We start from the raw sequence: 144,179 nt of genomic DNA on the forward strand, positions 1-144,179 counted from the left end.
TAATTTCCTTGCCTTTGGGGATGTGTCAAGTAAGAAATTGCTATGGCTGAGGTCAGAGAGGTCTTTTCCTGCATTCTCCTCCAGGGTTTTGATGGTTTCCTGTCTCACATTCAGGTCCTTTATCCATTTTGAGTTTATTTTTGTGAATGGTGTCAGAAAGTGGTCTAGTTTCAATCTTCTGCATGTTGCTGTACAGTTATATCAGCACCATTTGTTAAAGAGACTGTCTTGTCCATTAGATGTTCTTTCCTGCTTTGTCAAAGATGAGTTGGCCATATGTTTGTGGGTCTAGTTCTGGGGTTTCTATTCTATTCCATTGGTCTATGTGTCTGTTTTTGTGCCAATACCATGCTGTCTTGATCATTACAGCTTTGTAGTAGAGGCTGAAGTCTGGGATTGTGATGCCTCCTGCTTTGGTCTTCTTCTTAAAAATTACTTTGGCTAGGGGCGCCTGGGTGGCGCAGTCGGTTAAGCGTCCGACTTCAGCCAGGTCACGATCTCGCGGTCCGTGAGTTCGAGCCCCGCGTCGGGCTCTGGGCTGATGGCTCAGAGCCTGGAGTCTGTTTCCGATTCTGTGTCTCCCTCTCTCTCTGCCCGTTCATGCTCTGTCTCTCTCTGTCCCAAAAATAAATAAACGTTGAAAAAAAAAATTAAAAAAAAAAATTACTTTGGCTATTAGGGGCCTTTTGTGGTTCCATATGAATTTTAGGATTGCTTGTTCTAGTTTCGAGAAGAATGCTGGTGCAATTTTGATTGGGATTGCATTGAATGTGTAGATAGCTTTGGGTAGTACTGACATTTTGACAATATTTATTCTTCCAATCCATGAGCATGGAATGTTTTTCCATTTCTTTATATCTTCTTCAATTTCCTTCATAAGCTTTCCATAGTTTTCAGCATACAGATCTTTTACATCTTGGTTAAGTTTATTCCTAGGTATTTTATGCTTCTTGGTGCAATTGTGAATGGGATCAGTTTCTTTATTTGTCTTTCTGTTGCTTCATTGTTAGTGTCTAAGAATTCAACTGATTCCTGTACGTTGATTTTATATCCTGCGACTTTACTGAATTCATGTATCAGTCCTAGCAGACTTTTGGTGGAGTCTATCAGATTTTCCATGTATAATATCATGTCATCTGCAAAAAGCGAAAGCTTGACTTCATCTTTGCCAATTTTGATGCCTTTGATTTCCTTTTGTTGTCTGATTGCTGATGTTAGCACTTCCAACACTATGTTAACAGCGGTGAGAGTGGACATCCCTGTCGTGTTCCTGATCTCAGGGAGAAAGCTCTCAGTTTTTCCCCATTGAGGATGATGTTAACTGTGGGCTTTTCATAAATGGCTTTTATGATGTTTAAGTATGTTCCTTCTATCCCGACTTTCTCGAGAGTTTTTATTAAGAGAGGTTGCTGAATTTTGTCAAAGGCCTTTTTCTGCATCGATTGACAGGATCATATGGTTCTTATCCTTTCTTTTATTAATGTGATGTATCACACTGATTGATTTGCGAATGTTGAACCAGCCCTGCATCCCAGGAATGAATCCCACTTGATCATGGTGAATAATTCTTTTTATATGCTGTCGAATTCGATTTGCTAGTATCTTCTTGAGAATTTTTGCATCCATATTCATCAATGATATTGGCCTGTAGTTCTCTTTTTTTACTGGGTCTCTGTCTGGTTTAGGAATCAAAGTAATACTGGCTTCATAGAATGAGTCTGGAAGTTTTCCTTCCCTTTCTATTTTTTGGAATAGCTTGAGAAGGATAGGTATTATCTCTGCTTTAAACGCCTGGTAGAAGTCCCCTGGGAAGCCATCTGGTCCTGGACTCTTATTTGTTGGGAGATTTTTGATGACTGATTCAATTTCTTCGCTGGTTACGGGTCTGTTCAAGCTTTCTATTTCCTCCTGATTGAGTGTTGGAAGCGTGTGGGTGTTTAGGAATTTGTCCATTTCTTCCAGGTTGTCCATATAAATTTGTTGGCATATAATTTTTCATAGTATTCCCTGATAATTGCTTGTATCTCTGAGGGATTGGTTGTAATAATTCCATTTTCATTCATGATTTTATCTATTTGGGTCATCTCCCTTTTCTTTTTGAGAAGCCTGGCTAGAGGTTTATCAATTTTGTTTATTTTTTCAAAAAACCAACTCTTGGTTTCGTTGTTCTGCTCTACAGTTTTTTTAGATTCTATATTGTTTATGTCTGCTCTGATCTTTATTATTTCTCTTCTTCTGCTCGGTTTAGGCTGCCTTTGCTGTTCTGCTTCTATTTCCTTTAGGTGTGCTGTTAGATTTTGTATTTGGGATTTTTCTTGTTTCTTGACCTAGGCCTGGATTGCAATGTATTTTCCTCTCAGGACTGCCTTTGCTGCATCTCAAAGCGTTTGGATTGTTGTATTTTCATTTTCATTTGTTTCCATATATTGTTCAATTTCTTCTCTAACTGCCTGGTTGACCCACTCCTTCTTTAGTAGGGCGTTCTTTAACCTCCATGCTTTTGGAGGTTTTCCAGACTTTTTCCTGTGGTTGATTTCAAACTTCATAGCATTGTGGTCTGAAAGTATGCATGGTATGATTTCAATTCTTGTATACTTATGAAGGGCTGTTTTGTGACCCAATATGTGATCTATCTTGGAGAATGTTCCATGTGCACTCGAGAAGAAAGTATATTCTGTTACTTTGGGATGCAGAGTTCTAAATATATCTGTCAAGTCCATCTGATCCAATGTCTCATTCAGGGCCCTTGTTTCTTTATTGACCGTGTGTCTAGATGATCTATCCATTTCTGTAAGTGTGGTGTTAAAGTCCCCTGCAATTACCACATTCTTATCAATAAGGTTGCTTATGTTTGTGAGCATATGTTATGCTTATGTTATGTGAGCATATGTTTGCTTATGTTATGTTTGCTTATGTTTATGTTTTATATATTTTGGGGGCTCCTGTACTCGGCACATAGACATTTATAATTGTTAGCTCTTCCTGATGGATACCCTGTGACTATTATATAATGCCCTTCTTCATCTCTTGTTAAGCCTTTAATTTAAAGTCTAATTTGTCTGATATAAGTATGGCTACTCCAGCTTTCTTTTAACTTCCAGTGGCATGATAAATAGTTCTCCATCCCCTCCCTCTCAATCTGAAGGTGTCCTCAGGTCTAAAATGAGTCTCTTGTAGACAGCAAATGGATGGGTCTTGTTTTTTTATCCATTCTGATACCCTATGTCTTTTGGTTGGCGCATTTAGTCCATTTACCTTCAGTGGTATTATCGAAAGATATGGGTTTAGAGTCATTGTGATGTCCGTAGGCTTCATGCTTGTAGCGATGTCTCTGGTACTTTGTCTCACAGGATCACCCTTAGGACTTGTTGTAGGGCTGGTTTAGTGGTGACGAATTCCTTCAGTTTTTGTTTGTTTGGGAAGACCTTTATCTCTCCTTCTATTCTAAATGACAGACTTGCTGGATAAAAGCTTCTCGGCTGCATATTTTTTGTGTTCATCACATTGAAGATCTCCTGCCATTCCTTTCTGGCCTGCCAAGTTTCAGTAGAGAGATCGGTCACGAGTCTTATAGGTCTCCTTTTATATGTTACAGCACGTTTATCTCTATCTGCTTTCAGAATTTTCTCTTTATCCTTGTATTTTGCCAGTTTCACTATGATATGTCGTGCAGAAGACTGATTCAAGTTACATCTGAAGGGAGTTCTCTGTGCCTCTTGGATTTCAATGCCTTTTTCCTTCCCCAGATCCGGGAAGTTCTCAGTTATTATTTCTTCAAGTACACCTTCAGCACCTTTCCCTCTCTCTTCCTCCTCTGGAATACCAATTATACGTAGATTATTTCTCTTTAGTGCATCACTTAGTTCTCTAATTTTCCCCTCATACTCCTGGATTTTTTTATCTCTCTTTTTCTCAGCTTCTTCTTTTTCCATAATTTTATCTTCTAGTTCTTCACCTATTCTCTCCTCTGCCTCTTCAATCCGAGCTGTGGTTGTCTCCATTGTATTTTGCAGCTCATTGATAGCATTTTTTTTAGCTCCTCCTGGCTGTTCCTTAGTCCCTTGATCTCTGTAGCAAGAGATTCTCTTCTGTCCTTTATACTGTTTTCAAGCCCAGTGATTAATTTTATGACTATTATTCTAAATTCACTTTCTGTTATATTGTTTAAATCGTTTTTGATCAGTTCGTTAACTGTTGTTATTTCCTGGAGATTCTTTTGAGGGGAATTCTTCCGTTTGGTCATTTTGGATAGTCCCTGGAGTGGTGCGGGACTGCGGGGCACTTCCCCTGTGCTGTCTTGAATAACTTGCGTTGGTGGGCGGGGCCGCAGTCAGACCTGATGTCTGCCCCCAGCCCACCGCTGGGGCCACAGTCAGACTGGTGTGTGCCTTCTCTTCCCCTCTCCTGGGGGCGGGATTCACTGTAGGGTGGCATGGCCCATGTGGGCTACTTGCACACTGCCAGGCTTGTGGTGCTGGGGATCTGGAGTATTAGCTGGGGTGGATCGACAAGGTGCACAGGGGCGGGAGGGGCAGGCTAAGTCTCGCTTTGCCTTCAGAGATCCTCTTGGGGAGGGGCCTTGTGGCACCAGGAGGGAGTCAGACCCACCGAGGGAGGGATCCGCAGAAGCACAGGGTTGGGTGTTTGTGCAGTGCAAGCAAGTTCCCTGGCAGGAACTGGTTCCCTTTGGGATTTTGGCTGGGGGATGGGCGAGGGAGATGGCGCTGGCGAGCACCTTTGTTCCCCACCAAGCTGAGCTCTGTCATCTGGGACTCAACAACTCTCCCTCCCGTTGTCCTCCAGCCCTCCCGTTCTCCAAGCAGAGCTGTTAGCTTATAACCTTCCAGATGTCAAGTCCCGCTAGCTGCAAAACACACTCCGTCTGGCCCCTCCGCTTTTGCAAGCCAGACTCCAGGGCTCTGCTTGGCTGGCGGGCCACCCCTCTGCCCCGGCTCCCTCCTGCCAGTCCGTGTAGCGTGCACCACCTCGCCGCCCTTCCTACCCTCTTCCATGGGCCTCTCATCTGCTTTTGGCCCCAGAGACTCTGTTTTCCTAGTCTTCTGGCGGTTTTCTGGGTTATTTAGGCAGGTGTAGGTGGAATCTAAGTTATCAGCAGGATACGCGGTGAGCCCAGGGTCCTCCTATGCCGCCATCTTCCCAGGATCCCCCTAGCTGTACTCTTAATCCTCTTTATTTCACCCTTCTCCTCCCCCCGCTGCCAATTTTTGCAACTACCAGTTTTCTGTATATAAGAGTTTGTTTTTTGTCTTTTTTTCCCTTTGTTTATTCATTTCTTTCCTAATTGTCCACATATGAGTGAAATCATATGGTATGTTTTTTTCTGACTTATTTCACTTAGCACTATACCCTCTAGGCCTACCCATGGTGTTTCAGATGGCAAGATCTTATTCTCTTTTATGGCTTAGTAATATTCCATTGTACGTATATACACCACATCTTCTTTATTTTTTCACCTATGGATGGACATTTGGGTTGCTTCCGTAGCTGGGCTATTGTAAATAATGTCGAAATAATCAGGGTGTGTATGTTTTTCAAATTAGTATTTTTCAGGGACACCTCAGTGACTCAGTCAGTTCAGTGTTCAAATCTTGATTTCAGTTCAGGTCATGATCCCAGGATTACACGATTGAGCCCCACATCAGGCTCTATGTTGAAATTGAAGCCTACTTAAGATTCTCTCTCTCTCTCCCTCTGCTCCTCTCCCCCACTGCTCACTTGCTCTCTCTCTTAGATAAAAAATAATAGCGTTTTTCATTTTCTTTGGGTAAAAACCCAGTAGTGGAATTAGTGGATCATTTATTAGTGTAGAGAAACGCAACAGATTTCTATCTGTTAATTTTGTACTCTATGACTTTACTGAATTCACTTATCAATTCTTATAGTTTTATTGGTGGAGTCTTGAGAGTTTTCTATATGTAGTATCATGTCATCTGCAAACACTTAAACCTTACTGCTTACTAATTTGAATGCCTTTTATTTCCTTTTCTTATCTGATTGCTGCAGCTAAGACTACCAGCAATATTTTGAATGATAGTAGTGGGAGTGGACATTCTTGTCTTGTTCCTGATCTTGGAGGATAACTTTTCAGTCTTTTCCCATTGAGGATGATGTTAGCTGTGAGTTTTGCATAGGTGGCCTTTATTATGTGGAGGTATATTCCCTCTAAACCTACTTTGTTGGGAGTTTTTATTAAGAATGCGTGTTGCACTTTGTCAAATGCTTTTTCTGCAACTATTGAGATAATCATACATCTTGTATCCATAAGTTGTCTTTTTTTTTGTATTATTCATAGGTTGTCCTTTTTACTTTGTTGATAGTTTGCTGTGCAAAAGCTCTTCTGTTCGATGTAGTCCTACTTGTTTATGTTTTATGTTTCTTGTGCTTTAGATGTCATATTCAAAAAGCCATTTGTCAATATTCATGTCAACAAACATTTTTCCTGTTTTCTTCTAGGAGTTTCATGGTTTCAAGTTTTACATTTAAGTCATTAGTGCATTTTGAGTTAATTTTTGTGAGTGGTATAAGATAGGGGCCTAGTTTCATTCTTTTACATGTAATATCCAATTTTCCCAGCACCATTTATTAAAGAAACTGTCTTTTCTCCATTGACTATTCTTTGTTCCCTCATCAAATATTAGTTGATATATATATATATATATATATATATATATATATATATATATATATCTTTGGTTTATTTCTGGGCTCTCAGTTCTGTTTGATTGATCTCTTTGCTGTTAAACTACAACCATATTATTTTGATTTTTTTATAGTATACTATATACTTTATAGTATAACTTAAATATCAAGAAGTGTAATGACTCCTGCTCTGCTCTTTCTCAGGATTGTTTTGGCTATTCAAGGCCTTTTGTGGTTCCATATACATTTTAGGATTTGTTTTTTGCTAGTTCTGTAAATTCCATTGGAATCTTGATAGGGGTTGCATTGAATCTATAAATGGCTTTGGTAATATTGACATTTTAACAATATTAATTTGTTCAATTCATGAACATGGTTACCATTTGATTTCTTTCATCAGCGTCTCATAATTTTCAGAGTAAATCTCTTTCACCTTTTTGATTAAGTTTATTTTTAGGTATTTTGTTGTTTTTGATGCTATTGTAAATGGGATCTTTTTTCTTTTTTTTCATATAATTTGGTGTATCAAAACACTACTGATTATGTATGTTAATTTTGTATCGTGCAACTTTAATGAATTTGTTGATTAGATCTAATGTGTTTTGATGAAGTTTTTAGAATTTTCTATTTATAAAATCATGTCATTTGCAAATACAGAACATTGTACTTCTTTCTTTCTAATTCTGATTTTATTTTTAATTTATCTTTCTTGCTGATTGCTCTAGCTAGGACTTCCAATACTACGTTGAATAGAAATGGCAAGAGTAGTGATTACCTTTGTCATATTCCTGATCTTAGGGAAAAAGCTTTCAACTTTTCACCATTGTGTATAATAGCTGTGGGCTTGTCATATGTTGAGGTACATTCTTTCTGTACCTAATTTGTTAAGAGTTTTTATCATGAATGGATGTTGAATTTTGGCAAATGCTTCCTCTGTGTCAATTAACATGATCATATGATTTTTTCTTTTATTCTGTTGTGATACAGCATATTGATTTGTCTGTGTGAAACCATCCTTGAATTCCAAATATAAATCCCACTTGAGCATGGCACATGATCCTTTTTAAAAACCTGCTAAAATTGGTTTCCTTTTTTTTTTTTTTTTTTTTTTTTTTGGAGAATTCATCAGGGATATTGGCTTGTAGTTTTCCTATTGTGTCCTTTTCTAGCTTGGGTATCAGGATAATGCTAGCCTTATAAAATAAGTTTGAGATCATTCCCCCTTTTTTGAATATTTGGACAAGTTTGAGAAGGATTAACATTAATTCTTTAAATGTTTGGTAAAATTCACCAGTGAAGTCATTTGGTCCTTGATTTTTGTTGTTGAGTGATTTTCATTACTTATTTAATCTCCATACTAGTTGTGTGTCTGTTCAGAGTCCATTTCTTCACAATTTAAAATTGGTAGGTTTTGTGTTTCTAGGAATTTATCCATTTCACTTAGGTTATTCAGATTTTTTGGCATATAATTGTTCATAGCAGTCTCTTATGACTCTTTTATTTCTGTAGCATCATTTATAATGTCTGTATTTTCATTTCTGATTTATTTTAATCCCTTCTTCTTTACCTAGTCTTTTTGAGGGTTGGTCAATTTTGTTTATATTTTGAAAAAAAACAACTCAATCCATTTTTTTTTTCTTTTTTGGAAGGTTTCTTTTCATTTATTTTTGCTCTAATCCTTATTTCCTTCCTTCTGCTAATTTTGAGTTTAGTTTGTTTTTCCAGTTCCTTGAGGTATAATGCTGTTTGAGATCTTCTTCTTTAGTGTAGGTGTTTATCACTATGAAATTTATCCTTAGTACTACTTTTACTATATACCATAAGTTTTGGTAAGCTTTGTGTTTTTTTTTTTTTCATGTTTCTTAAGGCACTTTTCCATTTCCTTTTTGATTTTCTCTTTGACCCAACAGTCACTCCAGAGTGTGTATATTTTATTTTTTATTTGTATATTTTATTTGTATTTGTATATTTAATTTTCATTCCTTCTTTGATTTCTAGTTTAATTCCACATAGTCAGAAAAAATACATGGTATCATTTCAGTTTTCTTAAACATTTTAAACTTGTTTCTTTGACCTAACTTGTGATCTATCCTGGAGAAAGATCTGTGTATGCTTGAATAGAATGGATTCTGTTCTTACGGGATGAACTGTTCTATATTTGTCTGTTAGGTCTATTTGGTCTACAGTATTATTTAAGCCCTCTGTTTCCTTATTGATAATCTCTCTGGATTTTCTGTCCATTATTGAAGGAGGTTATTGAAATTTTATTATTTCATTGCTATCTATTTCTTCCTTTATTGCTGTCAATGTTTGCCTTATATATTTAGGTGCTCTCATATTGGGTGCATATAGGTTTGTAATTGTTATATCTTCCTGATAAGTTGACTCTTTTATCATTATATAATGTCCTTTGAGTCTCTGGTGACAGTTTTGATCTGAAGTCTGTTTTGTCTGATATGTGATGTTAGTATAGCTGCTGCTGTTCTCTTTTGCTTACCATTTGTATGGAGTATTTTTTTTTCCCATCTCTTCAATTTCAGCCCATTTTCTTAAGTCTAGAGTTCTTATAGATGGTAGAGTTAGGTCTTTTTTTTTAAATCCATTCAGCCCCCCAGTGCCTTCATGGACTGGTCTCATAAAGGAGAATATTCTTACCAATCAGCCCAGCATGAGATTCTAGAGGCCTCTACCAACTCTTTCCCCTCCCAGGGAGAAGTAGGCAACTTTTGTCCATTCATTCTGTGCTGAGCCAGGGGGCAAGGTCAATGGAATCTACCATCCCAAACTGTTGCTTTTCTTATCCCTGGGTAGGTAGTCTTTGCCAGAACTGTAAGAGCTCCAAATATGGCAACTCAGAAGCCAAAGCTCTTAAAAGCCTCCTCAGAAATGTTGGGGCAATAGACATGTGAACCAATCTCTCCCTCCCTTGGTGAAACTGAAAGTTAGGGAGTCTCTTCCTGATTATACATCATCATTCCAGGAAAGGGTCTCTGGCAGGAAGGTGTCCCAAATCTCCCTACTAGCTTTTGTGAGTGTTGTTTTGCATACTCCCAGGAAATAAGAGCCTTTCAATTTTCTAATTGCTCACAAAGGAAACTTGTCCATTAATTCTTGAATCATTGTGTTTTTCAGGGAATTCTTCCTACCCCACAATGTTTCTGACATTACTTCCTTTACACTCTCAAAATATGGTAAAATGTTGGTAAATTTCCACTGAAGGATAGAATTCCTGAAGTTTTAAGTTAAAAGTGATTATTAACATTAAGGACATATCTATAATTATTTTGAAGACTCAGTTGTACAAAAGATAGTGGAATAGGAGACTAGAATTTGTTATGATGGGTATCATACTGACTTAAAGTAAGCAACTTTCATATTTTTATAAGGCCATTTTATGATAAGGAATAATCTACAAGATAAAGGAAGGAATAAATTAAAACAAGGTACAATGAGATATGATTATTTTCCAGGCTTAAGCATTGGTTCTTGTGGCTTCATATATAAGCAGAACTACTTGTATGAAGGCTAACACCTTCATTTTTTTTCTGTCTCCAAAGAAAACAAAACAAAACCAAAACCCTTTCTCTGTGTCTCTGTAGAAAACAATATATAAAGACCTGATGTGACCTATCCTGTTTCACAGAAATCAGGTCCTTTAGACACAAAGTATAAAATGTATTTGGATGATCAGGACAGTAAGTTCTTGCTGGGGGAAGAAAATTAAATATTTCTACAAGTTGTTATGGTGACTCTAATGGGTCCCCAATGATAGGTGTGAGGAGTTTGGTAGGAGATCGACTGGGGGAAAAAAATGTTGTCTGAGGCTTTCTGAAGATTACTGAGACAGGCCAGTAGTCTGTGTTTATATTGCTGCCTCAAGAACTGGGAGCCTATCAGGATATTTAGAACAACGAATGCATGTGGAAGCTACACTGCTTCATTATTCCATTTCTCAATCAGATCTCAAGAGGTTGTCTTTCCCTCATTCACTCCAGTAGATGTTTTATTGTCTTTAGTCCAGGCTGTGGGCAAAATTGTGGTGGTTGTCCTAAAGGCCAGAGGGCTTGCTGACTTTGTCATAACTTCTTCTAGGTCTTAATATATATTTGGCTCACAGAAGACACCCCCCAAAAGGTTGCACCACCCCTCTCTTCCAATAAACTTTTCTATTTGAATTAAATTATTTGAATATTGTTTACCAATGTTAAATCACCATTCCAAAGATTCATTTAAGGCTTCCAATTTTCCCCCAATTTTAAAAATATTCAATCTGTTCATGTATTCACAAAACCATTTATGCCACAGAAAAAGGAATGCTCTAATAATTTTTTAAAGTTTCTTTATTTTGAGAGAGAGAGAACAAGCAGGGGAGTAGCAGAGAGAGGAAAAGAGAGAATCCAAAGCAGGCTCCACACTGTCAGCACAGAGCCCAATGCAGAGCTCGAACTCATGACCCTGGGATCATGACCTGAGCTGAAATTAAAAGTCAGACGCTCAATTGACTGAGCCACCCAGGCACCCCACTCTAATAATTATTCTCACCTGCCTTGAGCTGGTATATGAAGGTGGTGAAAAGAGAAGTAATTTCCCAATGAATATGTATTATGGCAGGTTCAGGAAAACATATTTTTAGCACCTTGATAATATACAAAATGGCCACACATTTGCATGAGCGTTTTGCAAAGAGAGGAATTTAAAGAATGCAAGCACAAGGAAGTGAATGAAATTTCAAACAAAAAAGGAATTTAAAAACAAAAACACATTTGGTAATAGAATGAGCCTTAGCAATTTACTATGAAACTTGAACTTTTTTAGTTGAGTAAAGGTGGTTTTAGAAGCTTACTGAGTTAGAATGTTTTAGTTTGTAAAACTAAACTCATATTTAACTCAACAATTCACATGACCGAATTATAAGAAGGGTAGAAATGACTGCTGCTGGCCCTTCCCCACCAATGAGGAAGTTCTTTCCCAGCTCAATTCAGAAAACCCTTTACCCTATTTTCACCAGAATTCCACCCCAGCCATGCTTCTAAAGCTTTATGTGCATAAAAGTAACCTGGGAATTTTGATGAAATGAAAATTCTGATTACGAAGATTAGGTAAATATGAAGTAGAGTCTGAGATTCTACATTTCTAATGAGCCCTCAAATGAGGCTGATGCTGCTTATATTCAGAATTAAAACAAACAAACAAACAAACAAAAAACACACTGATGCCTGTTTCCTACGGCCAGAGTTTGTGATCTAGTCTATAGAAGGAGGGCCTGGACATTTGGAGTTTCAAATTTCCCCAGGGCAAAGTTTTAGAAGCACCATTTTAGAGCAAGACATGTTTAAATTTCTTCATCAGAAAGCTTGTTAAAATACCTGTTGCCAAGCCCTACCCAGACTCACTAGAGCTGAATCTCCAGGAGAAAGGCCTGGAAAGCAATGTATTTAACAGTGATTGCTTCACATTAGAAAAGATTGGTAAACAGCATCCTGGACCAGTCATGGAGGCCAAGTATGTGATGTATAGTATTGGCCTAATGGGTCATGATCCGTTTTTACACCAATCACTCTGTCCTAGGAGGAAGCATCATATCATATAATTCTTTACACCTTTGTGGAGGATTGTTAAAAAAGAGAATCGGTTCTTCAAAGCAATGGAAGAGAGTGAATAGTCACTCTGAGACTTATTGTGAGTTAGGGAGGCTGCCTCTTAGTTTGTGCCTATTAGAGTTAACCTCCCAATGCAGGATTTTTCATGTATGTGTATTTGCTATTTTTGTAAGCATATGTTATATGTGATATTTAATTTGTTTTTTTTCTCTTTTAAATATATACTTAGTGATATTTAAATTTTGTGTATTGTCATTTTCTGTCTTCTTTTGGCCTGCAAATTGTCTATAGAGGGGTTTTCAGTCAAGTCACTTTTCAAGAATCTAGTGATGTTGATGCTGATTCAAGTGTGTGCATATATAATATAGAAATGTGGTTTCTTAGCAAATATCCTGAAAGATTTTCAATTAAAACGATACAAGAGACTGTTGAAACTAAAAGTTATTACTGTGTTCGTGTTGAGAAACAGGCTCTGTTCTAAAGCACAAAATATCTCTTCACCACCAAGATAAGTAGACTTGTCCCATAGGTATTGAAAATATTGGGTGGATTGTACAAACACCATTCTTTTGCCCTTTCAAATGCCACTGATTGTTTAAAAGTTGCAGAAGTGTGAGACTCGGTTTCAAGGCAACAGTAGTTTTGTGGAAATCCCTCTTTTGCTCTAATTATGTTTTTTTTCCTACATTAGACAGCATATGAAGGATATTCTGTTAGTATAAAATGTGATTGGTATAACATTTTGATTGCTTTAGTTACAAGATGAGGAGAGTTAGTTGCCATTTGGTATTTCTACCTTTCTTTCAAAGCACCATCGACTCAGGAGCAGTCCTGGTTGTACGGCAGAAAACCAAAACAAAACCGGGAGACATACAAGGAAATACTGTCTCCACCCTCCTCCTTCCCCGCCTCACCCCCAACCCATACCCTTGATATTTTGTTTCACTTCCCTCCATCTGAGCATATATCAACTCTCCTGAGGATACAGGAAGAACAGCTTATTTTTCCCTGTGGGTCACATGGAAAGGTACTTTGTTCACAGCTGCACACTAATGTTTAAATAGTGGGTGGCAAGTAACAGGAGTTCAATAAATACTTCTTCAATGAACAAATTTGTTCATTCAGTTCCTTAGCTGAACTGAATTAATCTTGTGGGGAAAGGGGTTGTGGAATATTTTTTCATATGTCTTTTTATCCATCCATCTCATTTGCCACTTTCTTCAATCATCCTCCCTTATATCTAAGACAGCCAGGGTTGCTTAAAATAATTCTCTGCCTTCCACTAACCCCTCCCTTCTTGATTTGAGTTTGAAAACTTTTCTTTTCCTTGTTAGTTCTGTTTTTCCTTCTGCTTAAACGTATGTGGTAAACAAAATGTCTCAATATTGGATCCAGATCTCTTTGTGATGTGGTACATTCATTTTGTAGGGAGGAGATGTCTTGTAAAATTCCCTAGGCAAAGTATAAAATGCAGTCTTTGACAAGAACAAATATGAATAAAATATGCAGTCTCTGAATAATTTCTAAAAGCTTTTATAATTTTTAGACATATTGGTTGTCCAATTTTACAAGAAATTTCCCTGTATGTTTCATCCACTGATACAGACTATAATTGCATTCTAAAATACTGACGCTGTGCTAATTTTTCCATATACCCCACAGAAAAATTTCCAAAAACTGGAATAAAAAATTTTGGAGAATATCTTCAATTGTAGAAAGCTTAAGTGGTTGAGTATATCACAGTGATGTAACCCTACTATATGTACTGGGTATTCTCTCAAGCGCTTTGTACATTTAACAATTCATGGTATAGCTGTCAAGTTAAGGTCTCCATCGTGAGAGAATCCATCCTAGCTAATTTAAGCAGGATTCATTAAATCATATTATCCCACAGAATCTCTGAGGAGACCAAGGATTTAATTTTGACACGTAATTCAAATTATACCCCCAGGTCAGTCTAGAGGATACAGGCATGGCATTCACTCTGCAAGTGCTGCCCTTGGAAACAAACATTTCTTGCCATCCTCACCACAGTGATTCTTCAGGGAACTTCTTTCCTCAAGTCATTCTTTTCAAAATCAAAGTTGCACACAAATGTATCTTGTTGGAAAAGCCCAGGTCACATGCCCACAGTCACTTGCAAGAAAAGCTGGGTAAGTGAGATTTCTGTCTTTCTAGAAAGGTGACCCATATCATGTAAAGTCCCACAGCTAGAAAGAATATGGGCAGACAGGAATGTCCATTACAGCAAATGTTAGAACCACCATGTTACAGATGAAGAACTAAGGCTCAGTGAATTTCTCAAAATTCCACAGCAAAAACTGACTTCAAACTCAATTCTATCTGGTTCCAAAGCCTGAAGCCTTTGTGCTTTTTGCAGCAATGTCTTCTGTATGCAGCATTTTATCACGATGATTTTTTAAAATCAGATAAAATTGACATATAACATTGTATTAGTTTTAAGTGTATAATATTCATCACCAGACATAGTTATGAGCTGTTTTTTTCCTCTTGTAATGAGAACGTTTAAGATCTACTCTTCTAGTAACTTTGAAATACATGACACAATATTTTTAACTATAGTTATTATGCTTATATTACATCCTCAGGACTAATTTATAGTGTAACGGGAAGTTTATACCTTTGGACTACCTTCACCTATTTCACCCAACCCCACCTCTGGTAACCACCAATCTGTTTTCTATATCTATAAGCTCTGTTTTGTTTTCGATTCCACATATATGTGAGAACATACAGTATCTGTCTGGCTTATTTTATTTAGCATAATGTGCTCAAGTCTATCCATGTTATGGCACCTTGCAGGATAATCTTCCATTGTATCCATATACCACACTAAATTTTCTTTATTCACTTATCTTTTGATGAACACAGCCTGTTTCCATTTCTTGGCTATTGTAAATAATGCTCAATAAACATGGAGGTGCAGAGGTCTTTCCGAGATAGTGATTTATTTTCAGATAAACACCCAGTAGAATTGCTAGTTCTTATGGTAGTTGTGTGTGTATGTGTGTGTGTCTATATATATATATATATATAAATATATATATATATATATATAAATATATATATATATATATATATATATATATATATATATATAACTTTTTTTGAGGAATCTCCATACTGTTTTCTGAAGTGGCTATATCAATTTATATTCTCTCAAACAGCGCACAAGAGCTCACTTTTCTGTCTATCCTTACCAACACTTGTTCTTTCTTGTCTTTTTGATAATATGCAATCTAATGGGTATGAGGTCAGCTCTCATTGTTTTGATCTTCATTTCCCTGATGATTAGTGACATTGGACACATTTCGTGGAGCTGTTGGTTGTTTGTATGTCATCTTTGGAAAAATGCTTATTAACATCCTTTGCCCATTTTTTAATTGCTTTTGTTCTATTGAGGTGTAGAAGTCCTTTATATATTTTGTGTATTAACCCCTTATCACATATGTGGTTTGCAAATATTTTGCCCCTTTTGGTAGGTTACTTTTTCATATTGTAGAGGGTTTCTTCTGCTAAACGGAAGCTTTTTAGTTGGATGCAGCCCCACTTGTTCATTTTTGCATTTGTTGCCTTTGCTTTTCATGTCAAATCCAAGAAATCTTTGCAAGGGCCAACCCTAACCCTAACCCTGAGGAGGGAGAGAAAGAAACTGGGGAAGAGGGAGAGAGACATTGACTTTTAAAAATTGGCTCCGTGATCAGGGAGGCTGGCAAGTCCAAGTCTCCAGGAAGTTGGAGACTCAGGGAAGAGCAAATGTTGTAGTTCAAGTCCAAAGGCCTTCAGGCTGAAAAGACAGGGAAAGCCTCTGTTGCAGTTTGTCTGAAGACCATCTGTTATCAGAGTTCCCTCTTGTTCAGAGAAGTTCAGTTTTCTGTTCTAGTCAGGACCTCAACTGATTGAATAAAGCAGATCATCCTTCATAATGTGGATGGGCCTCATCCAAAGTCCACTTATTTAACACCCTCAAAGAAACATCCAGAGCACATATGAGCACATATCTGGGCACCATGACTCAGTCAAGCTAACTTAAAATGAATGATCACAATGTGTCACAGATGTTATGATGTGCTTTTCTACATCCTATTGAAACAGAAATTTCAAAACAATTAGCTAGCATTTGTTAGGATTAACTGTGAGATACACACACACACACACCCCTACCTCATTCTTTTGTGTTTGGAATTTCATTTTACCAAATTTGGAGGTGTGAAAAAAAAATTACTATATTTAGGAAAGTTGGCTTTATCTGGTCTCAAGTACTCATTGATGATAAATAATTAGAAGTGGCTGACATTGGAAGCTAAGTTGGAACATAAATACAAAATATTATTGGTTAATTTTCTTTGAATGTGCTTATACTATTTCTGAGATACTTCTATAATACTGAATACACTTTAAAACTATACTTATGCATCATAGGGAAAATAAAAGAAATTTCTAGATGAATACCCAATAAGTAATAGATATTAATTACAAATTTTCCATATATATATATATATATATATATATATATATATATCCTCAGTATCTGTTTCTTAATTCAAATCAACACAAATGTACATTATAATCTAAATCGGCTGGATATACATATATACCTTTTAAAATTAATTTTGAAGTCATAAACTTTTGAAACTATAAAAGATAAAATAATTTTCATTAGCACGTATTTAAAAGTGTTCTTAAAACTAGTGTGTTTTATTCTAACTCATAAAGTGGATTTTAATGATCTACAAAGCAAAACATTTGCCAGATGTGAATGAAAACAGGCAAAGATTGTTCCCCTGCTCACTCCATTTCCATCAGAGCTAAATGGGATTTTGAGATTTCTCATTTATAAAATGAGTTTATAGAATGAGGTAAACATGATTTTTAAAATGTATTTTTCTTTTCTTAAAATTTTTTTAATGTTTATTTATTTTTGAGAGAGAGAGAGAGCTCGCAAGTGGGGAAGGGGCAGAGAGAGAGGGAGACACAGAATCCAAAGCAGGCTCCAGGCTCTGAGCTGTCAGCACAGAGCCCAATGAGGGGCTGGAGCTCATGTGCTATGAGATCTTGACTTGAGCCAAAGTCAGATCCTTAACCAGTTGAGCCACCCAGGTGCCCCTAAAATATATTTTTCTAAGTGTGAAAAGAAGTCATTGCAATAAGCCTATTTCTTTAGTAGTTATTGTGTCTGTTATAGTAACCATATATTAGACTTTCAAAATAATTATTTCTGCTTTTCATTTTTTTTTTCCTAGACCTCACTGGGAAAAGGGCTCTTAGAAGTTTGAGAAAGCCATTAGATTTTCCTAAAATATTACACACACACCCCAAAAAGAAAGAAAACTTCATTGAATCAAGAGGAAAAATACTATATTTAGAATTAAAAAATAATAGAACACATTTTTTATTTTTTAGAAGAAAAAATTATTCATCTAGAACACCCCAGAAGAAAATATTTTTAGTAGACTAGAATTGTTAATATAGAGAGTTCAATACTGAGTGCCTTAGTTATTCTTTTCTTCCCCCACCCCCTTTTTTTTTCATGTAGGAAGTTTGGGTGGGAAGAATCTACCTTCTCACTACTATTACCCAATGGAAAATTTAGAACCCTTTTCATTTAACGGGGCATGAACAGAGCAAGTAATTATATACTTGGTTTTTGCCTATCATTAAAATCTCTGTCAAATGTGAAAAGCACAGAAGAGTCCATTTATGGCTATGATTATCTATACATAGATGCAATTGACAGGCCTACATATAGAATAAGTTATAAAATTTTAGAGCGCAATTAGATTCAAAGTACTCCTTCACCAAAATACATAATGTAGTATTCTAAGCATATAATTATGAGATTGAGGTAAATTTACAATATTGGCATTTGGATAAAAGTCCTTCATCGCAGAGAGAAATTCCAAGTGCCAACAAACTCAGTATTTTACTGTTGATTTCAATGTGTATGTCTGATGCTTTACATTTATACGGAGTTTAACCATCTCCTTTTCTTTGCTGTCAACTTACTTTAAAAAAAAAAAAGTTATAGGGGCGCCTGGGTGGCGCAGTCGGTTAAGCGTCCGACTTCAGTCAGGTCACCATCTCGCGGTCCGTGAGTTCGAGCCCCGCGTCAGGCTCTGGGCTGATGGCTCAGAGCCTGGAGCCTGCTTCCGATTCTGTGTCTCCCTCTCTCTGCCCCTCCCCCGTTCATACTCTGTCTCTCTCTGTCCCAAAATAAATAAACGTTGAAAAAAAAAATTAAAAAAAAAAAAAAAAGTTATAAAGAAAAAAAAAATCCCTCCCAAATCATGGGATCTCTTTTCAAAAGTTGTTCTACAAGTAAGAAAGATAAACATTTTTTAGTGATATAAAACAGATAAATATCGTTAGAACCAAGATGGTTTTCCAACTGAATACACAAGCTGGTAATATTTCCAGTAACATATCTGATAACTATCAAGAGAGGAAAACAAAACAGAGCAACAAGAACAATAAAAAGACAACAAGAACGCTCCTCTTTGCATGAATTGTACCTGCCTTACTTAGCATAGTTGGTAAGATATCCACATTTTTAGGTTTTCTATGAATGCTGGTGTACATTCTTCTGCAACAAAGAAACTTTGATCTTGGAATAATACAAACGAGGAAGGGGGAAGTGTGTTGGAAGTAAATAGTCTCCCTAAATAAACTTTGTGTATTATGTAGAAGAAACTGCCTTTGGAGCTAAGTAGCTGGAATATCCCACTTCTCACCATGGTCATTTTGACTACTGTTGATTTGTTTTGCATCCCTGTAGCCACTTTTATTCCACTACCTGAATGATACAATTAAAATGACTCATCTGTGTGTTTCTTAAATAGATGATGCTGATTGTATTTTGAATTTAGTGATGAAATTTCATTATGTACCATTACTTGAAATGTTTGTAAAAAATTATGTTTATAGAGGCTAGTTGGGTGTTTTGGAAAAAAAGAAAAATTTGATGTAAGTAATTGTGTTAGTTGAGGCTGCTGCAACAAGTAACCACAGATTGGGTGACTTGAACAACAAAAATTTATTTCTCACAGTTCTGTGGACTGGGAAGTCCAAGATCAAGGCTCTGGCAGATCTGGTATCAGGTGAGTACATTCTGCCTGGTTTGTAGACAGCCCTGGTATCATTGTACGTTTTCATCAAAAAGTGAGAGAGAGTATGTGCTAGCGTTAGTCACATCACCCTCTTATAAGGACACTAATCCCATTCATGGAGGTTCTACATCATGACCTAATTCCCTCCCATAGCCCCCACTTCCTATTACAATTATATAGGGGGTTAGGATTTAAACATAGGAATTTGGGGAGATGAAAACATTCAGTCCACAGTAGATAATTATACTAATGGGTGACTAAGATTTATTAAAACTGATTGTAAATACTAAACTCTAAAAAGGTACTGCCTATAGTAGAGCAAATATATTTCCTATAATACTCAGAAAGTACAGTTTGTTGTGGGGCGCCTGGGTGGCTCAGCTGGTTGAGCAACCGACTTCAGCTCAGGTCATGATCCCCCAGCTCGTGGGTTCAAGCCCCACATCAGGCTCTGTGCTGACAGCTCAGAGCCTGGAGCCTGCTTCAGATTCTGTGTTTCCCTGTCTCCCTGCCCCTCCTCCCTCAAAAATAAATAAACATTAAAAAACATTTAAAAAGGGGTGCCTGGGTGGCTCAGTCAGTTGAACGTCTGACCAGCTCTGGTCATGATCTCATGGTTAGTGGGTTTGAATATAGCATCGGGCTCTGTGCTAACAGTTCAGATCCTGCTGGAGCCTGCTTTGGATTCTATGTCTCCCTCTCTCTCTGCCCCACTCCTGCTGTGCTCTGTCTCTGTCTCCGAAAAATGAATAAATATTTAAAAACATTTTTTTTAATTTAAAAACAAAGTACAATTGTCTTAATTGTTTTATTCTGGGGTGCCTGTGTGTCTCAGTTGGTTAAGCATCCAGCTCTCAGTTTCAGCTCAGGTCACGATCTCACAGTTCGTGGGTTTGAGCACCACATCAGGCTCTGCACTGACAGTGAGAGCCTGATTGGGACTTCTCTCTCCCTTTCCCTAGCTTGCTCTCTATCTCAAAAATAAGTTTAAAAAATTTTAAATTGTTTTATCCTATTTTATGTTACATATACTATATATTATGTAATTATTACATACAATAAATATACACTAGATTTTTAGGTTAAAATAAAAGTTTACATTATATATCTTTATGTACTTATTACTTTAGGACTCTCTGTCTTGACTGGGTTTTAATTTTTTTTTTTTAACATTTATTCATTTTTGAAAGGCAGAGAGAGAGAGACAGAGTGAGAATGGGGGAGGGGCAGAGAGAGGGAGACACAGAAGCAGGCTCCAGGTTCTGAACTGTCAGCACAGAGCTGGATGCGGGGCTCGAACTCACAGACTGTGAGATCATGACCTGAGCCGAAGTCAGCCGCTCAACCAACTAAGCCACCCAGGCGCCCCTTGACTGGGTTTTAAATGAACTGGCAAATAGAATTTATATTCTCTCTCTCTACTTTCACTTCATCACTAAGTAAATATATAAATAATGCCTTCATGTGTGGAGAAGGTACCTTACTGAAGATAGCTAGAAACATGTTTAAAGCGATGTGTTCTTGTCATTTTTTTTTTTTACTTTTCTAAATTCTCACAGGCATAGTTAATTTTTTAAGTTTCTCATCAAATGTGTAGTAGAACAACAACTAAAAATTATTGTTTGACCACATTAGTATATTCTGGCCCTATTAATTAACTGGACATTATATTTCACTTTTCAATGTCAATTCAAAAACAATAATAGAAATAAACAGGTTTTGGCTTCTCCATTTGGCTTAGAAATGAATTTGCCATTTTCTCAAATAGCATTAGGGGTAGGCCTTAAATAAAAATCATTTCTAGGTAAGTGCTTGTCTCTTATAAGTCATTTACGAATTAGATACAACACATTTGTCAGTTAAACAAAACCTTTGTGTACATCCCCCCTGAAGTCAGCAATGAAAATATTTCATCATGATCGGGAGCCAGAGTGTAAGAGGAACACAAAAATGCTTGGCTAAACCCGCCCCAAGGAAGGAAAGTTTTGTTTTGTTTCTGAATTCTCACAGAGGGGACTGATGAGTACCCCTGGAAGAGGCAGTGATTCCATTGTTTCTCGGACACTGGAAACCTACTTGGGCTGCTTGTAATTAGAATAATCTTACTGCTATGATGATTTGTCAGTGAAAGGCCCTGTGGATTCATCTGTGTGCCCTGCTACAACATACTGCTCATGCACCCTGGTGATAACGTCTTTGAAAAGTGTCTTTCTCATTGCAAAATTCTAGAGGGAAAAGCAGTAGTTTATATTTCATTTTTTCATCTACGCTTTTATATTGAAGTTCTTTTTTAGAACTTGGATTAATGGCTTGAAACCTGCATCTCAGCATTTGTCCTCATGTCATTGGATTGTCTAGAGGGACACCTTTTAAGTAGGGCTACGTTTTACTGACATACTTGCAAGATCTAATTTTCCCTTTTTCCTACATTGGGAGTAGATCAGATGAGAAGATTACTTTTCCAGTCTTTCTGAGCTTTTCAAAACCTAGACTCTTTGTGTGTTTTTTGGTTCTTATTGTTTTGCTGTGTACAATTCTGATCTTTACTTGAAGCTCTCAGCTCCCAATTGCGTATTTTTTAATGTACTCATACCAACAGAGAAATAACAATCATACTGAAGTGGCAAAAATTCTGCAAGTATTATATGACAGAATATATTTCTCTAAAAAGGAAAATCAACAGGGACACCTGGGTGGCTCAGTTGGTTAAGCATCCAACTTCTGCTCAGGTCATGATCTCATGGTTTGTGGGTTTGAACCCCACATCGGGCTCTGTGCTGACAGCTCAGAGCCTGGAGCCTGCTTCAGGTTCTGTGTCTCCCTCTCTGTGGCCCTCCCCTGCTCGTGCTCTCTTTCTCTCTCAAAGAATAAATAAACATTAAAAAAAAAAAAAGGAAAATCAATATTTAAGTGGGACTATGTGTGCCAATGATGCTTTGTCTGATGATATGCTCCACCCAGACCTGGGTTAAATTATTTGTCCCTAAGAAGGCCACTTTTTTTCCTGCTTCTTTTACCTCTCTGATTTTTATTTACACCTGTGTTTGTCCTTCAAACTTTCAAAAATGTGTACTGTGTGACTCCTAATCTCCTGATATTCCAACTAACCAGATCTATGAAGAAAGATTAAAAATAGCATATATACCCACTTGCACGCAGAGCCATTGGGAAGATATTGTTTGCACATTGTGCATTTATCTTTGTTTCTGTAAGGAAGGCTCTTTGTCAGAGCCCATTTGTTTCATGCCTAGAACAAAAGCATCGGCACCTCAATATTCTTTCCAAATTAGCCCAGCTCTAAGCAGAGAATATAACTTGCTGAGTGTGCAGAAATTCCGTCAAATACTTAACCCCACTCACCAGTGCTAACATTTTTGAAATTCAGTTACCTTGGTCCCTGGGAATAGGGGGCCTATTATGATCCAGTAAGGAATAACATCTTTATCTTGACTTTTTAGACCTTTTCATTATTGTTTTATTTTTTAATGACTTCGTATTGTGTAAGATGTTCTACTCTAAATCAGTCTTCAGCTGATGATGTTTTAGGACACTATTGGTTCTCTAATTGGTTTCTTTAAGGTTGTTGGGGGCTTACCTTTCCATATATAAAGCATCCAAACAATTTGGTTCTGGTTTTTTTTTTTTTTTTTCAACGTTTATTTATTTTTGGGACAGAGAGAGACAGAGCATGAACGGGGGAGGGGCAGAGAGAGATGGTTCTGGTTTTCGAAAGGTATTGATTAGAAAACAGTGACCAGACAGACCTTTTGTTTTTCAATAATCCTGTGTCAACAGTAATTCTGTTGAAGATGTTTGGTAGTTTTTCCTCCCCTTCAGAGTTATATATTCACTAGACTGGGGATTCAGTATTCTTGAGAAGAGACAGCTAGCTCGAAGAAACATGCTGAATTCATTTATCCAGCATATGTTTACTGAGTATCTTCTTATCTGTATTATTTGCTGTGAAAATACTGAAAAGACATTGGAGAACAGATTGGGTTATTACCTTTATGAGATTAGAGTCCAGTGGAGGATGTAGACATTAATATTTGCAATGTCTGAGGGCACCTATGTGGCTCAATTGAGCATCTGTCTCTTGGTTTCAGCTCAGGTTGTGATCTCACAGTTCATGAGTTCAAGCACCATGTTGTACTCTGCACTTAGAGTGCAGAGCCTGCTTGGGATTCTCTCCCTCTCTTTCTGTCCTTCCCCCCCCCCCACCCCCTACAACCCTCAGCTGTGTGCTTTCTCTCAAAATAAATAAACTTAAAAAGAAATTTGCAATTACTTTTGATGAACTAAGTTATTTCCATGGAGGTGGGAGTGCTGACTAGTCCCAGGCCTGGAAAGATTTCCTAAGGAATTAGGAGAAGAAGGAATTTACAGTTAGTGTGGGGAGAGGACCATTCTAGGCCTAGGGAACAGCATATGTAAAGGTTCTGATATGGGAAGAATGTGGCCTCTCATGAAGGGGAAGGAAAAGATGATAAAATCCAAAAGTTACTAAAAGAAGTATTTTTTTCTCTGATTCCAATACCGACTTGTAAGAATTGTACCGAAAAAGAAATCCTGAAAGAGATAAACTTATTAATATTCATAAACTGAATTACAGAAACCAAATCCATTTGTGAGAGCCTTATAAATTTTGATTTAGTTCAAGTTCTGCATCAACTTGATTTAGTAAACTGTTTTTCAACACTGTTGCTTTGACTTTCCTACTCGTTAAAGGGCATTTCAGTTCCCACCCTCAGCAATCTGAACTTGTTCCTCTTAATAGCTTGTCATACAGTTCAATCTACAGCAAACTAAAAGCTGAATCAATCTTATCTATTTGCCAAAGAATTTACCACCAAAATAAGGTGGGGAAGTTCTGTATCCATATCCTTTTATGTTCTATTTCCTTTCCTTTCATCATCTTCTAGTAAATATTTTCACTTACCAACACTGCCTTTGGTTTTCACCTGAGGTTTCTACTGTTAACCTTTACTTTGCCTAGTCTGCTGCTGCTTTCTAATTATCTTAGCTTCTCAGATCATTCTGGAGGGAAAAATCTTTCCAGGTCGTTTCATTGTCCCTGCTGCTTAGCACAGTCCCTGGGACATGTTAGATATTTAATAAATACACTCTTAATTTTTTTTTTAGAAATGTCAGTGAAAACTCTCCCTTCCTATTTTCTTTTGGGAGGGTTATCTAAAAGGGACTCCATAAAGGCAGAGATGTTTTTGTTTTCGTGTCTGGTTTATACCTCCTCCTTAGAATGGTATCTGGCACATCATAGGCATTCTATAAATATTCATTGAATTAATGATTTAATCAATATTCATATTTTCTAAAGCATTGTATATGAATTCAAAAAACTTGAATACTGATAGTACTGGTACATATACCTGATGTAGTGGAGGTTACTGTTAGGCAATTAAAATATACCTGAATAAGTAACATTTCAATTCAAGATTATACTGCTATGGGATCCTAAGTAACTACATTTACTGATGTTGTTGGCTATGGTCCAAATGCGAAATATCAGGGTTATTAAATGTACCTGTTGGCATTTGATCTGCTAATTACTGTGTAAAGAAAACGTCCTTGACATTTCAAGAGTTATTTCCAATCATTGCGGCTACAGTGTGCTATATACTGCTTTTCCTTGCAAAAAAAAAAAGGGGGGGGGGGAATCCTATAAAGCTATAATAGCAGATATTGAATAAATATTGTCATTAGAATAGAATAGCTTCTTACAGAATAACAGCCATACTGGTAAAAAGGCAGCCCAAGAATCCCTATGGTATGAGAATCACTAACTATTACTTATGCACTCTTGGAGGTACTGCACTCCAAGTGGCCACTACAGTGTGTGGTGTGTGAGTGAATGATTACTAAGAAGGTCTAGGCTGCTTGGTTTAAGCCTTTGTCTACAAACCAGTGAGGCACGAATGATTCCTTGCAGAAACCATACTCTGGTATCTTAATTTTCTGCCTCCGGTTTTAGCTGGTACCAAATATGTTCTCTGGTATAAGTTGAGACAAAAGCCTGACAATCAAAAGGAATAAATTTCTAGCTTTAGAAATTAAACATATGTCAATACTCTTGAGATCTCATTCAATTGCAAATATAAAGAGGTTCTGTATTCTGATTCAAATAAAAAAGACTATAAAAATTAAGACAATTGGAACAGTTTGAGTACATTTTGATGATATTAAGAAATTGTTTCCTTTATAGAAGTGCGATAATGACATTAGTGTGTTTTTAAAATGGCCTATTTATGAATAAAATGATATGATATTTGAGATTGGCTTCACAATGATCCAGCAAGGGGAGTAGGTATAGGTATGAATGAAACAAGCTTGGTTTTGAGTAGTAGTCATTAAAACTAGGTGTTGGGTCCCTGATGTTCAATACAATATTCTCTTGTCTTGTGTATAGGTTTTGTCTATAATTTAAAACAAAACCTAGAAGCAAAATTCTCCTATAAATGGAAGAGAAGACTGAATAAGGAGGAAAGGATGTTCCTTACCATAAAGGCAAAGAGAAATGAAATTAGCCTACACAGAGCTGTCTCTTCCCAGTCTATGTTGCATACAGTAGTAACAGAACTACCCCCTTTAAGTAAATATTTTCCTATTTCTTCTGTATTTTACCCAACTATATTTTTAGCTAATGGAAGCTACTTTCTCTTAAAATGTTTTTGTATCCTCTACAATAAGCAGAAGCTGATACTTTACTAATAATTTTTAACTAGAAAAAGTAAAATGGAAATTTCTATTAAAGTACAGTATCTAAATTAAGATTAAAGACAATGTAAGTGTATGAATACATGAAGCAGACGAACACTCAGGAAGGATTTTAAACAAAATAGGAATCTCAAAGAGAAGGATAGTTGGTCAAAGGAAGAAATGTAAACAGAGTAAATTAAGTGGAGGGAACTTAGAGATGATGACAAAATACAATTGGGGAAATGGAAAACGTATTTGGGGCCACTGGGTGGCTCAGTCAGTTAGGTGTCGGACTTCAGCTCAGGTCATGATCTCATGGTTTGTGGGTTCAAGCCCCGGATCAGGCTCTGTGCTCACAGCTTGGAGCCTGGAGGCTGCTTCAGATTCTGTGTCTGCCTCTCTCTCTCTGCCCCTCCCCCATGCATGCTCTCTTGCAAAAATAAATATTAAAAAAAATAAAAAGGAAAAGTATTTAATCCCTACTATGTGTCAGGCACTATTTAAAGAAGTAGGTCTAAAGCAGCAAATAAAATACAATTTCTGACTTCATGGAAATGTCTTTTCCCACCTTTATTGAGGTTTTATTGCCAAAGTTGTAAGATATTTAAAGACTATAACTTGATTATTTGATATATGTACACGTGGTGAAGGGATTCCCCCCATCGTGTTAGTTAACACATCCATCACCTCACATATTTACCTTTTTCATTCCTTTCGTAACTATACTCACCAAGTTATACATTAGATCCTCGGACCTTATACATCTTGTAACTGAAAGTTTACACTCTTTTACCCTATTTTCTCCATCCCCTGGCAACTACTTTTTTACTGTTTTTAGTTTGTTTGTTTTTTTAACATTTATTTTTGAGAGAGAGGGAGGGAGAGAGAGCACGCGCAGAGAAAGGGAGACACAGAATCTGAAGCAGGGTCCAGGCTCCAAGCTGTCAGCACAGAGCCCGCCATGGGGCTTGAACCCACAAACCATGAGATCATGACCTGAGCCGAAGTCAGATATCTGCCCAACCGACTGAGCCACCCAGGCACCCCCCTTTTTACTGTTTTTAGAAGTTTGGGTTTTCTTTTTAATATTCCTCATATAAATGATACCATTCAGTATATGTCTTTTTCTGTCTGGCTTATGTCACTTAGCATAATGCCCTCCAGTTTCAGCCATGTTGCTTACAAATGACAGGATTTCCTTTTTTTTTATGTGTGTATTTATTTTTCAGAGACAGAGCACAAGTCGGGGAGGTAAAATGAGGTGGGGGGGGATGGGATCCAAAGCGTGCCCAACAGTGACTCCATGCTGACAGCAGAGAACCCCATGTGGGGCTCGAACTCAGGAACCAGGATATCATGACCTGAGCCGAAGTTGGCCGCTCTACCAACTGAGCCACCCAGGTGCCGTGATTCCCTTATTTTTTTTAAGGCTGAATAATATTCCTGTGTGTGTGTGTCTCATTTTTCTTAATTCATTGATCCAGTGATGAACACTTAGGTTGTTTCTATATGTTGGCTATTGTGAATGATGCTGCAATGAACATGGAAGTACAGATACCTCTTATAATGGCTTCATTTCCTTTGACATACACACAGAAGGGGCACTGCTGTATCCTATGGTGGCTCTATTATTTAATTTCTTGAGGAACGTCCATACTACTTTCCATAGTGGCTGTACCAGTTTACATTCCAACCAAAGGTGTACAGGCTTCCCCTTTTTCCATATCTTCTCCAGCATTTGTTATCTTTTGTCTTTTTGATGAAGGCCATCCTAACAGGTGAGGTGATACTTCACTGTGATTTTGATTTCCATTTCCCCGATGATGAGTCATGTTGAACATCTTTTCATGCATCTGTTGGCCATTTGAGTGTCTTCTGTGGGAAAATGTCTATTCAGGCCCTTTGCTATTTTTTTAATAGGGTTGCTTTGGCTTATTCCTAATAAGTTGTATTTGTTTCTTGTATTTTTAAATATTAACCCCTTGTTGGATATGTGGTTTGAAAATATTTTCTCCCATTCCATAGGTTGCCTTTTCATTTCGTTAACGGTCTCCTTTGCTGAAGTGTTTTAGTGTGATGGTATCACACTTATTTATTTTGCTTTTGCTGTGGCAGCCCAGTTTTCTTAACACCGTTTATCGAAGAGATTTTTTGTTTCCATTGTATATTCTTTGTTCTTTGGCTGAAAACCGATTGACCATATGTGTATGGGCTTATTTCTGGGCTATTTTGTTCCATTTGTATAAGTGTGTTTATGCCAATAACACCCTATTCGATTACTGTGGCTTTGTAATATAGTTTAAAAATCAGGAAGTTTAATGCATCCAGATTTGTTCTTTCTCAAGATTGTTTCCCTATCAAATGTCACAAAATCAAAAAGTTTAAGAGTGAGGGGGCTCACTTTGCTTAGAAGATGGCGCATTTGCCCTTTGCTACATGCTAACATGCACAAGTGGTTGGTCCTTCTTTATTCCATCTGAGCCTTGGGTGAGGGAGGCAAGAAAAACAAAGCCATGGAAGGCCACACAAGCAAAACCTTAATTTTCAATAGTGGTGGTTCTACTTAGTGTTTCATTACTGGTGGAAGCACTGCTCTGAAACCTGGCCCGTTTACTGCATCATATTTCTGTTTGTTTACCTGTGATATGGGTGACCATCCAGCCTCTGATTGTATCAATCTACACAATTTCACAATCCCCTGTGTCATGCCTGCTCAGGTAATCATTTGGTGTGTCTCTTACCCCTCATTTTGCAACGCACAGCTAAGCCCTCTGTTCAAACAAAGTGGTGATAATGACCAACTCAGCAAATTACTAGGTAACTTGTACCACAGTTGAGTTTTCCTCTGAAGACAGACCTCCTACTGGGAAGCATACAGCAGTAAATATAAAGTGGGTATGAAGTAGTTCTTTGTGGAAATAACTTATGCTTTCTTCTGGTTTGGCTGATGTAGAGATAATGTGTGAAATCAACATGTAGCATCAGAAAACCTAGTTGCTTCTCTTTGGTATATAACCTGGTATATTTCTGTAGTGCCTAAGGTAATTGGTTAACTAATTAGAGAGAAAGATGATGGGGATAATGATGAATGAGGAGGAGGAGATGATGATTTTTGAGACCAGGTAGAACTTGACTATACCTCAGAGTTACCTGAGGAGCTTTAAAAAATCTTGATGCCCAGAAACTACCCCATATCAATTATATTAGAATTTCCGTGAGTGGATCTCAGGCCACTTTTGTGCAGTCAATTTGAAAACAAATAACACAGGGGGTGCCTGGGTGGCTCAGTCGGTTAAGCATCCGACTTTGGCTCAGGTCATGATCTCAAAGTTTGTGAGTTCGAGCCTCCTGTCGGTCTCTGTGGTGAGAGCTCAGAGGGTAGAGCCTTTGGATTCTATATCACCCTCTCTCTCTGCCCTACCCCAGCTTGCGCTCTGTCTCTCACTCTCTCAAAAATAAATAAAACATTAAAAATATTTTTAAAAAAGAAAATAAATGACATAGAGTAAACAACCTATCCATTAACTGAAGTTTCTACCTCTCATAAAGTTTTAGTAGTGTATCTGGATCCACAAAATACTGTGCTTGCTATTTGTTCTTTTACCACCACTTAGGGTCTGTATGAAATTGGCCAATTTCTCTCTCCATTCTGAGTAACAGTTTCCCAGCCTAGAAGCTTGAAGTGATGCCGTTTCCCTGAGGGTGGCTCTGGGTGCTAAACGAGTTAATGTGCATGTAGTACATATCACATTATCAAGAACATACTAATCACTACTGAATAGAGGCTAACGATTTAACTTCTATGTATATAGAATAATTTTGCATCTTGGGAATATTGAGGAAGTAGACAAATCATTTTTGGTATTCTCTAGTGAAGATGATAATCCAGTTTGAGAAATACCATTACAGATAATTCTTCCAGACTTTGAAACTGACCTATTTCATTGAAACTGACCTGATTTAAACTGACCTATTCATTTGCTAGCTTTTTGTTGGAAAAGTTAAACTTCCTGAGCATTCAGTTAGCTCATTTATAAACTGGAGAGAAGGCTTGTTTCTCACAACAATCCTGAAAAATAAATGCACATCCATGATATTGTGTAGGGCATGTAGCAAGTTCTCATAACATGTTGGTTAGCATTATTTTATAATATTACTGTTTGTATACTTTTAGAATTCTTTTGTGGCAAGATGGTTAATGAAGATAGTGTTAGAGGTACAGAAAGAGGATTTGGCAAAAGGATAATAGGAGTACAAGAAAAGGAAGGTAATAAAAGTTGTGGCTTTCGCCTTTAGTTCTTGATGCTTAACATTTTGATATTCCTATAATTTTAGTAAGTAAAGATGGTTTGAACTGAAATTAACCAGTGCGACAAAAAAGTAATATTTAACACCATTATTGCTAATGAGGAATATACATCATTTAAGAGATTATCCACTCCATAATAACAGTGGGCATGTAACCTTGGAATGCTGAATTTGTAAAAACTGACATGTATGGTGATATTACAAAGTGTTCCTGGTAGATATAGATATCTATGAGTACAACTGACCCTTGAACAATACAGTATTAGGGGCACTGGCTCCTGCACAGTCAACATTCCCCATAAACTTTTTGATTCCCCCAAAACTTAACTAACAATAGCCTACTGTTAACTGGAAGGAAGCCTTACTGACATAAATAATTGATTAACATATATTTTGTATGTTACACGTATCATAAACTTCATTATAGAGAAAACAAAATGCTATTAAAATCATAAACAAAATGCATTCACAATACTATAATTATTGATACTATAAGTTTATGACATTTGTTTACAAGATGTATCGTCTGTCAGTAGCTGCATCAATAGTTTCCTAGATGATAGAAAACACTGTAGATATTGAGTATTACTAACACTAAACATCAAAAATGGAAAGATCTTGTGAAAAAGAAATCTTTATTTATAGATATAATGATTCATTCACTGCTAACAAAAAAGTAGCAATATTAATGCTTTATGACAGCTTAGTGTAATTGATATGATTGCTTCATGGTAACCTACCTTGTACTAACAATGATGATGAAAATTTTGTGGCACCCAGTATTATAGTCAAGTTTATAGAACAAGAAAAAATGGTAATTTGTTTTTTTGAAAAACCACTTACCTGTGATGATAGACTGATACAGTTTCTTCAGGTGGTATGGGGTGGGGGCATACTATATGGTAATATAATTCTTCAAACAAAGTCCTAAAGCAATAAGAAAACACAATATTAATTTTAGTTATTAAATATAAGTCAATTTACGCTTATGTAAGGATTGGCTAACCACATCCATACAAATCTTTCACATGATGTTCTACACGGTGAATACTTAGGCAATGAGGATGATAACACAAAAATGTCTCCTACAGTTCTTACCATACACTAATTCGATTTTTAATTAAAGACACACACACACACACACAAACAGATAATTATTATGCCATATAGTTCATAAACTTATTTGCTTTTCACTAAGTGGAAGTGGGTCATCCTAAAGGTCTTCATCCTCATCATCTTCACATTAAATAGGCTGAGGAGAAAGATGGGGTTGGTCTTACGGTCTCAGAGTGGTAGAAGGGGAGGGAGGAGAGGCAGGCATACTCAATGTAACTTCATGGAAAGATATCAAAATTTATGGCTTTGTAGCTTGTTCATTTCTCAAGAAATATTTATATAGGGCACCAAACCTTCTTCTACTGTTTGCTTTAGTTTCAGCGCCCATATCCTAGAAGGGTCCACATCATAAAATAAGTCAAAAACAGTCTTAAATCATTGGAACACTTCTGCCATAGTGTCCAACGTCGATGTGTTGTGTGGCACTGCTTCTTCTACATCTTCATCATCATCTGGCACTGGGTTCGGAAGAACTCACCTCCGTCAAGTCGTCTTCTGCTAATTAGCTCTTGAATATCTCTAAGTTCCAGATCTTGAAACTCTTCACCGCCACATTTTTTTTTTTTGTTTTGTTTTGTTTTTACCATATCCACAATCTCTTTTAGGATTTTGTTGGTTGGCTCTGTCATATATCCTGTGAAGTTATGCGCACCATTATCAAGACACCATTTTCTCCAGCAGGATTAGGCTCAGACTTGATGGTTTTCCTATAACAGCATCTTCAGTGGCATTCCTTCAATCCTTCCTGACTTGCATGATGTTCTATCAGGGTTCTCTTCCATAACATTTACAGTCCTTTCCATAGAGTACCATGTGTAATGAGCCTTAAAGGTTCTTATGACCCACTGATCTAGGGACTGAATTATAGACGTTGTGCTTGGGGATAAGAAAACCATTTCAACAACTTCCTAATCTGGGGGTGTGGGGAGTCACAAAGAACATACGTTAGTAAGGAAGAGAAGAAAGCACTAGGATTTAAAGCAGGAAGGGATTGGGGCGCCTGGGTGGCGCAGTCGGTTAGGCGTCCGACTTCAGCCAGGTCACGATCTCGCGGTCCGTGAGTTCGAGCCCCGCGTCGGGCTCTGTGCTGATGGCTCAGAGCCTGGAGCCTGTTTCTGATTCTGTGTCTCCCTCTCTCTCTGCCCCTCCCCCGTTCATACTCTGTCTCTCTCTGTCCCAAAAATAAATAAAACGTTGAAAAAAAAAAAATTTAAAGCAGGAAGGGATAAGCTGACTACTGTTTTGTACAAATGCAGTTAGGTTATGATCAGGACTGCCCTGATCTATAAAGCTGCTAATCCCTGAGCCTTAAAAGGAAAAGATAAATACCAACTACCGTTTTGGGGGTTGTACAACAAGAAGTCCTAGACAAGAACACCTTTTCTTGATTGGTTCTCTGGATGCTTTGTCCCTGAGGTCAAGAAGTACCTTGAAGTGAAGGACTGCATTTTATTTATTTTTTTTTTCAACGTTTATTTATTTTGGGGACAGAGAGAGACAGAGCATGAACGGGGGAGGGGCAGAGAGAGAGGGAGACACAGAATCGGAAACAGGCTCCAGGCTCTGAGCCATCAGCCCAGAGCCTGACGCGGGGCTCGAACTCACGGACCGCGAGATCGTGAGCTGGCTGAAGTCGGACGCTTAACGGACTGCACCACCCAGGCGCCCCAGAAGGACTGCATTTTAAAGTTCTTTTGCTGTTGGACAATGTCTCTGGCTACCCAGATCCCCATGAGTCCAAAGTGACTTTCATCTGCCATAAAAATCTGTTGAGGCAGATATCCTTTCTCCTCAATGATTTTCTTAATGGTGTCTAGAAACTTGTCTGCTGTCTCTTGGTTGACAGACGCGCTTCCCCTTTATCTTGACATTTTTAAAGCCAAACCTCTTGATCTGAAATTAAACCACTCTTTGCCGGCACTAAATTCTCCAGCTTTGGATCCTTCACCTTCCTTTTGCTTTAAATTGTCATATGATGACTTCGCTTTTTCTTGAATCCTGTTGCTGTCTATAGGAATGCCTTTCTTGTAGCAATCCTGTACCCACATAAAAGCTATATTTTCAATACAAGATAAAAAGGCATTTTGTAAAAAGTGCAAAGTTTTTGCTCTTGCTGGTGTACCTGCAGCAATGGCTTCATGAATTCCTTTTTTTATTTTTTTAACAATGGTCCTTACAGCGAATTCATTTATCCTGAAATGGTGGCCAACCTCAGAAGGAGACCTCAATCTATGGTACATATCAAGCATTTCGACTTTTTCTTGTAATGTCATGACTTTTCTCTGTTTCTTGGGAGTGCTTCAAGAATCACTATTGGCACTTTGTATGGTTCCCATGGCGTTATTCAAGGTTTATAGTTTTGCAGGGAACACAATGAAAAATACACAAGAATCATGAGATCCCTTTTTACTGCAGTATGCAATTTACTAAAGAGATAACTGCTCATGCGGAGATAATTAGTGTCACAGGGCATTTTGAGTGGATCCTTGCAATACTTGAGCTCACCCAATAGCACCAGGAGGTGGCTGTGAAATTATTACAGTAATACAGTATATACTATAATTTTATACAGTTATGATTTAATGCTCATCTTACATTTCTCTTGACCGTGAATGGTGCCATGTTATGGTCTGTGTGTTTAAGTTTTGATAAATTTTAAAATTTGATCATTTGTCTATATTTATTAAAATTATTTTTCAATGTTGATTTATTTTTGAGTGACAGAGACAGAACATGAGTAGGGAAGGGCAGCGAAAGAGGGAGACACAGAATTCAAATCAGGCCCCAGGCCCTGAGCCGTCAGCACAGAGCCTGAGGCAGGGCTCGAACCCACGACCCATGAGATCATGGCCTGAGCCGAAGCCCAATGCCCAACCACTGAGCCACCCAAGCACCCCATAGATGTTTTTAACATAAAAAGTTTAATTAAACTATTAAGAACTTCTATAATTTTAATTCAGAAGTTGATATCTTCTGGGCATTATAATTTTATTATATTAAGGGCTATTTACAAATATTTTTTGCCTAGGGGCACCTGGGTGGCTCAGTTGGTTGAGCATCCGACTTCAGCTCAGTTCATGATCTCACAGTTTGTGGGTTTGAGCCCCACGTCAGGCTCTGTGCTGACGGCTCAGAGCCTGGAGCCTGCTTCGGATTCTGCGTCTCCCTCTCTCTGCTCTTCCCCTGCTCACATGCTGTCTCTCTCTCAAAAATAAATAAAGAATAAAAAAAATGTTTTAAAAAGCAAATCTTTTTTACCTTTAGAAATAACAGATTTGCTGAATTTGCTAACTATTGCATTATGCATTATTTCTAAATAAAGTAACTCCTCATTTTTGGAAATTGCATCTTGATTTGTCACAAATTGAGTAAAATAGTTCCTATCACTATAAAAGGAAACAAGAATTCTATATTCTAAAAAAATTCTATTAATTGTTGTTAAGCAATAAACTAACAAGGTGGATAAATTTGTTACAGACCAGGCTTGAGATCTCTTTTCGGTGAAAAGCAGGACAAAACTCCAAAAGAAGGGCTGAGGCACCAGATTTCCCAAATAAAAATAACCTAAGGTTGGTGACTTTACTGTACCCCTCTCTTATTTACTCCATTTTATTCTTTTTTAATCTTCTTTTTTTAAACTTTTTTAATGTTTGTTTATTTTTGAGAGAGAGAAAGCACAAGCTGAGAGGGGCAGAGAGAGAGAGAATCCCAAGCAGGCTTCATGCTGTCAGCAGGGAGTCCAAAGTGGGATTTGAACTCACGAACCACAAGATCATGACCTGACCTGAGGGTGGACGCTTAACCAACTGAGCCACCAAGGTGCCCCTTTAATCTTCTTATTTTGACATAGTTTCAGGCTGAATGAAGAGGTGAATAAACAGTATAAAGAATTCCCTATAATCTTTCTCCAAATTCCTCAAATGTTAACACTTTATCCACATTTGCTTTTGCTTCTCTCCTCTCTCCATTTCTCTGCTGTTGAGGAAATATAATTACAAAGAAAATCTCTCAACCCAGAAAACCTTTCCACAAAGGTAGAAGAGAAAGTTTTATTGAATAAGTATTAATCCCAAAAAATTCCAGATGCTTTTCATAGGCAGTCTGCTAAGAAATTGCTTAGACAGAAAGAAATATTGTCCTTTTATATTGGTAAGCAGGTACAAGAACTTTGCAGCCCAGAGCAAGGGACCCACTCCAGTTAGACTCGTACCCTTCCACAGAAAATGGGAGATCTCTTTACCTAGATGATTATATTTCAGAGATGGTTCCTATGTCTTTAAAAAAGATTATTCCTGGAGCTGAAAGCTGACAAGAGGCTTATTTAGCTTCTAAAATTTAGCTTCTATTTACTTACCTTTCAAAGATATTGAGAATACACTTACAAGTTGTCTAAAGTTCATGCTCTATGAAAAGAGAGAAGGAAAGTCACTTATTTTCAATAGGAATAATTAATCTTTTTAATTTGCATTTGCCTTTACAACACACACATATATGTTTAAAATTTTTATTCTATAACTTTTGAGAGTAAGTTCAGACATCTATATTTACTAACTTGCTTAATCCCAGAATACACATAAAACAGTTTGTGAACTGCTAACCTATACAACTGAAAAAGCATACCTACTCACTGGAGTTCAGTATTTGTATCTATAAATATTCAAAAGTTAATTTTTTTTCTTCCCCTCCCTTCAATGAGGACTCATGTGAAACATGGTTCAGTTCATTTGTTTTTGTGGTTTTAGGATTTTTACCTAATCTGGTTGATTTTTAAAAATTATGTTTGAGTACATGAGACAATAACATGGTTCCAAAGTCAGAACTGCATCAAGGTTATGTTTAGAGAAGTGTCTTTACCCCCTCCCCACATTTCTTTCTTTCCACTTTGTTCTTTCCTTGTAAGTCACCAATCTTCCTAGGCTCATTTTATTCTTCATGAATTCCTTTCCACAAAAATGTGCATCTATCTATATATTTTCCTATTTCCTCTTATTTTTTACAAAATAATGGTACACTAAAAATATTCTTTCTTACTTTGCTTTTTCACCTGACACTTGGTTTCTCCTGGACATCATTCTATATTGATTCATAGAACTTTCCTCATTTTTTTTTAAAGAAATGTAGTACTTCCCTGTGTGAATATACCAGTTTTCTCATCCATTATCCAAATAAAGTCATATAAGAAATTACGTTTTCCAAAACAATTCTGGAATGAGTGATTGTGCATGTATATTTTTGTACTGTTGGAGATATAGATCTTCCAAAGGGAAACTTATTGTATACATGTAGATTTCTATGCAATCTCTGTGTCTAACACGGGGCTCCAACTCGACTCTGATTATCAAGAGCAGCATGCTCTACCGACTAAGCCAGCCAGCCGCCCCTTGTTGGGTATATCTTTAGGTTAAATTCCTGGAAGTGGGTTGCTGGACAAAAAATATTGTAAAAATTTGATTTTTCACCAGCAGTGTAGGAGAGTGCTTGTTTTCTTAAAAAAATTTTTAATTTTTAAGGTTTAATTTTGAGAGAGAGAGTGAGCATGAACCGGGGAGGGGCAGAGAGAGAAGGAGATACAGAATCTGAATCAGGCTCCCTGCTGTCAGCACAGAGTCTGATGTGGGGCTTGAACCCACAAAACTTGAGATCATGACCTGAGTCACAGTCGGACGCTCAACTGGGCCACCAGGTGCCCAGAGGAGTGCAAGTCTGATCGGTAAAAGGAAAACTTGACTTAGAATAATCTCAAGTTTTACTTCTCTGGATGTTAAAGGAATTCAAATATTTTCAAACATTAAATGCCTAAAATATAATTTGATATTTAAGGAATGAAAGGTTTAAAAACTTTACCAATATTTATGTCTTATTTTCTACTTTAAAAAGTCAAACCACATGCCTGCTGTTTTGCTCTACTACGCTCCAGTAGGATAGTATCTCATTTCTTATATACTGCCAAGTCTTTGGGTTTGCTAATGATTTCTTTTCCTTTGTGAATATTTGTTTTTTACTGTTTATTTTTGAGATAGAACGAACATGAGTGGGGGAGGGGCAGAGAGAGAGAGACAGATACAGAATCCGAAGCAGGCTCCAGGCTCTGACCTGTCAGCCCAGAGCCTGAGGTGGGGCTTGAACTCACAAACTGCGAGATCATGACCTGAGCCAAAGTTGGAAGCTTAACCAACTGAGCCACCCTGGTAACACTTTGTGAATATTTGTATTCCTTATTAAAAATTTTGCCCGGATATCCATTTTTAGTCCCATAGAATGCTATTACAGTCTTGTTGGGAAAAGCTGCCACTTGTTTTTTGATGTATTCTTTAAATGGTAAATATTATACTGGTCCTTTTCTGTTTGTCACCTACATACATGCTTGTCTAAATTTCTTAAATTACATTTTGAAAAAATAATCACTGTTTTTTTTTTATTTTTTTAATTTACATCCAACTTAGCATCGTCATCAATGATGATTTCAGGAGTAGATTCCTCAATGCCCCTTATACATTTAGCCCATCCCCCCTCCCACAACCCCACCAGTAACCCTCTGTGTGTTCTCCATATTTAAGAGTCTCATGTTTTTGTCCCTCTCCCTGTTTTTGTATGATTTTTGCTTCCCTTCCCTTATGTTCATCTGTTTTGTATCTTCAAGTCCTCATATGAGTGAAGTCATACGATATTTGTCTTTCTCTAATTTTGCTTCACATAATACCCTCTCGTTCCATCCATGTAGTTGTGAATGAAATCTTGCCATTCTTTTTGATTGCTGAGTAATACTCCATTGTATATATATACCACATCTTCTCTATCCATTCATCCATCGATGGACATTTGGGCACTTTCCATACTTCAGCTATTGTTGATAGTGCTGCTGTAAACACTGGAGTGCATGTGCCCCTTCGAAACAACATACCTGCATCCCTTGGATAAATACCTAGTAGTGCAATTGCTGGGTTGTAGGGTAGTTCTATTTTTAATTTTTTGAGGAACCTCTGTGCTGTTTCCTAGAGTGGCTGCACCAGTTTGCATCTCTACCAGCACTGCAAAAGAGATCCTCTTTCTCTGCATCCTTGCTAACATCTGTTGTTGCTTGAGTTGTTAATGTTAGCCATTCTGACAGATGTGAGGTGGCATCTCATTGTGGTTTTGATTTGTATTTCCCTAATGATGAGTGATGTTGAGCATTTTTTCATGTGTCAATTGGCCATCTGGATGTCTTCTTTGGAGAAGTGTCTATTCATGTCTTTTGCCCATTTCCTCACTGGATTATTTGTTTTTTGGGTGTTGACTTTGATAAGTTTTTTATAGATTTTGGATACTAACCCTTTATCTGATATGTCATTTGCAAATATCTTCAGTCATTCCATCAGTTGTGTTTTATGTTTTGTTGATTGTTTCCTTTGCTGTGCAGAAGCTTTTTATTTTGATGAGGTCCCAATAGTTCATTTTTGCTTTTGTTTCTCTTGCCTCTGGAGACATGTTGAGTAAGAAGTTGCTGCGGCCAAGGTCAAAGAGGTTTTTGCCTGCCTTCCCCTTGAGGATTTTGATGGTTTCCAGTCTTGCATTTAGGTCTTTCATCTGTTCTGAGTTTATTTTGTGTATGGTGTCAGAAAGTGGTCCAGGTTCATTTTGCTGCATGTCGCTGTCCAGTTTTCCCAGCACCACTTGCTGAAGAGATTGTCCTTATTCTATTGGATAGTCTTTCCTGCTTTGTCAAAGATTCGTTGGTCATACGTTTGTGGGTCCATTTCTGGGGTCTCTGTTCCATTGATCTGAGTGTCTGTTTTTGTGCCAGTACCATTCTGTCTTGATGATTACAGCTTTGTGATACAGCTTGAAGTCCGGGACTGTGATGCCTCCAGCTTTGGTTTTCTTTTTCAAGATTGCTTTGGCTATTTGGGGTCTTTTCTGGTTCCATACAAATTTTAGAATTGTTTGTTCTAGCTGAAAAGAATGCTGGTGTTATTTTGATAGGTATTGCATTGAATATGTAGATTGCTTTGGGTAGTATTGACATTTTAACAATATTTGTTCTACCTTGTTGGGAAAAGCTGCCACTTGTTTTTTGAAGCAATATTTGTGCTTCTTCAATTTCTTTCATAAGCTTTCTATAGTTTTCACTGTATAGATTTTCAATTCTTTGGTTAGATTTCTTCTTAGGTATTTTATGGTTGGTGCATAATCACTAAGTTTTAATACTTCATTGCTAAGTATTTGGCTAATTTTCTTATGTTCATGATCTCATTTAAATCCTCACTGTAATTCTATAAAGTATTTTACTTTTAAACATATAAAGTATGTTTATTTCTCTAAGATCAGAAAAATTAAAATACACAATTACTAAGAGTCAGAGCTGAGATTCCAAACAGGTTCTTGCTGACCTGGGAATGAGAGATTAACCACTATTCTATTATGCAGTCTTGTAAACCAGGGTTGTTGACTGAGTAAACTCCAAGTTAGCTGAGGGTGAACCTTTGTTTAAAAATCACATTTTCAAGGGCAGTAAGCTCTTCAGGGATTAAAAAGTCAGTAACCATCCTCCCCCCAAAAAAGTTAGTAAACCCCAATCTTGCATTTTTGAGTGACAGGGTAAACCAAATTTATAGGAAGTGAAAGTCGAACTAAGAAAAATTCAAAAAATCCCCCAATTCAAAGGTTTTCAACATAACATTGGGGGAAACAGGACTCTTTTCTTCTTTCTATGCTATGTACCTGTTAACCAATTGTAATATGTATCTAAATTAGGCTTCATATTTATAGACATGGGATAAAAAAATTCTAAACCAAGTATTACAAGAGTAAAATTATAAACCTTAGGAATAATTTTATCAGCAAATAAATGGCTCCTGTGTGACAATAACATCACACTGAAATAAATAGGCCTCTGAATCCTCTTCCATGACTGATTCTGTTATTCTTCAATGGAGCTGAACTCAGAGTGGGCTATTTTAATCTTTCACATGGCTGCCTTCCCAGGCATGTCAAGTACTCTCAAATTTTAGATTCATCAGTCCAAATCTCTTTGCAGTAGTTATTCATTTTAGGCCTTATAAGCTAACAGAGATGTGCCTGTCACAAAATATGAATGGAAGTTCCTTTTCCTTTCTTTTTATCTACCTTTTTTACCCTCTTGTTGCAGCTGTTATTTCTGGAACCTTGATGCATTCAGGATATCAATTGCACTGATTCACTTCCTACATAAGCTGGTTTCATGCATGAAAAAGCAAAAGCCTTAAAATATTGTAAGTGGAATGAACTTACAGCAAGTATTAAATGTTTTCATTATAGATAAGGTATATATACCTGTCTTGAATCTCAAAAAAAAAAAAAAATCCTAAACTTTTTTTCTCATCTTTAATACAAATTGCTCATGAAACATGATAAGCAGGAGAAAAATGCAATCTCACTTCGACAGAATAAATTAAATAGTGAATATTTTTACAGTGGATTTTACACCCATATAGGTCACCACAAGCCACCTCTTTGGGGCATTTAATTTTTCATTCTTATTGTTTTTAAGCCTCTGTATGTAGAAAATGATAACCTTGAAAATCCTGAATAAGAGACACATTACTGACACTTATGCAGGAAAATTCACACTATTCACTCTCAAGTATAGCTGAAATTCTGTGTTATCTAAACACTTCATACCATAAAATTTACATGACTGAGAATCAAGTAACTTTGAATTTAAATTTTCTTAATATCATTTATTAAAAATCTACTTAGTATGAGGAATAGCTGCATAATGATTTTTATATGCACTATATACAGATGTATTTTATGTAGTCATTATTTTAGAAACATGAAAATTTCCCTTTGAAGCAATACCTACCCTATTTTGTCCTAGGTAAGCAGAACATACACATTTCTGATTTCTCCCCCATAATTAAAAAACTGATGGGCAGATTTCCGTGAGGTTATGGCTTAGTGAATAAGAGAATCATATGGGAAATAACAAGTTAGAAGAAAATAAAAATTAAATAGAATACCAAATGTAACATGAGGTATTCAACGAATTTTATCAACTCATGTCTCTTTTACCTTTAGGCATCTGTTCCCTTTGAATTCCTATAGTTGTATGTAATACTTCCTTCAGATTATTTCGTCAACCTCATACAATGTCAACTTCTGACAAAGAAAAATAGGATTATTGCCAACTCCCCACCCCATAGGCCCAAGTCAGTACTAAATATTAGGCATTATGAAATGCATCTTCAGTTCCTTTTGGAAAGCAATTTCACTTAGTCCATTTTCACTAAAGTTTCAAGTTTATTATTTATTTTGAGAGAGAGAGAGAATCCTAAGCAGGCTCCATGCTGCCAGCACAAAGCCCAATGCAGGGCTTGAACCCACGAAGCCACAAGATCATGACCTGAGCCAAAACCAATGATCAGATGCTTAACCAGCTGAGCCCCCAGGTGCCCCAATATCCATGATGGTTTTAAATATTTTATTTTAGTTCTTTGGAGCTCATATTTATCAAGATTTTATATATGCTGCACACATGAGTACATTAATATTCATAGGGGTTTTTACAAATGCTAAAGAGGTTAGAAATTTTCTCAAATAGGCAACAAAAATATAATTGACTGATGGTTGATTGCTTCTAAACTATTGTATGTCTTTAATCCTTAGGATTGGGACAGAAGGGATGAAAATACAGTCCCAAGTGATTATCTTAATTGGGTTTCTCTAGTAGAAATCTTCTGGATTTCTGACTCCTTTCCTTTTACTTCTCCAAGACTGACTTAAGAATTTGGAGTAGAATTTTGTTTTATGGAGCCTCATTGCTTAAGAGGGGGAGCCTTAGATCTACTTAGTGCTCTTTTGTGTTTTCTCTCATCTCTATTTTGAACTAGTGGTTGGAGTGGTGGGTGCTCATGTGATTGGTTCCACCTGAGTGTCAGGGATAACTGGGCAAATGCTGAACTGCAACTGGTTCTACCTGAATGTTAGGTACAGTCTTCGCCTCCAACAATTTCCGACAATCTCAAAGTTTTTGCCCCACCTCTACCTAGGCTACCAAACCTCCCAGATAGATATTCAGAGTCTCCAAAATGGGACATATGGAGCCTTGTGGCTTCCTTACCTATGGTGCAGAGAGGAAGAGTAATTCAGGCTCCTTTGCGTAAGTGTTGACTATCAATCATTGCATGCCATTCTGGTAATAGCCCAACGATTAAGGCATCTCCTAAAGCAAGTGTGCCACAGGTAGAATATTGTCACTCCATGTTTTAACACTAACTTGGATGATTAGGATATTTCTAAGGTATTCCCACCAACTCTGGATTCAAATCCTGCAGAAACTGGCATCCTACCCATTGAATGTCCTTCCTCTTTTCTCTCCTATTGACTTCTCCCTACAACCCACTAGAAACTGGAGGTTCAAGCTTTAGGTTTTTTTAATTCCTCAGCATTATTTCCTTCTTTTATCTAATGCAGAAAACTTAGTTTTCATGAACAAAGAGATGTCCTTTCAATACTCGGAAGAATTCAAACTATAATTTTTTAGTATTTATTCATGATCTAGTAAATGAAAGCTAAGGAAATCCTTTCTTTATCCACTAATCTCAGATTTCAAGATGAGCTTTTACTGCAAAATTCTGCTTTAAATATCAAAACTGAATATTTACTTTCTTCCCTTAAGTATTCTTCACTTCAGCCTTTAACATTCAATCAACCAACCCCAAGGCAGAAAATTTAATTACATAAAATGTCAAAGGAGAAAAGCACATTGACATAGTTTAGAACTGTTAGAAATGGATGAGACCAACATTCATTTCTCAGGATTACAAAAATCATGTATCATAGCTTCATAATAGAGAAATCTCTTGTCAAATCCAGAAATGGGATTTTACAAAAGTATCATGGAATCGATAGCAGTCAGAATAAATCTCTGTCCCAGTAACATTCAGACAATAAAAAACAACCAACTAATTGCCCATGCTTTGGAAGTTTACAGGAGAAATTTAATATTTCCTCTGGTTATGACCATTAACCAATTCTAGCAACAACCATACCCAGAATATGGTTACTACTCAAAAACATTTGTTGTATGAATCAACTAAAACATTTCTTTATCCCTGAGAGAACTATTGTTTGAAAATCTTAAATATCTAATGGAACCACATGTCCCTCTTACACAGGACTCTACCAGGTCGGCTACAACAATTGTTCTGGTAGTAATGGCAACTGCCCCTCAAAACAACACCAATGTATTGATAGTCTTCAATGATTTAATCCTTTATATCCTTATGGGTGTAAGCTTGTCAAAAAATCTAAACTCCATCAATTTCATCACAGCTAATAAATAATGACACTTCTATAGATAATATTCAAGTCATCTCTCATCTTTGGTGATCAAAGAATAGCTGTAATTGAAATTTACTCTTACCTATTTTTTGTTTTCCATTATAATTAACCCATTTTGAGAGTTTAAGAGATGATTCATTACTGAGTTATGTGTTCATAAATGATGAAGTTTTATTGAAAATAGGTTTCTTTTCCTAGGGATAGTCACATATTCCTACTCCAAGAACTATCCATTCACTGGAAAATATTAGCTAAAATGACATCTGATTGTTATTTTGTGTATCATAATCAAATCTATACAAAGAACTATACTTGGGAATTACGAACATACTTACCATACTCTATTAAAGTCCTCAACTTTCTGAAGGATTATAAATAAAAAGGCCTTATCAAAAGTCTGTATTAAATTTGCAAGACTATTTTAATGTGTTATAGAAAGCTAATGGTTTAAGGGGGCTTCTAGTCCAATTTAATTCAAAGTTTCAGGTACAAGGGGTGATATATTTAACTCAGCCTATTGTAAAGAATTTTCAAAATACTTAAGCTACTTCAAATACTAATGCTACTTAGCATTCATACTGAAAATTTTGTGCATATCATCAGGGATATCTTGAGGCCAATATCATAGGAGAATGATGAATAAGGCTTTTGAGTTCACTTATTCAATGTGCCACACTGTAGTTAACACAAATAGTAATGTTGATTTAAGATATGTCTATTCAGAATTTACTGCAGGCTTATTATATACAAATAAGAATGCATTATAGATGATGATGTTTTTTACATCCTCATGTTAATTTTACCCTAAAATGTTTAATATTTCCTGGGCAACAGAGATATTTGACCTTTAATTAAGATTAAGGGTTTTAGATTGTAAAAGTATAAAAAGATCCAGAGGGAAAATAAGGTAGTATAGCATTGCTATTTTGGAGACTATTTCTTTGCAAACATGTAATATCAAATTAACAGATTTTTTTTATCTATACTTTTTGAAAATCAGAACCATCTGACAGTAGTTGATAAACGTTTAACTGACCTCTCTCTGTTGATAGACAGACACACACACACCCTGTGAGGCTGGCTTCATCTCTATGCAAGATTGTACAGGTGGAGAGTGGCTTATCTAGATAGACACTGAACCTAGGATTTTTGGCTCCAAAGTCTTAAAACCATGACCCTCTTCTACCTAGATCATCTTCAGTTTTATTGTTTCTATCTCCACAACCATGAAATAAATACAAATCTCATGCAATTATGTCAGCCCTTTCCTAATATATACTGATATATTTTATGTTATTTGTCGTGGTTTGTAGATTTTAATAGCTACTTGTACATATGAATCTCTCCTAGCAAACAATACTCTACATATGTGGCACATACCAGGTGTTATGGATGACACAAAGAAGGAACAGGCACAAGCTTTATATAAATGATACACAAACGTATTTTCTGAACGAACTGATCATTTACTGAATATCTTAGCACACTTTTTCTCAATGTGTTAAATGGGATCATGGCTATTTTTTGAGACAAGCTCCTGTTCCATCCCAATTATTCCTTTAGTATAAACCTGGACACAAGAAGGTTGAGTACATATGAAGCCTGTATCCTAGTGAGGCTTATTTACTTTCATGAAAGGCTATCAGCACTTTTCTATGCTCAGTTTTACATCAAACCCATGGGTACCCTTCCCTGGCAACATAGCAAAACTGCACTTCATATTTCTTGACATAAAATATAGCCTTGATCTTTCTGATAATCATTTTTTCTTAAAGCTTGATTACACGAAATGAGGGGTGTCTGGTGATTTAGTCAGTTAAGCATCCGACTTTGGCTCAGGTCATGATCTCACGGTTTGTGGGTTCAAGGCCCACATTGGGCTCTGTGCTGACAGCTCAGAGCCTGGAGCCTGCTTCACATTCTGTGTCTCCCCTCTCTCTGCCCCTCCCCTGCTCATGCTCTGTCTCTCAATAATAAGTAAACGTTAAAAAATTTTTTTTTAAAAAGAAAGAAATGATACATATGCCAGACAGAGATACATTCTTTTCTTGCCCCTTATTAAGAGAATTTTGCTTTTTCTATGGTTCAGCCATACATTTTGTTTACAGTCGCCACCATCTCAAACTTTCTTGCTTCTAGCAGTAGGCATGTGACTTAGTTCAAGTGACTGAAATGTAAGAGGAATTATAAGATATAACAGGTGGGTCTCTTGGAAATTTTTTTCAAAAGGACAGAATAAGACTGCATCTTTCTTCATTCTTCTTCCTGCTTAAAATAGGATACATTGAAGGTACAGGAAAATTTTGTGACTGAATGGGCTAAAGGCACATGCTAAAGATTTCACAGCAACAAGATAGAATGCCTGGGTCCTCCATGATGCTGAGGAACTGCTGTGTCTTTCCTCCCTCACACTTTGTTACAGGAGTAGTACCCCTCATCTAAGCCCATGATGTTAAGTGTTCCACACTTCCAGCTGAATAGAATTCTAACTTACACAATATTCATGAAAGACTGCTGAAAGTCATGTTTAAGGCAACCTGTGGTCCATAGAATACCTTTAAATAAAGTACTGAGATCTGCAAGTTAATAAGGACCTAATGTGACTTAACCATAGAAACTCCAAAATTAAGAGATATGCATTTTGTTAGATTTTATCCTTAGATCAAACTAGATAATCAGAAAGCTGCTTAGATAGATAACATTGTTTTCTTGCCTTGTAAAATTTTACTCACTGATTTGCTCTCCTTCTTTGTTTATGCCACCAGGAAGTACAATACTTAATACATAATCACTTCTAATGACTATGGACTCCGGGATTTGATGAGATCTATTTTATATACTAATCCTAACTGTAACTTTATACTATCATCTTAACTTTATACTATCATCTTAATTTTATTTCTGGTCATATTTTCTCAGTTTTTATATTGGTCTATTATTATATAGGTTTATACACAGTTTCATTTATAGAGTAAGGCTGGTTATACAGAACAAAGTATCCTCTATACCACAGGCCATCCCGAACAAGTGAGCAGGAGTCGTTATTACTTCCAGCAGTGGACTGGTGTTTGGATGGCAAAACTATTCTCTGTAATAGCCCCACAAATTGCATAAATAATAGCATTCTTTCCCTTTCTGGTCTATCGATAGTGAAATACACAATTTCTAATAATTTGTTAAAGAAATGGTCTTTGTTTTTGAGCACTCCCTCTCCATGTTAAAGACCTCAACACTATCTCAGAAAAAATGTTCATTTCACTCCACATACAGTATCCTAATAATTATGTATGCAGCTTAGGAAATCCAAACTAACAATTACTTTTACCTTTAAAAGCAAGCTTTTTAAAGTGAACTTTCTGAATTGCTTCAACAACAGTCTCCAAATGTTTCAGGTATTTTTTCCATGACTGAACTAAAAATAATCAAGCCATCAATACATGTTATTGCAAAGGATCTCATTCTAGGCCACAAATAATCCATCATTTACTTGAAACTAACAATATTATTTTTTAAACACCCTTGAATTATCTCACCAGACTTTTCCAGAATATACCAGTTTATGGTCAGAACGTGAAATAAGCTTTGTGCAAAATGATTTTTATCTACTTTTTTACTCAATAGGAAAATTCCACAATATAATCCTCCATTAAATTAATTACAATAAATTGACACTTTAAACAGCAAAATATCTTTTTTTCTCCAGAAACTCCTTAACATACAAAAGCAAATATATTTGTTATTAATAATTTTAAAAGCAATATTTTAAAATAAAATCAAAATTCATGAATAATTATGGATAGTGAGTGGTTACTATTCCCCTTTTTTTTAAATTCAGTACCAGTTTCCAGAATATTCCATTATTGAAAAATGAGAAAATATCAGGGAAACACAGATATTTAGAGAGAATATTCCATGAAAATGGCAGTGGCAAATCTTAAACAATTCTCAAATTTCAAGAGTTTAATCTTTTTTTCACACCCCAAGTAATTTTATTAGTTTTAGTACTACTTTTACAAGTTAAAAAAACAAAAACAAAAACAAAAACAAACAGCCCCCAAGTTCTATTAGCTTGTGTCTTCTCAGCATAGAAATTCTAATAGAAGAAGATTAGGTTTGAAAACAGCATTTATTTTCCTATAATCAGTTAAGGCCACCTGAACATCCATTACTGTCACTATTGCCTCTGCACATTAGAACAGAACACCCAGGATTTTTTACACACCTGTGCATCCCAAAGTGAGCAGAGAGGACCTCTGTGTGGGCAATGGATCCAAGGGAATGGGTGAACCTGTCCTACCCCAGTTTAACACAATCAGGAAAAGGGGTATGGAGAGGGTAAAAAACTGGATGGATGCCATTGGAAGGTAGAGAATTTGCAGAGGTCCAGCCTGCCTGACAGGGGAATCCAGCATGCCATCAGTGAGAAATAAAGACAAGTTTTGAGGCAAGGGAGACAGAACTTGCCAAGTCAGCATTGAGCTTTTGGTAGCATAAAAGACTACCTCTCCAACAGAGGAGATGGAAAGCAAAAGTGACAAGTGACTACCTAGTTGCCCCAGTTGATTGAGTCACAGGTTAAGGGATCCATTTCTCTCCAGCAGCACCTGAATTGCTAAGGAAAGATCTCTGGGAGGAAAGTGAAAGAGGCAGACAAGTTTATCAAAGGGCACTGAGTGAACATAGGTCCTGATGTTTGTTTCAAGATTTCAGCAGGAGATCTCTCATGAACCTCTGGGAGTGCCTCACTTGAATATCCCCCTACTGGGCCAGTGGGCACCCCCCAAAGCCCCAGATGCTAAGTACACATCTTTCCCACCTCTGCAACTAGCTCTTGCAGCAGGAGAAATCACAAACTTGAGTAACAGTCACCTTCTAGTATGCAAAAGAAAGGATTCTAATTGCCAGACTGTTGAATTATAAGAGACAAAGTAAACATAAATCCTTGCCCGACGAAGGTCTTTGCTACTCTACATGTGAATCGTTAGACATCATGAAAAATCAAGGAAATAGGTGTCACAAAAAAAGAAAATAATTCTCCAATAACTTAACTCAAAGGCATAGAGTATTGCAATCTAACTGATAAAGAATTCAAAATAGCTGTTTTAAAGAAATTCAATAAATTACCAAAAAACTCAGAAATAATACTGGTAAAGTCCTCCTTCTGTTGATTAAAGAGACTTAAATTATTAAAAAGAACCAAACAGAATTCTGGAGCTGGAGAATACATTGGCAGCATTGGTAACAGGGCAGACCAGATAGAAAAAAGAATATGTGACTTCAAGGATAGAAATATAAAAATAATTCAGTTCAGAGAAGAGAACAGTTTTAAAAAAAACTGTTCATTTAGAAAGCTATCAAATTCATTTAGGAAGTCAAATGCAAGAATCATCAGTGTACTAGAAGAAGAGAGGGAGAAGGGAGCAGAGTTTAAAGAAATAACAGCCAAGCATTTCTTAAACCTTGGGAAGGAACTGTACATAAAGTCCACAAAGTTAATACAACACCCTATTATTATAATGCAAAAAGACCTTCTCCAAGACCTAGTAAAATAAAGCTGTCAAAAATAAAGAAACTTAAAGGCAGTCAGAGGAAAAAGGAAATCTACAAAGGAACCCCCATTAGGCTATTAGCAGATTTCTCAGCAGAAACTCTATAGGCCAGAAGATAATGGAATGGCATATTCAAAGTATTGAAAAATAAAAATTGCCAGCCAAGAATGCTTTATCTGTCAAAGTTATCCTTCAAGTACAAAGAAATAAGGCTATCCTAGACAAAAGCTGAGGGACTTCACCACTATTAGAACTGCCTTGCAAGAAATGCTAAAAGGAATTCTTCATGCTGAAATTAAAAGATGTCAGTCAGGCAAAATGTGGACATAATGCGAGTGTCTATCCATAGATGAATGGATAAAGTAGTATGTATATATGAAGAAATATTACTCAAGCATAAAAAAAAAGACTGAAATCTTGCCATTTGCAATGACATGGAGGAATCTAGAGGATATAATGCTAAGTAAAGTAAATCAGAAAAATGTGGAACTTAAGAAGCCAAACAAATGAACAAACTAAAAGTGAAACAAACCAAAAAACAGACTTTTAGATACATAGAACTAATTGGTGGCTACCAGAGGGGAGGTAGTTGGGTGGATGCGTGAAATAGGTGAAGAGGATTAAGAGTACACTTATCAGGATACCTGGGATAGAGCTCAGTCAGTTAGGTGTCCGACTTCAACTCAGGTCATGATTTCACAGTTGGTGAGTTCAAGGCCCAAGTCGGGCTCTGTGCTGACAGTTCAAAACCTGCTTCCAATTTTGTGTCTCCCTCTCTCTGCCTCTGCCCCCACTCTCACTCTTTCTCTCAAAAATAAATAAAAACATTTTAAAAACTACACTTATCATGATGAGCACTAAGTAATGTATAGAATCGTTGAATCACCATATTGTACTCCTGAAACTAATGTAATGCTTTACCTTAATTATATTGGAATTAAAGAAAAAAGATGCTAATCAGGGACACGGAAACATATAGAAGTACACAATATTCTGGTAAAAGTGAAAAATAGAATTAGAAAACTGGAACTTTACTAGAATGGTGTGTTAACAAATTATAGTATAAAGGTTAAAGGGAAAGAGCATTAAAAATGACTATAGCTACTATAATTTGTTAATGAATTCACAGCATAAAAAGAGGTAAATTGTGATATCAAAGTTGACATAAAAGTTGAGGAGCAAAAGGGCAGAGATTTTATTGGCAAATGAAGATAAGTTGCTATCAGCATATAATGGACTTTTTATCTATGAGATCTTTTATGTAAGCCTCATGGCAACTGTAAAGCAAAAATCTAGAGTAGTTCGGGAGACATAAAAAAAGTATTCTTATGGAAAACCACCAACTTACAAAGATAGTTAGAAACAGAGGGAAAGGAAACATTGGAGATACAAACAACCAGGAAGCAAATGACAAGAAAGTGGCAGAAAGTCCTTAGATATCAATAATCACTCTAGATGTAAATGGAAAGTAAAATGGTTGTTACTAGAGGATAGGGGTTAGGTGGATAGGACACATGTTGTTGAAGGTACAAACTTTCAACAAATAGTAAATAAATCCTAGAGATCCAGTGTGCAGTATAGTAAATATAGACAACAATATTGTATTATAATCATCAAACTTGCTAAGAGACTAGAGCTTACTGATTCTTACCACTAAGATGAAAAGATAATTATGTAATGTAATAGAGGTGCTAATTATCTCTACAATAGCAATCATAACAATCTATAAATGTATCAGATTAACATGTTGTACACTTTAAATTTATATACTGTTGTATGTCAAATATATTTCAGTAATAAAGTTCTTGGTCTTATGTGAATTAAAAAAAACATTTAGCTCTGATTTTGCATGTGTAAATTTCATTTTTTAATTTTTAACAAAGTCTAGGTAAAAGTTATTCACACAACATTACCATCCAACAGACTTTGTATACAGAATTTTACATTTTTTCCTTCCTTAAATTTTAGCATGAGTAGTCAACAGATAACTAATACTTATTTCTAATGTTGCAAAATCTTCAGGGTGTAAATTTACAACATGGCCTCAGAATTATTAGATATTTAGAAGTAGAACTATTTCAAGGTAATAATTTTTTATATATATAAGAACTCCAAGAATAGTAATTTCTAATGACACATCAAGTCTTTTTTCCTCCTTTAGGTAAGGAATGAGAACAGAATCATTGTGTCATGTTATCCACTTCAATATCTTCCTCCTACACATTAAAATGTCTCAGTAGTATTCTGGGTAAATACATTATAGCTTATGATTAGAAACCATTAATTAAATTTGATAAATAATTTTTGGGGTTTGTGTGTGTGGATTAAAAGGTTGCTGACAATTGATTACTTCTCTAAGTAATTGGTGATGTAGTTTGGTTTAAGTTGCCCATTTTCCTATTTTTTTCTATTGGTGCCATCTGTTCTTTTTCACTTATTTTTCCTTTATTCTACCTTCTAGTATTACTTATTAATCCATATAGTCTTTTATATTCCACTCTATCTTTTCTATTGGCTTTACATCAATACTTTAAAAATAATTTTTAATTGGTAACTCTAGAGATTTCATCATATATCCTTATTATAGTCCAATTTGAGTTACTATTTTACCATTTAACACATAGAAAGGTACCTTGCGATAGTATATTCCTATTTTTTTACCCACTGCCCTTCATGCCATTGGTGTCCTACTTTTTACTTTTCCCAGTCAGACCAGGAAAAAAAAAGTGAAGATAGCTTAAGGGACTAATGAGACATCAAGCAGACCAACATTTGCATTATAGGAGTCCTAGAAGGAGAACAGAGTCAGAAAGGGGCAGAAAATTTATTTAATGAAATAGTAGCTAAGAACTCCCTTAATGTAAAGAAAGAAACAAACATCCAGATCCAAGAATCCCAGAGAGTTCCATAAAAAGTTGAACCAAATTAGACCCACACCAAGACACATTATAATTAAAAAGTCAAAAATTAAAGAGGTAATCTTAAAAACAGCAAGGGAAAAACTATTTTTTAGCAGAAAATTTGTGGGCAGGAAGGACTGGCATGATTTATTTAAAATGCTGAAAGAAAAAACACCGCCAACCAAGAACAGTCTACTCAGCAAAGTTGTCCTTCAGAATTAAAGGAGAGAGAACAGGTTTTCCAGACAAGCAGAAGCTAAAGGAGTTGCTCACTGGAATGGCTTTAAAAGAAATGACAAAGAGACTTCTAAAAGCAGATATGAAAGGGCACTAATTAGTAACAGGAAAACATATGACAGTACAGTAAAACCTTAGATTGCATTTAACTTGTTCTGTAAGTGTTCTCCAAGACTAGCAAATACTTCTAATAAATTTTAACTTGATAAACAAGCAATTTCTTGCAATACGAGTAGTACATGATGCTGAACATCACATGATCACCAATGAACCAATGGTTCTTCTCTCTCTCTCTGGGATTGTAGGTGATCATCTCCCATACTCAAATGTTTGGTCTCAGGCCATGATGTTTGGCAGAAATCAGTGATTTTTCAGAACGTCAGAAGGCACCCACAACTGGCACTAGTGTATTTTTTGTCACTTCAAAGCACCTATGGATGGTCTTTTGCTTTTCCATGCAAGAGTAAGCTTAGGAATGCTTTGTTTCATTCTTGGTCAGGCTGCCACTGCTGCCTTATTGCCAGTGACATTAAATATATGAATAAAGTTTGTTAGTATATACTGTAGCCAACATCTGTGCAAGTGTATATAATGGCCCCTATGCAGAAAAAAAACTGAAAAGAAAGGTGGTAAGGAGAGGATTATGGTGGAAGGTAAGAAGGAAATCATTGAGAAGTACGAAAGAGTATGTGAGTAGCCAAAATTGAGAGTTTTTATAAGAAGTCTGTATGTGCATCTCTTCTGCAGAGAGGAGAAGAAAAAGGCAGAAGAATCCCTCACTTCAAATGAGATTAGGGAGATGTGTAAAATGTGCACAACAGTGAAAAATTTTATAGAAAAGCACCACCTGAATAAGGCTGTAGCAGTGTGAATGATGAATCTGTTAAACAACAATGCAGTGTCACATTTCCACGAAGTCCTCAACAGGAAGCGAAAGCAAGTATCATTGGATAGGCTCCTTGTTAAAGTTGCACAAAAAGAAAAAGATTCCATTGAGCCAATAGGTAGCAGTGATTCTATTAATGATAATGAAAGTTGTCCTACACAATAAACCTCCCTCGTTTCTCTCACCAGCCACAAAAGTTTTCAAAGATAAGTGCAGATTAACTTGTATGTTTTTCTTTATATTTTCTTTATTATTTAGTATTACAATATTGGAATCATTTTTATATGAATATTTTTGGGTTGTGGAATGAATCATGTTTCCACTATTTCTTATGAGAGAATTCACTTTGATATACAAGTGCTTTGGATTAAAAGAACATTCCCAGAATGAATTATGCTCATAAACCAAAGTTTTACTATATAATCTTATGGGTAACAGGAAATATATAATAAAATTTGGAATAATGTAATGTTGTAAAGGTAGTGGTTAGTCACTTATAAAGCTAACATAAAGGGTAGACAATCAAAGTAGTAAAAATAAGTAAACTACAATAATTTGTTAAGGGCTACACGATATGAAAGCTATAAACTATAACATCAATGACATAAATTTTGGGTGTAAGTGGTTAAAAAAAGTAGAACTTTAGAATATATTCAAACTTAAGGTGTTATCAACTTAAAATGGACGATTAGAAATATGTTGTTCTGTGTAACCCTTGTGGTCACCACAAAGCAAAAACCTATAGTATCCACACAAAAGAATATAAGCAGAACTCTAAAGAAAGTCATCAAATCACAAGAAAAGAGGGTAAGAGAAAATTAACAGAAGGCCTACAAAACAGAACATCATTAACGAAATGTCAATAAGTGCATACCTATCAAAAACCACATTAAATGTAAATGGACTAAATTCTTCAATAAAAAAACATAGTGGTTGAATGGATTTAAGAAAAGACTCATATGCTGCCTAAAATAGACTCACTTCAGATGTAAGGAATTATATAGGCTGAAAATGAAGGAATGGAAAAAAGATATTCAATGTAAATGTAAACCAACAGAAAGCTTTGGTAGCTATACTTATATCAGAAAAAAAAATAAACCTTAAGACAAAAAATGCAATGAGAGACCAAGGTAATGATATAATAATAAAGGGGTCAATCCAACAAGAGGTTATAATATTTGTAAGTATTTATGTATCCAATATAGGGGAACTTAAATATATAAAACAAATATTAACAGACCTAAAGGGAGACATAGGCAGCAATACAATAATAGAGAACTTCAATACCCAACTTTTACCAATGAAGAGATCATTGAGACAAAAAAACAGTACAAAAACATTGGCTTTAAAAAACACTTTAGACCAGATGGTCTTAACAGATATATATAGAACATTCCATCCAAAAGCAATACAATACACATTCTTCTCAAGTGAACATGGAAAATTCTCCAGGATAAACCAGATATTAATCTGCCAAGCAAGTCTTAACCAATTTGAGATTGAAATTATATTAAGGATCTTTCCTGACCACATGTTTTAAAAATATAAATTAATTACAAGGAGAATATTGGAAAAATTTAAATGTTAAAATTTAAAATGTTAAATGTTAAATTTTAAAATGTTAAAAACAACATGCTACTGAACAACCAATGAGTCAAAGAATCAAAAGAGATATTAAAAAACTACCTTGAGCAAAATAAAATGGAAAAAACAAAACCATGGGATATAGCACAAGCAGTTCTAATGGGTAAGTTCATTGCAATAAATGGCTATATCAGAAAACAAGAAAAATCTTAAATGTACAACCTTACTTTATACCTCAAGTAACTAGAAAAGAACAAAGTTAACAGAAGGAAAGAAATAAAGAACAGCATGGAAATAAGGAAATAGAAACTGCAAAAACAATAGAAAAGATCAATGAAACTAAGAGCTGTTTTTTTTACATATAGACAAAATAGGCAAACCTTTACTTAAGACTTATCAAGAAAAAAAAACATTACAGCAAAAACAACAGATACACAAATGATCATGAGACTACTATCTATTGTATACTAGTAAGTTGGACAACTTAGAAGAAATGGATAAATTCCTAGTAAAATACAACCTACCAAGACAATGAGAAAGAAAAAATATATATAAATTGAGGGGTGCCTGGGTGGCTCAGTCAGGTAAGCATCTGACTTCAGTTCAGGTCATGATCTCACAGTTGATGAGTTCAAGCCCCACATCAGGCTCTGTGCTGACAGATCAGAGCCTGGAGCCTGCTTCAGATTCTGTTTCTCCCTCCCTTACTGCCACTCCCCTGCTCATGCTCTGTCTCTGTCTCTCAAAAAATAAATAAATGTTAAAAAAATTTTTTAAGAAAATATAAATTGATTACTAGTATGGAGATTGAATTGGTAATCAAAAACCTACTAACAAAGAAAAATGTAGGACCAGATGGCTTCACTGGTAAATTCTACCAAACATTTAAAGAAGAATTAATAACAATTCATCTCAGACTCTTTCAAAAAATAGAACATTTCTGAACTCATTTTATAAATAGAACATTTTTTAAGTGATACTGTTTAGAATCAGCATTCGTGGTTTTTTTTAATTTTTTATTGTTTTTATTACTTTATTTTGAGAGAGAGAGAGAGAGAGAGAGAGAGAGGGAATGAAAGAATCCCAAGCAGGCTCTGCAACATCAGAGCAGAGCCCAATGTGGGCTCAAATTCACAAACTGTAAGATCATGACCTGAGCTAAAATCAAGAGTCAGATGCTTAACCAACTGAGCTCCCCAGGCACTCCAGAAGAGAACATTTCTGAGCCATAATTACCCTGATACCAAAACCAGACAAGGACACTACAAGTAAAGAAAATTATAGGTCACTATCCTTTATGACCACTGGTACAGAAATCCTCAAGAAAATATGAGCAAACTGATTTCAACAGAACATTAAAAGGATAATACACCATGATCAAGTGGTATTTATTCCAGGAATGGAAAGGTGTTTTTATATTTGAAAATCAATGTGATGCACTATATTAAAAAAATGAAGGATAAAATATTATCATCTGAACAGATACACAAGAACATTTGACAAAACTCTACATCAATAAAAACTATCAACAAAGTAAGTACAGGGAGTACACACTTCAACTTAATAAGGGCCATAGAAGACAAACCCATAACTAACAATATACTCAATGGTGAAAGGCTAAAAGCTATTCCCTTGAGGTCAGAAATAAGCATGCCCACATTTGCCACTTTTATTTGACTTATTATCAGAAGTCCTAGCTAGAGCAATTAGGCAAAAAAGAGAAATAAAAATCATCCAAATAACAAAGGAGAAAGTACAACTATGTGCAGATAACATGATGTTATATATAGAAAACCCTAAAGACTCCACCAAAAACCTGCTAGAACTAATAACAATCAGCAAAGTTACTGGATAGAAAATCAACATACAGAAGCCAGTTGGTTTCTATATACTATAATGATCTATCAAAAAGATAAATTAAGAAAATCCCATTTAGGGGCATGTGAGTGGCTCCATCGGGCAAGCATCCAACTTCAGCTCAGGTCATGATCTTGAGATTTGTGGGTTCAAGTCCCACATCAGGCTCTGTGTTGACAGCTCAGAGCCTACAGCTGCTTCAAATTCTGTCTCCCTCTCTCTCTCTGCCCCTCCCCTGCTCACGCTCTCTTTCTCTCTCTCAAAAATAAAACATTAAAAATTTTTAAAAAATAAAATAATCCCATTTACATTTGCAACAAAAAGAATACCTAAAAATAAATTTAACCAAGGAGGTGAAAGACATGCACATGGAAAACTATAAGAAACTGATGATAGAAATTGAAGACACAAATAAGTGGAAAGATTTTCCATGCTTGTATATTGGAAGAATTAGTATTGTTAAAATGTCCATCCTACCCAAAGCAATCTACAGGTTTAATGCAATTCCTACCAAATTCCAATGGCAATTTTTCACAGAAATTGAAAAATCCAGGAAGGAAAAAGATATAACAGATGCAAAGACCACAAAGAGCTTGGCATGTTTAAGTAAGAAAAAAACAGTCCCAGTACCCAGTCGCAGTACCTTGGTTATGCTTTTTCTGGAACCCAGAAAAAGAAGAGATTGGTAGAATACAACAGGTGGAAGGTAGATTACGTAGAGTCTTATAGGCCATGGCAAAACTTTGGTTTTGATCCTAAATATAGTAAGTCATTACAGGTTTCTTTCATTTTATGTTTTTGTTTTAGCAGAGAGCTATGATCTTATTTCAGCTTTTAAAAGATAATTTTAGGGGCACCTGAGTGTCTGATTCAGTTAATCTTCTGACTCTTGATCTCAGCTCAGGTCATGATCTCACAATTGGTGAGATCTGTCTGTGCTGACCGCATGGAGCCTGCCTAGGATTCATTCTCTCCCTCCCTCTCTCCCTCCCTCCCTCCCTCTCCCCCCCCCTCTTTCTCCACCGTCTCTCTGAAAATAAACAAATAAAGCATTTTTTAAAAGAGATAATTTTAGGTTCAGCCTACAAAGAATGTTTTGTAAGAAAACAAACATGGGGATAGAGATACCAGAGTTCAGTTTACAGACAATATGGATTTGGACTAGCATAATGACAGTGAAGATGGAAAGAAGTGAGCCAATTTAAGACACAGTTTAGAGATAGAACAATCATGATCTATTAGTAAATTAAATATGGGCACAAAGCCAATAGAAATAAAGAAAAATCCAGGGTGTTTGACTTGGAAGATAAGTCCTAGAACATTACAGTGCATTACAATATAGTTGTCAAGATGCTACATTTCTTTCCACTAATTATATCATGCAGACATTTTCCTGACAGTGCAGAGACAATAAAATACAATGTAAAGGAGCAATTAATTATGAGTCAGAAGACTTTGGTAGCGTACTTGCTGTACAAGACTTTCTCTCAAACCAAAAGTTATAAAAATAACTCTAAAATGATTCTGAGAATTAAATGAGATACCATCAGCAAAAATAATCAGTATAATGCCTAGCACATATTATTTATTCAGTGTGTTATTTAAATCTGAATACAGACACATATTCAGAAAAAATTCATATTTTATTTTTTAAGTTCATTTATTTTGAGATTAAGAAAGAGGGGGAGACAGAGAATCCCAAGCAGACTCCACACTGTCAGCACATAGCCCAGTGAGGCTCTCAAACCCACAAACTGTGAGATCATGACCTGACCTTAAACCAAGAGGCTGACACTCAACCACCTGAGCCACCCAGGGGCCCCATCTTTTTTATTAAAGGGTTCTTCAGATATTAATCTTGTCAAGTTTAACATCAATCAAATTTATTTATGCTTAAAGACAAATGACTTGTAGTTATTACCAGTATATTTTCTAAAATATGTCACAAACTAAACTATCAAAAGAGGGTATAAGGAAGGCATTGAATAACATGATATGAGTTGTTTTTTTTTTTTTTTTTTAGGAGTAAACTCCATCTCAAGTCTTCCTTATGGTTTATACAAGACACATCGTTCTGAACTGAGGTTTTCATAATGGTAGCAGATGAGCAGAAATTGAATAGATGGTCTTTTGAGCCATATTTATGTCAAAACTCTAGGAGAGAATATGCTACATTTCTTGCTGATAATAGTTAATCAGATGATGGGATTATATACAGAAAAATCCTTTGTCAATTCTAAAGTATTAATTCCTTTTGCAAATATTTATTGAGCATTTGCTATGTCCCTTGCCAACCATCTACATCTTAGAGCTAACAGTCTAGTTGTAGGTAAATAATCAGTAATCCAATTAATGAATCAAAAAATAAAACACATGTAATATTTGGATTAATGAATGAATCAAAAAAACACAAGACAATTATTAAGGGCCAAAGAGGAAATAAACCAGAAAATGTAAGAAATGGACAGTAACTAGGACTGAGTGGGTTACTTAAGATAACATAAGCCCTACTAAGGAAATATCATTGCAACTGGAACTTGATAGATAAAAGTAACTCACCCTTGTTTCAATAAAATGGTAGAGTTCCAAAGATACATAAAAATAAATACAAATGCCTAAACAAACAAGACCGTAGATTGTTGGAGGAAAATAAGTATTCTAAAATGGACAGAGAAAATAAACTCAAAATAGATGAAAGACCTAAATGTAAGACAGGAAGTCTTCAAAATCCTTGAGGAGAAAGCACACAAAAACTTCTTTGACCCTGGCCGCAGCAACTTCTTACTCAACACATCTCTAGAGGCAAGGGAAACAAAAGCAAAAATGGACTATTGGGACCTCATCAAAATAAAAAGCTTCTGCACAGTGAAAGAAACAATCAGCAAAACTAAAAGGCAACTGATGGAATGGGAGAAGATACTTGCAAAGACATATCAGATAAAGGGTTAGTATCCAAAAAACAAATAATCCAGTAAAGAAATGGGCAAACGACATGAATAGACACTTCTACAAAGATGACATACAGATTGCCTACTGACACATAAAGAAATGTTCAACATCACTCATCATCAGGGAAATAAAAGATCAAACCACAATGAGATGCCACCTCACACCTGTCAGAATGGCTAACATTCACAACTCAGGCAACAATAGGTGTTGGTGAGGATGCAGAGAAAGAGGATCTCTTTCACACTGCTGGTAGGAATGCAAGCTGGTGCAGCCACTCTGGAAAACAGTATAGAGGTTCCTCAAAAAATTAAAAATAGAACTATCCTATGATGCAGCAATTGCACTACTAGGTATTTATCCAAGGGATACGGGTATGCTGTTTCGAAGGGGCACATGCATCCCAATGTTTATAGCAGCCCTATAAACAATAGCCAAAGTATGGAGAGAGCCCAAATGTCCATCAATGCATAAATGGATAGAGAAGATGTGGTATATATATACAATGGAGTATTACTCGGCAATCAAAAAGAATGGCAAGATTTCATTCACAACTACATGGATGGAACTAGAGGGTATTATGCTAAGCAAAATTAGAGAAAAACAAATATATGACTTCATTCATTGAGGACTTTAAGATAAAAAACAGATGAACATAAGGGAAGGGAAGCAAAATTCATATAAAACCAGGGAGAGGGACAAAACCATAAGAGACTCTTAAATATGGAGAACACACAGAGTTACGGGAGGGGTTTTGGGGGAGGGATGGGCTAAATGTGTAAGGGGCATTAAAGAATCTACTCCTGAAATCAAGTTAGTTAGCATATAGTGCAACAATGGATGTAAATTAAAGAAATAAATTTAAAAAATAAAAATAAAATGAACAGAGAAGAAGAAACAGGGTAGAGAATAATATAAGAATGGTAAGATGGCAGGCAGAGGCCACATTACTTATGACTGCATAGGCTATGGAAAGTCATTTGGATGTTTTTAAAGCATGACAGAAAATGATTGGAATATTTTAAACAATAGAACTACATATTTTGAATTAACCAATTGGTACAAATGCAAGATTAGAGACAAATACATCATTTGCAAGGCTGGCAATCATGGACATACTAATCAGAGAAGATGAGAAACAATAAAAATTAGGAAACGTATTGAAATTAAAGTAGATAGGAATTGATGGATTAGATGTACAGAAGTCAATAGTGAGTCATATGGATATATATATATATATATATATGCATCATATATATGATGCATATATATATGTGTGTGTATATACATGTATATAGGAACTGGATCAATGATGGCATCATTTACTGAGATGTAGAAGATTGGGACAGGAGCAAGATGAAAACAGAGTTCTGTCTGAGACAAAGTTTAGAATGCCTACTACATATCTGTATGGCGTTATTGAAAAGAAAATAGTCATGTATTATTCTTAAATTCAGAGATTGGGACTGGATGTATCAACTTGATAATCATGAGCATAGATGGTATTAAAGCCATAGGACTATATCAGGTCATGTAAGGAGAAGGTGTGGACACAAAAATTCTGAGAATTTCTAGGTTGAGAAACAAAAATTGGCCACTGAATTTATCAAAATGGAAGACATTAGAGATTTTTAGAAAAGAAATGTTAGTAGATTGATGGGCAAAGAGTTTAACTGAAGTCGATTGAAAAGAGAAAAGTAGAAGCAGTGTCTAGAATACATGTTTGAAAAAGAGAAGAGAAATGGGGGAAGGGAGCTAGAGGAATATGTGAAGACTGGCATTTATTTTTAAGAAGATACTACAATTTTTATGTTGATGGGAATTTTTAGATAGAAGAGGTATAACTGATTATGAGAAGAACTACACTGTAACTACAGAAGCAAAATCCTTGAGTAGACCACAGGCAATGGATGTAATGACCAAGAGGAGAAAATTGCCTTCCATGGGCACAGAGAGAGTTTCACTGATGTCAACAGGAAAGAAGGGAAGGTACAAGGGTACAGGTAGTACATTACTACAGGTAGTAAGTAAATATCTCCATCTCAACCTCCTCTCTCTACAAGAGTTAGCTGTGTTTAGTGTATGCTGTGGAACCCTGTTGACTTGATTTAAATTGCAGCTCAGTGTGATTAAGAAAAACTCTGGTCTGTGCCTCAGTATCTTCATCCATAAAATGAGGACAATAATAGTACCTACCTCAAAGTTTTAAGACCCACAGCTGACAGGAAATGACAAATATATGTTACTCTTGTAGTTGTCATTACTAATAGTATGGCATTGCTATCTTACTATATCCAGCATTCTAGATTGCCACTTGGGTGTCTAGATATCTACCTACCAGGCACCTCAAGCACGGTATGTCTATAACTAGCTAAATATGTAATATCCTAACCTTGTTCATGCAAATCCAAAGGAAGAGAATTCCTGAACCAGATCCTAGGTTATATTTGTCTGTATTTATTTACTTTTTCTTTTGTCTTTTAAAATTTGAAATACTATTTTTTAAGTTCTGTAAGTTAACGTGTTGTAAAACCATAAAGCAACATCAATTTAGAAAACATTTAGATTGTTCCGTTTTCCCCATCCATATTCATTTTAAAGATCCTAATTATCTTCCTGATTTATTTTTAGTTTTTAACAAAATTATATTTGTTTCATTTTTTTTGGCACAGAAGTCAACTTATAAAGGATAAACCTAAATTAAAATCGGTCAATTTCAAATTATTGTAATTGATTTTATTGAAAATTTTAAAAAATATTTGGTAGAAAATGTTCTAAGTTTTCTTTTTGCTGTCAGAACATAAAATGATTTTCATTTTCCTTCCCTTCAATGAAATATAATTAAAATGGTAATATTCTCAGCTGAGGGGGGAAAACATTCAATTAAAAAACAATCTGCTTTATTAAGTTAGAATTTAATTTCAGGTTTCACTAAATGCAGCTGCATTAAAACACACTTCAGCATTTATATCTGTTTTCAAGATATGTACAGAAATACTTCAGACTGTCAAGGATGTCACATTGTTTTAGTAAAGGCACGAGTAGTCTTAGGAAATGAAATGTTACCACCAAAATTGTAAAATATAATAATCCCTATCAGCAATTAATGATCTGTAACCAAAATGGATATATGAAAGAATTAAACCTTGTAATGAAATATTCCTTAGGGAGAATATTAGGAAAATGTACTTAGAGGTTATTAAAGTCAGTATTTAATTGGGTAGTTACTGTTGCACATAAATTTTATCTCCTTAAAAAACTTCTGGAGAGGTAGTTTCCCTGTATTTGATAGTTTTCAATCAAAAAAGCAAACAGAATCAAAGGGTTTATACATAATAAATGTGCTATACATTGAATTGTGCATTGTACAGAATCCTAAAACAAAGTTTTCATTAATTACTGAGTATTGTGCTGAGTCTTGGAAAAATAGAAAGTGCTTCAAATATATTTAATCCAGAAATATTTCATATATTTACAACACTAGAAAGTAGAAAAAATGTAGTCTCTCACCTTATCATTGACATAAACCCCATTTTATATGGTAAGCTTTTAAGGAAACCAAATAAAAACAATTTAAAAATACTTATAAATCTAAGGATATTACACATATATTTGCTAATGCCCTTTGCACTGCATGTCAAAAAGGACCATGTCTTTCACAAAACAAGATTAGGGAAACAAATATACTAGGTTCAATTATATGAAACTCCCAATCTTTGATCACTTTTTATTTGCAAAAATGTTTTATGATTCAACTTGATATAGTATAAGAGGGTAGGAAAGATATTAATCAGTTTTACATGTTAGAGATACCTACAAGAAGTTAATTTTCCAGTTGTGGTTAAGAGTAGGTATATAGAGAACAAATTGAAGGTTGCTGTGGGGCAGAGGGGTTAGATGGGTCAGGGGCATTAAGGAGGGCACTTTCTGGGATGAACACTAGATGCCATAAGTAAGAGATGAATCACTGGGTTCTACTCCTAAAGCCAAGACTACACTGTATTTTAGATAAATTAAACTTAAATTTTAAAAAATACTAAATTTTGGAAATAATTCAAGCTTTTAAAAAGCTCCACAAGCATCTAACTTTTAAGTTCATTAATTCACTTTTAGGTAATCATGTGTAAAAAAGAAGAATAAATAATTTTTTTATTAAGATGAACATGAACATTCAATTTTGATATCATATAAGAAACAATAATTTATAACCACTTAAATTTTGTGTCTATTTTAAAGGGCATTTATTTTTCCCCCTGCTTTCACCTAATCACATTCTCAGAACTTTCCAAAATCTATGTGCCACCTTAGAAGCTTCACATTAAATGTCAGAACATCTACTGTCTACCACATTGGCTTTTTAATACAAGCTTGATATTATCTAATTAGTGAGAACTTTTTCTTCTGGGAAATGAAATTGTGTGAAAGCTCAGTGATTAAAAAACTGCTGTCTAATAGGTCCTCTGTCTCAAGGAACTTGTTAAGGGAGCCATTACTCCAGTGGTGGATTTTCTCTTGTAACTTTCCCCAGTGCCCATCGATGATCTTGGGAAATCAGAGGAAACTCTGTACAGTGAGACCAGAAATTGTGGTTCAACAAGAATCAGTGAAAGGTCAGCATCTTCAGTCTGATCTTTTAGATTTGCATACATTAAATACAAAATTCAATACTCCACAGATTCGATACTTAAGGCTAAGCAGAAAGAAGAGTGTTGGGGAGTATTTAACAATGCTACCTCCATAGCTTTCCTATATATTCTTAAGTAGCTTCAGTGGCAGGTCTTACCTGCTCTTATCACACACGGGAAAAATCCTTGACACCAAATTCATAAGAAACATTCTAGTTCACTAATGGTAGAGTTGGTTTTATTTACTAAGATTCAATCAGAAAAATCTGACAGTAATTCTGTAATTAATAGATGCCTGACATGAAGCATCCGTTATCATCTCAAAGGCAAAGTAGGGCCTCTTCACAAGTAGATAATGTTTTTCTGCTTATAAAATGTTTTTATCTTTGATTTCATTTTACCATTAGTAACATCTAAAATATATAATATCCCATTTTACTGTTGGGGAAAAGTAAACCTAAGTGGATTAGGTTTGCCCAAGTTGATACAGCAAGTAGCAGAAATAAAACTAAAATTCTTGGGATGCCTGGGTGGCTCAGTCAGTTAAATGTCAGACTGCAGCTCAGGACATGATCTCCTGGTTCCTTAGTTTGAGCTCCCTGCTGACAGCTCAGAGTCTGACAGTCGGATTCTGTGTCTCCATCTCCCTCTGCCCCTCCCCTACTTGGGCTCTGCCATACTCTCTCTCTCTCTCAAAAATAAACACTAAAAAAAATTTTTAAAGTTCTTACTACATAAATATGTCTCTTTTATAACATGGAGATTTTTTTTTTTTTTTTACATACAATGCTATATTGGTTTCGGGTGCACAATTCTAGTAGTGATTGACAGTTCTATACATCACTCAATGCTCACAATAGATGTAGTCGTCATCTGTCACCATACATTATTACAATATTATAGACTGTATTCCCTGTGCTATACTTGTCATCTCCGTGACTTATTTGTAACTAGAAGTTTGTACTGTGCCTATTTCACTATTATATTATGGAAAATTTTTAATAGACTATGCTAAACATATTACAGGATATACAAAACACTAAAGTTTGAACATTTACATTTTGCTGCCCTTGATTCCCTGCTTTGGAGACCTAGCCACAGTCAATTCCTGTCATTATGTGACATTGTATTGCTTACAATCATGGTCACTGAACAATCAATGACACCCTTGAATTCAATATCAGTCTAGAGGCTCTTAACTCTTTTTAAGTCCTAAGAGAGGAACTAGGAGAAGACTCTGAATGAAACAAACCAAACAAAATCAATAAAACAAACCAAAAACAAGACCAAAACTGAAAAATACCTCACACAAATAACCAAATGAAAAAAGATAACTGTTGAAGAAATTTGATTTTTGCATAGGTATTCTAATCACTAGTAATATATATATATATATATATACATATATATATATATATATATATACATGTATATATATATTGCATTCTTTTATGCTATTCTAATTAATGAATTTGGAGAAAAAAAAGATAATACACCAAATTTATTTTTTTCTTTACATGGCTCTTGTCATAGGCTCTAAGTCTAAAATTCTCTTTTGGCCAGCAAAAGAGCAGGATGCAGAGATGGCTAATGTCCAGGAAAAGACAAGAGTCCCAAATAAGGGTCCTTGCCCTGTTTTTATTAGGATCAGAAGGCTTACAAACATGGCGATGGACGTGCACAAAGAGACAATCTGTGAACATTAACTTGTGGATGTGAGGGACACGGGGTCTTGAAGATATTTGGGGTTAGGGGTTTGGGTTAATACAAAACAAAATCCTGAGGGTAGGAACCAAGATGACAGAACAGCATAGAAGTTTTTTGTGTGTCTTGTGTCCATGAAATACAGCCAGACCAACACTAAACCATCCTGCACACCTAGAAAACTGATTGGAGGATTAACACAACAATCTGCACAACGTGAACCACAGAATTCAGCAGGTATGCGGCACAGAGAGGTGAATTTGGGGAGTGAGAAGCCACAGAAGGTAGGGAACCCCTTTTGCAGGCAGAGCGAGGATGGAGACTGGAGGTGGGAGGGATAATATGGGGAAAAGCACCCCTCACCAAAAGCAGCTGGAGAGAAAGTGGAAAATTGAAACAGCTGCAGTGACTAAACTAAAAAGGGAGAAAGGAGAGGGTTTAAATTCCATTAAGACTGTAAACAAGGGGAGCACAAAGGCTGCAATTCCGCAGCTCGATACCTGGAAGTGCTCTGGTGGGAAGGGCGAATCCCCAGGAGCAGAGTGGGGTCAGGGAGGTTCTCAGGCCACACAGGGAAAAGTGGTTCCACTGCTGGAAGGATATTTGGTAGAGACTGTTGAAGCCACCTGGTCCAGCAGACCCCAGAAGGCGGCCACATTCACTGGTGCTGGGGCATTGTCATTAAGGGGGAAGCCTGGTGCCAGATGGGTGTTGTGATTTTCCATAATCCCTGAAAAAGCTGCTGATACACTGTCTCGTGAACTTTTTCTGGGGCAGGCTGGCACCTGGCCACAGTCTTGGGGCATCGGTAGCAGAAGGGTACAGTGGACGTTCCTGGGTGCAGCTGATTTTCGGCCATTGCTCATTTGGCCATTGCTAGGTGAGACCCTCTCACAGAGGGGCGGAACGGGTCAAGGCCGCAGTCCTTCAGAAGTAACGGGCCAGGGAAAGCAGCCACATCTGGGACAAAACTCAGGGAGAGGTACTGCCTGGGGCCTGGTCACGGAGAGTGAAAAAGCGGGGAGTGGATGACAGCTGAAGACAGAGGATAGGTGTGCGATTGCTGATCCAGGAGAACAGACTGGGTAGCTGGTGGCGCCATTTTCACCACGCCTGTGCATGCGCATACACACCTACAAGTACAGCACTCCACTCCAGTAGGCTAGAAGTGCCATCTAGTGGAGAGCGGAGCTGTTACACCGAGCCCCGCCCAACTGTGCCAACTTCGTTCTTTAAGAACACAAGGCTCATGGCTGGCTTAGTTTATAGACTATAAAGCACTACATAGACTGACTTCTAGGGGAAAATGAAGCAATTTCAGTCCTACTTCAATCTGTTAGCAAGTTCATGTATTCAATTTTCTTTCTTTATTTTTCTTTTTTTTTCCTTTTTCTCTTTTATACTTTTCTTTTTCTTGAATACAGAAAGAAAAAATTCATTTTTATTTTCAATTTTTATTAAAAATATTTTCTTTAACTTTTATTACTATATTTTTTACTTTTGTATAAATTTTTTCAAATTCTATTTTACTTCCATCATTTTAGTCTATTTTAGTGTATTCACCTTTTCAAATTTTCAAACAATTTCCTTTTTTATTTTTTTCTTTTTCATTTCTTTTTTCTTGAATGCAGAAAGAGAAAAACTTCATTTTTACTTTCAATTTATATTAAAATATTTTTATTTAAATTTTTTACTATATTTTTTGCTTTTATGTAAATTTTTTCAATTTATTTTACTTCCATCATTTTAGTCTACTACAGTGTATTCACTTTTTCAAATTTTCAAATGATATCTTTTTATCTTTTTTCTTTTCTTTTTTCTAAATACAGAAAAAATTCATATTTATTTTTAATTTTAATAAAAATATTTTTCTTTAATTTTTTCTACTATACTGTTTACTTTTGTGTAAATGTTTTCAAATTCTATTTTACCCCATCATCTATTTTAGTCTACTTCAGTGTATTCAATTTTTCAAATTCTCAAACGATTTCCTCTTTCTTCCTCCCCCCCCCCTTTTTTTCTCTAATCTGTCAAACCACTTTCAACACCCAGACCAAAACACACCTAGGATCTAGCATCATCTATTTTATTTCTGTGTGTGTGTGTGTGTGTGTGTTTGCAATTTTTAATTTTAATATTTTTTAATTTCAATTTTTCTACCTCATTAATTCCTTTTCTCCCTTCAAAATGACAAAATGAAGGAATTAATCCCAAAAGAAAGAGCATGAAGAAATGACAGCCAGGGATTTACCCAACACAGATACAAGCAAGATATCTGAACCAGAATTTAAAATCACAATAAGAATACTAGCTAGAGTTGAAAATAGATTAGAATCCCTTTCTGCAGAGATAAAAGTAAAAATAGCCAGAATGAAATTAAAAATGCTATAACTGAGCTGCAATCACAGAAGGATGCAGCAGCGGCAAGGATGGATGAAGCAGAACACAGAAGCAGCGATACAGAGGACAAATTTATGGAGAATAATGAAGCAGAAAAAATAAGGGAGATTAAGGCAAAAGAGCACAATTTAACAACTAGAGACATCAGGCTAATTAGAGGTATCAGGGGTGCCTGGATGGCTCAGTAGGTTAAGTGACCAACTTTGGCTCAGGTCATGATCTCGTGGTTTGTGAGTTCAAGCCCCGAGTGGGCCTCTGTGCTGATAGCTCATAACCTGGAGCCTGCTTCCAATTTTGTGTCTCCCTCTGTCTCTGCCCCTCCCCTGTTCACGCTCTGTCTCTCAATAATAAATAATGTTAAAAACAAAAAAGAATTAGAGAAATCAGAAATCCTTTTTAACTCATTAAAAAGGAACATCAGAATCATAGGGGTCCCAGAGGAGGAAGAGAGAGAAATAGGGGTAGAAAGGTTTTGTGAGCAAATCATAGCAGAAAACTTTCCCAACCTGGGGAAAGACACAGACATCAAAATCCAGGAAGCACAGAGGACCCACATTAGATTCAACAAAAACCGACCATCAACAAGGCATATCATAGTCAAATTCACAAAATACTCAGGTAAGGAGAGAATCATGAAAGCAGCAAGGGAAAAAAAGTCCCTAACCTACAAGGGAAGACAGATCAGGTTTGCAGCAGACCTATTCACAGAAACTTGGCAGGCCAGAAAGGAGTGGCAGGATATATTCAGTGTGCTGAATCAGAAAAATATGCAGCCAAGAATTCTTTATCCAGCAAGGCTGTCATTCAAAATAGAAGGAGAGATAAAAATTTCTCAGACAAACAATAAAGGAGTTTGTGACCACTAAACCAGCCCTGCAAGAAATTTTAAAGGGGACTCTCTGAGGGGAGAAAAGATGAATATATATATATATATATATATATATATATATATATATATATACACACACATATACATATATATATATACCAAAAGCAACAAAGATTAGAAAGGACCAGAGAACACCACCAGAAACTCCAACTCTCTAAGCATCATAATGGCAATAAATTCATATCTTTCAGTACTCTAAACGTCAGTGGACTCAATGCTCCAATCAAGACATAGGGTAACAGAATGGATAAGAAACAAGAACCATCTATATGCTGTTTATAGGAGACCCACTTTAGACCTAAAGACATCTTCAGGTTGAAAATAAGGGGATGGAGAACCATCTATCATGCTAATGGTCAACAAAAGAAAGCCAGAGTCGCCATGCTTATATCAGACGATCTAGACTTTAAAATAAAGGCTGTATCAAGAGATGCAGAAGGGCATTATATCGTAATCAAGGGGTCTATAGACCAAGAAGACCTAACAATTGTCAACATTTATGTGCCAAATGTGGAGGCACCCAAATATATAAATCAATTAATCACAAACATAAAGAAACTCATTGATAGTAATACCATGATAGTAGGAGACTTCAACACCCCACTTACAAAGCAAAATCCTGACCCCAGGCAGTGGGGTGGAAGGTTGTTTACAGCATGCATGAGGCACACCTCTGTTTATCTTAGCTAGCCTAGGGGATGAGACCGATAGGATGTATGACCTCAGAGTTAACAAGGCACCTTTTCTTTTGTTAATCATCTCAGCTCTGGGTTGCTTCACCTGCAGCACAGTGGTCTATAGCTCAATTTACCTGTTTACCTAGCTTGGTCCTACCTTCCTGTGAAAGCAGCTTTCCGCTATAGTACTAAATTGGGGGGTGCTTCTACTCTGAATACCTAATCTTGTTTATTTCATATACCTGTGTTCTATATTGGGTCCTTTGCCCCACCCTCTCTGTACTGGGACTTCTGCCCCGCCTTCTCTATACTTATTTACCTAATCTTGTTTACCCAAATTTGGGTGTGAGCATCCTATGGCTTTGTAATTCTTTATGCCTTGTTAACCCATTGGTGTAAGCCCAGGGAGTTTCTAAGCTTATTCCCCATAGGTTGTCTCCTACCAGTATAAGAGTGAATAATTCCCTAAGAAAAATATATAAAAGTTAAAAAAAAAAAAAAAAAAAAACCTTGGAGATTTTGTATTTTTATATACTTTTGCATTGCATTCTTATATTGGATATGTAGAAAACTAAGCCCAGAAACATTAAATTTTTGATGATTTCTTTACAAGAGTTGTTAAGTACTTACTATTCTATATAAGGATGTTTTGAGAAAACTATTACCATTGATGACTTTGTAATATCACTAAATACATTTGGTTTTTTTATAGCAATATAGTGGTAGCGTTAGGAATTCAACACTCTTTTACATCATCTTTGCCTAGGAAAAAAAAAAACAGATGTAAATTGCCATCAAACTGTTGGTGATTGTGTATGTGTATGTAATACTATTACCAAATAAAGATTTTAGTCCATGCATGGAATAAATAAAAGGAAGAAACTGGCCAGGTATGATGTGTAGGGTCAATTTAGTTTTCCTAACTATGAACACATTTGTAGACAATTCCAATAATATTAAAACTTTATATGTCAGAAAAAGTGCAGTGCTAAAGATGTAAAAGTTGATCCTCCTGAAGCAATGTACAATTTAGCCTTCATTGGGAAGACAAGAATATTGTTGTGCAGTGGACTGGAGGGAACTTGAATTAGCTCAGTCAATTAAGTCATGATTAATTTATGTTAGATCCTGCTCCCCTGAGTCTATAAAAGCCAAGACTTTAGTTAACTGGCAGTATTTAGTTTAATAAAAGTAAAGTCTTTAAAAATGAATTCTGGAGAGAGAAAAAAAATCTACTGACACAATCAATAGACAGCAAGATTCCCATTTTAATTCGTGTCAATGGAAGTTAAAATAAATTTAGAAACTAATAAGAACAGGGTTGCTCCATTCAAATGGATAACCAAATTTCCCAGATAGTTATTAGCATGGCTTATACAGCAGCTCTGGGTGGACGTGTGACAAATCTTAAATATGCACAAGAGCAAAGGCCTTCTTTGCGGCAATTGCTGCCACTAGTGATAGTTCATGTTCTCTCCGGATCTAACAAGAAACATTCAGTTGCTAGTATCTTCGGTCAAAAATGATTCTGCAGGGGCTCCAAGTAGATTTTCATTATTCTAATTACCCATCTGAACATAATGCATGAGCCTAATGTGCCTTTGTGTATTTAGGGTATATTGAGAGAGAGTATATGTGGTTATAGACCTAGCTGGGTTCCTGAGCCACAGAGAAAAGAGTAGAGGCTTATTCAATCTATTCAAGGAAAAAACCAAAAATGAATCTTAAGGCAAATGTCTGAGCTCCATTCACACAGCAGCTCAGAGAGTCTAAATATTGTGTGAAAATTTTATTGAAGACAGGATTAACAACTCTAGGAATATCTTCTTGGCCCATGAAGAAAAATTATGTAACTGATTTGACTCATCTCACTTTTCTGAAACATTTGAATAAACCCTACCTCGGTAGTCTGATTTCTAGAAAAGTCATCAATAATGTCATCATAGGGGACTGACACTGAGAGAGCAATTATTGTATGTTATGCAATGAATGTTTTCTACAAGTTCAAATATTATGCTCCCTACACTGCCATGTATGGATATTGCTAGACCTAATACCAAAGCAGTTGAGAACTTTGGATCTGGAGTCTAACTGCCTCAGTTTCAGTTCCAATTCTGTCATCTACTAGTAGTGCAGTCTTAAACAATTTATTTATCCTCTTTGACCTCAATTTTTTTCATTTAATACTGATTAAAGTGTCCACTATATAGGTTGTCATGAGGATGAAATAAAATATGTATATAACATCCTGAGCACTTTGCCTGACATGCAGTAGAAACTCATGAAATGTATCTCTATTATTTGTTGTTTAATGTCAGTTACCAACTTATTACAGAGTATAAGGGGGGATATCTGGGGGGCCTTTATCAGTTTCTGGCTAGAACACACAGTTCCATGGTTCTAAGCCCTTTGTTTTATGCTCAGAAAGAAAAAAAGAGCAGAATGGGATGAATTGGAACCATTTGTTTACCTACTGGTTATTTTCCATCATTTTTAATATGTCAACATAACTCTCTTATATGTATTATAAATTTTAAAATCACAGTATGTCATGCAAAATGTCAAAATCATAACATTTAATTTGTTTTTTACTTATTTATATTTCTATTTATGTAAGTATAAATGTAAATATATTTATACTTACTTGTTGATTTTTAACAGAGGAAAGAATCATAGTTGAGCTTTTTTTCCTCAAACTTAACAGGTTTTCTGCATTCCTAGGAATTCTGGCTAAGGACATCACGTCAGATATGAAGTAACTGTTCAAAAAATGACAATGAGAAAGACAAACCCGCCATGATTGTAAATGCCTAAGTGCTCACATTATCCTTCATGAACCACACGCTTCAAGTAGTGATCAAGCACAGACAGCCGTCCTTCTCACAGGCAATGTGGCATAAAGTAAGGAGTCCCATCTTTGTGACATGCCATTTCACTGCCAGCAGGAGAGAATTTTTTGTTGTTGCCAAAGTCAGTCAGTAGATAATGATCTAGTATCTCAAATGTGTCATTTTTCAGAAGCAACTATCATAGTTTCTATTGGTCTGGCAAATCAACAATGCCTTGTTCACATTGAAACATTAACTGTACAATGGAAAGAACGTGTTGTTGACAACAATGCCACTTGTATTAGGATCTTGAAAACAAAACCCAAAGAGAAAGGTATGATAAGTGTTCTGTTCTCTGCAGTGGAGATGATGATGCCCTTGTGTAATGATAGACTGATGTCTCTAAGAGGAAAATAACAAAAATGAACTGCTTTCTAGGTCTGACAAAGGATAGATCACTAGAAATAAATTTTAAGAATTGGTTAGGAAAAAAAAACTGTGGAGACCTCGTATATCTGCACAAAAGTCAGGTACCCTTTTGAAAATTGGGGAAAATGGTAAAAAACAATTACTGTCCCATGTGCCTAATTGTTACCTCAAATGCTCATTTTCTTATAAAGAAATATCTGTGCATTGTCAACAACTTGTAAAATACAGATGGACAAAAAAAGGATCATTAAATAATCTGTTATCCCACTGCCTACTTTTGCACCAGCATATCACATTTTTCTGCAAAGAAACTACTGTGAGCTTTCTAAATTGTGAATCTACTCAGAGCTCCCTAATGGCTCCTGGACTAACCTAAAATAAAGTTTAAATTTCCATGCCAACACAGCCAGGACAACCTGGTCTCAGGCATTCTCTCTTCTTCCTAAATTTTCCACCATTCTCCTGCTAGCTCCTTTTGCTCTAGCCAAGAATTGAATGGAGATTTATCAAACATGTCAAGCACAATCCTAGCATGGGACATTTTTGGCTGCTTCTTGATTGGAATGTTCTTCACCCAGATACAGCCTTTGCTGTGCACATCACTCAGAATTCTGCCCAAACATCGTCCCTTCAGGGGCCCTCCCTGACAACCCACCCAAAGCAACACCCCTCCCATGACACCCTGTCCTTCACCCTGTTACTTTGTAACCACTGCACCACTTACCAACTTTGTATTGCTGTTCACTTGTTGATCTCCATGTTGTATAAATCCACTAACATGTAAGCTGCTTGAGGATAGGAACTTGATGTTTTGTACATCAGATGCATCCCCAGTGCTGATCAAGTTCTATACCTATTGTGTGCCTCAAACAATATTTATTGAATAAATGAGTACCCAAGGTTAACGTTTTGGTTACTAAAGTAAAAAATAATGTGTTGGGGTGCTTATCTGTGCCAGTGGTTCTTCTATATGCTTTATGTGTATAAATTTATTTAATCCTACCAACACTTGAATGGGAAAGGTATTATTTCTCCCCCCTCTTATGAATGAGGAAATGGAGGCTCGGGATGTTGAATAACTTGCCCAAGATGGAGTTAGGAAATGATGGGACTAGAATATGAACCCAAGCAGTCTGGCCTTAGAGCCAAACTCTCAATCACTAGTTCTCCCTCTCACACTCATACACTCACATGCACAATATGCACACACAGTCATACTGAACAGAGTGTATGGGATATACTTTCCCACGTAATTAAATATCCTCTGGCAATATCAATTTTACGCCTGTGCCATATTCCACACTGGGGTTTGCCAGAGGGATTTTTAAACCATTATCATAAGATAAATATTTACAGCTATTTTTCTTCACTACTGTTATAAATAATGTTATTTTCTGTAAATCAAATTATCAGATTAAAAAGATGCATGGTCTCCGGGCTTTAAACAAATTTATGTTAGCAAGTGGTTCCCCCCAAAAATTAACTTTATATCCATTTATATTACCCTTATAAACCTGAGCAATATATATATTAAATTTTAAACATTTTGATAAAAATTTTGTATTTGAATTTTAATTATTTGTATGTTTTGAAACCCTTTTCTAGTTTGTAATTGCCTTGAAATTTATATGTTGTTTTATGTCAAAAAGGAATTTCATTTATATAATTATGTGTGTGCGCACATGTTTTGTTCAGAGAGAAAGAGACTGCAAAAGCAGAAGAGAGGATCAGAGAGAGAGAGAGAGAGAGAGAGAGAGAGAGAGAGTCTCAAGGAGGCTCCAAGCAGAGCACAGAGCCTGCTTTGAGTCTGGATCTCATGACCACAGGATCATGACCTGAGCGCAAATCAAGAGTCAGACGCTCAACTGAATTAGCCAACCAGGCCCTCCTTTTTGTGTGTGTATCTTTTATTCTGTGGTTCCCAATTAGTTTTTTACATTATTGAACAAACAGCCTAATGCATACCATATTCAACCTACTTTTAATCTTTGGTTTTGTTTACATGCTTTTATTCTAAAATGGAAAGCAGGTTTGCAAGCCCTCTGTTTTGGCAAATGTTTACCTTTGATACTAAGCCAGTCATTGGGCACACTTGGTGTTTCCCCTAAAAATGAAGAATTAGTTAAAAGAAAGGAAATAAAAAGAGACTAACATTTCACCCAACTATTGACTCGGTCTCCCGTCTCTCTGGGGACTACCAGAGAGAACCAACGAGGTAGATAATGATATGTGTGCAATAGAGGAAAAATGCCAGATCATGAGTTTATATTTTATCTTCACCTAGCTGGTTACTGAGTAATTTATTACAAAACTTTGCCAGGTCAAAGAAGAGGCATTTAATTTTTCACAGTGGAATAGTGAGCTCAGAATTAACTTCGTGCTAGGGGCTATGCTAAGCAATTGATGATTTGTGTGTGTGTGTGTGCACACACATATAGCATAGGCACATGTATTTTTTACATATCACACATATCTTACATATACATCACATATTATGTATGTAATTTCATGTCAGTTACAAACATATTGATGGATAGAGGCACCTGGGTGACTCAATGGGTTAAGTGTCTGACTTTTGATTTTGGCTCAGGTCATGATCTCGCCTCGTGTCAGCCTCTTTGCTAACAGTGAGGAGCCTGCTTAGGATTCTCTTTGTCTCCCCATCTCTCTGCCCCTCTCCCTCTCTCTCTCAAAATAAATAAATAAACTTTTTTAAGAAAGAAAAAAACAAATATATTGATGGATAGATCATCCAGTGGCAAAACTATTCTTTCTCATCTAATTCAATGGAGGTTTTCTATATAAATGCTCCCACTTCTGGAGAACATTTTGATAAGAGGAATACACAAACATTTTTTTAGTGCCTTTCACCAGTGCCCAATGGTAAATAAGAGAAAGAATTTGGGAGCAGAAATTCAATTGAATTATTCTGAGCACTGAGCTTTGAATAATTCTAAGAGTTGCAGAACTCTTTGTATCCACAGTGATATAAAGAAGTCACCAAGACATGAATCAATACAACACTGACTGTCATGGGTCATTGGAGCAGCCTGGAGAAAGAGACAGAATCAGATGACAAAAGAAGAGGACATTTAAAACAGAACAAGAAAACAGTCTTTTGAGAGGCTGTCTTGAAAAAAGGTTTCTCCAATTTCTAGAGAAAAGGGATAAAGTCAAACTTGAACAACTATCAAAAATAGGTGACTAGACTGCACTGTGGATAAACATTTTTAAAATAACCTTTTGGTAAAATATAGGCCATTTTTTCCAAAGAGTAATTTAACTCTTCTCAATAAATAATGATACTTGATTAAGTCTCATGTTAAAAGAACCCCTTTAGATGCTGAAACTATATCTAATCAGCACTAGAATAAATCCCATTGGTTTCAGGTTGGCTAGTAGAGCAGAGTTACAGCACTTTTAAAATGTCACTATTACCCTTTCCCAAGTCACCATCATCTCTGACTTGGAACACTGCAAAGGTTTTCTAGTGGGCTTCCCTGAGTCCACACTTAGTGCCCTCTACACTTTACTCCCTGTACAACAGGCAAAGTTCAAGTAGGGTTGCCGTATATCAAAGAGTGTCATGCTACTATTTGTACCAGTGCCTTTGTGATGAAATCAATGATTCAGGCAACTTCAAAGGAAACAATTCATTATTTTTATAACAAATTGGAGATATAACCACTATCCCTCTCCATGTCTGTCCATAGACCCTGAACACAAAGTTCAGATACCTTCTGCTTCTGTGAGCAAAGCATCTTTCCCTGTGTCTCAGTAAGACATTACTCCAGTAAGAGATTATTTCTCCAACCAGTAATAATCATTTGATTTCAGGTTACAATTTGTAAACTTGGTTTTCCTTATCTCCCTGACCAGTTCTTAATTTCTATGGATGATTTCTGCTCCTCTTCCCAATTTTGGAGTAGTTGTGCCCATTCTATACTCTTCTATTCTAAAATTATACCGGAGCTGAACTCACCCAGTCCCATGGCTTTATACAGCATTTGTACACTAACAAACTAGAAAAGTAGATCTGGAATTCATCTCTTGCTTGAGTGACTATTTCATAAATGCAGCCACATTCAGCATATCCTTTGTAATGTCCAATGGATAACTCAAAATTAATAAGTCCAAAACAGAACTCTTAAATTTTTCCTCTGGTCCCTAAAGTGTGCATTTCAGAAACTGGGCAGCAAAATCCACTCTGTGGTTCTGCTCTAAAACTGTGAAATCATTCTTAAGTCTTGTCTTTCTCTCATCTGCTAACCCACTGCCATATATATCAGCACATTTTATCTCCACAATCAAAACATATCAAAATAAAATTCAGAACCCAATCACTTCTCACATCTGCTACCACATTGGTCCAAACACCAGCTTCTCTTTTGTGGACTACTGCAACAATAGCCTGACTGGTTTTACTGCTTTCACCCTTGCTCCAAAAACGCTCGGTGTTTCATTCTGCACCTACAGTGGTGTGTTTAAAATGCAAATCTGATCATTTCACTCTCCTGCTCAAAGTTACCCCAATTGTATTTAGAGTGAAATCCATCTTTCTTACTATTTTCTTCATGCCCTGTCCCCATGCTCTGATGATCCCTGACCTTAATCTTATAACTCTTCAAGTCTTCTGCTCTAGTCTTACTGTCATCTTTGTGGTATCACCAAGTCAGGAACAATCTCAACTCCCAGCCTTTTCCCTTTGGTCGCCATGACTCAAAGCCTTTTTCCCAAATCCCACCACATTCGCACATATACACAAATGTTCACAGGACCTACTTTTAGTACATTCAGGCTCTGCTCGTCTGTCACCCTCTCAGAGAGGTCTTCACTCAGCGTTCACACCGCTGTTCACACACATCTCCCATTATTGTAGATCTTCTTGTGATATTTTATTCACCTTCCTAGTCTATGACATCAGTAGCTGTTCATTTGCATATTCTCTGTCCTCCTCACTAGAACATAAACTTTATGAGGTCAGGCATATCACTGGTTTAGTTCCTCTATATGCAAATTGTCTATACCCCCAGTGTCTAGAATGGTACCCAGCACATAGCAATTCTTCTACAAGTATTTTGAATTAATTATTATGTTAGCTAGCATTCAAAGTTGTCACCCAACATTGCTTTGTTTTGCAATAAACACGGAACTATTAAAATATATGGTAAAACTAATGCAAAAATTATCAAAATGAGTTTTTAAAAATTAGTAGATATAAATGTATAGAAATACCACCAATATTTGGGTATTAATTCTATATCCTGCCACTGTACTGAATTTGTTTCTTCTAGTAGTTTTGTGGTAGAGTCTTCAGGATTTTCTACATATAGTACTATGTAGTCTACAAAGAGTGACAGTTTGGCCATAGCAACATTTTTCTAGATAGGTCTCCTAGGACAAGAGAAACAAAAACAAAAATAAACTATGGAACTCCATCAGAATAAAAAGCTTCTGCACAGCAAAGTAAACCATCAACAAAACAAAACAAAAAAATGAAAATCCATTTTTCTTACTATTTTCTTCATGCCCTGGCCCCATGCTCTGAATGGGAGAAGAGATTTGCAAATGATATGTGCAATAAGGAGATAATATGTAAAATATATAAAGAACTTATACAACTCAACACCATAAAAAAAATCTTATTTAAAAATGGGCAGAGGACCTGAGTAGAAATTTTTCCAAAGCCATACAGATGGCCAACAGACACATGAAAAGATGCCCAATATTACTAATTATCACAGAAATGCAAATCAATACCACAATGACATATCACCTTATGCCAGTTAGAATGTCTAAAATCAAAATGACAGGAAATAACAAGGGTTGGAAAGAACGTAGAAAAAAAGAACTCTCATGCACTTTTAGTGGGAATGTAAATTGGTAGAGCCACTGTGGAAAACACTATGGAGGTTCCTCAAAAAATTAATAATAGAAATACCATATAATCTAATAATACCACTATGGGGTATTTACCCAAAGAAACTGAAAATACTAACTTGAAAAGATATATTCACCCCTATTGCAGCCATATCTTGGCTAGGCAAGATTTGATTTTGTCTAGTCATTTACAATGGCTTTTGTAAATCTAAATGTCCATCAATAGATGAATGGATACAGAAAATGTGGTATATATACACAATGAAATTACACATCATAAAAAAGGATGAGATTATGCCATTTGAGAAACACAGATGGACCTAGGAGTAATATGCTAAGTGAAATTAGTTAAACTGAAAAAGACAAATACTGTATGATTCCACTCATAAGTGGAATCTCTAAAAAATGAATAAACAAACAAAAAGCAGAATCAGACCTATAACTACAGACAACAAACTGATGGTTGCTAGAAGGGAGAGGGTGAAGCGTTGGACAAAAATAGATGAAGGGGAAAGGGATGTATAAGTTTCAAGTTATGGAATGAGTAAGTCATGGGACTGGAAGACACAGCATAAGAAACACACTTAATGATATTGTAATAGCAATGTAATGGGACAGATGGTAGCTACACTTCTGGTGACATTAGCAGAACATATAAACTTGTCAAATCACCTAGTTGTACCCTAAAACTAATGTTACGTTATATATCAATTATCATAAATAATAATAAATGGAAAAAAATAGTAGATGTAAAACGAGAGATCTGACCCTTGTATTTCCCATAAACAAATCCACTGAAAAAGGGGGGATGAAGTCATTAATCCAAAATTTTAAACAGATAACATAATTTGTTAATCCATTACCACCATTACACCCAAAATATTTTTGTGTATAAAAAGTTATCACTTCCTTTGTAGATTATTGAATAAAGACTACTTCTTCTTGCACTGTTGGTTGGAATGCCAACTGGTGCAGCCGCTCTGGAAAACAGTGTGGAGTTTCCTCAAAAAATTAAAACTAGAACTACCCTATGACCAGCAATAGCACTGCTAGGAATTTACCCAAGGGATACAGGAGTGCTGATGCATAGGGGGACTTGTACCCCCATGTTTATAGCAGCACTTTAAACAACAGCCAAATTATGGAAAGAACCTAAATGTCCATCAACTGATGAATGGATAAAGAAGATATGGTTTATATATACAATGGAATACTACTTGACAAAGAGCAAGAATGAAATCTGGCCATTTGCAGCAACGTGGATGGATAATAAGCCAGGCAGAGAAAGACAGATACCATATGTTTTCACTTGTATGTGTATCCTGAGAAACTTAAAGAGGACCATGGGGGAGGGACAGGGGGAAAAAAAAGTTACAGAGAGGGAGGGAGGCAAACCATAAGAAACTCTTAAATACAGAGGACAAACTGAGGGTTGATGTGGGGTGGGGGAGAGGGGAAACTGGGTGATGGACATTGAAGAGGGTACTTGTTGGGATGAGCACTGGGTGTTGTATGGAAACCAATCTGACAATAAATTTAAAAAAAAAGACTCCATTCAACATGTGATTGCTTAAATTATATTCTAAATTCTGTTTTTTCTGTATTGTTTTGTCTCCCCCACCCCCTTTTTTTTTTTTTTTTTACTTTATAGTACACCGTGTTGTTTAATGACATATCTTGGGCATATGCCTAAAATTCTTTACATCTATACTAGTTTATGGTATAGATTTGATTGTGAGAACTCTCCTTCCTCTAGGCCAACTCTAAAACAGATTTAAAAATTTTAAATATATAAAATAAAAAAGATTTTCTTAGTACAAATGACTTTTTAAAAAAATTCTAAAATTCCATTTAAACTCAATATTTATTGACAATAAAATGTTCTTTTAAATTATGCTTTTTTTAAGGTTTAAGAATACTCAAGGATTTAAAAAATAATTTCAATAGCCTAAATTAATGGTTCATATGTAATTGTTTTTTTTTTCTATTCATTAAGGGAAAGTCACCAGTTTCAAAGATCATAATATTTGTAATTGATCACATATATTTTTTTAGAATTCTTTATTCCAATTTCAAGTTGCCTGGATGTTTTAGCTAGATAATCTTTTTTCTTTATGCATGAGTTATCAGCACTACATTATTTTTAATTTAAAGATTTTCTGATTTTTTTTTGGTAACATATCTCTAAAATTTACCTGAATTTGCTTGTTCTGTGAATTCCTGAGATACATTGTATATATGGCTAGAGACTAAAGATGTGGCAAATGCTCTCCTTCTTCCCATACTGGAGCCTCTATCATAACACAGAGCCAATCTAAATGGTATTTAAAAGTTTATGCCCAAGGGAAGTGTTCTCTATTAACTATAAATGTATACAATTAAACCTAAAGCACAGTCACAGTGTTTTAATCAGGAAAGCTCAGAGTCATTTCTGTCCTGTGGGGTAATAAATGAAGGCAAAAGCAATTGAACATGCTTTCTGATGTGTTAAGTGATATATGGGCTCTCTTGAGTCACCAAATTGAAAGGGCCACACGCTTAGTTAATCAACACTACACTGCCATATTGGGGGAGAGGTGATAAATTTCACAGATGGTACATTCACAGGGGTCAGGGTAAAATAGACTTGATCAACCACCTCAGTAATTAAAAGGATGTGTTTAAATGCCTATTATCAAATGCTTTACTATAAAAGAGAATTAATTTTTTATTCTCAGTCATTCACCATAAGTGAATTTAATAATACTATCAACCACAATGGTCAAAGCTGGCCATTGACTAATATGTACTGACTAATATGTTGACAGTTAGGGTAGAAAATCAGGTCCTGGGAGACCAGTTAACGCACTTCTTTTGAGAATTTTCAGGGCTGATTAGAACAAAACCACATCCAGAGAACCATTAAGACTACACTCAGAAGATAAATTGCTGTTCCTGTAGGCTTTTCTCCTTCAAGGATAAAGCCATGTACTCTCTGCCTAGAAACATTGTTTCTCTTGCACACAATCTCAGTGCAAAAGAACAAAAGCAATTTTTAGACAAAACTTAGTCACCTTCCATTTCAACAGTGTATGCCACAACTTACGTTTGTATGTGTGTTAGAATGGGCAAGTGATATTTCTAGAATTAAAAGTTTGGTGCCTGTTTTCTGATAAAATATTTTGTGTTCTGAAATTCCAGTAATTGTTTACATTTTTTGAAGCATCGAAGTTGAATTAAATAGCATATATGGATTTTTCCTATCAATGGAGAGAACAGGGTTTCCTAAGTCTTTCCAATTCAACAAATTTAAATTTTTCCTCTATTTCCACCATCTCTTCAGACCTACAGTTGTAATATTGCTATTGGTTTGGTTGGTGGTGGTTTAGTTGGAAAGTGGGGTCTTGGAAGATGGCAACTTCCCTCATTTCCATAAATCTTTTTTTTTTTTTTTTAATTTTTTTTTTCAACGTTTATTTATTTTTGGGACAGAGAGAGACAGAGCATGAACGGGGGAGGGGCAGAGAGAGAGGGAGACACAGAATCGGAAACAGGCTCCAGGCTCTGAGCCATCAGCCCAGAGCCCGACGCGGGGCTCGAACTCACGGACCGCGAGATCGTGACCTGGCTGAAGTCGGACGCTTAACCGACTGCGCCACCCAGGCGCCCCTCCATAAATCTTTAAGAACAGAAAAGAAAGCCCTGTATCTCTTCCTCCCCTTTCTGCATCCTCATTATTGGCCCGAAAAATCTGCTCGGAAGTAAACCTAAGGTGAGGCTCCTGGGTGGCTCAGTAAGTTAAGCATCCAACTTGATTTCAGCTCAGGTCATGATCTCACAGTTTGTGGGTTTGAGCCCTACATATGGCTCCATGCTGTGTGGAATCTGGTAGTGATTCTCTCTCTCCCTCTCTCTGCCCCTCCTCCACTCATGCTCTCTCTCTCTCTCAAAATAAATAAACAAACTTTAAGGAAAGGAAAGAAAGAGGTATCTCCTTTATACCCCATGCCACGTTATGGTCATCCCATTTTATTCTAAAGCTGTGCTTGATCAACCACCATTTAGGTTGAACTTCAAGTCTGAGAATGGTATTAAAAACAAGGGCTACACTTTACTGATGCTCACAAAGTAAATTATTCCTGCGGCAAATTAGTTTGAAAATGTTATTTTAAATATACCCATCTACTGGTCTTACCTGGCCTCTTTTCTGTCACTGTCTCACATGAGTAAGCCAATACCTTTGAGCCTCAGTTGGCTCAACAGTAAAACGAAAATTAAAATTATCCCCATTTCATCTCCTTACACATGCAATTCTTAATGATAATTAACAATAAATTAATTAATGTTCCATGTAAAAAATACATAGAGGAGTGAATACAAAGTATTAAGAAACCTCCTCTCCACCCCCAGCATTCTCTCCAGAAAACCCAATGCCTCTGAATTATCTTATTAAATGCCACCTATTCTAAAACAAAAAAACAAAAAAACAAAACAAAACAAAAAAAAACAAAAAAAAACAAACCCCCCCCCACACACACACACACACAAGAAAAGAAAAAAGAAAAAGAAAGCAAGCCATGGTTGAGTCAAAACTGAATCACAGACAATGGAAAAATATGTAGCCTAAGAAATCTTGGAGTAATATTCTAGGATGGTGAAAATATAAAGAAACATATGTAGTATGATTGCACATGCACTGTTCTACACCTTGGTCTTTGCTTTTTTTAATTTTATACTTTATGCTGTACAATAATCCTATTCCAATATCTAAATATCTGACACAGCTATATAATACTTCATCGTGTGAAAGTGTATCTGATATCATGTATCTGATAAAGTTAATACCCAAAATATCTAAAGAACTCAAACCAAAGAAGCTAAAGACAAACTAATTAAAAAATGAGAAGATCTGAACTGACATTTTTTTTCTTCCACCTATGATCTTACTTATATGTGGAGTCTATAACAAAACAAAAAACTCATAGATACAAAGAACAGATGTGGTTGCCGGTGGGGGGCAGGGGGGTGTGTGGAAGACAAGTGAAATGGGTGAAGGTGTCAAAAGGTACCAACATAAAATACCTAAGGAGATGTAATGCACAGCATGGTGACTATAGTTAATAATGCTGTATTTTATATTTGAAAGTTTATCAGTAAATCTAAAAAGTTCTTATCACAAGAAAAAATAAATTTGTAACTATGTGTGGCAATGAATGTTAGCTAGATTTATTATGGTGATCATTTCACTATATATACAAATATTGAATCATTATGTTGTACACCTGAAACTAATAGGCTGTATGTCAATTATCTCTCAATTAAAAAATCAAATTAAGTCATTAATCTGTTCTCCTATACAACTTATTTATTTTGAGAATATTATATAAATGTTTTATTTTTTATGTTGGACATAACTCAGTATTCATTATTTTTATTAAATACCATAGCCTTTTACCTATCTATTGGCATGTTTCATTTACATGTATGTGATAATAAATAGATCTGATCTTTAGTCTACATACTATGTTTTATTGTCAGCTTTAATTATTCATTTTATTGTCACCTATCTCTTGCAATGTCTGTATCTTCTTTTTTTTTCTCCTTCTGGTAGTTGAGACTACTTAAAACCTATTCTTAATTTTCAACTATGAATTTACCTTCATAATTTAATATACTTAAAACTCAATTTTCTAAGTTATAAGGTTTAGAAAGTATCCACTGTTTCCACAGTATAAAACATTAGACACACTTCCACTTTCTTTAACAACTCTTCTCCTAGTTTATTACCTTAATATTTTCATCTTTGAGTTCCTATTCTGATTTATAAACATGATATGCCTACAAGGTTTTACTCTTTATTCTATATTTATATGAATACAAAGTACACAGGCAGCTCTTGATATTATAGCTTCCTCATTTCATAGTGTTGCTATTTTACCTTTTCAGTTGTGTGATAGATGACAAAATCGGCCCCAGCACTTCTCAGCTTCTCCCACAAGAGAGGAGTTGATGTCTTAAGCCCTTAGCACATGCTTTGACCAGTAGAATGCTGCACAGTGACGCCATGAGGCTTATAAGCCAAAACCTCAGGGGGCCTTGCAATTTCGATTCTTATGGTACTTTTGTTTTGGGGATATTGTCCTCTCCACCTGCAAAAAAGTCTGGGGTAGTCATGTAGATGATGAAAGACATGTGATCCAGTTTACCTTTGTTGCCCTACCCAACAGCCTGCCAACCATCAGACACTAGAATGAGGCCATGCTGGGTTATCCAACTTCAGGGGACATGCAGCTAAAAGCAGATATAGGAGAACCCAGAGAGATGGATCAAGTTGTCTAGATCAGAAAAACTGCTCAGCCTACTCACAGGATCATGAGCTAAATAAAGGGTTATGGATTTAAGCCACTAAATTTCAGGGTCATTTGTTTCATAGCAAAAACTAACTGATACAAGTTGGTTGGTGGAATTCATAACTAAGATTCTTCCCCCATAGTCTCTCATGGGTAGTATATTCTGAGTCCTTTCTTATTTAAGGATAGTTTCTTATTACCTTTATTCTTGCATAAAAAGCTACCTATTAAACTTTTGCATCAATTTTTTAACTTAAAATTCTGCAGACATGCTCCACCATCTCCTGACATTGCAAGAATCTGAGTGTAGCCTAATTTTTCCCACTTGAAGGTAATTTCTTTTTCCAATGGATGACTATAATACTCTATTCCATCTTGAATGTTAATATTATACCATAGTACTCCTCAGGATTGATAATTCCACTTTTTCTTGCAACATGGTGTTCAGTTTACATTTGTAAACTCAGTTCTTTTATAGAAAGTTAATGTTTTTTTGTATTCATTTCAGTCGAATACAAAGACAACAATTAGGCAAATATCAGATCTCCACTCTAGTCTCTATGGCTAACTGTTCTCACAGTTTTGTCTATGGAATTTCCTCAAACATATCCTTACTTCCACATTGTCTAGCAGTGAGACAATGAGCTGACAAGATTTTACACATAATGTAATTTAATTTTATACAGTCTGAACTAATAAAGAGATATAGCTAAGGCATGCTAGCTGTGTCTCAATTTCTTCACCTATAGAACAGAGATAATAGTAGCAGTAACTAATGGAAGTCTTCCGAATATTCAATGAGCCTATAAGAATAAGGCCCTCAGAAGAGTTCCTGGTATGTAGTAAGTCAATATTAGCTTTGATTAGCATTATAAATTATTGCTGGCTGTTTTTTCATCATGGATTCTACTTATTGCTTTTAATATGGCTCTCATTTTTGTAATGGCATTCTTGCTATCTTCAATTTCTTTCCTTAACCTACCTGCCTCACTTTTTAATTGCTCCTATTTTTCTATTCTCTTTAGACTCTTTTTCATTCTTTGGTATGGATTTTCTTTTTTTCTTTCCTCAGAGTCCCTGTTCTCTTATATTTCCATATACTTTTTAGAATCAAATTCTACTTTTCTAATGTGGACCAAATTATCCAATGGGCACTACTGTAAGCCATTCCAATTTGGTGATCCGCTTGCTCTGAAGAGAGAAATTCCAAAACAGAAGGTAAGACAGCCACCAAGGAATTCAGAATTTATGTATTGCTCTAAAACGACAAACCTAGCTTTGGCTTCCCTTCCCTTCTCCGGCCCACGTCATCTCTAGTACACGTTTTTGTGTTAGAAATACAGGTTTCATGAGGCAGTGTTCTCATTTTGGACCCGACGCTGCTGGTGCCTCATATCCCTCCACCTCTGATTTAAGCGGTGGCTGTGGCGACAGTTCTGCGTGGGCTGTTTCACCTCATACCACCTGCACCAATCTGCAGAGAGAACTGTGTGTTGTACTGTTTTCAGTCTCAACTCCTTCCCAGGTGCTTCAGGAACCTGCTTATGGCTCCCAAGTGCTGCTAGGAAATTGGGGGGGGGGGGGGTAGTTAGGACCCCTGAGGCAACCTTCAAATAACAAGAGATGGGATCCTGTAGAAAATTGTTCTGCTTATGGTCCTACAAGCAGGGAATTCTGAGAGCCATTCTGTACACTTCTCAGAGGTCCCAGTGGAATCTAATGTGCATTACTCACCATGGCAGCTTTGATGACCCATGTGCACACCAGCTTTCCCTCCATCCTCATCTGTCTCTCCAGCCTTGTCCCTCCTTCTTTTATCCTCAACTTTTGCTTCTGGGATCACTGTCTAAAGAGTCTCTGTACCAGAGGCTTTGTGTCAGGCTCTGCTCTGAAGAAACCCAAACTAAGACACACTTTTGTACAATCTCTCTTCAAGCCCTTTACCTCCTATTTCTCTGGAATATGGTATTTAACCCCAAGTAGTCCCTAAACTTTCTGGTAGCCTATTAATGGCCCAAGTTCTTGTAATTTAGATCAGAGTATTATTCCTTTGGCAAATGAGGATCAAATAAATTCAAATTTTCAGATAAAGAGGCATCCTGATTGAGATTTAGAGTTAGATATGATCTTGGCTCATGAAACAGGGGATTTTCTCCTCTTTCCTTTGTTGTTTTCATTCACCTAAGAGGATTTTGGAGAGCAGATTTAAGCAAATGGTAAAACCCTAAAGATAAGAAATCATTTTACCTGTTATCATAGAACTTCCAAAATAATGTGATTCTGGCCCTGTTTCCTCTGCAAAATAAAGAGACTGCTATTAAAATTAAATTCTCTTGGGGCGCCTGGGTGGCTCAGTCGGTTGAGCGTCGGACCGGCTCAGGTCATGATCTCGCGGTCTGTGCGTTCGAGCCCCGCCTCGGGCGCTTTGCTGACCGCTCAGAGCCTGGAGCCTGCTTGGGATTCTGTGTTTCCCTCTCTCTCTGCCCCTCCCCTTCTCATGCTCTGTCTCTCTCTGTCTCAAAAATAAATAAAAACGTTAAAAAAAATTTTTTTTTTAAAATAAAATTAAATTCTCTTTGAGATTTATAATTCTGTGTTTGGTGCTAAACCATAGTGCCACAGTGTATCCTTTAGGAAAGGCAAAAGATGTCTTCCTTTGTCCATAAAGTTCAGAACGCTTTAGTAATTCAAGCAGAAGTAGATGGTCTCAATTAGGTAAACATAGGAGAAGGAAATTTACCTATTGTTTCTCATTGTCTTGAACTCTATAATCAGGGAAAAGGTTGTATGAATAGCAATATCTACAATAGGAATAAACCACACTTAATTAGTTTCAAACTTCATTTTCATTTAAGTAGAATTATAAACAAATACAGCTAGCTGCAAATTTATCTACTTTCCTTTGAAAATGAATTACTGATATTTGCATACTGTTTAAAAAGTATAATAGGAAGAAATGCTACAATAACAATACAATAAAGAATTTTGCAATATGCTTTGCTTTCCTAAGTCACTAAAATTCTGTTTTAAGTATTAGCATCATGGGATGTTGAAATATTTAAAAATCTTAATTTAAAAAATAAATTATTCTACTTGGTTTACCCAATGAGAATTTACTTATATAGTGTTTAAATATATAAAATGCCGTTATAATTCTAAATGACTCAGTGATATGACACTATCCATGGAACCTAGTTATTTTTTAAGTTTATTTATTTATTTTGAGAGAAGGGGGGAAGAGAGAGAGAGAATCCCAAGCAGCCTCCGTGCTGTCAGTGCCAAGCCCAATGCAGGGCTCCATTTCTCAAACCCTAAGATCATGACCTGAGCCAAAACCAACAGTCAGACATCAACCAACTGAACCACCCAGGTGCTCCCCTAGTTATTTAAAACTAGATGTAGGGGCGCCTGGGTGGCGCAGTCGGTTAAGCGTCCGACTTCAGCCAGGTCACGATCTCGCGGTCCGTGAGTTCGAGCCCCGCGTCAGGCTCTGGGCTGATGGCTCAGAGCCTGGAGCCTGTTTCCGATTCTGTGTCTCCCTCTCTCTCTGCCCCTCCCCCGTTCATGCTCTGTCTCTCTCTGTCCCAAAAATAAATAAACGTTGAAAAAAAAATTAAAAAAAAAAAAAACTAGATGTAAAACCGTATGTTTTCAAGCATTTAGTTGTGCAGTGATAGCATTTTTTTAATGCCTTCTGTCTTCCACACACAGCTAGACAGCAGGAAGGTGAGAGGAGACCCTGACCACGTAGAACTGACATCCAGAGAGATTATTAACATGTGAACAGGCAATCCTAACACAGAATGAGCACTGCCATGGTCAGAGAAAAAGAGCTATCGAAACGCCCAGGACTGCTCTCTAATCCAGACTTACGTGTTAAGAATGATTTCTCAAAAGAAATCCTTATCTAATTACCTAATAATTGAAATAAAAAGCTTTTCTATTACAAAGCTGCTTCCCGAAAAGAGATGAAAAGAAACTACCTGAAAAATCCCATGCAATTTAGTTATTTTGCATTTTCACATCTTTAGATACATAGAGAGAATGTTTTCACTATAAATGTGTCTTTGAACAGATTTCTTCTGAAAGTGATTTATTGGCTATGACTAGTTCTCTGTAAGCATCCTAGAAGAACAAAGTTTTGATAGTTAAAATTATTCAGGAGAAAATAACCAAACATTTTCATTAAATACATTTTGATAAAGACAGACTACTGTTGTTTAATCCTAATTAAAGCTCTTCACAATGGTCCAAAAAACAAAGAAGAGAAAATAATGATCTTAAAGAGAGACTCTGTGATTGCTTTAATGCATTATTCTGGGCTTTTTAGAAGATAAATGTTATATGAAGATAAATAAATATTGGGGGGAAAAAAGCTTTATCCTATGTAACTATACTAATATTTAATATTTATTGAACATTAACAATATGTAGGAAATAGTTTAAAATTTCAAGTTAGTCATGGTCTCTGGCAAAAGATAGTTATTTTATTCCTAATTGCATTTGGGTCCCAGCCATAACTCTTATAACACCGTGCATTCTCTGATACAGATATAAATGTTAATTGTTATAGAATTGCTAAATCCTTCACAGATGACCTTAAACAAAGCAATTGTTAAGTGTTCGTGACCCCTAAACATTAAGCATAGTGACAGAAAAAATTATTAGTATAAAATTATTTAAATATACAGAAATTTAATGTAATCTATTAAAAAACTAATAGCAAGGTTACCTGTTACAAATTGATATGCAAAGATCAATTTCATTTCTATATAGCAAGCAATTGAAAATTGAAAAAATTTTTTAATGTTTATTTTTTTGAGAGAGAGAAGCACAAGTGGGGTAGAGACAAGAGACACAGAGAAACAGAGACACAGAATCTGAAGCAGGTTTCGGGCTCTGAGCTGTCAGGAGCTCGAACCCACAAGCTTTAAGATCATGACCTGAGCCAAAGTTGGACACTTAACCAACTGACCCACCCAGGTGCCCCAAAAGTTGAAATTTTATTTAAAAATACCACTTACAATGATCAAAAATATATTACATATTCAGGTAGATATCTGACAAAATACTGTAAGATCTAAACACTACAAACTAGTGCTGAGAGAAATTTAAAAGACAAAATAGAGAAAAAAAATAAGAGGAGGGATATACCATGTTCAAGAGTCAGAAGACTTAATATGGTTAATATGGTGATTCTCTCAAATTAATCTATAGATTTAACACCATCTCAGTCCAAATCCCAGTGGGGTTTTTGATAGAAATTGACTAATTTTTTTTTTTTAATTTTTTTTTCAACGTTTATTTATTTTGGGGACAGAGAGAGACAGAGCATGAACGGGGGAGGGGCAGAGAGAGAGGGAGACACAGAATCGGAAACAGTCTCCAGGCTCTGAGCCATCAGCCCAGAGCCTGACGCGGGGCTCGAACTCACGGACCGCGAGATCGTGACCTGGCTGAAGTCGGACGCTTAACTGACTGCGCCACCCAGACGCCCCGAAATTGACTAATTTTAAAGTCTTCATGAAATAGCCCAAAGACCTTAGAAAATAACAAAGTTGAAGAACTAACATCATTTGATTTCAAGCCTTCTTATAAATCTAGAATAATCAAGCAATGTGATATTGTTATAAAGATAAAAAAAAAAAAAACTCAAACAGAATGGAAAGTTCAGAAATATACCCACATATATATGGACAACTGACTTTCAATAAATTTGAAAGACAATTCATTATAACATAGTCTTTAAACAAACAGTGCTAGAAAAATTGATGTCCATATACCAAAAATAGACTTCAATTTGTACTTCACATTTTATAGCAAAATTAACATAAAATAGATCATGAATAAAAATGTGAAGGCAAGAACTATTTTTAAAAAATAGAAGAAAATATAGGAGAGAACTATTTGTGACCTTGGGATGAGCAAAGTTTTCCTAAATACAGCACCAGAAGTGTAATCCATAAAAGAAAAACTGATAAATTGGACTTCATTAAAATTAAAATGTGACCTCTTTGAAAGATACTGTTAAGAAAGTGAAAAGACAGATGTCAATGTGAGAAAACATTTGCAAATCATATATCTGATAAAGGAATTGTACCTAGATATACAAAATCTTTAAAATTGTACCCTTTTTTAAAATTAAAAAAAATTTTTTTAAACGTTTATTTATTTTTTGAGAGACAAAGAGAGACAGAACATGAGCAGGGGAGGGGCAGAGAGAGGGAGGGAGACACAGCATCCGAAGCAGGCTCCAGGCTCTGAGCTGTCAGCACAGAGCCCGATGCAGGGCTCCAACTCACGAGCTGTGAGATCATGACCTGACCTGAAGGACACTCAACTGACTGAGCCACCCAGGCTCCCCTAAAATTGTACCCTTTAAACATGCACAGTCTATTGTGTGTCAGCTATACCTCAAGAAACTGTCTTAACACTTACTGAAATATTTCTACTCCATTAGGTAAACTGCATTTTGTAATGTCACCTTCTGCTTTTCTAGGATGGACTGTTCCCATTATTTCCTGGAATAAAATGGAAAGCAGCTCGCAAAATTCACTCTAAGCAGTTTTCAGGCAGTCTTCTGGAATCTGAGAAACCTTTGAAAACAGGAATGAAAATGTGTGTTGCCTTTTCATGAGTCCCTTTAGAGGATCACATATCCTCAAATGAACAAGTTATTGTAATAAGACCTGGTTTTTAACCAAGTTAAAACAGTTTACCTTAACTCAGTTTCTTTTCTCAATTTTACCCATCATTCCCTTAGATAGAAATAATTTCCACATATTCAGCCTTTCTTATCAATATTAGATTTTTTTTTAATGCTTATTTATTTTGAGAGAGAGAGAGAGCACAAGCAAGGGAAGGGGAAGAGAGAGAGGGAGAGAGAGAATTCCAAGCAGGCTCCATGCTGTCATCACAGAACCTGATGCAGGGCTTGAACTCCTGAACTGTGAGATCATGACCTGAGCCCAAATCAAGAGTCAGATGCTCAACTGACTGAGCCACCCAGGGGCCCCTCTTATCAATACTAGATTTTACTTTTTAAAAAAATATGTTTATGTCTGAGAGACAGAAAGAGACAGACTACAAGTGGGAGAGGGGCAGGGGGAGAGGGCGACATGGAATCTGAAGCAGGCTCCTGGCTCTGAGCTGTCAGCACAAAGCCCAATGCAGGACTCGAACCCATGAACTGCAAGATCTTGACCTGCGTCAAAGGCAGATGCTTAACTGAGTCACCCAGGCACGCCAATACTAGATTTTATTTATATTTTTTAATATTAATTTATTTTTGGGAGAGCACAAGAAGAGGAGGGCCAGAGAGGGGGACAGAGGATCTGAAATGGGCTCTGCACTGACAGGCTGGCAGCAGTGAGCCTGATGTGGGGCTTAAATTCATGAACCGCGAGATCATGACCGGAGCTGAAATTAGACACTCAACTAACTAAGCCACCCAGGTGCCCCCAAAACTAGATTTTAAGGAGCAGTTTTTCCTAGACTATTTGGGCAATGAACAGAAAATTTCACTACTAAATGTATAAATGTCCCTTTTATCAATAAGGACATTATAAAACATCAAATAAAGACTATATACTTCTAATCCATCACCTCATCTAAACTCCTGCACCAGCAAATATGAAATAACATAATTGTGCGCTAAAAACTCTCCTTTAGATGACCATGAGAAATATTAATGTGTCCAGTGAGCATCAGGGAATTACAGAACAAACATAAATGCATTTAAATCATGGATACATTCGTAAATCTAATAAACCAAGCAAGAAATCATGCAACAAGACTGAGAGTCAAATTGGCCTTAAGTATCCATTGATAGAAATATTTATAGAAAGATAAAGTTCCAATGTGGATATAAGGTATGGTGACTTGAGGACAAATACTTATTAAACCTATTCTTAGATATAACTTGATGGGAATGCAAAGTGATGCAGCCACTGTGGAAAACAGTATGGAGGCTCCTTAAAAATTAAAAAAAATGAAACTATCCTACAATCCAGTAATCTCATTACTAAGTATCTACCAAAGAAAATATAAAAACACTAATTCAATTGGATACATTCTCCCTTAATGTTTACAGCAGCATTATTGACAATAGCCTAACTATGAAAGCAGGCCAAGTGTCCATCAACTGATGAATAAAGATGTGGTATATAAATTCAATGAAATATTATTCAGCATGAAAAAGAATGAAATTTCCCTTTTGCAACAACATGGATGAAGCTATGGAGTATCATGCTAGTGGAGTAAGTCAGTCAGAGAAAGACAAACGTCGTATGATTTCACTCATGTGGAATTTAAGAAACAAAACAAATGAGCAAAGGTGTGGATTGCCTGGGGTGGCTCAGTTGGTTAGCCTTCTGACTCTTGATTTCAACTCAGGTCATGATCCCAGGATCATAAGATCAAGCCCCACGTCTGGCTCTGTGCTAACAGCACTGAGCCTTCTTGGGATTTTCTCTCTCTTTTCTTTCTCTGCCCCTCCCCCTGCGCGCGCGCGCTCTCTCTCTCTCTCTCTCTCTCAAAAATAAATAAACATTTTTAAAAATGAGTGAAGAGGAAAAAAGAGAGAGACCAACTAAGAAACAGACTCCTAACTATAAAGAATTGATAGTTACCAAAGGGGAGGTGAGTGGGAGGGTGGGTGAATAGGTAATGGGGATTAAGGAGCACATTTGTCATAATGAGCACTGAGTAAGTTATGGAATTGTTGAATGATGGTATCGTGCATCTCAAACTGATATAACACTGTATATTAACTATACTGAAATTAAAATTAAAAAATAATTGAAAAAAAACCCTATTCTTAAATATAGAGAGAGAGCATGTGCTTTTGTACAAGATGAAGGTCACTGAGTCATTTTACATGCCAAACATGACACTTAAACTCAATGCATTTACCCAATATGACTTGCAATACATTTGTAGTATCAGTGTTATCACCCAGCTTCTGTACACAGAAATGAGAGTCAGAAAAAAGGATCAGGAAAGGGAAGTTTGAGGAGTTTGATTATCTGAATGTAATTTAACTTTCATTTAAAATAAAAATACCAATAGGATCTATGCCTCAAATCAGGAAACATACATGAAAATAGACTTGTGCTTTTAATTTTTCAAAGCATATAAGGTTTTATTTTCCTGCAATTTTAGGATCCTATAGGACCATTCTTTATGAAATGTATCAAGACATTGTCTAATCTATTTAAAGTGTCAAGCGTTTTCAGCACCAGGCCAGAGGGTTAATGTCATCTCAAGAAAAGCCATAATAACTCAAGTACAATTTTTATGTGATACACTCAAAGAAATTACTATAATGAATGAGACATCACCATAAGTACTAGGGGGCATTTTCAAATGAATAATGGCTTAACATGAGCACATAATTAAATCCCAGGCCAAGTGAGTAAAAAATAATTTAACAGCATTGTTAATATATAGTTAGTTGATTTGTTCATTCCATTTAATTTATCATAGTCCACATTGTAAAAGTAAATAAATAAGTCTAATGCAATGTCAGCCTTAAGATAAGCATAGCTTCAGGGTGCCTAAGTGGCTCAGTCAGTTGGTTAAGCATCTGACTCTTGATTTCTACTCTGGTTGTGATCTCAAAGCCCTAGGTCAGACTCCCTGCTGGGCATGGAGCCTGCTTGGGATTCTGTCTCTCCCTCTGCCCCTCCCCTGCTGGCAATCGCACACTCTCCTTGCCTCCCCTCTCCAAAAACAAAAAAAATGTAAGCACAGCTGCTCTGATCACCTTCAGCTCACATCTTTTTCCAGGGAGACAATGACCCCAAGACATTTAAATTATCCTGTTGGTTAACACAAAAGCAAGCTACTTTGCATGAAAAAGGCATTGAACTAAAAAGCACAGTTGTAGATATAAGCACAGACAAGTCTGAGTTTTGTGAACCTGTTTTTCTTTATGTAAAATGAGAATGATCATGGAGAGGAGGTAAAAATATAAAATCTAAAATTCTGCACTCATATGGTGCTCAGGAAATACCAACCAAGAGAACTGAAACGAGGGGAAAAGGACTTATAAAAAAGATATTGTGGAAATCAAAACTTCAAAATTACAATAAATCTTACAATATTTTCTCTATACACCATTCCGAGCTCTTGTTCCAAGTTACCTAATAAAAATGTATTAGATTATAAATTATTAGGATCTAAAGGACTGCTAATGATATTTTTAAATCAAGATCTGATTCTTCAAGTTTCTGTCTTAACTCTTCCATGATATTTCTACTGTGTACAGAAGGACTAAATGTCTTTGGCCAAAGTCATTACCACATTTGTAGCCTTCCTCTTCTAGCTGTGTTTCTCCCTTTCCCCAGCCCTCCTGACTCAACTCTTTGGGAACACTCTGTTACTGTTCCCCAAGGAAACCATACATTTTCCTGATTTCTTCTCTTCCTCATTATACAAGTTCTTATCTTTCCAGTCAGTTGTAATGTTGCCTCCGTTGTGAAGGCTTCCCGGATCCTTGCCTAGAGAGTTAGTTGTTCCCTCTTTGTTTATGGTATAGTGAAAAGAACAGAGAATCCAGAGTCCAGCATTAATTGCAAATTTCCAGCTTCCAGCACTGATCATCTGATTCTGAGTAATCTGCCAAATCCCTCTCATCTTGGTTTCAACTCTTTAAGTACTTTAGTTCAGTAATTGCCTTATCATGTAACATGAGGGCCACATTCCCAAATGTACATAAATCATGTATACCAGAACCAAGCACATACTAGATTCTTAAAGAACGATAGCTATTAGTAGTATTCCATACCGCTCTGAGAGTGCACTATTATTTAACTTACGTCTATCCCCCATACTAGACCATCACACAAAGACATCATATTTCATCCTCTTTGAATTCTTAACAAGTAGCATAGCTCCTAGCAGAGAGTGAGCACTTACTGAAGAATGCATGCATGGAAAGATGGATGAATATAAATCATAGAGCACAACACTTTATTTTATAGTTGAAGAAATGGAGGCCTAAACTATTTAGATGACTTGCGGCAAGCCACACTTGTGGCAAGCCACACTTGTGGCTAAGGAAAGAAAGAAAGTGATAGAACAAAGGTAACGACGATTGAGTAATCAGGATCTTTACTACTTGGGAACTGCATTTCCTCCAGTCAATGCTTTTTGGATGAGGTTGCACATTAGGTAGTCCTACTTTCCTCCAGCATCCACAAGTCATGTGACCCAAGCTGACAAATCAGAGTATTTCACTTCACCTCTGGGTTACTGTTATTGGTTCAGGGGTGCAACTGCAGCTCAGGCAAGGCTATGAGAGTTCTTTAAAAGTCACTATTCTCTAGATTTATGCTGTTCTCAAACCAAACGTAGCTAAAAGAGAGTAGACAAAGACAGGCGAAGAAACTTAATGTTGACATCATTGGAAACTGTGTCAGGCTGTAGTTGAAGCTCCTTGTACTTCCATTGTCTCATCTGTACGAGTTGAGTTTCTAGCATTTGCAACGGTAAGGATCTCAATACAATTTGTTTCCTAATTTCTAGGCCCCTGTTTTTCCTTTACACTCTGATGTCTGCTAAATAACTACCGCATGATGTAAAGTGCTGGAAAACAAGCAGCAGTGTGCTAAGCCAGTTGTTTCGTTTCTAACAGCAAGTCCAATGCATTGAACGCCCGTATCCACCAGTTAATAGACTGCCCCAAACGTGATTAAGATGATATTGCTAAAACTTGATATTCACAAGTATTACCCCTTACCATTTATCGATATCACTTTTAATTAATAAATTGTAAGGTTTGCCCGTCAGTTTTACTTCATGGACAATGCTTACACAAAAGCATTTAACCCTCAGCTAGCAACAACTTTGTCATATTTAAAAACACGGGTCTTTGATACAGTGCTGTCAACACAGTCCTCTCTCTATCACTTGCCTTTGTAGAAACATTTCATTAACACAGAGCAAGTTTTCAAATGAGAAATATAAACTGGGTTTTCCATCTGCAGAATACATTAAACTAGTTTATTTCTTTGAAGAAATTTTTAAAAGCCAAAATCTAAAATGGTTTTATAAACCTTTCATACATGGATCCATTTTTTTCTTCAAACATATTTATCAGGAGTGACAGAAATAAATACAGCAATTTTAAATCTTTGACCTAAACATAGTTTAAACCCCACTGATTGACAGAGCAGGCTGGAATTTAATAAATGTCCTTTATAAACAAGGGTAAGGTAGGTGCATGCACTGGGCTATTATGGTTGAAATTTAAAACAAACTATCACTAAGTCGCTTATAGTCTACTATTTTATTGTTACACTAATCTTTTAATCATTTTGTTAAACTATCTTCACAATTTAATAGAAATGTTCTTTCAAGTGAAAAAATAATAGAATCCAATGTGTTAAAATAACATATCAAAGATCAGAACACTTAGAGGCTAATTTCCCCAGAAGAACTTTCCAAAGTTTCATCTTCATCAATTATCATTTCAAAATGGGGTTAAGATTTGAAAAATTTTAATAAAATATTTATCGTGATAAATATTTGAAAAATATTATGTAACACCAGGTTAAACTAATTATCTTTATAAAACAACCTTGTTTTAAATATCCTGTACTAGAGAAAATACTTTTACTTCCTCACAGTCATTATTCTTGAGTAATTTTAACTGAGAAACAGACACTCATGTTCTTTTTAAATAGCTTCACCTTTCTTAATTTACTCTAAAAAATGTATGGTTGGAATTTTTAAATCATTAAAATATAATCATAAAATAGATATCAAAGTGTTTAAAGCATTAATTCATCTATTTCTTCCCCAAAGTCCTCTTCGATCCCATCACCTTTATTCAGCATTTAGTATGTTAGGATGGACTTGTCAGAACAAAATCTAAAACCAAATGAGTCAAATTATCAGCTTTTAATTTAGTATCCCCAAATCCAGGTATGAAACAAATAAAACAGGAAGAATACTTGCTATATAGGTTGTTCCCATTCAAGGGGATATGTAAATTTCCTGTAAAGTGTTGGGAAGGAAAGCCATAGAGTTGGAATGTTAAAGAGAATTTCTAAAAAAGGAAATATATATCCTGATCCTCTCTTGGGTCAAACATCTGGTGTGGGGGTTGGAGAAATGGAGAGGCAAAAATGATAAAATAATCTCAAATAAATATGGAATTTTGAGAGCAAAGAGGACAATTTCTATTTTCCCTAATAAGGCTCCAACTCCAGGAGTTTTTCCAGCCTTATAGAAAAGCCCTCTGGCCAGAGGCTAAAGAACAATGAATTAGAAATGCCTGCAGAACGATTCTAGGTACCTCATCCTGAGGTCAGATTCAGAGACCCCAAGGGCTCAGCTCAGAAAGGCAAGTGGTGTGGACAGAGGGATACAGCAACAGATACCAGCATGGACCAGAGAACAGATAGAACTGAGAATATGCAACAAAGGCTTAGTGTGGAAGGCCAGACAGCAGGTAGGAACAGGGAATAGATGATGATGCAGCAATGGGTATCTGACTGGGACGATTGCAACTGAGTACCTGGTGTTATTTCCTGACTTCTCTCCCCTCCAGGACCTTGACATTATGTGGTCCTATTAGAACTCTTACACAACCTTAAAGGAAAGAGGATATCTTAGTTAGCTATTGCTGTGTAGCAAATTACCACAAACTTAGGAGACTTAAAATACCTATTAGTTATAGTTCTGAGGGTCAAAAGTCTAGAGGGGCCACACTGAGTGGTCTGCTCACGGTAACACAAGGCTGAAATTAAGGTGTCTGCCAGGCTGAGTTCTCATCTAGAGGCTCAGGAAAAATCTGCTTCTTAACTCATTAAGATTGTTGACAGGATCAGTTCTTTGTGTCTATGGGACTAAGGTCCTTGTTCCTGGTCAGCTATCCAGCCAAGGGCTGTTCTCAGCTTCTAGAAGCCAAACAGGGCACTCTGAGCTCCTAGAGACTGCCTGCATTCCTTTCCATGAGGTTCCTTCTGTCTTCGATGCAATCCATCTTGCCCACATCAAATCCTTCTCAAGCTTCCAACCTGTGACTTTTCGGTCTCTGATCTCTAATCCCACATCTAAAGGCTCCATGCCATTAGGCCAGATTCACCAAATAATCTCCCTTTTTTAAAGTCAACTAATTTGGGACCTTAATTATATCTTCAAAATTCATTCACAGCAGTACCTAGATTCATGCTTGATTAAGTGAAACCATATGAACTCCAGAGGGCAGGAATTATGGGGTAGAATTCTGCCTACCACAGAGGAGAGGAGATAATTAGCCTAGGATCTCTAGAACTGATTTAGAAAACCCCAAGAGTATCTATGTGGAATGAAGATGATGGAACACAGGTCAGGATAAAAATCAATCGATATTGAAATTTTTCTTTAAAAAATGGTTTTATATTACACATGCCAGAGTTTGTAACCCATGGAATCTGTACCTATTCAAATAGAGAAGAGCATCACTAGCAAATAGTACTTAAGGTCATGTGTAAACTTAGCATCGTGACAGAAAACCATGAGCCAAAACTCCTTTAAAATTTTATGCACATCTTCATGTTAGCAGAGCAAACATAGGTACTTGAAATTATAATGTTTGATCATCAGTCTTCCAGCCTTTCCTATCTTTAGCTAATTCTATTCCCTGACCCATTCTGGCATTATTTACATCTTAAAATTTCTTTCACCTAAATCTGCAGCTATCCAATTATATCTATTTTCTTTAGATCATGCCCAAGACTATTGAGTAGCAGGCTGGGACATCAAGAAATGTCCAAGTACATAAATCAGAGTTAGAACAGGGTTAGGAGGTGCCATAGGTGGCTCAGTCAGTTAAATATCCGACTTCAGCTCAGGTCATCATCTCACAGTTGGTGGGTTTGAGCCCTGCATCAGGCTCTGGGCTGACAGGTCAGAGTCTGGACCCTGCTTCAGAATCTGTGTCTCCCTCTCTTTCTCCCCTCCCCCCACTCATATTCTTATTCTCATTCTCTCTCTCTCTCTGTCTCTCTCTCATGAATAAACATTTAAAAAAATAATAGGGTTAGAGTATTATTTTTATCTCCCTAACCAACTTTTTACCACCTGGGTGATTAAACCCAGGTGAGACCCAAGTCTTAGGGTTAGAAGTACACCTAGAGAACATTCAAAGCAGCAGCAGGGTCCTTAACATTCTTCAAAAGCTAAGGAGGGATAAGAAAGACTACAAGTTGCTTTGAAGAGTACTCTTGAATTCCACTTCCTGTAAGAGTACTCTGATCCTTATAGACCAAAAGGGTTTCATGGTGAAATTGCTGCTTGAAAGAAACCTCTATTTTGACAGATAACTGAGAGTCACGGTTTTCTGAGAATTACAGTCCCCACCCCCTGCCCTGTGAAAATAAAGCAGAAAGACATTGAAGACCGCTACACTGACACTACTTTCCTCCAAAACACAAATACACAGTTAATTTGCACTAGAGTAGGACTTTAAACATTAAAGTGTTAGTTGCAAATATAATCTGTCTGGTATAGGGCTATTGCTTTTATCTTACAAACCAGAGAGTAAATCAGATTTTCAGTCAGGGCTTTACTTGGCCATAGTTATGCTCAACTATTATTGGTAATTACTTTGGCTCTATCCATAGTGCCAAGAGCTCTTCCCATGAACCAAAATAAATAACTTGTGTCCTTTAGGAATAAAAGAGGGACTGAATAAATTGAAGACACTCTTCAATCAGCATCAGGAGCACCAAGCAGCTTCTAAATTTATTCCATTCACACTTGGTTTTTAAAGAAGACTGAGCTATTTATTTCTGTCCTATGGGCAAACTCAGAAGTATAATGGACAAAATGTCAGAGAAAATGAAGAAAAATGATGGTATTCCCCAACAGAATAAATACATCTTTGCAAAAATCAAGTTACCAGAGTTTCTCTAAGCCCCAAGTGATCAGCCGCTGTGAGACATAAAACTAAGCTGAAAGAACTGGGCAAAGGACTTGAGTAAATGAGGACTTATATTTGTAATGAAGTAGCATTGGTAACGACTGATGATCTTTCAAGAGCTGAGGCTCTAGTTCTCAAATCCCTAGATGCTACCTCAATTTTCCTAAAGGTATTTGTATCTTTGGAGCACATTCCCCTCAGGGATCTCAGAGACTCATTGGTAGTGCATGTTTCGAGCTCTAATCTAGGGAGACAAACAGCCTTCTCCACATGCATATGGAGGAACATTTGGGATTTCTGAACCACTACTTCGACATCTGCCAGAAAATGGGGTATTATTAGAAGATGCTGCCTCACATTTAGTAATTTAAGCGCAGCCAGTTTTTTTTAATGTTTTACACTAATCACTTAACAATGGATGAATATTGACTGTCCTGAGTAATATTTACCAGATCCTGCCAAATAGACCTTTTTGTTGTCCCCAAATTTATCTTAGACATTCCCTGCTCAAGGTCTCTGCTCACCATTTCTCCATAAAACCTGTAATTGTCCTCCCAATGCAGCTGAAAATCTGCTTTCATGAAGCTTTCCCTTAAAATCTAAGACCAAACGATTCCCCTCTTTTCTCTAATAGCAGTTTTTATCTGCACTGTTCAGATTGATGAGTTTCCGATTTCCCCATGAAGACTTTCTTGTTAAGTCCCTGCAATAGGTTGAATAATGGCCACTCAAAGATATCAAGTCCTAATCCCTGGAACTTGTAAATATTATGTTATTTAGATAAAGGGTCTTTGCAGAAGTAGTGACCTAAAGAATTTTGAGATGAGATTGCCCTGGATTATCCAGGAGGGCTCTAAATGCCTTCACATGTGTCTTTATAAAAGAGAAGCAAAGAGAGATAGCACATTCAGAAAAGAAGGCAATGTGAAGACAGAGACAGAGATTGAAGAGATAGGGCTAGAAACCAAGGAATACCAACAGCTATCAGACACTAGAAGAGGCAAGGAATCAGTTCTTCTCTAGATTCAGTGGAGGGATCACATCCCTGCTGACCATGATTTCAGACTTCTGACTCCAAGAATTATGAGAAAATCTATTTCTGTTGCCTTAAGTCACTAGTTTTGACTAGTTACAGCAGCCATAGGAAATTAATACAGTCCACCAAATAATTTTGATAATTGATCATTGCTCCTCACAGAGGGAGTATAATGCAGCATATAGTTGACCTTTGCCCTTTTTAGTCAACACTTGGGCTTTTGTAACTCCATATTTACATCTGGCTGGACAGGTTAAAATTTTGTATCCCCCAATTTTAAGAAAAATGTAGGGGCGCCTGGGTGGCTCAGTCGGTTGGGCGTCCGACTTCGGCTCAGGTCACGATCTCACGGTCCGTGAGTTCGAGCCCCGCATCGGGCTCTGGGCTGATGACTCAGAGCCTGGAGCCTGCTTCTGATTCTGTGTCTCCCTCTCTCTCTGCCCCTCCCCCATTCATGCTCTGTCTCTCTCTGTCTCAAAAATAAATAAAACGTTAAAAAAAATTTTTTTAATAAAAATAAAAAAAAAAAAAAGAAAAATGTAACCCTCTCTTTGCAAGGTTATTCAGATTCTGTTATTCCCCAGTAAAATAGTGGTTTAGTTCATGAATTTTTGAAATAAGACACATGAGTTCCAATCTCAGCCCTGACACTTTCTAGCTTTTTTAGATTAGGCAATTCATTTAACCTCTTTAGGCTTCCATTTTCTTATTTATGAAAATTTGATACCTTATAGGATTTCTGAGTGGATAAAATAATTCATGTAAAGCACAGTGAGTGGCACATTATAAATGCTTAGTAAATGGAAGGTATTTTCATTTTGTGTTTCCTATAGTTTATCCTTCAACCAATATTTACCAAAGGCCCCTTATGAGCTAGGCTGTCTACTAGAATCTAAGATTACAAATATAAAGAAAGAGATTCCCTCAAAAAATTAAAAGTAGAATTATCATATGACCCAGCAATTAAACCTCTGAAAATATACCCAAAGGAAATAAAAACACTAACTTGAAAAAGCAAACTGCACCACCATTTTCATTGCTGTATTACTGACAATAGCCAAGACAAGTGTGCATTGACTGATGGATGGATGAATTAGTGATATGTGTGAGTGTGTATACACACACAATGGATTATTATTTAGCTATTAAAAATAAGGAAATCCTATAATTTGTGGCAATATAGGTGGATCTTGAGGACATTATGCCAAGTGAAATAAATCAGAGGAAGACAAATATTGTATGATCTCCCTTATATGTGGAATCTAAACAAAAGCAAAAGCAAAAAAGCAGAAAAAGAGATCAGATTTGGGGTTACCAGGGGTAATTTTATCCTCTAAACATAACCTAAGTGTAATTCTAAATGTCTACCAGTTTAGTTCTCCCAGAGGCCCGTGTTGCTCATAGACTAGCTACTTCCCCTGATTAGTTCCTAATCTTCCTCAGACACTATGTACACCATGAGGCAGAGGCAAGGCTGAGAAGGTTGAACTGGTTCTGACAAATGTGTTGAGCATTCACACGACATTGATTTATGTGATCTTAAAATGGCCCCCGAACACTCTATTTGATCCTTTCTAAAAAGTGTTTCATCAAAATAATAAATTTACTGAGCTTTCCTGTAGATATTTACAAATAATGGTGTCACTTTATCTGAGAAAAGGGAAAGTATTCAGGGAGAGAAGTAAAGCTAAAATACACAACAGTGCAGGATCACCAAATTTCTTCGTAGTTCATTTCATGCCATAGTCCCAGAATGGAGAAAAATCCTATAGTAGCAACCTTGCATTCTTCAATTTGGCGACCTACTGCTGAACAGGATCATAATTCTGCAGGAGCTCAGCCATGGTTGAGGATTGGGCTGAGGACTGGGTTACAAAGGTTAATTAAAGAACCCAAGGGATTCAGAAGACAATTAGAATTCAGCACAAAGCATCAGCACTACCTTGGGCTTTATGAGGTATTTTCTCCAGCAAGGCTTTGCTAAATGGGGAGCTATTTTTATGTCACTATAAATTACATTTAATTGTAGGCTTTGTTGCATAATTTACTGCATCTTAGTCTTCTTAGAATTTCTAACTTAGCCTTACTTTTGAGAACATGTTTTTCTTTGTACTTTTTCCTTACACTAGCTGTGTATGTCCATTCCTTTCCCAGTGCAGTCCCAAATTGTCTAAGTACTGGAGGTTTTGTTTTTTGGTCCAGAGTTCTATGGTCCTCACTGAAAGTTAGCTTCAACTTACACTTGCCTTGCTTCCAAACCAAGGTTTGTTCATGGGATAGTCAGTATATTCTGCATTAGGGAAACCCACAGTCTTTTAGAATGAGTTTTAATTTTTGAAAACCTGCTATTATCTTTTAAAATACTCTCTGGTCTTCACTACAGCTCCCTTTTGTGCAATAGAGAGTAAGTATAAGGCAGGCTTATCCTGAACTCCTTCAGTAGAGTTAATTATTAAAAGTGCTAGAAGAAAGGCTCCTGGGCGGCTCAGTTGGTTAAGCGTCTGACTTCAGCTCAGGTCATGATCTCCTGGTTCATGAGTTTGAGCCCCACATCGGCATCTGTGCTGACAACTCAGAACCTGGAGCCTGCTTCAGATTCTGTGTCTCCTTCTCTCTCTTCCCCTCCCCTGATCACGCTCTGTCTCTCTCAAAAATAAATAAACATTTAAAAAAGTCTTAAAAAGTGCTACAATAAACTCATGAGAGCAGCTTCATGTCAACAGTTTTATGGCATGAATCAAAGCTACAGTATCAATGTTAGCACCAGAAGACATTAAATCTTACCAAAACACCATACAAATAAAAATTTATATTTGGTGTTAAATAGGTAATATCATTAAGTGTGTTTTAAGGTGTTCTTAATAACCTGAATAAGATAAAAATAATACAGCTCAAAAAGAAATACAAACATGCTAAACACATTTAAGTTACACATTGAAGTCATCACTATATGATAACTTATCTATATGATAGCCTAACTTATGTGGCCTCAATTAGGCCATATTTAACCATGTTCATATTTAGCATGAGGGTTAGCAGGGGACCAAAATGCCAGTTTCATCCTTTTTTGTATCTTTTGGCCTATAGGGAACATACAGTTCATATTAGAAATTTCATGGGGCGCCTGGGTGGCGCAGTCGGTTGGGCGTCCGACTTCAGCCAGGTCACGATCTCGCGGTCCGTGAGTTCGAGCCCCGCGTCGGGCTCTGGGCTGATGGCTCAGAGCCTGGAGCCTGTTTCCGATTCTGTGTCTTCCTCTCTCTCTGCCCCTCCCCTGTTCATGCTCTGTCTCTCTCTGTCCCAAAAATAAATAAATGTTGAAAAAAAAAATTTAAAAAAAAAAAAAAGAAAAAAAAAAAAGAAATTTCAGCAAAGGGATAAACTAAAATGTTTTCATTCCATTAAAGGACATTATGGCACTCTAAAAAGCAGAACATATAAATCAACAAAAAAGGGACTGATACCAAAATAAAGTCAAGGGCAAACTTTTTGTGTTGAAATATTTGGACTTACAGAAAGTTACAAAAATAGTACAAGGACTTGTCATACACCTTATCAAAACCCTCAAATGTTAATATTTCAACTCATTTACTTCTCTCCCTACTTCCCTACCCCCTTCTGTCTCTCTGTATGTGTTTACACACCTTTACTTTTTCTGAACCATTGGAAAATACATTGAAGATACAATGTGTCTTACCCTTGAATGATTCAGTATTTTTTTTAAAATAAGGGTATTGATTGATATAATCATAGTTGCAATTACCAATCAGGAAATGAACTGCAATCTAATCTAGAAACTGTACTCAAATTTTGCCAATATCTCACTTAGGTCCCTTATAGCAAAACAAACTTTTTTTCCCTGATTCAGGATCTAATTCAGCATCAAATGTTCCATTTAGTTGTTGTATTTCTTTAGGCCAAGTCTAGCAGCTTCCTCGGTCTTTGTAAGACTTTCAGGACCTTGACATTTTTCAAGAGTATAGGTCAGTTATTTTGTATGCTATCTCAGTTTGAATTTCCATGGTGTTCCTTCATGATTAGATGCAGTTTATGCCTTTGGGGAAGGATTATCACCAAGTGTGTGTTTTCTTCTCAGTATATCCTATCAGGAGATACATGAATAAATATATTTATCTTATTGCTGGTAATGTTAACTTCAAGTATTTGGTTAAGATAGAGTCATCAGATTTCTCCACTTTATTCATTTTTCCTTTGTAATTATAGTACCTTGTAGAAGATGTTTTTATTTATTTATTTTGACAGAGAAAGAGAGAGAGCGCAAGCAAGTGAGCACAAGCCAAGGAGGAACAGAGACAGAGGGAGAAAGAGAATCCAAAGCAGGTGGGTCTCAAACCCATGAACCGCTAGATTATGACCCGAGCCGAAATCAAATGTCGGTGACTTAACAGATGGAGCCACCCATCCACTCCCCCTTGTAGAAGGTATTCTGAGGCTATATAATCATCCTATTTCTTGTCACACATTCACGTGTTAGTTTTATAATCCACTAATGATTCAGCCTAAAACAGTCCTTACTAGCAATTGCCCAAAGGTGATTTTTCTTATTCCTTTATTGTTGCTGGGTCAGAAAGTAAAATGTGCTTTAAAAAATAGCAGCAAATATTTGGGGCGCCTGGGTGGCTCAGATGGTTAAGCGTCCCACTTGGGCTCAGGTCATGATCTCACGGTTTGTGGGTTTGAGCCCCACATCAGGATCTGTGATGACAGTTCAGAGCCTGGAGCCTCCTTTGGATTCTGTGTCTCCCTCACTCTCTGCCCCTTCCCTGCTCACACTCTCTCTCTTTCAAAAGTAAACAAACATTAAAAAAACATTCTTTTAATTAAAAAAATAGTGGAAAATATCAATAAACATAAGAGCTTGCTTCAAAGGGCTCTTCCTGATCTGGGCTAATTTAATGATAGCAAAAGATTACAACCCGTAGGAAAAAGATAAGACTCCATAGATGATAGCCTTATATAGACAGTTAAATAAAAACTCTTAGAGTAGAAGGCAAGGCACTCTCCAGATACTTTACAATGAAGGATAAAAATCTTAAATGAATACAATGAAAGAAAACCTCACCTATAATAAAGAAATACAAATTGAAGTAATGACATGCTACCCCATCCATTTATGTCAAGAAGGTTTCGACAATTAATGAAATTGGTAGTATCAACTGCTGATAAGAGAGTGGAAAACATGACGTCTCAGATACAGTGCTGATTTGGGTGTGTACATTGGTAAAACCTTTCTGGACAGGAGTTCACAGTATGCATCAATACTTAAATGAATGGAACACCCTGACCCAGCAATTCCACTTGAAATCATGGAACAACTGAGTAAGTAAAATGTGTCTATAATCAATCTGATTATCTGTCAATAGAATTAGAGTGTTACATAGCTGAAAACGGGATGATTTAGCTCTACTGATTTGGAAAGATTTAACATACTGCTATGTGAAAAATTCAGATTTAAAAATACACCTAAGTGTGATTATTCCATTGTTTTCATGCATATATATGTACACTTGTATGCATATATTCATAAATACACACGTAGTATCCTAGTCTGATCATCTGTTAAAGGGAGATAACATGGGAACTACTTCACAGATCACAGAGCTTATAAGAGGATAAATGATTATTTTAATCTGAGCATAGTGTCTGACACATGAGCTCAGTAAAAGTTAACTATTATTGTAACTATATTGACTATTATTGTTCCTTGAACAATTTATTATGGTTCTTATTTTTCTAAACTAGAACACAGTTTTGGGAACCATATTGTAATTTGTCTCCTTCTGTTAATCACGAACCCCAATTAGGCAACTTATACCAGATGTAGAATTGACCTTTAAAATCTTTGATGAACCAATTGAAAGACAGAAATTGAATTCTCACCCTTGCTTTGAAGAACATTATCAATATGGACCATTTTACCCTTTCTAAGGAATAAATAGGACAGAAATAAAATGAAATGGCACAGAGATACAGAAAAGAGTAATTTAAAAGTTGCTTAATGAACACCTTAGTCATCTGGTCCAAGAACTACTAATATTTAATATTTCCATATATAAAATTTTCCAAAAATAACTACTTATGGATATTTTTATTAATAAAACATACCCTTAAAAGCTATATCAAAATACACTAATTATACTATTACTATTCCTTTATTTTACTTGTTTTAACATTGTGATTGCCATAAATCAACTGCAATCATCTCAGCAAAATTCTGTAGACACAGCATAAATCAAAGAATGTATTTGATTCATCCTAAAACTTAATTAGAAAAGTGTATCTTGTGACATTTCTGTGGGTGAGTGTTGAGTATTTTCTTAACAAATGTCCCCAGGCAAGAAATAATTATGATAAAATGTGAGAAATATACATTAAGGTACATAGCAATGAGGTTATTTATCAACTAATAAGGTATCTCACTGTTTGATATCATGCAAATTTTTATTATTATGGAAATTTAATTTGCACCTTTGATTTCTTTGTGTTTTCCTTTAACCCAGTTCAGCTGTTAGGAGTTACCTTTTATCACAGTAATTGTAGCTCTGATTTATTCCTCTTTTTTAGGCAGACAAAATAGTCATGAAGGTATCTGCCATTAAAGGACACAGGAGTTGAAGGTTTCCTTAGTACTCAAAGGCAATTTAATTGTGCTTACAATTGCAGTCACAGGAATTTAAGGGCACTTGGCTTGGTACTCAGCATGGGTGCATTCTAAGAAGTAGTAGCAACCACTCTAACATTCTAATTCTTCATTCTAATCGTCTCACCATTCTTCCCGTTTAGTGGCACAGGGAAATTATCACCTTATTCTTTGGCCAAATCGTAAAACCAAGAACGAGCAGATCTGTTCATCAGAGTTTAATTTAGGATCTGGGCCAGATATTTATTAGGGTGATTCCCTGAACTGGCCTGTGGTTTCAGTGGCACAGTTCACATTCATTCATTTTCTGACAGGAGCTTTTGAACAACATTGCTTTTATACCTCCTACCTCCCTACTGAGATGCCACAGTTCTTAAATTAAAATAATCCTACAACTAAGTGCCAAAACGTGATGACCTAGTAAAAGGATATAAAAAGTTTGGGACAATGTCTTATAATTTAAAAAAATATATAGTTGGATAAGATGAGCCTTGAAAATCCTTACTTTTGGCAAGCCTCAAGGCCATAAGCTATGGTCACCTCTCAAACTGGAACCCTGGCTTAGAGGCCAGCCTTAGAGCATTCTGGTCATCCCAGCCACCTGTGTCTGACCACATATCCTACTACAAATGTCATTCTGAATCTGATTAGATCACACAGATCAGGAAATCTCATTCATGTCCAAAAGTTGTCCATCTAATCTTTGGGGGACATATAAATAAAAGCAGGTGAATTCAATTCAATAAATATTTACAAAATGATTAGATGCTAAGCCAGTTTTAAGTATTGCAGAAAATATAATCAAAGCATAGTTTGCAATCCCAAGGAATCTTCAATCTAACAGCGTGGTTGGCACACACAAAAACTAGGTACCGGGCAAAAGTGCTAAATTCTGTAAAAGGGCACAAAGTAGAATAAGAAGCCAGCAAAGGAAAGTGATTCTACTAAGGACATCAGTAGCAGAGTCCTTGATATTTTTCTCAGGTTAGTCCAGTGTAAAAGAGTACTGGCCTCCTACAGGCATGGCCAAATGATTCTACAGAAGTGACACTTGTAAAGTCCGTACAAGATTAAGATGAAAAGACAGAGATCTCATTCTCCATCCTGTGCACACTATGCTTCATGTCTCCCTGAATCTTTTCATGAGAAAATATTCAAAATCATGCATCAGTAGCCAATTAGAAGATTTATAGAAGTTTAGTTTAACTGGCTTCCCTTAGTAATTATGTAATGATTTCATTACCATTTACTTTATCCACAGAAACACTTAGTGTTCAAAAGAACCCAGGCATCTGATAATTTTAAGTGAAAGCTATGTTTCGGATTATTAGCCTACGCCTTGTAACTTACAAAGAGGGAAACAGCTACTCAGAGTTTAAGTGACTCTTCCATCGTCACAAGTAGCTAAGATGGGCAGTGCTAGCAACTGATATTTTGTGTGTCTATAGACAAAGACTTTTATATTTTGTTGATCACTGTGTCAAATACTCGAGTACCCATTTTGTCTCAAGGTCCAGCCAGTAATTATTTAAGCATACATCTTTATGCACTTGAACATTGTAAGTATTCTAGTTTAGAGCTCTTTTAAAGATTTGTGCTATGGAAACCAATTTAACAATAAATTATATTTTAAAAAAATAAAAGAAAAAGAAAAAAAAGATCTGTGGTTCTTGCTTAAAGGACTTTATTGCACATGAGCACTCTGTGTAATCTAGCTTCCAGATACATCAGGATCTAAACAGTGATTGCTCACTCCCTTTCCATTTCAAAGCGGAGACATTAAGGGAACATTCAGAAGCTCTTCAGAATGTGGTTCTATTGTTTAACTGATCATCAGGCTTTGATTTTATCATCCTCAACAACCCAGGAAACACGGAATAGATAAGCAGGTCTACCTACTGCCTCGCTCCAAAAGGCATTTTTCATGAGAATAATCCCAGAAATGAGGAACATTTATAAAAGGTTTTAAGGCAAGCAAGCTGTCAAAAGGAAAGAATTGTTAGATTTCTCCAAATTCAAAAGAATGGATGATAAGCATACAGTTAATATAAAACAGGAGAGAACCGTCTGTGTTGCTTTGCGATAGTGCACTGAGAAAAAAATAATACTGATGTGATGGCAGTCTTTTCCCAGTATTTTTCTCAGCAATATTTTTATAACAACACCAAGTAATAAGGCCATGTAATGTATCTGGAGTGCTGGCAGAGACTGAAGACTTTCACAGGGTGGTTGATTCCTTAGGAAAATATAGAAAACTTAAATAGCACAAATTAAATATCTCAGACAGATGAAGATAGCATAAGCAAAGGTATGCAAGTCTGCCTTGAATTAAAATATTTTGTATTACCATTTTCATGAGTTTAATCACATCTCTTTTTTAACTGTGCCTAAAGTATAGCATATCTATCCTAGCAGATTAGTTAATATTTCTCACTGGAGTTTATTCTATATGTCCTTTGTCGTATAATGATACCCTGTTGACAAATATATAATAAATATGACATCCCAGACAAGTTGACCTTATATTTGCACATAAACTTTCTGACCATCTCATGGTCATATTACCCCCCTCCAAAAAAAGAATTCCTATGTTACATACAGAAGTGACTAAACATAGTAGCAGTAAAAAGGAAAACAATGTTGGAAAAAAAAACCACTCTGCTTGACAAAATCATAACTACTTTGAGATATGCCTTAAGCCAGTGGTTTCAGATTACACAGTATGGTGCAGTATGGTCCAATACAATAAAATTGGGAAGGAGATCTAATATCTAAAGCATCTGATAAAATATTAAGTGGCAAAGTTATATTCTCAATCTGTTTCTAAAGTATGCTGTGAGTATCGACCTCTTAAAAAACTGGGATAGCATTTGACATAGTAATGTTGAATTAAATTGAATTGGACATTGTTCAATCCCACAATATAGCAAGGAGTCATCTCTAGGGAGTCATCTCTAGGGAGATTTTGACAGTATGAACAATCGGCAGCGAAGTGGGGAGAATGTTATCTTCTTTTCAAAGATCTTCGGAGGGAGGAAAAGAGCCACTAAACAACACATTGAAAAAGAAAGGCTAATATAATTTCTAATTCTCTGCAACACCGTAACAAATACTAATTTGTGTTTCCAAATAATATCACCAGAGGTTTTATGCAACTTATAGTAAACAGAATTAGACAAGCCAAGAATTGGATTTTATAACATTCCTCACTCCTAAGTTTATGCTACATTCACTAGGAAATATCTTAGCCTAATACAACACCATGTAAAATATGAAGACTGCAGGGACACCTGGGTGGCTCACTTGGTTAAGCATTTGACTATTGATTTTGGCTCAGGTCATGAGTTCACGGCTCGTGAGTTCCAGCCCTGTGTCGGGCTCTGAACTGACAGCATAGAGCCTGCTTGGAATTCTCTCTCTTCCCCTCTCTTTCTACCCCTCTCCCCAAAATAAATAAATAAATTTTTCAAAAAATACTTTAAAAAATAAATAAAATATGAAGACTGCAGGGGAGACAGGGTAGCTTAGTCAGTTACAACACTTGATTCAGGCTCAGGTCACCATCTCCCAGTTCATGGGATCAAGCCCTGCATTGGGCTCTGCACTCAGCATAGAGCCTTCTTGGGATTCTGTCTCTCCCTCTCTCTCTCTGCTCCTTCTGCTTACACAAGGGCTCTCTCTTAAATAAACGTTAAAAAACAAATAAATATATAAATAAATAAACTATGAAGACTGCAAAATGGGAAAGTGAATTTCAATTGTCATTTGATTATTTCAAGGCTGTATTTTCACACTGCAGGCCAAACCCCAATAATAACCTTTCCCTAGAGTTTACAAAACTAGATGTATGATAGAAAATTCTTTTTGAAATGCTGAACAAAACAAAATATGTAGAAAATCTCATTCATTATTTACCTATCAGAGAATAACAAACATAGATTATTTCTCAACTAATTCCTACACAGTCACTAAGAGATGTGACCATTTAGCAATTTACATTTTTTTTTTTTAATTTTTTTTTAACGTTTATTTATTTTTGAGACAGAGACAGAGCATGAACAGGGGAGGGGCAGAGAGAGAGGGAGACACAGAATCTGAAACAGGCTCCAGGCTCTGAGCTGTCAGCACAGAGCCCGACGTGGGGCTCGAACTCACGGACCGTGAGATCATGACCTGAGCCGAAGTCGGACGCTTAACCGACCAAGCCACCCAGGCGCCCCAACAATTTACATTTAATAATGATCTACATTTAATAAAAATTACCTATGTAAATTAAGTAACATGCTATCATCTTTATTTATGGGGAAATTGTTGACACTGTGAATCACTACCAAAAAAAATAAAAAATAGAAATAAAAATAATTTTTTAACGCCCTTATCTTCTACATAACATTTAATGAACACATGACAACCTGGCTTTATAAAGTAATATTAGCTACATGGGCATTTTTCAGCTTTAGAAGAGAAGTGGAATAATGCAAAGAAACAAGATGAAACATTGAAAGAATAATGTGTTTACATCAACAAAAGCATTTTAAATCAGCAATCTTTAATTCATAAAACCATTGAAGCATAATTCATAGTTCAATAAAAATAAACCAAAGCATTCTGAAAATGTGGAAGTATTTTGAAGTAATAGACCTTAATTTGTATGATAAATAAGGAAAGTAATTACTCTTTTGCCACAGAAATGCATTGTAATTCACTGGTCTTGTAAATTTGAATTGAAATTTCTAAAAGGCATATTGAGTTAGTGCTGCTACATGATACCCATCAGATTAACTATTTTTAGTTTTATTTGTTTTTGGCATCACTTATATGTAGCCTGTTGTTCCTTTGCTAAAATTAAAGTCATCTTTAATTTTATTTGTAATTTAATTGATTATGTAATCTCTTTAGGCGAGTGATTATGTCTGTTTTATTTAATGGCATCTCCCCTGCTCTTCAAATAGTGTCTGGTGCATAGAAGGCACTCAGTAAATATTTGCTAAATTAATGAATTCATTTAAAAGTTGGACCATGGTAAGAAAGTACGTAATAATCCACAAAGGTTAACTATGTACAGCAGAAGAAAAAACAGAATCTAGATAACGAGAATAAACCACTATCCTAGCTGGGCAAACATATGGTATGCCAAATATTAAGGAAACGCAAAAGGAGACTTCATAGTGACTTTGTAGTCTATTTGTGAACATTTATGATACCTTGATTTCTGTGTCAAAGCCAAATTTGCTTTGCATTATAATTACGTTTGAGGTGATATTGCATAACCACTAAATGATGGTATCGATTGTGGCTAATGTAGAACTTTTCATGGTAATACAGTAAGACGCAGTCATCAACACATGGCAGAACACATACTTTGGAGCACATCACAGTCTCTTGCTCCAAAGGAAGAGTTCAATACCTTTTTCTTTAGCATCCATCGTGATTCCAGAAAATGAACTTTTTCAAAACCACATCATAATGAAAAGTTTTCCATCATTTACACATCTGAACAAAGATATGTGGACAAATACACATAGCCATTGCACAAAGACACATATTCGTCACTAGCAATCCTGTAGCTGCTGCACAGATACCCTGACCATATTGTTGTCAAAACATCTTCAATGTTGCCACAGTGCCATAAAACATTCCTCTTTATGATACTGATCTGTACATACCTTAATAATATGAGAGAATGACACTGGAGACATGGCATCTACTAGCCTTCCACTACATCTCCTAATCTAACTCTCCTTATTTAAAGAAAAACTATCTCACATATTCATTAAATACAGGATTTAATTTAATGCTATATGGCCAGCATTGTATCAATGGCTATAGAGAGTTCAAACGAGGTTTAAGACTTGGTTCTTGCCTCTAAAAATCTTAAATTCTAACCAGAGAAATAATATTTATATACATAAAATGGCCACCTGTCAAACGTACAGAAATCACATAAATGAAAACATCATGATAGATTGATTTTTTTACTATGAAACACTTGACCAAGCATTTTCTCATTTAATTCTCAACAACTACAGTCACGTTGACTCTATAGTTACCATCCTCACTTTACAGTCGAGAAAAACCCAAGTTCCATGAAATTAAACATACTGGCCAAAATCACCAGTAGAATTCAATCCCCATCTGTGCCTTCAAAGATGGCACTAGGAAATACTACAACATCCCAAGACTGTGACTCAAAGCAGGCAGGAGGAGGGGCGTGCTGAGAAGAGTCAAGACCTGATTTAAACAGGTATGGAGGGAAATTAATAAAAGACTTTGAACACTGGCCTGAGGAACTAGATTGACTAACACAGGAAATGGAGGAATAGCATACAGGTCCTAGAGAAGAAATAGGATGTAAGAATGTGTTTAAAATACTATCCTAATAATTTTGTTAAGCTACATGATAGTTTTGAAAAGTTGAAAGAGATTTACGGAAATCAAAGAACATGAAGAGGTATTATACTATATGTTAGCCAAAAGGAATTTAAATAAAAACTTGAAACAAAACAAAAATAAAAATAAAACACTGGAGAAAATCTCCATGGGTGTCTGGTGGGGCAGGGGAGAAGAACGTGAGGAGGAGTGAATGAGACCAGAGTAATCATTGTGGAAATGGAGTAAAAGAGATAAAAATCCAAGGAATATTAGACATAAGTGAGAAGGTTTTTGCTGCCTGGCTAATTATAAATACTTTATAGGCTGTGTGTATTCCTGGGAGGCGAGTAACAACAACAATCATAATTTACAGGGTTTTCATTCAGGAAAGGCATTACACCACTCTCATCAACTCTAAAGGGTAGAATTAGAATGAGCTCAGGTCAGTAGCCAAGAAGATAATAATACCTTCTAGAAATCACCAGAAAAAAAGAACTTTCTAGTGGAGTCCAAATGGGACCAAATGGGACATGGGGAATTTAATTGATTTGGGTTGTGGTCTTGCAAACTTTTTTGAAATCAGTTTCATAACAATATAAATATTTACCACTACTTAAAGGTACAATTAAAATCGTTAAGTAAACTTCATGCTATATGTATTAATTAAAATTAAACAACAGAAATTTTAAAAAATTTAAGTGTAATGTATCACATATAAGTTAGTAATCACTTGTTTTTCTTTTTTCTTTGTGTTCTTCACATGATTCCTTTTATAAGGACAACAGTAATATTGGATTAAGGACCCACCATAATCCATTATGACCTCATATTATGTAATTGCATTTACAATAATTCTGTTTGCAAATATGATCACGTTCTGAGGTGCTGCAGGTTAAAACTTTAACACATATTTGGGAGGGTGTATAATTAGACTCATATGTACAGGATACTGTCTAGAGTAAAATTATTACTAGATGATGACCCCCATGATAAATGATATTTTGTCTTATTCTCCACTGAAGCCCTAGCACCTGACCCAAAAAAGTAAATTAAGGAATATGTTTTCACTCACATGCGGATTTTGAGAAACTTAACAGAAGACCATAGGGGAAGGGAAGGGGAAAAAATAGTTACAAACAGAGAGGGAGGGAAGGAGGCAAACCTTAAGAGACTCTTAAATACAGAGAGCAAACTGAGGGTGGACTGGGGGGGTGAGGAAGAGGGGAAAATGGGTGATGGGCATTGAGGAGGGCACTTGTTAGGATGAGCACTGGGTGTTGTATGTAAGTGATGAACCACGGGAATCTACACAAAAAACCAAGAGCACACTTTACACACTGTATGTTGGCCAGTTTGACAATAAATTACCTTTAAAAAAAGAAATATCTGTTAAATAAATAATTCAATGTGGCATATGAGTGCAAACTGAAATCATAAAGCTACTATATACTTTGGAAGTCTAATGTGATAGCCCCAACAACAAGCTTCAGAACTAATTTAGTCTGTGAATCACCAGCATTTCTCACCTTTTTATGTACCTGTGATGCCTGGACCTATCACAGAAAACATTTGCAGGATCTTGAGCACTCTCTTGATGCCACTTTGTGTAAAAAGATGAGCTGTGATGAGTTTCTGGAAAATAGCCTATTCTGCAGTGGAGAGTTCAGATGATGCCATACAGCTACCCCAAGATGTAATTGAAATTTTCAAGGAAAAACAACAGGATAGCCTAACAGCTATTGTGTGAGTGAACCAAAGCAAGAGCATCACAGGCAGTTGAAGAAAGGCCTTCTATGAGCCATTGATTAACATTTTTAAGCAACTTGGCACAATTGTAGAAAACAGTGATAGACAAATCAAGGTGACATCCAGCTATAAAGAAAATTCTTTAGCCACATCTCAGAATAAACTAACAACCTAGTCAAATTGCAGCCAGCAGAACAAACGACAAACATCAGGTATGCACAGTGTAGAGGTGACAGGTAGTTCTGTACTGTCTTTTCAGGCTCATCCACACATAGAAATACTATTGTCACCATTAGTAGGTTGTCTGGAAAAGAATAACATGCTCAGAAAAGTGTATCTCAGACATTTCTGCAATGTACAAGCCTTAAAGATCTTTATTTCGACATATGCCTAACAAATTGTGGGCATTCAATCTACCAGAAGCTGATAGCTCAGTTTCTCAAAATAAGATCCACATGCTCTGTAAGTTTTATGTCGGCATTTGACCCAAATAAAATTAACACGACAGAAAAAAAAATCACATTGTACTCAACCATCAGGGCAGAGTGACACAAAGAACCTAAGTTGGTGTCTTAAGAATAGTCAAGAGATGCCCATCCTGACAACCTCACTGCCTGACCTGGTACAAAGGATTTAGACTTTTGATCCTTTGCTTCTTTATGTCAGAAACAAGGGACAGTGGAGCAGTCAGTGCCTCGTCCCGGTTATGTGCAGAGCTTAAGAGACTGCCCTAGATTTGTCAGTGTGTAAATCACCCCTCATGAGAAATATTCTATTATATTCTGGATATTGTGAACATACAACAAATGCTTTTCATATTTGCCAAGGGATTACCTGGAGATAATGCCCCCTCCCACAAAGTACACATTCACTAAGCACAAGAGTGGTCCAGGCATAACTCTGTAATCCATGCACAATCTTCGTGTTTGCAAACACTTGTCTAGGACAGGTTCACATTTAAAACCTGTTTAATTTCCAAAACTGGTTTGAATTTAAAGTACAAATACCAATGAGATACTTAAAAGATAAGCCTGTCCTCATATTATTTTATTCGTTAGATTGGATTTCCAGCTAAGTCTTTAACAGTGTTTTAGAGATATTTTGGTTTAGTGTTACTTGTTAGAAAAGGGTTTAAGCTAAAATGATAAGATAGTACCTTAGACAATTACACTCAGCACAAGATCACATACAAATGACAATTACTGACTAGTAATTAAAATCAATCCCCAGAGAAAATCCTCAAGAATTAATGAATCATAATTTTTTTTAGCATTTTGTATTGATGTGTATTTGACACAACAAAAATTGATACATACTTCAAATGCATTATCTGAAGGGTTTACATATTTATATATCATAAAACCATCATAAAACCATCACCATAATAACCAAGAATAACCATATTCTCTACTCTCCCCAAAGTTTCCTCATACTCCTTTGTAATCCCTCCCTTGTCCCTGACTCCTCCCTTTCTCAAACAATGATTTGCTTTTCAACACAGTAGATTGGCTTGCATTTTCTAGAATTTTATGTAAGTGGAATTATGCAGGATGTGCTTTTTTTTTCAGTCTGCTTTTCCTCAGAAAATTTTATTGGAAATTTTCTATTTTATTGGAATATACATATGAACATATACATGTATATGCTTGTATACAAGGAACAATGGCATATTTTTATTGTTGAGTAGTATTCCAAGGTATACAATTCCAAGGTATACCATTGATTCATACATTCCTATGTTGACAGACATTTTAATTATTTCCAGTTTGGGGGCTATTACAATTAAAGTCACTATGAATATTTGTGTGTAAGTATTTGTATGGACATGTGGTTTCTGTTCTATTGAATGAAACCTGAGTAGAATGAATCATATGCAGGCATATTTTTAAACTCTTGAGATTTAACCCTAAAGCCAAGCTGTTTTTCAAATTTTACATTCCTGGTGGCTATGTTTGAAAGTTTCTCTACATCCTCATCAATACTTGATATGATCTGTCTTTTCAATTTCAGCCATTCTAATAGACATCTAATGGTATCTCATTGTAGTTTATTTTGTGTGTACCTAGTGATTAATTATGAGTATATTTTCATGTGCCCAATAACCACTATAAAAGCTTATTATGTAAAGGGTATGTTCAATCCTTGCCCATTTTATATTGAGTTGGTTTTTTTTCTACTTATTTAGTTTTGAGAGCTCTTTATATATACTGCATACAAATCCTCTATTAGATATATGGATATTTGTAAATATTTTCTTCCAGAGTGTGCTTGCTTTTTCTTTCCTTTAACAATGCAGTTCAAAGAACTGAAGATTTATCTCTTTATGAAATGCAGTGTGTCAATTTGTTCTTTATGGATGACTTTGGTGTCCTATCTAAGAAATGTTTGTCTAATCCAAAGTGACAAAGGTTTATTCACGTGATTTTCTTTAGGAGTTCATGATTTTAGGTTTATATTTAACTTTATGATTTTTTTTACACTCAGATTAGCATTTTCCCAAAACCATCTGTTGAAAATACTAACCCTTTCTCCACTGTATTACCTTGCATCTTTATTAAAACTCAGTTTTCTTTCCAGTATTCCCTCTTATTGAGGTTTCTGGAAGAATTCCAATAGAATTGATATTATTCCTTCCTTAGGTGTTTGGTAGAATTCACCATGCAGCCATCTCAGCCTGGAGTATCCTTTATGAGCTGGGTTTTAACTACAAATGAAATTCCTTTAACAGGGCTATTCATATTATCTGTTTCTTTTGGGGTGAGCTTGAGTGGTTTCTATCATTTGTGGACATTTAAGTTACCAAATTGTTTGTAAAAACTCCTTCATGATATTTCATCATTATTCTTTTACCTCTATAGAATCTGCAGTGATATTATTTTATTGATAATCTCTACTCATTTTTCTAATCAATTTGGCTAGAGATGTGTAAATTTTACAGATCTTAAAGAAGCATTCGATCTCATTGATTTTTCTGTATTGTGCTTCTGTTTTCTATTTTATCCATTTCCACTCTGTTATTATTCCCTTTCTTCTGCTTTCATGGGTTTCATTAGCTTTTTTTTTTCTAGTTTCTTAAAAAGTAAGTGAAGTCACCGATTTAAGATCTTTCTTTTGTTCTAATACATATGTTTAGTATTATAAATGTCTCCCTAAATTCTGCCTACTCACAGATTGGTACATTTGCACTTTAATTCTCATAAAATTGAAAATACTTTCTAATTTCCTTTTTGACTTACATTTGACCCACAGGTCATTTAGAAGTTTGTTATTTTCCAAATAATTGAGGATTTTCCAGGAACCATTCTTTTATTGATGTCTAGGTTAATTTCACTACAATCAAACATACGTTCTATGGTTTAAACCTTTTAAATTTATTGAGACTTATTTTATGACCCACATTATGGTCTATTTTGGTAAATGTTTCACATACACTTGAAAAGAACTTATGTTCTGTTGTAAGGGGTGGTGTTCTTAAAATGCCAATTTACGTGTTGTTTGATTCCAAGTTCTTACTTATCTTTTGCTAATTGTTATAGCACTTATTGAACGGCATTGAAATATCTGACATAATCAAAGATTTGTCTCTCTTACCTTTCAGTTCGCAGTGTCTGCTTCTTTGAAGCTGTTTTGAAACTCTGTTATTAGATACAAGATTGTTTAGGATTACATGTGCTTTTCACTAAATGATCCCTTTGTTATTACGAAATATTTTTTTATAATATTCTCACCTCTAAAATATAATTCTTCTGATAATACAACTACTTTACTTTGCTTAGTGTTTGTGTGTGTATATATAAATATATGTGTGTGCAAATATATATATATACACACACACACATATATTTATATACACATACGTATATTTGCACAGATACTAACATTTTAATGTTGTTCCTTTGAGATTTTCCTTTGTACATATGATCACATTTTCTTATAAAGTGAATCTAAAATTATGTACTTGTCTTTTCACTCAATATGTTTAAAGTTAAAAATACACATAGTTTTGTTTCCTGTTAACATTGTTTGATCCATCCCTTAATTTGAACTCACTTGTATTTTCACTTTTAACCTATTTGGATACCCTTATTCCCATCAAAATCAAAGAATACAATTCTCTTGAAATTATTTTAAACCAGAGCTGATTAACCTAAATGTCTTATGAAATATCGCTTATTAAATACTGATATTTTAAAAAACATTTAATAAGTTATATTCAGGCCCTTTTTAATAACATAAATGGTTAGGCTAATATTCACGTATAAAATAAGAAATATGTTTGTTGTAAGTTTTGGCAAGGAGTAGGCAGATGAATCTAATATCATAATTTGACAGCATGTTATTTTTTTTTATTTTATTTTTTTTACATTTACTCATTTTTGAGAGACAGAGAAAGACAGAGCATACTCAGGGGAGGGGCAGAGAGAAGGAGACACAGAATCCGAAGCAGGCTCTGGGCTCGGAGCTGCCAGCACAGAGCCCATCGCGGGGCTCGAACTCATAGAGTGAGAGATCATGACCTGAGCCAAAGTCAGACGCTTAACGGACTGAGCCACCCAGGTGCCCCAGCATGTTATTTTTCATTACTGTCTGTACATATGTATTTAAAATGTTAACAACTTATTTGCTAGCAGTTATCACTGCTAATAATTTAAATCAGCATCTTTTTTCTGGAACCTAATAAGTACATATATTTGATACAGAAATTTCATTTCTACAGTTCCATTTTAGGTAATAATAATGGATATACACAAATTTTCTCAGTAATGATGTTCTTTAAAATAGTATTTTCAACAACCAGTAAATTAGAAATAAATTAAATTTTCAAAGTACATAATTGATTCACAAAAGTATACTACATCCATAAAGCAGAATTCTATGCAGCCAAGAAACTAATAAATATTTAATGTCACAGAGAAGTTTTCAGAATATACTATTAACGGATTACAAATTGCATTACCAAACAGCCTACACAGGATTTTGTTTTTTTAAATATGTGTACTAATAAAAGTTCTGAAATGAATATAAGAAATAAAGATATTTTAACATGTTAAAATTAATTATCTTGATATTAGGTTTGTGGATACTCTTTATTTTGTTGTGTATATATATAGTATTTTTACTCCCAAAATTTTATACAATGATTATTTATTTGCTATAACCAAATAAAAATTATCATTCACTATTCATAAAATAATTAAAAACTTCCATTTTTACTGATCAAACATCAATTGGGAAAGGACTCAATGAACATCATGAGTTATGCTGATATTTAAAAAACAAACAAACAAACAAACAAAACACAACCTTATCCTCAAGATACTAGAAATCAATCCTGACAGACTATGGTTCAGGAAAAACAAACATTTTAAACAAAGCTAAAACAGTAAAAACTGAAATCAAATTCCCTTTGTGATTAATTCACATGAGACTGCACTCAGCTGCTTTGGAAATATAAAAGATAATTCAAACATTAGCTGCTAATACAAAAAAACAAACTTTTCATCAAGATATGCCTTTTAGAATTTTATAATCTCTTGCTAGTTCTTGCCATGTGATATACTAAATACGATTATTGCAATAGCCATCATCCATCCTGGTTTTCTTGTACATAGTGTATTGAAATGTTAGCAGAGAGAGAGAGAGAGAAGAAAAAGAAAGAGGTGGAGGAGGAGGAGGAGAAGAAGGAGAAGCAAAAAGGGAGGGAGAGGGGTAGAATGGGAGTTTTATACTGTTTTCGCTAAACAATTGTGTGAATGTTTGCCAGCTGTTGTTGGGATTACATATATGAGTCAGATAATGGCTAAAAACTACGATGAATTTTGAGTCTTGGGAGGATAAAATTTTATGTAATACAAATTAGCAGTCATGTACCAGATACCAGCATACAGCAATAAGTTTTGAGTTCCCAAACTTGAGATTCAGAAACAGAGTGCTGCAAGTATTCTTGGAAGCAATAAATATTTCTGAATTGGTTGTTCTAGAAATGTTTTCTAGTTGAATTATCATCTGAGCTGCAATCATGATCATTTACTCTCTGTAAAGCCAGCAGAAACCCTAGATAACGAAGCAATATCAAATAATACAGATACATTTTCCTATGGAGGAACCATACAGTGCACACTGCCATCTACACAAATAAGAATTTTTCCTCACTTGACCTTTAAACTCTGACAAAGACTCTCCCTTGACCAAATTTTAGTCAGGCCCCTCTGAACTTTCTTATCAACTAGGCCTGTCTTGGCTCCCATCCTGTCTTGGATTGCCTACCCCCATCTTAGGAAGAATCCTTCTATGTCAGTTTAGTGACAATTCCCTCACACTTGGCATCTGATCAAATTCTTATCCATTACTCTTGAAGACTAAGTCCTGAGCCTACCTTCAGGAAGAATCCCATCAAATTAGTTTAGGAAAAATTCTCCCATCTTTGATGTTACTCATTTTCTCATCCACTGACCTCCTCCACTCTGTTCATTGTCTGTAAATTCTCAGCTGTCTTTGCTCTGTTTGGAGTTGAGCCCAATTTCATTCCCCTTGCAATATCCCCAATGCAAGAGTCTTGAATTAAGTTTTCCTTACCATTTTAACAAATGTCAGAATGTTTTTTTTTCTTTTCAGTTCTGAAAGACAATCCTGAATCCAGTCAGCAAAAATACACCTTGTATCTAGTCAGTAAAGATATATCCAGTATACACATTTTTTTAATTGTAATTCAACTTTATAAATTAAGTTCTATTTTTACTTTACCAGAAAAACTGTTCAGTTCTTCAGCTGGTGTTTGTTGAAAACCTATCAATAATAACTGAAGGGTCTGAGCTCACCATATTCCCAAAATAGCAAGTTAGCTTGCCAGTTTCATTGATGCTGGCAGAAGACATGAGACTCCCCGGTCAGAAACAAAGGACTTTCATTATTTATGGCACAGCAAGCAGCAGGAACATCATCATATTTGCAGCGCAGCAGTTCCCCTTTCCCCCAAGTCCTGTGGAGGTGATACAGATGCCCCCAAATGCTTACATGCACAGTGAATTGCATTAGAAGAAACTCAGATCTTAGAGAAACTGAATCTTTTAAGTATGCGGTAATCATGCCTGCTCTTTCCTCTGGACGAAGACTATTTTTCAAGGCTGTTCACTATTCAGACATCCTTCATAAGACAGTCTAGAATAAAGACCCATTAGTGCCACACTCACAAAATGTTTAGAAATGTGACAGACCTTGGAGAATTGTCTCCCAACACTACATTAGGCCTACCATTATAGGAATCCTGTTAAGCATGTAAGACTAAGGTAATTCACCAAAATGTTCATTTTCATGTATTATTTTTTAAAAGCCTGAGATACACTTATACAAAACACTAATTTTGTTACTTAACCAAACAATGTCAGATATCAGTCCCTTTTTGATAGAAATTCTGGATATCACAAGAATTGGTTTGTGATATGGAGAAAGACAAGACAAAGTACATTTAATGTCTTTCATCAGCTTCAATTCTGCTCTTTATCCTAAATTATTTCCCCAGAACTTTTCCCTCTATTCTTACTGCCTAAAAGGGAAAAAGAAAGCACTTACTGAGTGTCATCTTCTGTGCTGGGCATTGTAATGAGCACTCTTCTCTTAATGGTCTAACAACTCTCTCCAAACCCCCTATTCGACATATAAATCTGGATATTATGCAGAACCTTAGATTTAGCAAAACCAAAATATCACTCCTCCATCCCACAATGCAAAGCCTGTGGCTCAAGCAGATTTGAATTTTCATTAGATATTAGAGAACAACCAAAGGTTAGCCATGTATCATCTTTCTGGTTTTCCAACATTCTCACAAAGAAGAGCCAAAAATAAAAGATGGAAGGAATTCATATTCATTCATTCATTTTTTTCCTCTCTCTCATCTTTATATTGTGATAAATACATCAATGGGAACTCTGAAAATCCATCTGCTTTCATTTTCTTAGAAATACAAACTACTCCTGTAAAGCTTAACTTTTACATTTCAAATCGGAATAAATTTAGAGAGGCAGCCTACTGGATTGTCAAGAACATAAACTATACAGATAGGGCCAGGGTCAAATAGTTTAAAGATGACTACAAACCTTTGTACTTTATTCCTTTTAGTCTATTTTCTAAGTCCAGGATAAAATATAGTTCTCAATAAATGAATTTAGATCAATCTAATAATACTGAAATAACTATTTGAAAGGAAGACTAATTGTCCAAATTCTCTACCTAATTTTATAATCAAATTTGAACAACCTCATTTGTGGTGTTAGCATCGCTTAGACTTATCCATAGCTCTCATAACATTTCTTAAACTTTCAAAACATTATGTAAATTCTTTTCTCTAAATGTATGCATTTTTTTACTTTGCCTTTAGTCAACGTACAGAGATTATTTTTGTGCAATATGTGTGATATTTAAACATTTCCTTTTGATGTTGCTGAGAATTATAACAAGGTTGGATGTCAATATCAAGTTTACAAGATTTTAACAGCTACATATGTTCCTCATACTAAGGCAAAAATAAAAACCTTCATTTTCCATCCCTGGCATCATCAATAATGTTTTTAAAATATATTTTAATTACATAATTTCTGGATTTTAAAATATATTTTAATTACATAATTTCTGGATTCATCCTAAGGTTATAGACTGAGAGGGTACAGAACACATTGTCTTTGCTAGGAAACATCAGGAGCATGGGACATAGGCAAGGTTTGCCATGGTCTACCCTTCTCAAATGCTCTGAAACATACTACCAGAGCTTAGCTATTTCACAGGATCTAGCACCATCCTGAAAGTAGAAACACAATTTTGAGGTGGGATAAACATGAATAAAAGTATAAGAGATGCTTAATTAAGAGAGATTACAACTTATTCAAACTGTGAATAAGTTTGAGAATTCCGGGAATTTCTGAGATTTGGCTAGGTCTTAGGACATAATGCATAAGGTCCTGTGCTCTAAAGTCAGACAGCCCTGGGCTTGACTTTCAACTACTATGCTGTTTATTGTGAGATGTTATAAAGTTACTTAATATTTTTTAGACTGCTTTCTCCTATCCAAAATGGGCATGGTAATACCTTCTACATTGTGTTACAGAAAAGATTAAAATAAGACAGAAAGCACCTACTGCAGTTTCAAGAATGTTACCTATTATAACAATGATGATGGCAATGATGAGAAAATGACATTTTCTGACCAATTTGGGGTCCAGATAACCAAAGACCATGTGTATAGAACACTAAAACAAAAAGCCTGATAATTTGATTTTCATACGTCACTAATCTATTGGCTATTTAACCACAACTTTATTTTTCACTGCATTTAGTCTTAACAGGCTTTTTGTGAAAATGCATCCCAAGTCAGATTTCTTAGATTGTTTTTTGGTTTTGCTGTGTTTTTTAGAGATCAGTCACCAGAAAGCAAGGTTCATATAATCTGTAAACAACTCAAACTTTCAGGAATTTACCCTAAGGAAATAATCAGAGACATTCACGAAGAATAATAGTCATACCAATGATTTTTAATGTTTTAAGATAATGTAAATGTGTAAGATATGGGACTGGTTACTCAATTTTGGAATATACAAATATACGGAAGCATATTTAAAGTGGCCTTGTTTGAACATATTTCATGTTTGAAATATAAAAGTTTTTTTAAAAAAATAAAAATTATAAAATAATTTCAACAGACCTATTTATCCATTTTTATTCACACACATATGTATATATGTTATATACATAAAAAATACACACATATATGGACATACATCAGGAAGTTAGTGAGATTTTTATTTATAGCTACTATAGTGAAGAGTGACTTTTATTTTCTTCTTTATATTTGCTATATTTCTAACATAAAATAATATTACCTTTATTATCAAAAAATAACATTCTTAAGTTGACTGCTCTCCTAGTGCATTCATTTGCATGTATGAAGTAAAATGTCCTGGGACACAAAAAAAATATTATGTAAGTAGATCATCCTAGGCTGAAAATGTTTGATTCAGTAAACCTGTTTCTTCAGGGATGAGTCAGTGCTACATTAGGTTATAGATAAACTATTTATTTAAAAGTTAAATTACTTTATAAAACTATAAATTCTATCTACAGATAAATTGCCTGGTGAGGTTCATAATGATACATCCATAATTCTCTTCTACCCATCAAACCAATAAAGTTGCACATCTAATATAAAGGGGGAAAAGTAATAATGATACTAGTTTTGCTCTCTTTCTGAGGCAAAATTCTTAAAAGCTTAAACTAATAAAGGATAATAATAATAACAGATACTAATGAGAGTTTTCATTCTTTGAATACTTGCATAGTACATAGAACTGTTTTAAGATGTCTTATTTTCAGATATTATCTTTTTTCATCTCCTTAACTACATGAGGCAGACATTTACTATCATTACCCCTCCACCGATAAGAACACTCGGTAGGTTAATGTTGTTGTAGGTGACACAGCTAATAACAGCAGAGCTCGATTTTGGACCAAGGTCGTTCTGATGCAAAAGCCCATTTTCCATAAACAATATTGTTTCCCTTAACCATTAACTTACTTCCCAATTATCCCTCCACTTCCAGAATATTTCTAGGCAACAAAACCCTAACATACCTATTATTTTTATTTAATAATAATCTAAAGGCTTAATCAAGAATTTTGGACAAGATTATTTTCCTTCCCCACTGTATTAGTTTGCCAAGATGGCCATAACAAAGGATCACCAACTGAGTAGCTTAAACAACAGAAATTGTCTCAATATTCTGGAAACTACAAGTCTAAGACCAAGGTATCAGCAGAGCCATGCTCTCTCCAAAGGCGCTAAGGAAAGATCTGTTCCAGGCCTTTCTAGGTAATCCCTTAGCTTGTGGCAGCATTAACTCCAATATTCACAAGGTATTCTGTGTGTGAGTCCCTTCCATAAGGACTCGAGTTCATGTTGGATAAAGGTCCACTCTACTTCAGTATGACCTCAGCTTTACTAACGACATCTAAAGCAGGTCTATTTCCAAATAATGTTATATTCTGAGATACTAGGAGTTAGGATTTCAAAATATGAATTTTGAATGAATACAATTCATCTCACAACACTCACCATACTATATCTCATTTCTGCTCTGCGTATTTTAGGAACATGTATTTGAATAGACTACCAAAGGAATGGATACCCCCCCAACAAAAAAATTAACAACATAGTTGTAGAATGTGACACAAAACAAAAAAAATTTCAAGATATCCATGGTTCTTAAGCAAGCCTAAAAATCACCAGCGTAGCTGTATTCATCTCTAGTAAGTACCTCACAGAGGCATGCTTACTCTGTCCTGTACCTTTTAAGACTTATCTATGTTATCAGTTTCATCATTCCAATATTAAAGCAAAATTTCAGTGATACCTTAAGGCACTTATGTTTTTTTTTCATACTTAAAATATGTTTGTTGTTTCGTAAAAACATGTTTGCTCATTTTTTTTTAGTAGGGACTATGGGAAAAGGTCCTATTTTATATTTTCTTTTTTTCAAAGTGCTTATTATTACCACTCACAAGAACTAGGTGATAGAGTTTTATGAATATTTTATTAAATTAATGGATTGATGGATGAATAAACATGTATTTGGAGGTGCTCCATTTGATTCCATCTCTAAGGTCTACCAGCCTTACGTGTAGGTCTCCTGCTTCAACGTGTGAGCCTCATTCACCATCCCATGGAATCTGATTTTTCAAACTAAGTTTTCCATATTTAATATCATAGATTAGTTGACCATATTCAGATGATTTGTTCCACTTCTAGCCTATTAATAGAAATATTTATATTTAACCTCGTAACATTAATAGCCTCTCTTTCTGCCCCCCCCCCCCCCCGCTCATGCTCTGTCTCTTTCTCTCTCTCTCTCAACAATAATCATTAAAATTTGTTTTAATTTTTAAAAAAAGAAACAGTAATGCTTGCTAGAGTTAGTTCCCCATGGAATAAGACATTGTTGGATATACATGCCAACACATATGCTTCAGTATTCTGACATCCGTTTTGCATACAAAAATAGCCCTTTTCTAATAACAAATGTATGGCTGTACTAAAAACCATCTGCATTTCTGAAGGGGAAAAGAGGTCTAATACACAAAGTATTAAGACCTTGTACTTTTAAAAAATTACTTCTCAGGGCACCAGGGTGGCTCAGTTGGTTAAGCTTCCAACTTTGGCTCAGGTCACGATCTCACAGTCCCTGAGTTCGAGCTGCATGTCAGGTTCTGTGCTGACAGCTCAGAGCCTGGAGCCTGCTTCAGATTCTGTGTCTCCCTCTCTCTCTTCCCCTCCACTCACGTGCCGTCTCTGTCTCTCTCAAAAATAAATAAATATTTTAAAAATTGTTTTTAGGGGCGCCTGGGTGGCGCAGTCGGTTAAGCGTCCGACTTCAGCCAGGTCACGATCTCGCGGTCCGTGAGTTCGAGCCCCGCGTCAGGCTCTGGGCTGATGGCTCAGAGCCTGGAGCCTGTTTCCGATTCTGTGTCTCCCTCTCTCTGCCCCTCCCCCGTTCATACTCTGTCTCTCTCTGTCCCAAAAATGAATAAACGTTGAAAAAAAAAAATTAAAAAAAAAAATTGTTTTTAAATTACTTCTTGTAAAGTCCTCAATATCCATTATTCTTATAATAATGCAGTAACCTTGCCAAAGGAGTTGTGCTCTGCCCACCCCTAGAGATTTAAAGATAAACAAGGCAAACATCATCTGGGCACTTATGGTTCAGGCTGGAAAAAGGGAGATAGATTTGACCAATCCCACAAGCTTCTATGATTATTCAAGGCTGAATTATAGATTATAGCTCAAATTTATTTTCGTTCCAACCTGACCAGTTATTGTAAACTCAGAAAGTCTTAATGCTAGAGAGTGTCTTTAATTCAACAAACCAATTCAGTATATAGTCATTTTAAGGGCTAAGCACTGGACTACCCCCTGACTATACAACAGGCCCTGTCTTTGTGTAATGTTCAATCAAATGAGGCATACAGTAAACAGAGATGTAAAACACATTGGGACAAGTGTCATGACTGCAGTAACCACAAAGTGCTACAGAAGCACTTAGACTAGATGGCACCTGACCCAGGTGTTAGTGGTCCAGGAACTGCTTTCTGGGGGAAGTTACACCTGAACTGAGGATGCTAGGGCAACTGGGAGTTCATAAAGAGAAGCACAGGATGGGAAGCATGAAATGAAACAGACAAGTGAGAGGACCCAAGCAAAAGCAAGAGAGTGTTGGTTTGAAAAATAAAAATACAAATACAAATCCCAAGAAGTTTAGTGTGACTGAGGAGTTCAGATTAAAGAAAGAAGTAGAAAAAGGTGAGCCTGGGAAGATAACCAGGTACCAGGTTATGAATAGCCTGTGATCCACAGTGCACATTTTGAACTTTAGGGGTAAATATGAAGCCATTGAGGGATATTAGAAAAAGAAGTGCCATATGGTAAGACCAGAAAATTCTATCTCTTTCTCAGCTTCTTCCTTTAGGTACTGGGGTGATGGGGGAAAAAAGCTGCTGAATATCTTCTTCATAATCATGTTCATCTACTGGAAAATGGGTAAGAAATGGGGCAACCATGTAATGTAGCATTCACAAATAGTTGTGTTAGAATATAAAGTGGGGAGTAGGTCACCCTAAATTTAAACCTCTTCTTTGACCTTTTGTCTAGCCCACTAGTTTTTATTTAAATCCTATTGAAAACACAGAAATCAAATCCTGACTTTCTAATAATCAGTAAGAATGTGTTCATTTGTAAGGCCAAAGGATTACCATTCTCTTCAGAATTAATTGTATCCTCTCTGCTTTTTGGTATACAAGCTCCTTTTGCTGGACTCATTTACAATTTGTATCTCATTACAATTCCTAAGTATGTTTATACTATACTTGGGTTTAATTAATTTTTTTTTCAACGTTTATTTATTTTTGGGACAGAGAGAGACAGAGCATGAACGGGGGAGGGGCAGAGAGAGAGGGAGACACAGAATCGGAAACAGGCTCCAGGCTCCGAGCCATCAGCCCAGAGCCTGACGCGGGGCTCGAACTCACGGACCACGAGATCGTGACCTGGCTGAAGTCGGACGCTTAACCGACTGCGCCACCCAGGCGCCCCTATACTTGGGTTTAAAAAGTCTTTACTTCATAGTTGTTGGTCTCGGAATTTTTCCTAAAACAATGTATCTTGGTTTTAATGGATCATTTCTCTAATGTGCAGAGAGCACTTTCAATTATTCCCATCTCTGAGCTGTTAGTCACGGAATTATCAGCCATTAGGTCATAAAAGACAGGAACTATGCCTTCCTGGATGGAATAAGTTACATGTCTGAGTACTTTCTAGGTGAAGGAGCCAAATTAGGTTATTTTTATTGTTGTTTCTGTCAATTTTCTAACATATAAAGGTACTGTTATCACCACATTACACAAGAGGAAAATGAGAAATTGGACAATGGTAGAACTGAAATTTTTATTAGTCTCCAAATTGTCCTTGATTACTTATTATTAGCTGCCAAGTGAAGTTGCTGCTTACAATGATTATTTTTTTCTTAATAAAAATATTGTAACAACACATGGACATTCATTGTAAAAACTTATTTAAAAACGTTAAGCTCCCTTTCAGTTATTAAAAGTTGCTGAAGACAAATAGTGGTTTACTTATGAATTAAAATGTTACATTGACCTTGTCATGGAAGTTATCAGCAGAGAGGAGCTTTTTTGTTGCAAAGTATATTGTTAGGATACAAACTGGAAAAATCATTGAGACTAAAACATAATTCCTAAAATTATTTTCGTTTCTAAATACAGACACTATTATTTAAGTAAAATATAGCTGATGGGTGCCTGGGTAGCTCAGTGAGTTAAACGTCTGACTTCAGCTCAGGTCTTGATCTCACAGTTCGTGAGTTCAAGCCCCATGTCAGGCTCTGTGCTGAAAGCTCAGAGCCTGAAGCCTGCTTTGGATTCTGTGCCTCCCTCTCTCTCTGCCCCTCTGCTCATGCTCGGTGTCTCTCTCTCTCTCTCTCTCTCTCTCTCTCTCTCTCTCTCCCTCTCTCTCTCTCTCTCTCTCTCTCTCAAAAATAAAAATAAACATTAAAAAGCTGAAAAAAATAATAAGAAATAAGAAAACATAGCTGACACATTTTATATTTATTGATCCTCAAATAAAATCCTTTTAAAGCTTTTTTTTATTCCTCCTGAATATCAGGATTCTAGTTATGAAATTATCAATATCTATTAATGAAATTAATAATTTCGTTTCCCTTAAATTTCTTTTAAAATTCATACACTAGAGGGCGCCTGGGTGGCGCAGTCGGTTAAGCGTCCGACTTCAGCCAGGTCACGATCTCGCGGTCCGTGAGTTCGAGCCCCGCGTCAGGCTCTGGGCTGATGGCTCGGAGCCTGGAGCCTGTTTCCGATTCTGTGTCTCCCTCTCTCTCTGCCCCTCCCCCATTCATGCTCTGTCTCTCTCTGTCCCAAAAATAAATAAACGTTGAAAAAAAAAATAAAATAAAATTCATACACTAGAAACATCCTTAATCTGGCATTAAGAACATATATAAAGATCTAGTTATGTATCATTAATTTTGGTTTATATTTTAAATGTTCTTTCTTACATTTAAAGCCACTACTGTGAGTCCCTCCATTTCTTTGGAAACTTCAGTGACTTTCACCCCACTCTTTTTTCAGCCATTCAGGTCCATGCCCACAGTCTAATGTTTCACATCCCTTGATACTGAAATAATAGATGCAAACATTTGTCTAAGTTCCATGTCTTCCTCTAGCTCTCTCTTTCAATTACTTATTTATGCTTTGTTCAACATTCAACCTGTAGAGACCCGAGTCTTGTTCTGCAGGTTATCATTTGACCATGGTTTGGGGATTTTTTTTTTCTATGTGTGTATGTGTGTGTGTATGTGTGTCTATCTGTTATCATTTTCTAGTAAGTGTGTAAGCAAAGGGAAAGGAGCATTTCCATTGGTGTAAGTTACGTATAATTAGTTATATATTCATCCAGCAGAGCTGAGGGCTCACAGCGCCATAGGCTGAAGTCTGCACTGCAGTTGCCACATGGATGACACCTGGACCCCAGGAGTCACTGATAGACTGTCATTAGTCCTGAGCTCTTAGACTCCTTTATGCCCAGTGTGAGACTGAGTCAACCCAAGTCAGCATGTCAGCACCACTCTGACATGATCACACAAAATAAATATATCACAAGCTATCAGGAGCAAATTGCTCATCCAGTTGCCCTTTGGAAACTGGACCCAGCCACAGAGCCTCTAGACAACTCCATGGTCACAAATCCTCTTGTTTTTCTGGTCGACACCATGTGTGGAGTAGAGGAGTGGAGAAACAAGCATGAGGGTCCACACATGGTTCAGTCTGGCCTGAAGTATCTTGTCCAGATAGCATTGCCAGCCCCAACCAGTCCTAGGCACCAGACAGGTCTTAGAAAATTCCAAGGAAGGCATTCCAAAGTGTAACAACACCCTGAATCACAAAGCTTGGAGCAGCCTCACTTGCCCAGGTCAAAGGGAGGTACAGAATGCTGGTTTCAGAGAAGGAACATTCTATGATCATCTAGAAAGGGAGATTCCAAGAGTCCAAGGCAGCTGTCACACTTCCAACCTAGCCTCAGAAATACAACAGCATTATTTCTGTCTCATTTTATTGGAAACAAGAGTATGACTGTGGGCAGACCAGAAGCAAGGGAAGGAGAATTAGACTCCAGCTCTTGATGGGGGTGGTCAAGGCCACATTCCAAAAGAGCAGGCAGGATGGATGATATTGGTGCTACTACCTTTGGAAAATACACCACAACTTTAATTTTGCCTCCATAGCACGAACAGCGTTCAACTCTAACTCCTATCCACTTCTCTATATTCTTCACGAGACTATTAGATGATTGAGTGACTAAACACCAACACTTTGCTCTTCACTCTCCTTGACCCTATTGATGGAGGTAGTGTGAGGAAATGAAAACAAATGTCTGAAAATCAATTAGCAATCAAATTCTACTGACTGATGTGCAATTAATCACATTTTAAAATGTCTAAAAAGTACATAGTAAAATTGTTTTTTGCTTTTATGAGAAAAATCAACTTCTGTGGAGAACTGGGTCAAATTCAGCCCTTTGCCATAAAGCTTTTGCATAATATTCAAAACTCTTCTATGCTTAATTCAATGTAACACAACAAGGAGAACACAGAAGATAACCTTTGGGCAGAGAAGTGTGTATGCCAAGGATAGTATTGCCTCCCGATGCCCATGGAAGGACCGTGAATGCATCCCGAGAGTAAGGAATTGAGCTGCTTTAATAACAAAGATGAAATTAATAGCTCTAATCTGTTTATCTATTCTCATTCCAGTCTGCTTCATCTTACCATGTCTGGAAGTTTTCAGCCTCAAAAAAAAAAGCCCAGCACTTTATGAGTCTGTCATCTTGTGCTAATCTTCAGATGCTGAAAATCACTTTAAACCCATTCTTGTCATTTTGGATTTGCATAAGTGTCTTGAAAGAAAAGCCTAAAAAGGCAAAGGCTGATTTAGTGTGAATGAACATGCTATAAACCATTTCAAACCTTATATCATTCATGTAAATCTTTCATGATTTAAAATTTTTCAACTTGCCAATAACAAGTATTCCAGTGTCTGGCTAGATGCAATAGCAAAGGCTGAGAAGGCACTTTCATTAAAATCTTCCCTCGTGAGACACTTGCAAGTTTGGGAGAGGGTAGAATAAAGGAACCTTCACTTCAGCCTGGAATTTGCAACCTGGGTCTAAACACATCAAGTACTAGTTGAGGGCATAAGAAAATTCTACAAGGCTTCATTAAAATACCAAAGGTAAATACGTTATTTGCCACTCAGACATGGAAATGTTTTTGATACTTAAATTCTTCTATATCCAGATCAGTCTGGTAAACATATTTTTAATTTAGTCAAGTAATTGATTGGAAAAGATGACTTATAAATTTGGAATTTAGCTTAACTCACTTGGCTTTACTGTTTTTCAAAGTGAGCATGGTTGTAGACCCTCACTCACACAGTAGCTTGGAATAGAGTCAAATCTCTGACTGGTGTATCAACACTTGGCCCACAAAAAAAGCATCTGGGCTCCTAAATATCAGCTTTCATTAAACACAAGTCATCCATCCATGAATTAATCTAATTCAGACCATACCAAAGTCTTCACGTTAATTTGTGCCATAAAGAAATGACCATTACATTTCAACTAAATTTTTAAAAACCCTAAGCTATTAGTGGCTTACAGGCATCACTTTGACTTCCCCATTATACTGACCTGACCCACGTGTTGCTGCAGTGTTTAAAAAGAGAAATTTCAGGGGCATCTGGGTGGGTCAGTCAGGTAAGCATCTGATTCTTGACTTCAGCTCAGGCCATCATCTCAGTGTTTCTGAGATAGAGCCCCACGTCGAGCCCCACGTGGACAGCACAGAGCCTGCTTGGGATTGTCTCTCTCTCTCTCTCTCTCTCTCTCCCTCTGCCCCTCACCCCTCTCAAAACAAATAAACATGAAAAAAGAGAGAGAGAGAGACTTCATAAAATGAAATTACTAAGAAAATCCACATATATTTTGCAGATACTAAGTAGACAATCCTATATATATATACATATATGTGTGTGTGTGTGTGTGTGTGTGTGCGCGCGCACACGCGCACTATTCTTAAATCTCAACTAAAAAATATAAACTCTTATCATTGAGGGTGGAGGGTAAGAATTTCATTTTTAATGCCTGTGACTCAGAACAGCATTGTACTGTGTTTTTAGAGTTCGTATTTATGGGAGTTCAGTTCCAGTCAGTGAGGAGGCCATGAGCTAATGTCTTACACCTGCCTGTAGAGACTATGGCGAGCACTGGAGACACTGAGCCTAATAAGGCTGAGTCTCCCCTCCGACAATGCACAGAGCAGACCTCTACACAGTTTGTATTAAGGATTGCAAAAAGGAAAGGGCCCAAAGCAGCTCTTTCACCTGAGGAGCCACAGGGACCACCATGAGAAGCGTATTGCTTGGGATGAATTGTTCCTTTCATGCTCTCCTATGTAAAAGCCACACACATACACGACAAAGACACTACGCTGATGGATGACTCGTGTTTTAAACTGAGAACCATCCTTGTGCTCTGTCCCCACTCCCAGCGCTGTGTACCATTTCCCCAGAGACATCTTGAATGCTACTATTCAAAGTGACAAAAACATGCAATATCTAACCTGAGCATCTGTAACATTTAATCAACATATCCAATCCTTTCAGTTCCTTTCTTATTGACTCTCCCACATACCTGAATTCTCCACAGCATTTGCCTCAAAACTTTTCCAGTTAATGGTGATGGTTATACAGCCTTGTGAATATACTAAAAGCAACTGAACTGCAGAGTCTTTAAAACGGTGAATTAGGGGCGCCTGGGTGGCGCAGTCGGTTAAGCGTCCGACTTCAGCCAGGTCACGATCTCGCGGTCCGTGAGTTTGAGCCCCACGTCAGGCTCTGGGCTGATGGCTCAGAGCCTGGAGCCTGTTTCCGATTCTGTGTCTCCCTCTCTCTCTGCCCCTCCCCCGTTCATGCTCTGTCTCTCTCTGTCCCCAAAATAAACGTTGAAAAAAAAAAATTTAATAAAAAAAAAAACAAAAAAAAAAACGGTGAATTGTATGGTATGTGAATTATATCTTAATTTTTTAAAAAAGAAAGAGGTAGGACCCCAAGATATAGATAAGAGCCATCAACAAATAGGTCAGTGATTCCTTAGAAGCCTAAAATCTTTCAGTGCGTATTCTATGATCTTGCCGCTAGCGTTGCTGGTACAGCAGGCCCGTCAAGTGCACTAGTAGTTTGCACATCAGCAAACCCCAGAAGTGATCTTGATGGAGGTAAATGGTCCTGATGGAAGTGCAGGACACCTTTGGAAAATGCTAATATTTTTGCAGATAGGACAAAGAATGCTCACGAATGAGAATTGGAGTGGAAAGAAAGGAGGATGGAATTCTAGTGAGGGGAGGGCATCACTTTCACTTCTGAACTCATCAGTGTTTAAGAGCTGACCAATGCTTGTTGATGAATAGGAATTCACTATCAGGGCTTGAATGTTTATATTAAGGCAGTTATTAGGAGGGATTCTTTTGATTCCAAATAAGTGATATTAATGAGAAACTGTAGGCATCAGCTTAGGTTAATAGGTAGACCTGTGTTGGCAGGCAGACCTTTCTTTTTTCCCCTCAAAGCACACACCACAGGTGGCTTCCTACTTTCCCATGCCTAGGGCCAGCTCTACTCTCACAAATTAGCCTTTTGAGGTTCCAAAGACCCAGATCTGAAATCCCAAGTTCTGTAAAATACTGACTCTAAAACCTTTCACCAAATAACTATGAAAGTCATTAAATGCTTACTGGACTTCAGTGTAGTCTTCTCTCCCTGAAGAAGGAATAAAATAATCTATGCAGGTTAATGCATACCAAGCCTGGAAGATTTGAAGCCCGTAACAAGACTTTCACTGAAAGCTTGGTATGACTAAGTGAGGTTATTTGAATTATGTTATGTAAATTTGTCTTAAGAGACATTTAAACGAGTAATAGAACTGCTTTTTTCTTCTTCTGCCATGTGGGTGAATTTTAATTTACTCTTTTAATATCATTACAAAAGCAATGAAGAACAATACATATTCCTGCTAATACTAACATTAGGGCCATTAAGTTATTAATTACATATCTAGAGTATATCTAAAATGTTGCTAGCTTGCTTATGTATAATAAAGATTTAAGTCTTTCTAAAATATCTAACAGTACTTAATATAAAACTAGGGCATAATTTCTAATCACCCTTAACATATTGCCCTTATAAAACACAGTCTACCATGGTTGTTTGTCCTTTGAGGTTTCAACTGTAAAGGGAAAAAAAAAAGTAGACACAAATTTCAAGACAAACCTTAAACCTTCTAAAAGGTACTGAAATCTAACTCTGAATCTGCAAGACCAATATTTTAACATAAAACTTTGTTAATCATAAGTCAGTTGTGTTCCACTCTATTATCTTTTTTTAAATTTATTTTGAGAGATGAGAGAGAGAACACAAACAGAGGAGGGACAAAGAGAGAGGGAGGGACAGAGAGAATCCCTCTGCACTGGGAGTGCAGAGCCCAATGTGGGGCTCAAACTCATGAACCGCAAGATCATGACCTGAGCTGAAACCAAGAGCCGAATGCTTAACAGACTGAGCTGCCCAGGCACCCCTTGTCCCACTAATTTAAAAGAACTGTATGTATTTATTAAAAGTCATTTGGGATGGAAATTTTAAATACTGTTATCAATTCAAACTCTTTCCTATATCTTCTTTCCTATCTCTTTCCTATATAACTTCTTCCTTGTTATTAACCAACCCACTGAATATTAATCCCACAGTTGGGAATCACGGAACTAGCACAACCTATTTTCTGTGCTCTCTGTAGCTATACTGTAGCAGTGAGCTGTGTCCATTATCACCGTCTCAGATTAAGTGCTACTCCACTTAAATTCTAACATCAGCATTGTGAGCCTGGATTTGAAGTCTTGGCGATCGTGATAAAAATACCAACTCCCAGAATGCATATGATACTTGATATTCTTCAGGGCCATTTATTCCACAGCAATGACTGAGAAACTTCTAAGAGGTTCAACATTGTACTTGGCATTATAGATACCCAGGCAGATAAGACACAAGTCCTCTCCTCAGGGAAATGGTCTAGTAAAGATTACCGACCCTTTAGCACCAAGATATACTAGTGTACTGGGCTATGATGAATATATATAATAAACATGGAAACAAGGAAGAGGGTAGTTATTCCTACCTGAATTAAAGAGGACTCCTGAAAATTTATTCCAGAAAAAACAATGCTAAATGTTAAAAATAATAAGCAATCTTTTATCCAGTGTACAAAGAGGATGTATCAATCAGGATTACACAAAGAAACAGATGGTATATTCCAAGTAAGCTAATGTGTGGGGAGTTGATTGACAAAGATCATTCAGTTCTGAGTAACCTAGTTTCTACACTTAAATAACCACTTGACGGCTTTCAAGAGCCAATATTACTTGTATAGTTACTAATAAACACCACCATTTAAGTATCTACCCTGGGTCAAGCACTTCACTAACAACACTTTTAGAAAAATAGGTAGGTATTCATTCATTCATTCAGTATAAATTCAATGAGTCCCTACCATTTGCCAGGCATTGTTTAAGCCCTGGAGATACAGCTGTGAACAAAGCAGTCACCGCCTTTTCCTTCATGGAAATTTCATGGGAGGAGGAAGACATTAACAAGTAGATAAGATAATTTTGGCTAGTGATAAGTATAGAGAAAAAAAAAAATAGGCTTAATGTAGCTGTGTAATCATGTAAGGAGGCTATTTTAGGAAAGGCCTCTCCTAAGAGAAAACATTTGAGATAAACATGAGTCATGAAAAAAAACCTGACTTGCAGGACCAGGAAAGGAGCATTCCAGATGGAGGGAGAGTTAAAAGTAAAAACTGCCAAATGAGTCTGGCATATTCAAGAAATAGGCAGAAGGCTTCAGTGCAGGACAGGAGGGAACAGGCAAAAGAGTTCTGGGGAGTAGGGATGCCATTGGATGATGTCTTAGAGGTGAGGAAAAGCCAGGTCATGTTGGGCCTTATGGGCCATGGTTTCATTTTCTCTCCTTTAAAGATTGTCACTTGCTCTATTTGCATGGGTGGTAAGTGGCAGAGTCCATATTCAAACCATGCCTGTCTGACTAAGCCTATTTCACTAGATTAAGAGAAAAAGATTCTGTCATTTTATTGAGTTTCACCCCCTACCAAATGGGTTAGAAAGTGTAGGCTGAAATTGCTCTAAGACAGTATAAAAGTGAGAGACCATATAGGTTAGTGATTTTTGTACTGCTACACATAACACTGGTATCACATTCTTGACACTCAAATTCGGCCATTGCAAAAGCTATTTCACTATATTGATGAAATAATAAGAGGTCATGCCTAAGGAAGTTCAAATTATATTCCAAAATAAATAAGGAAATGTTCAAATGTGACATAGGATCATCTAGCTCACAACAGAGCTCAATTAAATTTTCTGTGATTCAAGTTAAAAGAGATGTATTAAAACCCTAGGGTATCATTTATATAATGAGAATTTCTTCGGGTTAACCTGTTGGAATCTGGAGTCTCTAAGATGCACTCATCTGCTAGGTGAATTTCAACACTGTATTTGAATTAGGTGATTGCACTGAGGAAAAAAAAAACTGATTGCTGCATTTTCAAGCTTAGAAACACGTTGGGGGATGGATTGGGACAGGATGGGTATGGAATGAAAAGATGTAAAAGGTAGGAAATTATAGGGTATTAAGCAATTGAAACTCATCTGAGGAAAAGCAAAAGCAGTTTCAGTGCAGTGTGAATCATTAAGTCAGCACTGAATGTCACTGGTTACTATAGGAACTTGGGTGATGGAAAATGAAAACAGCTGGATTTATGACTCCCATAAATGTGTTAAACAGCTGCCTACACAGTGCCAATGAAGACTATTGAGAGTGGTAAATGGTGATACTTTTACATACAAGTAAGTGGAAAGGAAAATGAATAAATTGATAAATCTTTACCTTTTAAGACACAGATTAAATATTGTATTAATGAATGACCAAAAATAATTTTAAACCACCAGTTTATTATAAGAGTTAAAAAATCATAAAGCTTCTATGTATATTTTTTTCTCAGTTGTTGGGTTGAGTTGAATTTGGTCTCCTGCAAAACAAACCAGCAAAGCTACTTTCAGCCAGCCATGCTCCACCAAGTGCCTCAAATAACGACAGAAATGTAAGTGATACATAGTATAACATATACAGATATTGACTCACTGTGTTGTATACCTAAAACTAATGTAAATAACATTGTGTGTCAAGTATACTGTTAAAAAGTGATGATTGTATATAATATTAATTATAACTAAGGAAAGCAAAAGTATCCATTCTAAACCACAATAAGCTACACATATTAATGTAATCTTATAACTAACAAAGGACTGTTTATCTCAAGTGTGTTATGCTCTTGATTTCCTTTCTTCTAGACCCAGGTTCATGGCTGAATTCAGGATCTTGTTTGCTTACCCATGGGCAATTGCAAAAACCACCTAAACTGTGTTCTTCAAGCATTCTTCTCCAGTCTATCCTCCACACTTGCCATCTGGGTCATCTTTCGAAAACATCACTTCCTGCTGAAATGCAGGATCCCCAGACCTACAGGATACAAGCAAAACTGCTCACTTGGGTGTACGTGTGTTTTAGAACCTGGATCCACCTAAGATTTTTAGTTTTATCCTTTAAGGGTGAGAGGACCAGTGGGTGTGAGGTGCCCATTAGAATACCTTTGTGAAAGAAGGAGTTTTAATAATTACACTGGGAAAACAAGCACAAAACAGACTGTTGAGGTAAATCAGGAAATATGACTACTTTACTTAAGAGTCCACACTGAAGACTTTTTAACATTTTCTAAACTTTCCCCAGATAAGTCAGTTTCTCTCTCTTCTGTGCTCCCAGAGTACTTGGAATGTTCCTCTATTAGCAATTTCACAAAGTTTTGTGGGCATCCTTATCATAGCTATTTCCCCCCACTAGGTTCACATGTCCAAGAAATCAAAGATGCATCTTTGCATTTTGAGTACCAAGCACAAAGCACATACTTACAAGGTGTAAGTATTACACATATTACATATTACACATATTACAAGGTGTAATAAATGTTTCTGGATGGTGAATTAATAAATGTTTGGTGAAATAAATAAATAAATAAATAAATAAATGGTGTAATAAATGTTTCTGGATGGTGAAGCAGAGGCCTGACTTATTTAGAAGCAGTAATACTGAAACATGAAACAAAGATCAGATAGAGATCCAATTACCCAGATGAATCTATAAAATTCTGCTGCATAGGAACTCTGAGTATTCATCCCAAAGGAGAATATTGTATATAAATAATCAACATTGCTGATCCAAATTATTACACAGGATTTGGTACTTGTATTTATTCTTTGAGATGAAAGAATAACTTTACATTCTCCCTTTAAATGGCAATGTGCAAAGATAAAATAAAAAACAAATTAATCTTAGTTTAAGAATGCTTTGCCCTTTGTTAAATAGCATTTGTTATGGTTCCAAACACATCTTTTCCTAGTCACACCAGGACTTTACCATTTCTTCTCAAATTCTTAACTAAGGTATGATCCTGCAATTATTCTGCTCAATTGATTAAGACAGTCTCCACTTTACTCCTCACAATCCTTTCTCTCCTGCGAGATGTTTCCCACATAGGAACATCGCAACTGATTCTGCATAATCACCATAGCAGAAATAAGTAAACAAAAGATGTAGCTGGAATGGAAACATCTATGCCTCCAGATGGTACATCATTAGGGATCTTGCTGAAAAATGCTCAGATTTTCCAGTCTTTTTTCTTATTTTGCAGAAACATGTATTTGATTTTTTAAATATTTTATTTACAAGGATATAAAATAAAATGCCTTAAAATGAGAATACAAGGATGTACATTCACAGGCTAGCCTTGTATTATTAGTTTAAGTAACTTTATAGCAATCTGCATGGGACAAATGATATTTTCTAGTAAAATATAAGGAGAGCACCTTCCTCCAAAATCTTGTAAACCCCCCCCCCCAAGTAGAGCCCCGGTCATTTTTTAGAAATCCCAAGACAGCCTCATCAGCCCCCTGAGATTCAGCCACACATACCTCACCAGGGTTCCTCAGTCTAATGCTTACAAACAAATGTTATCAAACATACATGAAGCCAGTTGTCTTTAATTCGTCTTCACCTCCAACACTCTTGGTCACATTTCCTTACTACTCTGCATTTTTTCTCTCCTATTTACTCTATTTTTCTTTTGATAAAATTTTATCACGAAAAAATGTTTGTTGCAGGCAACTTAGAAAATATTTTAAAAGTAGAACAAAATCATCCATAGGAATATTGGAATACCGATATCCACACAGATACCAACATCCAGATACACTGATACATGGATAAATATATATGTATGTATGTATGTATATATACATATTCACATACACATATACATACATATGTATATACACATATGTATGTGTATGTATATTCCTATTTACATACATACATATGTATGTGTGTATATGTATATATACACACACACATATATATATACATATACATACATTATAACATTGTTTGCCTCATCCAGAGTCACATCTTCTAGAAACTTCCCCTGTCCATAGCCCCAACCCATGGGGCAGAACCAGAGGTCTTGCTTTACCACATGACCCTATGCTCCTGGTCACAACTGATTAGATCAGGAGGGCAATTCTTGATTGGCCAAAAAATCGGTTTCACTCTCTTCACACTCTGTCTCAAAAATCTGAGTTAAGATCCAGGGAGGCTGATGACAATAATGGTAGTTACTACTGATATTCATGTGTTATGTAGGCAGATAAAGAGGGATGGAGGAGACAGAAAGACACAGAAGCTAGAAATAAGAGAGAACATACAGTCCTTGAGAGGCATAGAGATTAGGACATCAACCCCCAGTAGCTACTCAGCATTGATTCCCATGACTCATGGCAATAATTTAACCAATCCGTGATCTGCAAAACTGCTCTTTGTATCTTACAATAACTCCCCACCCTTCTTATTCAGCTTTTATTCTTCTGTCATTGTTACTATGATATATGCATAACCAGTTATGTGTATAAATGTTATAGTATTTTGTTTTGTGACCAACTTTTTCAATGAATACATCTTGAGACAGTCTATGTTGTTAATTATTCTATATTTTCATGACTGCATCATTCTCTACTATGTAATATACCATCGTTCATGTAACCAAT

The 144,179-nt window shown here is 36.2% G+C and overlaps 2 long non-coding RNA genes across 2 annotated transcripts; one reads left to right on the forward strand and one right to left on the reverse strand.

Annotated features, from left to right (window-relative positions):
• Positions 1-19,121: 19,121 nt before the first annotated feature.
• LOC123583786 lies at positions 19,122-74,244 on the forward strand. The gene is made up of 2 exons (XR_006704999.1): positions 19,122-19,378; positions 72,804-74,244. It is a non-coding gene; the product is annotated as an uncharacterized LOC123583786 (long non-coding RNA).
• On the reverse strand, positions 31,203-109,187 carry LOC123583785. The gene is made up of 3 exons (XR_006704998.1): positions 109,038-109,187; positions 35,880-35,928; positions 31,203-31,336 (listed from the first exon to the last, which is right to left on the reverse strand). It is a non-coding gene; the product is annotated as an uncharacterized LOC123583785 (long non-coding RNA).
• Between the last annotated feature and the right edge of the window lie 34,992 nt (positions 109,188-144,179).

The sequence above is a fragment of the Leopardus geoffroyi genome, chromosome B3 (genome assembly GCF_018350155.1).
Source record: "Leopardus geoffroyi isolate Oge1 chromosome B3, O.geoffroyi_Oge1_pat1.0, whole genome shotgun sequence".
NCBI lineage: Eukaryota > Metazoa > Chordata > Mammalia > Carnivora > Felidae > Leopardus > Leopardus geoffroyi.